Below are 144,179 nucleotides of genomic sequence, written 5' to 3' on the forward strand. Positions count from 1 at the left end.
TCTCATGGAACCAAGATTCAGCATGGTCTCCTTATTCAAGCTCTGTTAGACGCAATACATTTACCGACATCCATCGCTATCATGAAATGCAAAGCACATACGAAAGTTACTGACACTATTTCTCAAGGTAACGATCTAGCAGATCGCACAGCCAAGCTTACAGCACAGACTCCAGACATTCCAGTTAATCCGACACAGACACATACTCCAGATCCGACTACATGTATGACAGTTAAGGACCCTACACAAGATGTCATAGACATACAGTTACATGCTACTCCTGAAGAAATCAAGAAATGGTCCGAACAAGGAGGGGTCCAGACAGATCAGGGATGGTTAACGAAAGGTAGAGCCACATGGTTTCTCCCCGATTCTATGGTTCAAGTCATTATTAATACCGCACATAGTCCAGCACATTTAGGAGAAAAAGCAATGTTAGACAGTATCCAGAACATTTGGTTCAACAAGCATTTACGAGCTGCAGCCAAGCAGAAAGTCCGTACCTGTATGATATGTTGCCAGTTTAATCCAGGTAAAAGTGTCCCGGTGGAACAAGGTGGATTCCAGCCCCCTGACCACCCTTTTGAAGTCCTCCAAATGGATTATATTCAGATGGAGCGATGTCGAGGTTTCAAGTATGTCCTTGTAGTTGTATGCGCTTTGTCCAGGTGGACAGAAGCATATCCAGTCCCAGACTACACCGCCGCGACCACTGCCAAGCAGTTGGTTCGTGAATTCTTCCCCCGTTATGGACTCCCTAGAGTCGTATATTCTGATAACGGCCAGCCATTCTCATCTGAACTCATGAAGCATGTTTCCCTTCTGTTAGGATACCAGTGGAAGTTCCATTGTGTACGCCATCCTGAAGCAGCCGGTCTCGTAGAGAGACATAATCAGACCCTGAAAATTCGAATTGCAAGTTTGTCAAGAGAAAGGTGTAGACTGGCTAATAGCTCTGCCAGTTGCTTTGTTTTACATGCGTATGGTCGCACATTCCAGATCAGGTCTGTCCCCGTATGAGGTCGTATTCGGCCGCCCCCCAAATATGTGGGGTACACCTAGACCCCGAAGTATTACCGATGTTTCAAGTAATATGCTGACAGATTACCTAGCTTCCTTGATGTCTGCCCTCAACTCTTGTCGTTCACAGGTTGCCGCCGCATTTCCAGACAATACCGAGGTGGCACCGCATGAGATCGTTCCCGGATCCATGGTCTTAGTGAGAAATTTCGATCGATCAAGTCCGCTGGAGCCTCGCTGGAAGGAGCCCCGACAGGTCCTCCTCGCCACCCGTACAGCCGTGAAGTTGGAGGGACGCAAAGGCTGGGTGCATCTTTCGCATATAAAGAAGTTTTATGGACTGAAACCGGTCTCAAAGAACATTTCCCAGGATTTGAAGGATTGCCAAAGTACTATTCTTAAGGACTGTCCCGCAAAGAACAATGATACTGAACCCCCCCTGTTAGAGAAAACTCAGCAACAGGAGTATAAATTAAAACTCCGGTCTAGTAAAATAAGTCAGCCAGTTTGATTGTCTAAGTCCTCCCCTAGGTGAAACGGTTAGACTGTTTCTGACATGTATAAAATAGACCCCCATAGTGAGAGAGTCAGTCAAAACTCAATCCGATGTATCGTTTTCCTAAGTTTTATATTGTTTCTCAGCATTATGATTTCCTGCACCAGTTATGCATTTTACCTGTATCTTCCAGTTTCCCATGAAAATAAGTCTTCTAATGTTACAGTAGAGCACACGTTTAGTGATCTGCCTCCTCATGAACTCTCTTACCGCCTCGCTATGCGTAATAATTCTTTCATCCGCATGTTACATTACTCACACCAGACCAGCAATGCCACTAATTGTTGGATGTGTGGTCGACTCCCCCCTTTCCAGACGCCGAAGGGAGTTCTGCCACTCTTTCCTTATCCTTTTTCACATAATGGTTCGTGTGGAGCATGGTCCACGTTAACGTCATCCTCAACAGATATGTCTTTTCTTAACAGTACATGTTTTCCAGACAAGCAAGGTCTCCCCCACAGAACAGGGTTAGATCTAGAAAATGAAGTGTATAATTTAGGTAACTATTCTTCGAATTTCATGGTCCTGAATGTTCAGTCTGATTCTACTCCAGACTTACCTGCTATTTCAGTATTACCAGTCAAAGGCGAATTATGTGTCCGAAATAATGGTTCCGTACATGTAGGACATAGTGACTGTACTACTATTGTCAAGTATAGTGACAGTGGCAAATCTATTTTCAAAGCTTCAAGTCATTCATATTTTATTTGTGGTCAAACTGCATATGTCCGTCTGCCCCTCGATTGGGAAGGAACCTGTTACATTGCCTTCCTACTGCCACCAGTTTTCCTAGCCCCATCTGATTACCATAGAAACACACATCTAGTACACATTAGACATAGAAGGGAGATTGAGTCCCCAATTGTCGATTATACTGAAACTGCTCTAGAACAGTATACAGATTTCAATAGAGGTTTCTTCTTCTTTATAGGACCCATCCAGAATAGTAAGCTAATCCGTAGGTTAACAAGAACCCTTGAAGCTGTAGTAAATGAGACTGCCTCTGCTCTAGGTAACTTAACCGAAGAGCAATCTGCTATGAGATTTGTAGTTTTGCAAAATCGTCTCGTCCTTGACGTCATACTGGCCGATAGGGGCGGGGCCTGTAGAGTCATCGGATCTAGTTGCTGCATTTTTATTCCAAATAACGCGCCGTCTGTTTATTCAGCTATAACCAGACTCCATAAAATTGCCCATCTGTTACACCAAGATCCAGGCACCTGGACATGGTCCGGTTGGTTCTGGAATATAATTTCCGCCTGGGGATGGAAAGTATTGTCCTTTCTAGGTATTGCAGTAGCGATCATATTCAGCTGCTGCCTCTGTATACAATGTGGCCCTGCGATTTGCGGCATTTGTGCTACCTCTTGTATTCCTAGTCCCAAGCCCCGTTCTAAATCCCGTTCCAAAACAGTTCGAGACGGGCAAATGATACTGTATGAAATGATAGATGGTATCATGAATATTGATGTTTCCTGATGGAAACGTAGTGACAAGGAGGGAATGTGGAAAAGTAAATTCTGCCATGTTCTGTGTCCCTACGCGTCCTCCATCATATGTTATGTGTGCATGATTAATATGCATATGTATTCCCCATGTTCGATTAAAGACGCAATTATAGTTGTGTCCACCTCTAGTATGCCAGTTTCCAGTTCTCGTGAATACTACGAATATCAGGCCTATGTAAAGCTACGTTGCCACGTTTCTCAGTGTGCACGTTATTTCATTGAAAAGTCCCCGTTTCTAGGCCTCAAAAGGGCCCGGACACCAGATTCAGCTCCTGTCTCCTGAGCTCTCGCTGAGGAGCGATACAGCCCCCACCTGTATCCTCGACCCTTCACTTACTTCCTGCCTCGCAGTGCCCGGTTCAGCCTGGCTCTGCCTCTAAAGTCTGCCAAGAGTATGTTATGGTTCCAGTTATCGGTTCAGTCCTCCTTCTCTGCATTCCTAAGCTACTGAACCACACCAATAGTTTCCGTCATTGTCTAGCCTTCACGTCTCCATGTAAGAAAGAAATACTGTATTAATGGTCATTTAATATTCTTCATCACGCACTACATGTAGAATGATGCAAGCTCCAGTCTTAGTGTCTGTTAGCCTTTCCCCTCCTGATTTCTAGTTTATATCAACATGTTCTCTAAACATCAGATACTAGATACTGTTTAGGTACATGTCGCTCTGACTCTCCAGACTTCAGTCTCTGCTCCTAGCACAGAGTTCATAGCCCCCAGCTTCTCCTAGTAACACGTCATTGCTAGTTTGCGCGCACCATCAGGTTAGGGGTCCCGGCTCCTTAGGTAGCCCCCTCTAATGTTTCCGCCCCATTCATGACATATTCTGTTACGTTTGCATCACATGTCTATGTATACGCCCTGTTACACCCATTTTCACCCTTATCTTTCGCGACTGCTACGCGTCACACCCTTTGCTCCACCCACTGCTACGCCTATTGCAATGTAATGCTATGTGTTTGCGTTATGTATATATGCTCACGTACTGTTATTAAAAGATTATTCCTGCCTTTGTCCCGATCCTGACCCCGACAGCGCTGTCGGGCTCTGCCATCCTATTCCTGTGCAGGTTGTCCTGTTCCTGTCCTGTATTAAAACCTGCAAAACTCCTACTACCTCGAATCTTGACTCTTATTTATTGAGCTATCTGTTAATCATTTATGCATTCAAAAAGAGAGGTATTATTTATTTATTTACCACAAACCACATCGCCTTCAACCATGCCACAGGACTACACTGGACCGACCACAGCTGCGTACACTTCACATTCAAAATGACCACATCTCACCACCACACGCTTCGGGTCCCCCGCAGATGCTTGAGCAAAAGCACCATGAACCAACTCACCACATCACTGAGCCAGAACCCACCTGCCGACACAGACATTCCCGACACCAACATCGCAGCGCTCAACCTTGCACATTGGATCACCAACTGCGCCGACGACCTCGCTCCACTCAAGAACACCCACAGCAAGACCACCACCAGAAAACCCTCATGGTTCACGGACGCTCTCAAAGCCGCAGATAAAGCCTGCCGAACTCTTGAAAAGACCTGGCGCAAAGAAGGGACAACGGAAAACTTGACAACCCTCAAATACGCCACCCGCGAATACCATCAGCAGATCCGGAACATCAAGAGGACATCGCTCAAGGAACGACTAGACAACACACACAACAGCAAAGAATTCTTCAGCATCGTTAAAGAGTTCTCGAACCTGGATGCCAGCAACAACGACATCACCCCTTCGCAAGACCTCTGCAACTCCCTCGCCACGTTCTTCCACCGCAAGATTGCAGACATACACAACAGCTTCGGACCCCAACCCCCACCTCCGAACACCAGCCCAACGACCCCCACCACTACCATCAACTTCTGGACCCCCATCAACAGTGAAGACACCATCCACATCATGAACACCATCCACTCCGGCTCCCCCTCCGACCCATGCCCCCATCACATCTTCAACAAGGCCGACACCATCATCAACCCCACCTACGGAACGTCATAAACAGCTTCTTCTCGTCAGCTACCTTCCCTGAGAGCTGGAAGCACGTGAGATCAACGCCCTCCTGAAAAAACCCATCGCAGACCCCAGGGACCTCAAGAACTTCCGGCCCATCTCACTCCTCACCTTCCCGGCTAAAGTCATCGAGAAGACCGTCAACAAACAGCTGACTGCGTTCCTCGAGGCAAACAACTTGCTCGACCCATCTAGTCCGGATTTCGAGCCAACCACAGCACCGAGACCGCCCTTATCGCAGCCACAGACGACATCAGGACCCTGATGGACAAAGGAGAAACAACTGCTCTCATCCTCCTAGACCTCTCGGCAGCCTTCGACACCGTCAGCCATCGCACCCTAATAACCCGCCTCTTCCACACCAGGATCCAAGGAAAGGCCCTAGACTGGATTACCTCATTCCTCTCCGATAGAACCCAGAGAGTCCGCCTCCCTCCCTTCCGCTCAGAAGCCACCGAGATCATCTGCGGCGTACCCCAAGGCTCCTCGCTCAGCCCAACCCTCTTCAATATCTACATGAGCCCCCTCGCCGCCATCGCACGCAAACACATTAACATCATTTCCTACGCCGACGACACCCAACTGATACTCTCCCTCACCAAAGACCCAGCCACAGCCAGAACCAACCTCCAGGAAGGAATGAAAGACGTCGCAGAATGGATGAAGCTCAGTCGCCTGAAAACTGAACTCAACAAGACGGAGGTCCTTATCCTCGGACAATCCCCATCGGCCTGGGACGACACCTGGTGGCCCATAGCACTGGGCTCCGCACCAACACCCACGGATTTCGAGCAAACCACAGCACCGAGACCGCCCTCATCGCAGCCATATACGACATCAGAACCATGATGGACGATGGAGAAACAGCAGCCCTCATCCTCCTGGACCTCTCAGCAGCCTTCGACACCGTATGCCACCGCACCCTAGTACACCGCATCAACAACACGGGTATCCAGGGGAAGGCACTGGAATGGATCACCTCATTCCTCACCGGCAGAACCCAGAGAGTCCGCCTCCCCCCTTTCCGCTCCTTGGCAACCAAACTCATCTGCGGCGTACCCCAAGGATCCTCACTCAGCCCAACACACTTCAATATCTACATGAGCCCCCTCGCCACCATCGCACGAAAACACAACATCAACATCATCTCCTACGCTGATGATACCCAGCTGATACTCTCCCTCACCAAGGACCCAGCCACCGCCAAATCAAACTTCCAGGACAAGATGGATGTTCTCATCCTAGGACAAACCCCCTCGGCTTGGGACAACTCCTGGTGGCCCTCGGCGTTGGGCACCGCACCGACACCCACGGACCACGCACGCAACCTGGGCTTCATCCTGGATTCCTCGCTCACAATGACCAAACAAGTCAACGCCGTCTCATCCTCTTGCTTCAACACCCTGCGCATGCTCTGGAAGATCTTCTGATGGATCCCCACCGAAACCAGAAGAACAGTCACCCAGGCCCTCGTCACCAGCCGACTGGACTACGGGAACGCCCTCTACGCTGGAACAACCGGCAAACTCCAGAACCGTCTCCAGCACATACAAAACGCCTCCGCACGACTCATCCTCAACATTCTCCGCCATAGCCACATCTCAACCCACCTGAAAAATCTCCACTGGCTCCCCGTCAGCAAAAGGATCACTTTCAGACTGCTCACCCACGCACACCAAGCACTCCAGAACATGGGCCCGGAATACCTCAACAGCCGACTGACGTTCTACACACCCACCCTCCAGCTCCGCTCCACCAACCTCGCCCTCGCCATCATCCCACGGACCTGCAGAGCCACCGCCGGAGGAAGATCCTTCTCCTACCTAGCAGCAAAGACCTGGAACGCCCTCCCCACTCACCTACGACTGAACCAGGACCACCTCAGCTTCAGGAAGCACCTCAAGACCTGGCTCTTCGAGCAGTAGCAGCGCCCCATTCCCCCCAGCGCCTTGAGACCCTAACGGGTGAGTAGCGCGCTCTATAAATTTCTGATTGATTGATTGATTGATTGACACCTCCCAATGTTTCTACTGGATTGTCACCTTTTGTTCTATTGCAAGGAAGAGGTCCGGGTTCTAAACTCAATAGAGAGTGGATGGGTCGGCACCACATTGATGCCACACAGTATTATTGGGTGCTGGATGTCCGGAAGAAAGTGAAAAATGGGTACGAGAGTGAGTATAGAGAATGGGTTGTCATGTGGCTAGGGTGGGCATGGGAAGAAACACTGACATTTTACATGTACACATTCCTTAAGTTGCATTCTTTTCTACATGATGACTTTTTACACATATTTGCTTACGTGACAGTGCAGGATTAGTTTCTCTGAAACCACATTGCTTACAAATCCACATCGTAACTACACTATCACAACACCTTGAACATTTAGTTCAAAGCCTAGACACACATTGTGCAAATGTTGTTTGTTTCTCATCCATGAGGATACAGGGCTATCACAAAGGCAATAAACAATGTCAGCCCGGCTAAAACCTTGACATGGAAGCATGAATACTGTTATCATAAATGCACACATATTTCTGTGCTCAAATTAGAGGAGCACTCTGCTGTCATTGCGAGGTTGTCGCTGTGTGGCAATCTCTGTCCAGCTGATTCCTGTTTACTGTCTGTGAGGAGGGATGTCCAACTTGGGACCAAGACAGGGACCTACATACCTTGCCTTCAGGTAATGGGGAGTTAGATCATCCAATAAGGGATTCTTGGCAAAACACCTACCCTGGGCAACTAGGTGACAGAGTGCCTAGTAGGAGTACACTATACCCAGTACTTGTATGCCCGCATATATACACATTGTCTTAGCACAATGGTGGAATCGTTTATCCTTTTAACTGTCCTTATATTGCTAATCACTTTTATCTGCTTCTGTCTATTAAGCTTTGCAGTGCATATATTTTATACAAGAATCACAATGGTTCAATAAATATTGAAAATGCCCCTGTATGTATTTCTTGTGTATCTCTCTGAGTGAGCCCGAGTGACTGAGAGTAAAGGTTCTAGATCTGTTACCATGGTCCTTTGGGGAATCAGGTTTGTCATGTTCAGAGGTTGCCCAAACCATTTGTTACCTTGTCAGGTTTAGGGGTACTTATGGTGGCACTGTGAGCTAGCAGGTCTATACGCCAACATATCTTGAAGGGGTGCATAGAATCAGTCTGGCACCATCCCAACATTTATGTTGTCCAACAAACAAACAGTTCCTTCTGAAAAAGTGGAAACCATACAACAGGATCTATGGAATTTGGTTGTGGTTAGTTGGGTCAGAATCAAGAAGCCTGGACATGTTGTCAAAGGTGAGCCCAGTTTTTCTGCCCAGATTTAGGTTGTTAAAGTAACTCCAAGTGTAGTACACACCAGAGATGGTAAAGTTTGTACTAAAGACAGGATTGCTGTTATTCCTGGAGGCAATGTTGCTTCTGTACGCACTCAATTTGGGGAAGACGTCATTGCAAGAGCCACGTGTAACCCGTTCAAGGGATGAGAGGTACAAACTGGTTTGGCAAATATTACATTGTTGAATGAAAACCAGCCACAACGTGATATATAGTTCTGTTTTACCCAATCCATTGCCATATAGTTGAAATATATATATATATATATATGTGTATATATATATATATCCACATAGAAACAGCGCTTCTTCCGGAGTGCTGGGACCCAAGAAAGTTGGCGCAAATACCGGCGAAGCAGTCCGATAAATTAATCCATCAAAAGGAAGCAAAGTTCATCTTGCGCTCTCGGTCATGAAGGCAAAGGAACCCAAATATAGAATTTGCAGTTTATTACACAACGCGTTTCAGCTCTACAGCCTTGTTCACGTGTAACCCAACACAAACAAATCCGGCATTAAGTAAAGGGAGATGCATGGTCATGATTCATCAACATAGAAGTGGGACTAACAATTGCGACAGGCGATGTAACCGAAAAATGCATGGCAGACATATTGGAATGGTAATACCATCAACAGCGTTAAAGGAAAAATAATATCCTGAGGTTACAGCGAGAATGCATTTGAAGGAATAATTGTTTAAAATACAAATGATAAACAAAAAAAACTAAATAAACAATCCCTGAGTAACTAGTCTAATCGACATAGCTGAACCTTATGATAATGACATAAGGGGTCGTTGTGTGGAAAACAATGACAACACGGCGTCTGGAAACCAGAACATTAGTCTTAAAATAAAGACCGTCAGAGTACAGTAAACAATCATTGACAAGTGTCATATTCTAATTGTCGTCAAAAAATATATAATTCATTTCCCGCACAACCAGAAGGATAAAGGATAAAGGCCAAAGGTCCACAATCTATCATCGCAAGATAGTGCCTAAGAATTATTGACAAGTGTCATATTCTAATAGTCCCAACATATTGATTTCAGTCATCAAACCTTACAAGCCGGTGTATCAAAAGTGACTTAGTGAAGCACAGTGATTTCCTGCTTTCAAATCTGGTTACAATGATGTTCTGCTCCTTTCGAAAGGGCCCCTGGGTGGGCCAGGTCCTGGGTGCATTTTTTTTAAAAAGGTGATGGGCACACATGGCCCTCCTCCTAAGGCTCTTTAAGCCTCAGGGATCATGACCTCCCCGGGGCTTTATTAATAAAAAAAGGAGGGGGCGCAAAGGCCTTCCTCCATGAGCTCTATGAGCCCCGGTGGACTACCATCTTCCCGGGGCAACCACACATTGTTGGGTGGGCCACGCAGAGCTGAGGAGCACCACCTGCCTGGGGCTAAATACCACAAAATGGGGGGCCCTGTACACCCCCCCCGGGCCCCAGGGACTACCACCTCCCTAGGGCAAAATAGATTTTACCAAGAATGGGAGAGGGTTCTCAGCCCTGGGGACCACCACCTCACCAGGGTGGCCCGTGCAAAAGAAAGGAGGAGGACACAGGGCCCCACCTCCTGGAGCTATATAGGGCCCTGGGGATGGCCACCCTCTGGACCGGCATCTGCAAAGTCCCGGGGTGCTCACCCTCAGGACACAGCTGTTTGCTAATGCTTTGCAGGAACTTTGACAGCTCCCGCAGAGCATTAGCAAACACTCGGTTCCAGTAGGCGGGAGCAGTTAAAATGCTCCCGCCCGCAGGAAGCAGAGGTTTCATCTCTTTTCATGTCTACAGACATACAAGCAGGTAAAGAGATGAAACAGATTGCTCCTGCACGGAGGGAGCTGCCTTTCCAGTGCCTCCCTCAGGAGGAAGGGAGCAGGATGGGACCACGGGGGCCCTGAGACTCCCCTCGCAGTCTTGGAAAAGAGCAGAAAGATACAAAATAAAGGCCAGAAACTAGCAGAAAGAGGCAGAATAAAGGTGAGAAAAAACCAAAAAGAGGCATAACAAAATTTAGAAACAAGCAGAAAGAGGCAGAACAGAGTTCAGAAACGTCAGAAAAAGGCAGATTAAAGGTCAGAAATGAGCAGTAAGAGACAGAATAGAGGTCAGACACGAGCACCAAGAGGCAGAATAAAGGACGGAAAAAAACAGAAATAAAGGGTATAAACGAGCAGAAAGATGCAAAATAGAGGTGAAAAACCATCAACAAGCGGCAAAATAAAGGTGAGAAACCAGCAGAAAGAGGCAAAATAAAGGTCAGCAACGAGCAGAAAGAGGCAAAATAAAGGTGAGAAAGGAGCAAAAAGAGGCAAAATAAAGGCCAGCAACGAGCAGAAAGAGTAGAATAGAGGTCAGAAAATGAGCAGAAAGAGGCACAATAAAGGTCTGAAACTAGCAGAAAATGGCAAAATAAAGGTCAGAGACAAGCTGAAAGAGGCAAAATAGAGGTCTTGAATGAGCAGCAAGAGGCAGAATAAAGGTCAGAAATGAGTAGAAAGAGGCAGAATAAAGGTCAACAACGAGCTGAAAGAGTCAAAATAAAGGTGAGAAACGAGCAGAAAGAAGAATAATAGAGGTCAGAAATGAACAGAAATTGGGATGATAAACGTGAGGAACGAGCATAAAGAGGCAGAATAGACGTCAGAAACAAGTAGAAACAGGCAGCAGAGAGAGGGTGAATAAAGGTGAAAAACAAGCAGAAAGAGGCATGATAAAGGGAAAAACGAGCAGAAAGAGCAAATATAAAGGTCAGAAACGAGCAGAAAGAGTCAGAATAAAGGTTAGAAACAAGCTTGCTGAGATTTGCTGAGTCCTCGTCGGAGGCCCCGTCCCCTTTCTCAACGACTCTGCACAAGGACCTTCTGGTGTACAACAGGTTTGGAGATGAAGTTTCCGTGGCTGCTGATGGTTGTTGGGGGCCAAGAGGCTCCAGGGCCACATCTCAGCAATCCCACTGTGGGAGGCTTACTTGTGGCAACAATAGGGGTTCTTGCCCCCAACAACCCTGGGGCAGCCATAAATAATGTTTTTCATGCATGTAAAGATTTTATAAATAGGAACATATAGATTTTGTGGAAATCATTTTTTAATGTATTTTTCAATCAAGAACAAGAAAGGCAACATAAGGAATTGATTTTGAATAATACTTGAAGACTAGGGTACGTTTGGCTCCCTGCTCGCATTTTAAGGTTAATTTATACATCTCTGGGAACACCAGTAGATTCTGTTATAGAAATGGCTACCTACTAAACAAATAGGCTGTTAATTGTTTTTTTAAATCTGATATAACAATATTTGCTTCATACAGGATGTCACTTCTATAGCAGCCATAACAACAATTTGATGATTGCAGCTTAGAGGCTCAAAGGTTTATAAAGCTAGTAATGACTGCAGACTTCTTGATATACTATATAAGCAGCTGACCACAAAGACCATCCTACCTACCCGATCCACCATTTACCATTTGACAATTAAATACGTAACAAACACCACTAAGTCTCTCAACAGACATTGTTTTCTTCCCCAGCTGTACTCCCCTCTTTTCATTTATCCTTATCTTATAGTTCCCATAAGGCGGCTCAATGGCTACTGCTGTCTCCTCTTTCCATCTTGGGATGAGAATCTGGGATTTCAGTTTATTTATTTCTATTCCTATCCCTTTCGCTCTCTCACTCTCCTATGTCTCTCTCTCTCTCCTCCCCTCACGTTTTCCTTTCCCTCCGCGTGATATCCCAAGTATAATAGACCGGGTTCACCCGCTCTTTGGAACCTGACAGCACATGGATACATGACATTTACCATTTGCTTTACAGCCAATACCAACTATAACCAAATAATACACAATGAACAGCATGCCCAGTAACACTCTTAAGATCTTTTCACTTAACACAAAGGGGCTCAATCACCCACTCAAAAGAAGGAACATTTTAGAATGCTGTCATAAAATGAAAGGGGATATTCTCTTGCTCTAAGAGACCAGAATAAATAAAGACATTGCCTTAAATCTCCTAAACAATTGGTACTCAAAAGTGGCTTGATCCCCTGACTCAGATAAGAAAAACTGAGTTGTCACTGTTTTATCCAGAACCACAAGCCTTAAAGTAATTAATAATGTAAATGACACAGAAGACCATTGGGTCATCTCTCAAATCTCCAAGGACAACCAGGAACGTTTTACTGTCAAAATCTACGCACCAACTGCAGATTGCCCCACTTTTTGTATAGACCTTAACAAAAAGCTAAATGAAATCTCAAACGATGCTAATATTCTATTGGGTGGGGACTTCAACATCCTAATCGATTTAGTGCTAGATAGACTATCGTCCAGCAGGCTTAGACCAGGAAAAGTTCACGCACAAATGAAAAACCTATGCACTGCTCACAAACTTACCGACATATGGAGTCTCTTCAACCCTACAGGTAGTGAGTTCACTTTCTATTCAAACCTACACAACTCCCATTCAAGGATAGAATATATTATGACTAATCAGAAACTAACTCCTTTCTGTTCACACCCCAGGATTGAATCCATCATCATATCTGACCACACCTGCATATCAGTAGACATCACACTAAACAATGTTCAAAACCCCAACAGCCTCTGGCACCTTAGCGATACCTTACTAAATGACCACAGTTGCAGAGAAAAAATAAGTTCAGCAATAGTGACCTAATTCAAAGAGAATGCTTCCCCATGTACCATAAACCCTCTGGGAAGCAATGAAAGGTACTATAAAGGGTAGACCGATCAGCATCATGACCAATAAAAATTAAACAGAGAATGAAAACCTTAGGGATCTTGAAACTAAAGTTAAACAGCTTGAACGCCTCCTAGTCTTCAGACATTCAGCTGAAGCAGTAACCAAACTCAAAACCCTAAAATACCAATATAATAACTAATAAGCGAAAGAGCGCATGTTTGGCTACACACAAACAAGGCGAAAAAAATATGAGAGTTCAATAAGACTCAGAATTTCCATGCCAACTACCTAAAAATGAAAAGCCAGAGCTCCTCAATGATGGCAATCAAGAACTAATCAGGGAAAACAGTAACTGAGACTAGGAAAATAGCAAACTGTTTTGCACAATGCTGTAAAGAACTTTACAATCCAAATTTGCACCCCAATCTCGCAGATTGCAAAAAATACCTCAGAGACAAAAATCTACCTGCAAATAAAGAAGCAGACCAACTTCTCCTAAACAAACCTTTCAACAGGGAAGAGATAGAGAAAGCTATCAAAACTCTTAAAAACAAATAAGCCCCTGGGCTGGACGGCTTCATAAGTATCTTCAGCAAATCTTTTCAACCCTTACTTACTCCAAACCGGATATCATTCTTTGATTTTTTTGCATCCAAAGGCACAATGGGACCAAACTTCACAGAAGCGATAATAACAGTCATTCCCAGAGAAAACTTTAGACACAAACACACTACAAACCAATATCACTACTCAATGTAGATTGTAAATTATATGCAAAAATTTTAGCCAGCAGATTAGAAAACGTCTCCCATCAATAATACATCCTTTCCAAACTGGCTTCATAAAGGAAGACTAGCCGCTAACAACATCAGGGTATTTGTGCATGTCCTAGAAAAAGCTCCCCTACTCCACTCTTCGACTATGGTCATGGCCTTAGACGTTGCAAAGGCATTTTGGTAAGGTGTCCTGGACCTTTCTGAGAGCGGTAATCTGCAAATTCAACCTAGGATCCTCCTTTGAACAGATGGTTTTCGTATTATACGATAACCCCTCAGCCATAGTTAGAGTAAATAGTTCCCTCTCTGATACATTCAAGCTACCCAAGGCATGAGGCAAGGATTGCCCCTTTCCCCACTACTCTATCTCTTAGATATAGAAGCCCTCCTCTTCAAACTAAGACACAACTCTATCACCAAAGGTATCCTATTTGCCCTTTCAAACCATAAGGTAGCAGCGTATGCAGACAATGTCCTCATCTTCATTGAGGATGCAGAATAAGCCATCCCTGAAATCTGTAACCTGATAAACACCTTTTCTAAAGTATTGGGCTACTCATTAAACTTCAACTAGGTAAGTCATTGTCTGAGTCATGCACACACATCAAAAACACACTCCTCAAAAAAATACAAGACCTCATTGAGACATGGTCACCTAAACATATGACCTGGTGGGGTAGATTAGAATGCACCAAAATGCTAAAAGCTCCAAAGGTAAATGTCATAATCAGCATGTTCCCTCTCCAATGTTCCCTCTCCAACTTCTCAACTATAAACATTATCCAGTTCATCTGGTGTAGAAAATAACCCTGAATTGCAAGTAAAGTCTTACTGCTAGACAAAGAGAAAGGCGGAGTATGTCTTCCTAATTTCAGAAAACTTCAAATGACTTTTATTTTTCAAAAAGCCATATAATGGTTTCACCCAAATGCACTGCTCCCACCACCCATATGGACAGAAATTGGGAGAAACATTTTTCTCCCCTTCACCCCCCTAGCTGCTATTTCAATAAATCATTTCAAGCCCCTACACTCCGCAAAAATATTCAAAAACACAATCCTATCAGTAAAATATCAAGATAACAAGAGCATGGTCAAACTCAAACACTCTTCTTATGCATCACTCTGGCACAATCCTATAATAAAAATTTACAGTAAGACCATTAATTGGTCATCCTGCTTGACACTCAAAGTCCTGTACATCAAGGAATTAATTGATAGAACCAACCCTATCCCTTAATCCCTTTTACAAGCAGCCTTTAATCTGCCCAATTAAGAATTCTACAACATCCTAAAACTCAAAGTTGCAATCAATTCTTCCAGAACCCACAGATCACTAGCATCCTAAAGAAAATAACCCTTCATGCAGCACAAGACCACCAAGTCTCTAGAATCTACAAAATCCGCCAGGAATACACTCCTAGTCCTACACAGAAACACCAAAATAAATGGACTGATTCATGCGTTAGGGAAGGCTATACTCACCTAACCAACATAAACTGGTCCCTTGTCTGGAAACACGCTACCAAGCTCAAGATCTCCCCTGATATTTTACAATATATATTGGTTACTGTACAGATGCTTCTGGACTTTGGTAAGACTGAGCAAATTGGGGTTATCAGACTCAAACAAGAGTGGTACTGCTTATCCGAGGTTGGTGACCTTGAACACATGATCTTTCACTGTCCTAGGCTCTGTTCCTACTAGGAAGCAATTAGCGTTACCATTAACAACATCTTATACTGTAAAGTGACTTTAGACCCAGTACTAATCAGCCTTGGGCCCTGGATTCTTCCCACTCCTCCAACACTCAATGAAACAGAACTATTACTACTCATACTACTCCATACACTAAGGGGCCTATTATGATTGCGGTTTTTCCGCATCCTCCGGGCCGGCGGAAGCCACCGCCGGCCCGGAGGATGCGGAAAAACCGCAGCGGACCCACCAAAGACCCACCGCCACATTAGGATGGCTGGTGGGTCCTGGTTTCCGTCCGCAGCTTGTCCGCCGTGGTTGGCTTACAACCGCGGCGGAAAAGCTCTAATATGGTGGCGGTGTCTCTCAGACACCGCCAGCCATATTAGGATGGGTTTAAAAAAATGCTTTTCCGTGGCGGGTTTTCCGCAGTGGAAAAGCATGTGGACCTTCACTGCGGGGGCCCGTTGCGGGCCCCCTGGGAGAAGGGGGGTGGGGGGTGCACATGGGGGGTACCTATGGTACCCCCTGCATTTGTATGCAGAAATCGGCAGGCACCGCACGGTGCCTGTCGCTTTTTGCATACAAATGCAATGTATGCATTTTTACCATTGCGGCGGGTGCAGCTTGAAGCCGCACCCGTCGCAATGGTAAAAATAGAGGATATGACAGCCAGGGTGGCGGTCACATCCTAATTGGACAGGAGGGAACTCCGCAGGCCATGCGGAGGTTCCCTCCTCCTCTATGGTCGCGGACGGACTCAAGTCCGTCCGCGATCATAATGGGCCCCTAAGTGTCAAAAAGATCCTCTGTGATTGGTGAGGCTTCAAATCCATTTCTTACAACACTTGGTGGGCCTGGGTGTGCTTCCTCAGAACTGCGGATAATACTATCTGTAATCTAAACTTCAACCATAATAAATCTAGATGACTTTGGTTACCCCTTGATACATACACACTACCTCCTATTCTACAGATAAGGAGATAAGGCCACTGCTCCATAATATCCAGACTAATTAGGTTCTCCCCTTCACTAGATACTTGGGATACCCCTCCCCCATTACTAAATTAAAATGTCTTTCTCTCGTCTCTTTTCCTCTCTTTCCTCTCTTTCCACGAGAAGCTGACCCCCATCTGACCATACTAGACAATGAACAGATGTAATACCCGATTACGTCGACATCCGGTCTCATTTACTGAACAATAATGTCTTCACTACATACTGATGACACAAACTATTATACGAATCTTGCAATGTTGTTATCTATGGGACAGGATGTTGTCATATAAAAAATATCAATGTAATGCCTGTGCTTCTCGATTGCACTATTTTGTTTTCTTTTTTTATTCACTGCTCTTTATTACCTCATTTTTCTTGTATTATGAAAGTACCTAATACAATGTTTACAAAAAAAATCTGATTGAACACTTTTTGGCAGATATATTTAAATTTAGTACAAATTCCTGGACAACAAAATCTTACTCAGTTATATAGTTATTAAATTGGAGAGCAAGGTATTCCAGATTCGTGGCGCAGATCAATCTTCCACTCAATTTATAAAGAGGGCCTTGCGATAAATTCACTAAACTATGGGCCTATTGCTTATTAGATATAGAGGCAAAGTACTCGAAAAATGGGAAAGATGGCAGTAAGGGATGATTAAAGCTGCACTACCTAGCTATACAACGTTTCCAAAACTGCACAAAGTCACTGTTGCCCACCTCCCTGGTCTGCTGACAAAGGACCACACTACTGTAATATACAACAAAAAGCACAGAGAGGCAACATAGGTGTTTTAAGATGCACAAATGCAAAACAAGAGAATCAATCCGGACTCTTCAGTGATAATATATCTGATCCTTTAATGGATACTCGAACCACACACATCGTAAGGTGATGAAATAATGCAGCCAAGGTGCAGCCAATGCATTTTGCCCTGAATAGGGCTTCCTCAGGGCTGCAAGCATAACATAAGTACAATCATATAATCAATTGGTAACGAGATATACACACGTCCTAGACATTAACATAAACTATTTTTTTGAAACAAGCCATGATTCTCATTGTTACCAATAGTGGAATTCCTGCCTCCATGTGATATTTTTTAACAGTGATTTTTGAGTATGCCATTTGGTATTGTAACGTACTACATCCTAGATGCAATGCTCAGATTTTTCTATTAGTGACAAGAGCCGGAAAGAAAAAAGAGAAAGTTCACAGACACCCAGTGAAGTCTTGAAAGAATTCAAGGGAAAAGCCCAACAAGGAAACCAGTGTCATACAAGGACCTCAATTTCAAACCATCTAATAATGATCAGAAATTAACACACACGAATTAGGTCTTAATATAAAAGAGATAAAATAGATGGAAACAAACATGCATACGGATGTTGTGCACCCACTAGTGTCCACCAATTAAATCAGAAACCACAACTCGGATTAATCCTCACCAGTAATCAAAGTACTCCAATCTAGAAGGTTATCGAGAATGTACCCAGATTGTTATATCGTCCAAAATTACTACAAGAAAAAATCACACATAATATCAGTGATATGGCCTAAATCCATACAGTAACTTCGCAATCAATTCTTATCCTTGAGGAAGCATCACTACACATTACCTTCAAATTAATGAAGTTTCGTTCCACAAATGAAAACACTCCCAGACACACGCTTTGCTTTGTACTCACATTTTCATAAAATCCGCAATTGCTACAATAAAATACAACCAGTATCACTATTTCGTCCTAAATCATTAGAGAGGCTCAACTGGCAATCATTTATTATCGAAACGGGCACCGACTATCATTACCTCAAAACGATGAAGTTGAATTCCAGGATACACGGTCAAATCCAATTCATGGTCTTTATATTCACACAGACTGTCAAGTGCTCACTATGATAGGTGAGGTATCTATGGCTGTAAAAAAGTAAGTATAACGTAACGCTATAAACATTTTGCTGATTGTTAACTGTTACCATAACCTGCAAATCAAAAATGGTCGAAGACCTTTACACCAGTATGCCCACATTACGTCATCTCAACTATTTCAAGACATATCCCCAACTGTTTGGGACAGACCATAATACCTTGACAATATTCCTAATTAATTTCTTGCAAGAAATGCGCATGCACGGTTGTGAATACCCAGACTGCGAGGAAGAGGAGGAGGGTAGCCTGGGGACGCCGCAGTACAGGGAAGTGGTTTCTAATTTACTTTTAATTAATGTAGAATTATTTGTTAATAGAGGGGGTGGAGGTGAGGGATGGCCAACTCCTCTCTGCTGCGGAGTGTGCGAAGATTTGCCTTTTCCACGTTCTCTACGGATTGCGGAGTAGGCAAATCTCTGCACATTCCACGGACGGAGCGGAGTTATCCACCCAAGCTTAAGTATAATAGTGTCGTAGAGTGGAGCAGAGTGGTTTAAAGTGAATTGGCACAAAGTATTATAGAGTATAGTGGCATAGAGTGCAGTGGTGTAGAGTAGATTGGCGTAGAGTACAATGGCGTAGAGTGCATTGCTTTGACTAAAGTGGTGTAAAGTACATTGGCATAGAGTGCAGTGATGCAGAGTAGACCGCAGTGGTGCAGAGTGGCTTGGCACAGAGTAGAGTGGAATGGCACTGAGTATACTAGAGATGAGTGTAGTGGCGTAGAATAGATTGTTTCAGAGTAGAGTAGAGTGGTGCATGGTAGAGTACAGTGGTGTAGAGTAAAGTGGCGTAGAGTGCAGAGTACATTAGAGTGGTGTAGAGTGCAATGACAGAGTGCACTGGCGTAGAGTGGAATGGTACAGAGTAGAGTGCATTGGCGTACAATTTAGTGGCATAAAGTGCAGTGTTGCAGAGTAGAGTGGCTAAGAGTGCAGTGGAGCAGAGTGGAGTAGTATAGAGTGCAAAGGAGCATAGTAGAGGCAGTGTGGGGTAGAGTATCTTGGCATAAAGTAGAGTGGTCTAAAGTAGAAAGGTTTAATGTGAAGTAGCGTAGAGTGGAGTGGTGCAGAGTAGAGTGCAGTAACGCAATGTAGAATGGATTGGAGTGGAGTGGCGTAGTATTAGGTGGTGAAGAGTAGAGTAGAGTGGCATAGCGTGGAATATGATTAGTGGGTAGCACAATGCCATTACAGACAACACATCTTCAATTGAATGACCTGTACATTTGCACAGACATACAGTTTTATTGATAAACGTACACAGCGCACAAACAATAATGTGTGGAAATGTCATCACCTAGTGTATTGATCTATTTTCATAGTATTTAAATATTTGTTTCCACCACACTTCAGAATTACCAAACAATGTGCTTCATTTGTACTTTTCTAATTCTGATGTATTCTGAATTATCTACACAGTTCATTTACAGACATTTACATTTTGTTGTGTGCTATAAAAAACACACCATACAGCTTTGCTCAAGCACTACCCCGGTAGCCAGCATGATTGTCACATAAATCCTCTCACTTTGAAGTCAAAGAAAGAAATGTAAACACTAAGCTCCCTGGATGACAGAGCCTGACATTTTACCTTGGTCTTTGAATGCATAAGAAATGTGACAAGATAGGAACACGATTTAAAGTCATATATACAGAAATCCAGTACTTGTGGAAAAATATAGTAAGTAGTGTTTAAGAAACAGAATGGACAAACTCAAGCTGAACAGTCTAAAACAAATAGAGCCAGCAAATAGAAAGCAAGCAAATGAGAGTTACAAACCACAAAGCCAATTGTAAACAATGGGAGGAATGCATTCCCAGGGAAGCTTGCCAAATGTCCCAAAGATGTCTTAGGGAACCTAAGCTGTCTGGTAGGCTTTATCCTAAAAAGAAAGGCAGATTATTGGCAGATAAACAGAGAAATGATTGAAAGAGTAGTCAGTTACGAATATGACCGGATTTAGTTTCATGACTGTGACAACTTCAAGGTCCATTAACTAACAATTAAAGCAAAGGCCTGCTCTGTGAGATTTGCCTTTAAGTCGCTCCTAAAGAAGGTAAGTGACCTTCCTTTAAGCAAATTTTAATGGCTGTGAAAAGTAAACTGGTACAGACTACAAAAAACATGACTTCCCTCAAGAACGCCGCCCGCACACACCACCAGCTGATCCGCACCACCAAAAGGACAACATTCAAAGAACGACTGGAGAACAACACCCACAACAGCAAGGAACTCTTCAGCATCGTCAAAGAGCTCTCCAACCTCAGCGCCGGAAACAACGACATCACACCCTCGCAAGACCTCTGCGACTCACTCGCCTCCTTCTTTCACCGCAAGATTGCCGACATACACAACAGCTTCGGCGCACCGACCACGCACCCAACCACCGTACCAACGCCCCCCACCACCACCCTCTGCACCTGGACCCGGTCAACACCGAAGACACCACCCGCACGATGAACACCATCCACTCCGGATCCCCTACCGACCCCTGCCCCCACCACATCTTCAACAAGGCCGACTCCATCATCGCACCCCAACTCCATGACATCATCAACATCTCCTTCAACACCGCCACCTTCCCGGAGTGTTGGAAGCATGCCGAGTTCAGCGCCCTCCTGAAGAAACCGACAGCAGACCCCACCGACCTCAAGAACTTTTGCCCCATCTCGCTCCTCCCTTTTCCTGCCAAAGTCATCGAGAATACCGTCAACAAACAGCTCGCCGCCTTCCTCGAGACAAACGGATCCCTCGACCCCTCACAGTCTGGTTTCCGAGCCAACCACAGCACCGAGACCACCCTCATCGCAGCCACCAACGACCTCAAATCCCTGCTTGACAACATGGAAACAGCTGCCCTCATCCTCCTGGACCTCTCTGCAGCGTTTGACACAGTCTGCCACTGCACCCTAATACAGCGCTTCAGCAACATCAGAATCCAAGAGAAAGCACTGGAATGGATCATCTCGTTCCTCGCCGGAATAACCCAGAGTGTCCGCCTTCCCCCGTTCAGATCCGCGGCCTCCGAAGTCGTCTGCGGCGTACCACAAGGATCCTCGCTCAGCCCCACCCTCTTCAACTTCTACATGAGCCCCCTCGCAGACATCGCATGCCAACACAACCTTAACATCATCTCCTACGCCGACGACACCCAGCTGATCCTCTCCTTCACCAACGACCCTGGCACCACCAGAGCCAGCCTACACGAGGGAATGAAGGACGTTGCCGAATGGATGAAGAACAGCCGCCTGAAGCTGAACTCAGACAAGACGGAAGTCCTCATCCTGGGATCATCCCCCTCCGCCTGGGACGACTCCTGGTGGCCCCCCGCAATGGGCACCACCCCCAAACCAACGGACCACGCACGAAACCTGGGCTTCATCCTGGACTCCTCCCTCTCGATGGCCAGACAAGTCAACCTGTTTCAACACCCTGCGCATGCTCCGAAAGATCTTCCGATGGATCCCCACCGAAACCAGGAAGACGGTCACCCAGGCACTCGTCACCAGCCGATTGGACTACGGGAACACCCTCTAAGCAGGAACCACTGCCAAACTACAGAAAAGACTCCAGCGCATACAGAACGCCTCCGCACGTCTCGTCCTGAACATCCCCCGCCACAACCACATCTCCGCCCACCTGAGAGACCTGCACTGGCTCCCCGTAAGCAAAAGGATCCCGTTCAGACTCCTCACCCACGCACACAAGGCTCTCCACGACCTGGGCCCCAAGTACCTCAACAACCGCCTCACCTTCTACACGCCCACCCGCCAGCTACGATCGACCAGCCTTGCCCTCGCCACCGTACCACGCATTCGCAGAGCCACCGCCGGAGGAAGATCCTTCTCCTTCCTAGCGGCCAAGACATGGAACTCCCTCCCCATTCACCTACAGCTGACCCAGGACCATCTCTCCTTCAGGAAGCAACTCAAGACCTGGCTCTTCGAGCAGTAACAGACCCCTCCCCCCAGTGCCTTGAGACCCTACCGGGTGAGTAGCACGCTATATAAATTGTTTGATCGATTGATTGAGACTTTAATGTATGTCATTGAAGGACTCGGAGGGAAACCATATCACCTCCTAGATGTAACTGTCAGGAATATGTACGGACAGGTTTTTCACCTTCTCTCTCATGGATGCCAGGTTCAGATAAGACTTGAATTAGGCTAGGTTAGACAATACTTCGAAAGTCAAGGGGATTTTTTTTAAAGCGTTGCTACAAGCTGAAGAATACTGCAGCCTTATCGTTAAATTATTATTTTAGGACAGAAATCGTGAATAAAGAAGACAAAGTAAGAGTAACTATTAGGGAGATTACTTTCAATTGGCTCTTGAAATTTTGGACATCAAGAAACAGTGGGATTTGAAAATATGTATTAATTCATTTAAAATGGTCAACAAAAATCTGAAGATAAACTCTCATATACACAGTAAACTAGCTTTTAGCAAGTGAACCCAGGCATAGGTTGTTTTAAATATTTACGTTTGTGAACTGAGGGAATGTCAAATTCAAGTACTCACTGAATGCAGTCTTAAAAAGGCGATGTGGATTTTCTAAGCAGATAAAGCCTCGCTTTCCCCCAGAGCTTAACTGCGCCTACAGCTAACAAACTAAGGGGGCTCATTACGATGGCGGAAGACCGCCACTTCCAGCCCTGCGGTAGCGGTCCTCCCACCATCGGACCTCGATTTTCCCACCGCCGAATTAAGATGGCGGTGGGAATCCAATTCAGTCCGTGGCGGACGCAAGAACAGTCCACCACGTTTCCGCAAGGTGACCCTTTTCTGCCCGCCTTCCAGAACCAAAACATATTGCATAATTGCTGCGGTGCCTTGCAGGCACAACCGTCGGGATTACGATATCCCTTTCCGCCTGTCTTTTTACGGCGGTCATCCCACTTCGAAAAGACAGGCGGAGACGGATTCGGGGTCCCGTGTGGGCCCCCTTTGTGTTGGGGGGAGGTGGGGTGCACTTGTGGGGGTTCCTAAGGTACCGCCCTACATTTCAGTGCACCAAGTGTCAGGCACCTTGTGGTGCCTGTCATGTAGTGCAGTGAAATGCAACACATGCGATTTTAACATCGCGGTGGGTGCTTCTGTCAGCAGCACCCGCCGCAATTTTAAAATGGAGAATGAGACCGCAATGGTGCCAGTCGCATCCTAATTTGTGTTGCGGGACCGCCGCAGGCATGGCGGACGGTCCCAATTTATAACAGGATGGGTGATAATGAGCCCATAAGGGTGCATACAAACTTGCAGGGAAAATGGACGACAGAAAAAGAGAGAGCCACAGGGTACCAAAATCTTCACAGGAATTCTTGGAATTCTACAGTAGATCCTTTGTGCTAGACATCTTTGACTTCTATTCAGGACCTTTTAACCTGTAGTGGGGTACAGTCATGGTTATAACAGTTGATAATTGATTAAATACTGAGATTAAATACTTGTTTACTTTCATAATTATCACCTGGAAATTTCGGAACTTTATTGGCAAGAATGCATTGGTCTATTTGTGGCAAAGGAACCCCATGAGTCTCTGGACATGCAATGTCTCATTCCTCTGTTTATTTTTAAGAGTGTATATTAGCAACTGAAAAAGAACAAAGGAAACATTAGTATTTATGTTAATCAGTTCATCACTCAGGGCCCGATTCACAGAACTAACTTAAGACAAAATCCTAAACTTACTACAGTTTTGGTATTCACAGAAGGCACGTACTCATTTTGGTATTCACACAAGGCACTTACTCATTTAGGTATTCACAGAAGTTAGGAGTCCTAACTTTAGGACTCCTAAATGCCTTCTGTGAATACCGAAAGTCTTAAAGTGAGAAAAATCCTAACTTTAAGACTTTCGGTATTCACAGAAGGCATTTAGGAGTCCTAACTTTACAAGTCCTAAACTGAGAAAAATCCTATCTTTAAGACCTTCGGTATTCACAGAAGGCATTTAGTAGTCATAAAGTTAGGAGTCCTAACTTTACTACTCCTAAACTGAGAAAAATCCTAACTTTAAGACTTTTGGTGTTCACAGAAGCCATTTAGGAGTCCTTAAGTTAGGAGTCCTAACTTCTGTGAATACTGAAATGAATAAGTGCCTTCTGTGAATACCAAAATGGTAGTAAGTTTAGGATTTTGTCTTGAGTTAGTTCTGTGAATCGGGCCCTCAGACTTAGCATTGACATCTTAATTCAACTAATTGTTACATGCACCAGTTATTTTCTGTGCACAATAAAAACATCTAAAAGTCAATGTCTTTTCATGCACAATTCAATATCCAAATGTTGAATCCAAAAGGAAGTCCGGATTTCTGATTATACAAGGCGTGGAAAAATAACTCCACAAAGCTAGTCTTATTTTTAAGTGTTAAAGCAAATCCATAAAGCAAAACATGCCCCTTAATATTCAAAAAGGCAATAGGCACCACACTAAACTGTCCAAGAGTAGGTTACCGGTACCCGGCTCGAAGTGCGGCAGGTGCTGTTGGAAAACTAATATCCATTCAGAAACTGGAGGCATAGAGCATGTCTCTACAAGTTTGACAGAAACAATCACAGAGTGGGCCGCCCTAGCTTGACTCCACCATCGAGTTCTGAACAGCAAACACACGTGTAAACCTCATCCAGCCTTTCTTCCTACCTGACTTTCAGTATTGTAAAAACAACTGAGGTAGCATGGTGGGGAAAAAGGATGTATTGCGATGCGGCCAGAGCTGAGGCTAGTGGCTAAGATTAATTCAAGCATTGCATCAATTAACTTGTTATTTTTTGCATTTGATGCCCTAAGAACACCAGATATGCCCGGACATGGGTCTCAGGCTCACAGTGCCACTGGAACCAGCTATACCCGGCTGAAGAGCCCATAACACGGGCAAAACCGATCCTGTGTTGCTTGTGTTCCTGTTCAGGGAGGCTGGCGAGCCAGTTCGGGTGGACTATTCCCATGAGGAACAAGGCCAAGACTGATTTGCATACAGCAGTGTCCAAACTGAGGTGGCATGGTGGGAGAAAAACAATGGCTTGGGATGCGGCCCAAGCAATTGCCAGTAGCTAAAATTAATTCAAGCATTCCATCTATCTCCTTGTTGTTTTTTGCATTTGACTATCAGTATTGGCTGGCTTAAGCAGGACGCCACCCAATTCCACATCTAACCAATCATCATCCAGCAATTGCTGACTTAATATTCTACATGCTGGTGCCCGAATGGAAGTAAACAAGCCAGCATTAGCTTATTTTGGTAAATATTTCTACCAATATAAAACTTAAGTTAATACATTACCGATTTGGCACTTTTCCAACAAAAGTCCAACCTCCACTGTGTGATGTGCCTTTTGACACAAAAACGTGATTATAAGTGTCATTTAAATTTGTGCATTTTCTGTGCTTGTCCTGCACTTTTGAAAGAACATAAAAGGCTTACACATAATCTCCCCGATTTGTTAAAGATTTTGACATGTAGCCAAGCACGTTTTCACTCCGTGGATGGTGAGTTCATACAGTTAAACTAATTTAACTAAACCAAGCTCAAAGAAAACAACAGCAAATTACCTTTTGACAATTGATGACTCTGTTTTACCTTTTATGGTCTTCAATTGACCCTTTTATGTATGATTATATCTTTTCTCATTTTCAGGTTGAGCCTGGGCAGCGCATGAGCTGCTCTGCGACCCATGCTATATTGGAGTATGTACTTGAATTCCAGCCCACTCTCCGCCCATTTTTGTCATTGGCTTGTGTCATTGTCCTTCGTAAATGCTGGCTTCTGATTCGTTTTTAGGCTTATTAGTCCCTCCCTAGTACCCCCTTGTCTTCATTTGTAACCTCCCATGAGACAGGCCCTTTTACTTTGGTTGTTACATGGTACGTCTTCTTTAGAATGTAAGCACTATTCTCTTTAATGAGTTTCTCTTACTGCAGGAGGGTCTCTCATGCGCACTTGTGACCACTGGCTTGTTTATTTTACTCATAGCAAATGGGGAGCTCTTCAGGGGCCATGGGAGACAGAAGGGGCCAACTCAGCGATGTCTTCAAGCAACTGGAATGCAATTGGTCTCGCATTTGCGAGAGTTCAAGCTATTGGCTTTGTAAATGACAATGCCTTTTCTTTATGTTTTAAAAACCAAAACATAATTAAAAGGCATTGTCATTTACAATGCCAATAGCTCAAACTTGCGTAAATGTGGGACCTATTGCATTGCAGATGCTAGTTACTAGTTGATACCACTACAGCTCTTTTTATGTTTGATTTGTTAATTATAGTTTTAATTAACTTTGCAATTAAGATCATTTCTATTGTTGTTACTATAATAACGGGTATACAAAATGGCTGCGATTAAAAAATATGGTGTTTACATTAAAAGCAATAGAAATCAACAGAAATGAAAAGAGCAAAACAAGTTCTCAAAACTCTGGCCAATAATGGTTATTTACTTTGAAAAGTAAATATCATTTATCAAATTTAAAAACAAATTTCTTATCCATTTTCATTAAAAACTATTAAAATCGGAAGTCTTCCCTTACCCAAAACACTTGCCTTTAAATTTTCCTACCACACACTTCTTATGAAAATTATGAACCTTTACTGCACTCACACCTACATGTAAACTTTTTGAAATTAACAAAATGTCTTAAATAAGACTATTGTTTCTTTTCCCTATTCCTAGACAGTATGTTTTAACGAAAATTCTTACTGTTCACACCAATCCGAGTGGCACGTGCTTCCCATTTCAAATGAGTTGTATGGGAAAGGCAGCTTTCAGGATCAAAAACTGAATATCAGAACCATGTAGAGAAATTAGAACTCAAACGTTTGAGTTACGTTATGTAGCATATAAATCACACCAATGGTCCTTTTAGCCATAACCCCCTCCCCAGTACAGGACTTGAGGTTGTACAAAAAGGCATCTATTGAAAAGATACCACCATTGATTCTGCAGTCATGCAAAGTGAAAGTGAAAGTGAAAGTTGTGGCGTAATAAGGATGAGGATAGTACACAAGATGCCTGATTAAGATTGAGCCATGCATGCTTTATGGCGTTAAGTCATTACCTACCTAGTAGCACACAGGGATTATTTTCTTGGCAAATATTTTAAAGTGTATCCACAATTTCAAGTAACCCTGAGCACTCTAAAATGTTACAAAATAACAATGTTCAAATTCAATTATGTATTTGAGTTCCAGTCTCCTTATTGAATAAAGAGGCTCCTTATGATCTTTAGGCCCACTCTTAACAACATCCGTAAAAAAATGTTTTCTCGAAATCAATACATCCAATAAATGTCACGTTTTCTTTGCAATCAACACAGCCAACATGTGTTTAATTGTTATGGCATATTCACCTCCAACTTCATTATGGCTATAAACAAATACGACATAAATCAAATAATTCCAAAACGAAACACTGTTAGTGCCATCACCCACCCACAATTAGGTGCACAGGGCATAAAATTTCTGTATACAAGCAAATTAAATACATTATGAATCCAAACAATACGGGCAACCGTATACCCACACATGTGAACCACAATGTCACAGATGTCATATGCAACTCATTTACCTATACCACAAGAGTGATAAGCGCGCTATATTAGAACCATAGTGATAGGCCTCAAACTGCATTCCCATCCACTTGTGCCAATTTAGTATAACAAGCCCCCAAGTGATCAGAACCTACATAAATAAATTAACAAAAATAACCTTCAAACGTTTAAAGTGGTATCCTTGTAGTCACATCTAATCTTATCACATACAGTACAGGGAAAGGTTTCTCAAAAGAATCTTCCCCAATAATGGATATAATTACTCCAGTTTGCATTGCCCTGGCCTCAAATCTGCTCTGCCTCAAACCAGCCCATAATCAAGTTGGCATAAGACGGAGCAAATATGGAGCCCATCACAATACCCTGCAACTGTCTGTATCAATCACCATTAAACAGGAAAACATGATTTTCAAGAATCAATCTGGTCATAGTAAGTAACATATCTGTATGCTCCAATAACTCTATGAACCTGGTATTCGGATAGTATTTCAGAGCAACAATCCCATTAACAAGTGTAATATTGATATATAAAGATACCACGTACATAGTGACTAAAATGACCATCCAGGACTCGTTCAGGACGGTGACCGTCCTGACTCGTTCAGAAGCGGTCGCTCCCCACACGCTCCCTGGTCACTTGGTATCGTAGCGCTATTGTGCTCATTGCTGCCATTAACCAATTTGCGCATTGCCTTCATTGCCTGTATTATCATTTGTGGCTGACTGGTATCGTAGCGCTATTTTGCATTGCCCTCATTGCTTGTATTTTTGTTTGTGGCTGACTGATATCGTAGCGCTATATTGCATTGCTCGCACTGCTTTTGTAATCATTTGTGCCTGATTGTGCCGGTGCCTCTGCCCATATCTTAGCGACATCCCAGACTGTTCCCCAATCTCGTCCTGTTTCACTTTTGTTTTTGCTGCCATCTTGTTGTTGTGCCTCCTAGCCCGTCTCTCCACCCCGCTCCCGCCTCCCAGCTGCTCTTCCCTCCCACAGATAGCTAAGGATCGTCCCGTTTGTCTCAGCGCTGTGACCGTCCTGACTCGTTCAGAAGCGGTCGCTCCCCACACGCTCCCTGGTCACTTGGTATCGTAGCGCTATTGTGCTCATTGCTGCCATTAACCAATTTGCGCATTGCCTTCATTGCCTGTATTATCATTTGTGGCTGACTGGTATCGTTGCGCTATATTGCATTGCCCTCATTGCTTGTATTATTGTTTGTGGCGGACTGATATCGTAGCGCTATATTGCATTGCTCGCACTGCTTTTGTAATCATTTGTGCCTGATTGTGCCGGTGCCTCTGCCCATATCTTAGCGACATCCCAGACTGTGCCCCAATCTCGTCCTGTTTCACTTTTGTTTTTGCTGCCATCTTGTTGTTGTGCCTCCTAGCCCGTCTCTCCACCCCGCTCCCGCCCCCCAGCTGCTCCTCCCTCGCTCCGCCCCCCTCCACTCTCCACTTATGACAGATGCATTTGCGCGCAGCGGACGCGCCCTATACGCGCCGAAGGCGCGCCAAAGGTAAGCCCGTCTACGCCCGCCCGCGCCCGGACCGCACCCAGCGCCAGACCCCCTGGTCCCCGCACAATCCACTCCACCCGCATAACGTACGACGCCGCAACCCTCTCTGCACTTAACACAGGACGTCGCCCAGTCTGCTACCAAGCCGCCCCAGGACACACCCATGGACCCTTCACCTGCCACTCCTGCAAGCTAGACTGCATCAGGGCCCACACCAAATCCACAAACGCCAAACAGAACTCCGACACTAACCACCTGAAGTGCATCCTGCTCAACACCCGCTCGGTCCACAAACACGCCACTGAACTATGGAACTTACTAGACACCACATCGCCGGACGTCGCCTTTCTCACAGAAACCTGGATGAACGCCTCATCAGCGCCCGACATCGCCATAGCCATCCCGGACGGCTACAAGATCATCCGAAAGGACCGCACCAACCAAACAGGAGGAGGCATCGCCATCGTCCATAAAAACACCATCCGCATCACGACCAGTTCCGACGACAACCTCGCAACCGCCGAACACCTTCACTTCCAGATTCACACCGACCCTAAGACCACACTTAGAGGCACCCTCATCTACAGACCCCCAGGACCCCGCACACAATTCAGCGAAGACATCGCAGACTTCATCAGCCCACACGCCCTCCCCTCCGAGGACTACATTCTACTAGGAGACCTCAACTTCCACCTGGAAAAGAACAACGACAGCAACACCACCACCCTTCTGGACAACCTCACCAATCTCAGACTCAAACAACTGGTAAACACCCCCACCCACTACGCCGGACACACGCTCGACCCAATCTTCTCCTCCAGCAAGTACATCTCCTTCAATCACGCCACAGGACTCCATTGGACGGACCACAGCTGCGTTCCCTTCAACTACAAAAAAAACACGACCCACCACCACCCACAACCAATCCCCTGCAGAAACTGGAACAAAATTACCACCGACCAGCTCTTCACATCGCTTTACCAAAACCCTCCCACCAAGTCATTGGACCCAAATCAAGCAGCCATCAACCTCACACCATGGATCACTCACTGCGCAGATGAATTAGCACCCTTGAAAAACCATCTAACCAAGCAAGGTAGCAAAAAAGCCCCCTGGTTCAATGAATACCTTAAGAAATCCAAAAAGATCTGCCGCACCCTCGAGAAAGCCTGGTGAAAAAACCCAACCACTGACAACATGACCACCTTCAAGAACGCCACCCGCAAACACCACCAGCTGATCCGATCCACCAAGAAATCAGCATTTAAGGATCGACTCGACAACAACGCCCACAACAGCAAGGAACTATTCAACATCGTCAAAGAATTTACCAACCCCACCGCCGACACCAACGACATCACTCCATCTCAAGACCTCTGCGACTCTCTAGCCTCGTTCTTCCACAACAAAATCACTGACATACATAACAGCTTTGGCGACCAGTCCACCCCCCTCACCTCCAAACCAAAGCCCCCCTCCGACATCCTTTGCACCTGGAACCCAATCAGCACTGAAGACACCATCCGCTTGATGAACTCCATCCACTCCGGATCGCCAACCGACCCATGTCCCCACCACATCTTCAACAAAGCAGACTCCATCATTGCACCCCATCTCCGAGATGTCATCAACTGCTCCCTCAACACTACTACCTTCCCGGAAAGCTGGAAACATGCCGAACTCAGTGCTCTCCTGAAGAAACCCACAGCAGACCCCACCGAACTTAAGAACTACCGCCCCATTTCGCTCCTCCCATTCCCTGCCAAAGTCATTGAGAAAACCGCCAACAATCAGCTGGCCGCCTTCCTCGAATCTAACGGCTCCCTCGACCCATCACAGTCCGGCTTCTGAGCCAAACACAGCACCGAGACCGCCCTCATCGCAGCCACAGACGACATTCGAACACTACTTGACAACGGAGAAACAGCTGCCCTCATCCTACTGGACCTCTCCGCAGCCTTCGACATAATCTGCCATAGCACCCTGATACAACGCCTCAGCAACGTCGGGATACAAGGAAAAGCACTGGACTGGATCATCTCGTTCCTCTCCGGAAGAACCCAGAAAGTCCGACTCCCCCCTTTCAGATCAGAGGCCACTGAAGTCATCTGCGGCGTACCACAAGGATCTTCACTCAGTCCCACCCTCTTCAACGTATACATGAGCCCCCTCGCATCCATCGCGCGCCAACACGACCTCAACATCATCTCCTACGCAGACGACACCCAGCTGATCCTCTCCCTCACCAAAGACCCAAACACCGCCAAAACCAACCTACACGAAGGGATGCAAGAAGTAGCCGAGTGGATGAAGAACAGCCGTTTAAAACTGAATTGAGACAAAACGGAAGTCCTCATCTTAGGATCATCCCCCTCCGCTTGGGACGACCCATGGTGGCCACCGGCCCTGGGCATCGCACCCAAACCAATGGACCACGCACGTAACCTGGGCTTCATCCTGGACTCCTCCCTCTCGATGACCAGACAAGTCAACGCCATCTAATCATCATGCTTTAACATCCTACGTATGCTCAAAAAAATCTTCTGCTGGATCCCCACCGAAACAAGAAAGACGGTCACCCAAGCACTTGTCACAAGCCGACTGGACTACGGAAACACCCTTTACGCCGGAACAACAGCCAAATTACAGAAAAAACTCCAACGCATTCAGAACGCCTCAGCCAGACTTATCCTAGACATCCCCCGCCAAGCTCACATATCCGGTCACCTGAGAGACCTCCACTGGCTCCCCGTCAACAAGAGAATAACATTCCGTCTACTCACCCACGCACGCAAAGCCCTCTACGACCTAGGACCCAAATACCTCAACACGCGCCTGACCTTCTACACCCCCACCCGCCAACTACGATCGTCCAATCAAGCCCTCGCCGCGATTCCACGCATCCAAAGATCCACCATGGGAGGAAGATCCTTCTCCTACTTAGCGGCCAAGACCTGGAACTCTCTCCCCACCCACCTCCGCCTTACACAGAACCACCTCTCCTTCAGAAAACAACTCAAAACTTAGATATTCGATAAGTAACGCTCCCCCCCCCCCCCCCCTCAAGCGCCTTGAGACCCTCTGGGTGAGTAGTGCGCTATACAAATTCTAACTTGACTTGACTTGAATCATACCTGGTTCCCATGTAACATCACTCAGTATGTTTAAGATGTGTTTGGTTTCGCAAATATAGGACGAGAGAATAATCACATAAGGCCGCAAAAAGACATCCACAAATTCTGAAATTCTTTCAGTGGAGCCAGCAATGATAGGTCTACCTGGTGGAAATGGTAAGTCCTTATGAGTCTTAGGGAGAGCATGCAGGCTTGGGTACCTGGGACAATCAATTCATAAATAGTAATATTCATCATCATTAAGCAACCCTAAACTGCCATTCTTTCAATTTAGCATTAATCTTCTTTGTAAGAGCCATAACCGGATTAGTTACTCAATTGATTTTAAATTTCATTGTCATAGTCAACCTTGTTCATGACAACTGTGTTACCTCCTTTGTCTGCATCTCTAATAATCAAATCCTTATTATTCTTTAATTGCTGCAAGGCTAAACGTTTAGGCCTGGTAAGGTTATCACCATGACGACTTTTATATTGAACCTGTGATCTTGAGTTCCAATTCTCTAGATTCAGATTGATAGCTTATTAATGCCATTGGCTAAATTCGGAGTCCACTTGGACTTCAAATTAAGGCCACTATATATACTCAGTTAGTTCACAATTCCAGATTAGAGAGTAACCTTGTCATACAGACGGAATCTTTCTCACAGTTAGCGATAGATAGCAATGTAGTGGTATCATGAATATCCTGGATTGTGAATTCATTCAATATAGGCATGTGTAAGTGCATTTTATTTTGCGTAGGATGTAAACAAAAATATTTTTCAACTTCAACATTCTCACAAAATTGTATACATCAATCTTTTTTTTTATTTCTTTATTGGCATTTATGAATAAACACATTGCTGCAACCTCAGCAAAGGGTGGAGGGGGAGGCACAACACAAATTGATCACAGGTAGAGTATTGCAGAACACATAAGTGCATCCCTGAGGGTCCCCACATTCGACATGGGCAACTGAAATGCGACCCTGATTCTTTATTCATTGTAGTCTGACCATTATTCTTTGAAGTGTACACCTGCAAGATTTTCAGTAACCTATTCACAAGCATTGGGTGCAAACGTGCGTAATTGGTCTCGGCCCTAGGGACAAGAATGTTTAGAGACAGGTTGGGGGGGTTGGGTTTCCCAGGTTGGGGTCCCTGGCTCCCAGCAGGGGGGTGGGTCTCTTTGTCATAGAATAGTTAATACAGGTTCCCAAATATCCTTGGGAAGAATGCATGGTGGCATTAGCTACCAGTAGTTTGATAGTTGCTCCTTGCAGTATGTTGCGTCTTGCAACCATGCCTCTATGGTTGGGGGCACCTGTCTTCCCCAGTGCATGGTCATGCATCATTTGGCCAGGAGTAGGAGCATGGCTGTTAGTTGGCGATCCTCGTGGGGGGAAGTCCTTACCTTACCAGTAAGCCAACTATGTGAGTCAGGGGTAAGGAGTGACCTGTGATGGTGTGTATGGCGGAGAAGACCCTGACCCAGAAATCTGTCATCTGTGGACACTCCCATGCCAGGTCTAAGAAAGAGGTCTGAGAGGCAGCACAACGGAGACAATGTGGATACATTGCTAGGCCCATGCGAAAAAGGTGCATTGGTTGCGATAGAGCTGATGGAAGAACTGAAGTGTATAAGCCAAAGTTTATAGTTAGGAGACATGGCCATCAACTGGCCTCAGCAGTAGGACCATTGGGGCTCTGTGATGGGGGGGTACAGGTCCGTTTCTGAGGCCGCATGTGCATTGTTAGTATAATATAGTAGAGTTGAATTACCAATGTGTGCAGTGAGGGAGTAGAGAGGATGTGCTCTAGTGCTTGTATTGTGGGAGGGGGCGAAAAGTGGTGTGTATCGTGTGGCAAGTGGCCCAAACCTGATGGTAGAGTAGGATCTCCAGCGTAGTGGGATGTTCCGGATCAGTGGCTGCAAATGGGGGTAAGAAGCCGTCTTTCCGGTATAGAACAGCAAAGGAAGTGCATGCACCCTCGTCCTGGCACCCTAATCTTGCATGGGCGGCAGGAGAGGATTGTTCCTGATGGACATAGAATGTGCGCAGAGGCAGCGGAGTCCGGCGCACCATCTTATGTCATCCCACGCCCAGCACACACACTCCACTGGGTCTATTACAGCTCGCGGAGGATTGTAGGGTTCATAAAGTGCTGTGGCCAGAATAGAGGGTGCTGCCTGGTCCACTTCAATGGCAGCATGTTGTTGGAATTGCGTAGGGGATAGCCAGAAGTGAATGCATAGTGCCTGAACACTTAGCACGTAGAGAGCCATGGCATGAGGTTAGAGCACAACCGTTGCAGGAACTGGGCCGTGAGAGGGAGGAGTATGTACAGCAACTTGACCAGTCAGTCAGTCAGTCAGTCAGTAAAAATACGTTTATTAGACCATTGGTCTCCAAACAGCATGATACATATTACAATAAATAGTTTACAACATATACAAAACAATTTCACGAACACTTTAAAAAGACGATACCTTCAAGGGGCAGTTCCTGCCTCCCTCCCACAACTTAAAAATTTTGTATAACAATACTCCTAAAATTGCAGTCAGCAACACAGTCAATCTATAACATAAGTATAGTATTCCAACCTAAACACAATTTACTTAAAGCATGTCCCACTATAACTCCATGCCAATTTCTATCCAATAATATTTGGTTCCAACAGGGTCCTTTTTACCGCCTTCATATATGTTGCCATGGCGATTGCTATATCAAGGTTTGGCATGTCAGTAAATAAACTTGACCATCTTTACAATAGCTATTCATCCCACCATGGGTAGTTGCAGTCCTGTTCAGATCGGGACCCTGTTCTTCAGCATGGTGCAGCCATAGTTAGCCTTCCAGGGTTCATCCAGATAGCGGCTGAGCAAGATGCCCAAGTAGCGGACTGGGTCAACAGGCCACTGCAGCAGGTATTTGGAAGGGAAGGGCTGTGTACTATCGGTAAGTGGGAAAAGAATAGACTTGGCCCAATTAATTTGGATGCGGGAATAGCCCCCGAAGCGTATTACCTTGCAAATTACTGTGCCTTGAATCTGAGACTGCAGTGGGTGTAGTGCTCCCATAATCAGCGCGCTAGGGCCTCCATCACCACGGCAAACAAGATCGGGGACAGTGGGAACTCTTCCTGTGTCCCGCGAGTAATTGGGAAGGGTTGGATAACATACCATTGAGTCGTATACGGGCAGTAGGGGAGGTGTACAAAAGCTGGATCTGTTGAAGAAAATGAGGGCTGGAGGCTAAGTCATGCAAGTAACATGAATAGAAAAACAGATATGCCCATTCGAGCAAATCATGGCCTTCGTGACATCATAAAATGCGACTGCAAACTGAGGGTCTATGGTGTGCCTGAGGGCGAATATTGTACGAGGTTGTGCGAGGTAGACAGGCCCGATACAAAGTCCGACTAATCTGGATGCACAATAGTGGGCATCAAAGGGAGGAGGTGGTTTGCTATCAATTTGGCGAAGATTTTGTTGTCCAAATGTATTATGGAGAGCGGCCGGTAGGAGTCGCATCAATCTGCTGGCTTATCCGGTTTTGGAAACGACAATATGACCGCCTCCAGCAAAGATGGTGGCAGTGCCTCTACCTGTAAAGACCTAGTAGGTGAGGAGCTAGTGTAGAGGCAAATTTTTTGTAGAAAGTGGTCAGCCCATGCAACCCTGGTGCTTTGTCGCCCGGTGTTGTGAGGCACTCACCTGAACTTCAGGATGTTCCGATGAGGTGACATTAGTCCACAAATCCCAGTAGGATCTAATGTGGTAGCAGTGATAAAGCACTCTGCACCCTCGTGAGTTCCCAAGGGGAAGGGGGTTGGGATGAGAAAAAAAGAAATATACCAGTTTCTTCCAATGGTGTGGATTTTCTATGGCAGAACTGCTGGGCTCAGAACAAAGTAGAACCCTTTGTCTGGATGCTAGGCCACCAAATCAGGATTATTGTTTTGAAGGGTGACTTTTCCTGTAATGAAAAGCACTGTAATCAGCATTGCTTTTGTGATGACAACATAGCATACTAGTATACATAAGTCTGCGACGAACACTAGATACACAGAGTAGTGAATATAACACCTCTCACTCAAGAAGGGTTTCACTATAGGTTCAATGCCAAGAGTAACAATGGTTTTGCTTGAGAGCCAAGGAAAAACAAGGTTCACAATACAAGAAACACTCTCTTTTGTGCGCTTACTGATTGAGTCTCAATGTCTTTTGCCACTTCACAAACGTCCAGTCTCTAGAAGCCTAAAAGTCTCAATGTTCTTTTGTGCAGGTGCGCCTAATAGAGGCAATATGTCTGTCCTAGATCTTGTGCACCTCTGCTTTTTACTGTCTCTCAAGCTAAACAATGTTGTCCACCAAAAATGAGTTAAACACGAGTTAAACACTTGCAATTCGTAAATAATGAAGGGGAGCACTTTGATAGTCTGCTCACTGTAAAATAAAACAGTTTGACCTTGTTCTTGGCTTTGTGGAGCAAGTTTGCCCAAAGGAGAGGAGCATGGTTGAACGTCTCCTTTCTTTGTGTCCTTCTTTTCTAGGGAATTAAGTATTTGCGGATGGCGCAGCGGAAGCCTGGGGACTAGCACCAGAACACGACCGGACTCCATTGTTGCTGCAGAGGAAAGGAGCCGGAATAGCGGAGTCTCAGCTGGGGCAGGTAAGTAGGAGCAGATGCCGCCATGAGACTCAGCTGGAGCAGGCAAGTGAATGTGTAGAATCCAACAAAGCCAAGCACTGATTTCAGGTGTAGGGCACTTAATAAATGGGAAGAATTAAGGAATATGTGGCTGTGCTGTGGCATGTATGGTATGATGTGGTGCAACACTCATGACACCCGAGAGGCTTTGAATGACCTGCATGATCTCCTCCACTGTAAAAGGAGAGTATAGGTATGCCCGGTGCGTCTAGTCCAAACATAGAAGCTGGATGGAGTCCAGATATGTGTTTTGATCCACCGCATCATGTACTGGCGTAGCCTTGCAGAGCTTTAAAGTAAAAGGAGGTCATTGTTTGCATGAGCCCGATAGGAGTGGTTTGGTGCCCCTGCCATTCATCCAGCAGCTCCACTACAAAGGGAGAGGCCCGTGGCTTGTGGAGCATGCCAGCCAAAGTTTTGCCAGTGCGGTCACCCTCCCCATATATTTGCGTCATTGTCTCGCAGCCCAGATGTTTTGTCTTGATGTGGCCTCCTTGTTGTACTCAGTTACTTTTGCCCCAATAGCTGCTATAGTGGCTGTGCTTTTTCAGGGGTAGTGATCCAACTCCAGGGAGCAGAGTTTCCTTTCTAGCTTGGTGAGTTGACCTCGTATCGACCTGAGGATACCTGATTGTGTCTAGATACATGTGCCATGGATAACTACCTCCCAGGGTGTTGAGGGGAGGTCATGTATCCCTTGTTAATCGTAAAGTAGTCCACTATCACAGTGCGGATTTCATTGCAGAAGACCGTGTCTTGGAGTGCCCCAGGGGCAGATACCAGGTGAAGGCCCACTGGACTGCTTGCAGCAGAGTGACCTCCAATAAAACGGGGGCGTGGTCCGAGGGTGTGCATGGCAGGTATGCCACTGAGGTGGCCCAGGTGTGTGTCGCGTGATAATAGCCAGTACTCAATTTGTGAACACGTGCTGTGGAAAGCTGTAATGCAAGTGCCCTCTGTGTAAGCCACCAGATGTCGCTAAGGTAGTTGTCCTGTATGAGCATGTTGAGTTGGGACGCAGTATTGGAATGAGGGCATCCAGAGGGGCCCAATCAGTCCACCTAGTTGTCTTGTGACACATTGATCTTTACCCCCCACAGGATGGTTCCTGGGCCCAGACTGTCAATTAGCCTCCACACCACAGAGAAAATGTCAGGCCGTCTGTGTTGGGGCCATAGATTGCAGATAGTATGACAGGGTGTCTGTGTAATGTGCCAGCAAGGAGTATGTATTGTCCTTTATCGTTGCAAATGGCTGGTCTCAATTGCCACAGTAGGCCTTTGTGAACCAATATTGCTACCCCCATGAGTATAGGGGTGTGTAGGCACCTCCACACCAGCCTGCGTGGAGCCTAGGTGCTGTATGCTGTGTTAGGTGTAGTTCCTGGAGTTAGCAAATGTCTATGTGGGGCCTATTGAGGTAAGTTTTGACCAGTCGGTCCTTTTTGGGGTCGTTGTGCCCTCGGATATTCCAAGTCATACATCTAGTTGTGGTCAAAGTTCATAGTGGTGCGTGTATGGGATGTTGTGGTATTCCTAGGGAGGACCAATGGCAGTCTTCCACTAGGGTGTCCAGGGTGTGATGGGGCTGTGCAGGGGACATGCTAAGAAACACCAAACATTTGAACACAATCAAAACCCACCCACCACCCACTCCAACCGTCAAACATGGTTGATTGCAACTAACCCACCCTCCAACCATACATCTGTCCAGAAAACATTTTGATGGCATGAAAGTAATCCATGAGGATGGTAGCAAGTCAGGGAAACTTTGAAATTAGGAATCAACTGGGTGGCCGATGGGGCTCAAAGTTTCCAACATGAGTTCAGGGCTCCCAGTATAGTTCATCTGAGTCAATGGCAATGGCAGTCATGAGCTTATGTGAGTTCACCTGCTGCACAGCCCTGCTGCCCGGGAACCACAGGCCGGCCCCTGTTGGTCAGGGAGCTTGTGGCTCCATTGACGGCACACTTGTGCCTCCCCGGCCACACAGAGCATATCATTGTCGCTGAGGTGGTAATGCACATCCATCTTACAGTCTGGCTATGCTCCGCCCCTTGTATATATCAATATTAAAATCAAATATATTACAGTATTGCATTGGACAAAACTCATGTCTTTTAAGTAACGAATACATCTCTTGTGTCAGAATCTGATCAGATAAGTTAATTACAAGAGATGTATTCATTACTTAAGAAAGGCATGAGCTTTTCTCCAAAGCAATACTGTACAATATTTGATGTGAGGATTGATGTATACAAGTTTGTGAGAATGCTGAAGTGAAGTTGGAGAAGTATTTTTGTTTACATCCTAAGAAGAATAAAAAAACACTCATACATGCCTATACTGAATGAACCTAAAATCCAGGATATACATAACATCAGTACATTGCAGTCTATCTCTAGCTTTGAGGAAGATCCTGTGACTATGACAAGGTTACTCTCTGATCTGGAATTGTGTACCAACATGAGTATTTATAGTAGGCTTAAATTGAAGTCCAAGTGGACACCACAATTGGCCAGTGGCAATAATATTGATGTCTTTTATAAAGCTATCAATCTGGAACCGGAGAATTGGAACACAAGATCACGGGTTCAATTTATAAGCTAACATTGTGATAACCTCACCAGGCCTGAGTGTTTAGCTTTGCAGTAATTACAGAATAATAAGGATTTCATCATTAGAGAGGCAGAAAAAGGAGGTAACATGGTTGTTATGAACAAGATTGACTACGACAATTAGATCTATAATCAATTGAGTGACATGACTTGTTATCTTAAACTAGATTCTAATCTGGTTGTGGATCTTACAAAGAAGATTAATGCAAAGTTAAAAGAATGGCACAGTTTAGGGCTGCTTATTGATGATGAATATTACTATTTATTAATTGATCATCCCAGGTATCCAAGTCGGTAAACTCTCCCTAAGATTCATAAGGGCTTACCGTTTCTACCAGGTAGACCTATCAAAGCAAGCACTACTGAAAGAAATCCAGAATTTGTGGATGTCTTTTTGCGGCGTTATGGGATTAATCTTCCGTCCTATATTTGTGACACCAAATACATCTTAAACATACGGAGTGATGTTACATGGGAACCAGGTATGATTTTAGTCACTATGTATGTGGTATCTTCATATATCAAGATTACGGCGGCCCATCCGTGGATATTTACTGCGGAATGGGTCAGAGAAGACTACTGTTTTCATCCTGGGCCTAGGAGCGGAGTTCGGGCAGCCCTGTTGAGGCAGTAAACCACACCGGACGCCGGAAGGTGCATCGCGACTGCAAGATGGTGGCTGGCATACTCAAGGTGTGCGGCCGGAGCTACAAAGGACCTGTGAGGGCACGGGCGGTCCCTGTCCAGAGGCAAGGGCGGACCGCGACCCCCCCTGCCGGTACTGGGAGCTGTTGTTGCTTAACTAATGGAAGCACTGGGCGAGAGTGCCATAGCTGCAGCTAACGTGAGCCCGGTCGATGTATGCAAAACAGGAGCCGCAGCCGCTGCGGAGCTGCCTGTCCTGGTCAGGAGCTTGGGAATGCTTACAGCTGAGAACGGAGGTGAGCAGTTGATGTCCCACCGCAGCTATGCACTGGCGATCTTGCCGTTGCCAGCGAGCATTGTTTGGGCGGCCTGACCCTAAGATGGCGACCATTTGTGAGGTACGAGAAGTGCTTCACCTTCCCCTGCGGGGCTGCGCTATGGAGTCTTGTAACCTGGACAAGTGTTTCTGATGCGGTGCCTGTTGTTTTTTAGGGATTGAACTGTTGCTGGGCCAATTCTCGCTAACACCGCTTTTTCTCATTGGTGCTGAGCCTGTCCCTAAGATAGTGCCTGTGTTTTAATAACTTGGCGTGTTTTACAAATTATATGAGCGTCCATAACTGTTTTGCGGCTGTTCACTAGCCATTGCGGATGCGTTGACTGATGATGGGGAGGTGCACTTCATTGGAATGACTTTCTTCTCCACGGTGATCTTTGTGGGAGAGGTACCTGTCCCTAAGATGGCGCACGTGACTCTGTTCTTCGCACTTGCAATCAGGGCTGTGGCCATCTGGTGGCGCTGTGGTATTGATATTGGGCGTTTCACTTCCCTGTTGCTTCAGGCTGGGAGACTCTTTCATCTACACTGCCAGTTTCTTGGTAGACTAGCCTGCAGAGTTTTTGCCATTCCCCTGTATTAGGGGCCGGAGTCTGCATGCTCCTCGCGTCGAGTGAGCTTCGACCAGCTGGGGAGAGATGAGTACCGGATAGCTGGATGTTGAGTCAAGTGGCGTTCCCCAATACCACCTGAGATTGGTGTGGCTGATGGAACTTTGACTATGCCCTCTGGCAGAAACTTTATGTGTTATACTGATCGCGGTGCCCGAGCAACATGGCCGATGCCCGTGGAGCTGTTTTGGCAGCTCTAGAGGAGATTGACTTTGGTTTCACCCCCTTAGCCGTCACCTACCAAGCCGGACATTGGACATTGTTTTTCCTCATCTCTCCGCTGCCTTCTCCCTCCGTGAGCCTGCGGATGACTCCCCTTGTTAATGGGATTGTTGCTCTGAAACACTATCTGAACACCAGGTCCATAGAGTAGTTGGAGCATAAGGATATGTTACTTACTATGACCAGATTGATTCTTGAAGATGTTTTCCTTTTTTATGGGGATTAGTACAGACAGTTGCAGGGTACTGCGACTGGCCCCAGATTTGCTCCATTTTAGGCCAATTTGTTTATGGGCGGGTTTGAGGCAGAGCAGATTTGGGGCATGTGAGGTGCAAATTGGAGTAATTACATCTATTACTGGGGAAGATTTATTGATTCAAGTCAACACAAGAAATCCTTGGGTCTGGGTAAACAACTATTGACAGAAAAAGAGACAACAAAAATGATCTCAGGATGCTTCTGAAGGAGTCCTTTAATTAGGACGTAATCCCATCACCCACAGAGGTGGCATGCTTCATCATCTGGAACTCTCCTCTTGACGGGGACCTTTAGCCCTACAAAGGGCTACAACCCCCTCACTGAGAGTGAGGAGCTCAGGGATGTTTTTATTCCTATTCTCTTTAGGACATACTAAATCATTTGGATGAGAAGACACTAGATTGGTTAGTAACGGGCGCAGTGCAAAACAGAAATTGGTTATAATGTGAAGGAAGTGATGCTAAAACTACCTACTGAGAGCGACAGGAACTTCATTGATTCGTTCCTGGTGCCAGGATTAAAACCAGAGCAAGTGCAGTCTGAAATAATCCCTGCATGCGGTGGACGCAAACAGGTATACATGTTTCAGCCGAGGGGACCCTGGAAGGTGTCACGGCTTTAGTCAGAACAATCAAAAGTTATGCTGCTGCATAGAAAAGTGTATAGTGATAAATAAAGAACATAGATACAAAACCAGTAATCTCACAGTTTGTGTTCGATTTACTGGTCGTACCAGTTAGTTACGGATTAAGAACCTCACCTCAACCTGGCCACAGCTCAGGGGAGAGGCACCCTCTGTCCGTCAGTACCCCGGACATTCATGGAGCTGGAACTGGAGCCCATAATTAAGTAACGTTTAAAACATGGAGATTCACCTATCAAAGTGAACACAAGATAACTGAATTTGGATTACGACATACAGTATGAGGATTCGATGTTTCTTAAGTAATTGTGGACTACTAATAGAAAGTGTGGGAGATACTGAGGACTTTCCGTGATTACTACTAGTTTCGAAAGAGAGACTACATATTGGCGCTAAGTAGAAAATATAGTGATCCAGCTACACCAGTGATCACCATAAGATTGGAAGATTCTAGTAACTGCCCTGAGGAAGCCCCATTGGGGCGAAACGCGTTGGCTGTATTTTTTGCTGGTCTGTTCAATCATCTTACACCATGAATGATTCAAGAATCCATTAAAAGGAACATATCTCACACTACTGAAGAGTCTGGATTGAGTCACCTACTGTGCAATTGTGTATTTTTTGTAATATATTATGTTGCATCTCTGTGTGCACTAAAGTATATTATATTTGTGTGGTCCTGTGGCAGTGGACCAGTGAGGTGGGCAACATTGACCTAGAAGTATATTTACAATGTGATTATAGTAAGGTAGTGCAGCCTTTATTCCGTACTGCCTTTTGTTCTGTGTTTGTGCCACTGGATTCAAGCTAGCCTGGCTGATGAGGGGTGATACCCCAAACCCAGTCAGAGGTTGCTTTTTTCCGGTCCAGGGATGACCTGGCCTGCAGTTCGGGCTGGACTGTTCCCGCTAAGGAACAGGGTCAAGACTGATTTGCATATGCTGGGTCCAAACTGGGGTGGTGCGGTGAGCAAACAAAAGGTGGATTAAAGCCATATCTGTGACTGAGTGTGAATGTTTGATTTGTTCAGCATTTCGTCCATTATCCGTTCTTTTTCCTTTTGTTAGCCTAAGTGGGAAGGGTATGCCCAGAAGTGGTTCCCGTGCTTACTGTGCCACTAGATTCAAGCTAGCCTAGCTGATGAGGAGTTATACCTTGAAACTGGTCCCAGGATGCTTGTTTCCGGTCCAGTGATGACCTGGCCTGCAGTTCAGGCTAGACTGTTCCCATTGGGAGCTGGGTCAAGATTGATTTGCATTTGGATAGGTCCAAATTGGGATGGTGAGCAAAAAAACAATGGATTAAACCCAGATCTGTGACTGGGGATGAATGTTTGGTTTGTTCAGCATTCCGTCAATCATCTGTTCTTTAAGCTCTGCATCAAAGAAGAAAAATGCATGTCAACATTTCTCACCATTAACTTGCATCGATGTGAGGCAATTACAGATAAGTAAAAAAAAAAAGGCATTTTTTGCTTAAATAATAAAAAGTCTTCTTTCTGAATCAGGGGTGTTGGCATGTATGAACTGAGGCCAAGGAATTTGTGAGCTTGCCTTATAAACCAATCATCAGATCAGCCAATAGTTCTCTCGCCTTTGTGACTTATTGGCTTTGCCCAAGATTTTCAGACACGCTACACAGAATCTGCAATGATGTGAAACGTGGCACAGGTAAAAAGAACAAAAGCCTATGAGACCGCAGCATGCATCATTTTTTAGGCAAGCATCTCTACAAAATGACACAGGAGCCTTTTTTTTCTTTTTAGTTACCAATCCTAACTGGATCGGTAACCAAAGAAAAGAAAATGTGCAAAAGAGCTTTTGTTTTTTAACAGCAGGCAAGTGGGGGACAGAAAGAACATGGGGGAACGGGGGAGGGGGCAGGGAATGTCAAAGCAACACAGTAGAGTTTGAGGTGGAACAACATGGGAGGGGGACAAGAAATCAGTGGTGGGGGAGAGCTGGAGGGACAGTGAAAGCCACGGGGAGGGCGGGAGCGAAAGTAACACAAATATTTGGGGAAAAGCAACATGGAGTGCATAGGTGGGGCAAAGCAAATGGGCGAATTCAAGACGAAGAGGCGAGGGGAAGCAGTTGTGGTATCGTTCTAGTTGTTCCGATCGTTACCGGAACAGGAAGTCCCTAGGCCGGAACCGGAAGGCGGCCATTTTGTGTGGCGCCGGACGGCTCCGAGTGAGTCACTTGTTCCCGGCGCTCCGGGGAGAATAAAGTAAGCTTGAAACTTAAGTAGTGTCCTCGCATCATTTAAGGTGGAACATCATCTTTACAATGGCGACGAGGCGGGACTGGAATTAAAGAAAAAAAAAAGAAAAAGAAATACTAGGAAAATGGAACAATTATAAACGAACCTACGCACGGGCAGAACGGCGCTAGCCCTGAACAGGCGAAGGCACGAGAAGGTACGAGGGCACGCCCCACGTAAGGAAAAGGCGCGGACCGCAGTGCGCACACCAGCAAAACACGGCCCACCTATCCCGGAGCGCGGCAGAGGACACCAGACACGGCGGACCCCCCTTCCCCGCACCTGAGACCACAGCGACTACCCCACGCAAGCAGGCCTCCCAGAGCAGCCCAACCAAGAGGGGCGACCAGCGGCACGGGCAGGAGCACGGCGGAAACTTCGTCAGTGGTAGAGGCAGAAGGGAGCTCGGCTAGACACACGTGCACCCCGGAACCAGGACACGCTGGCGGAACAGCAGACGCGAGGTGAGGGGCCACGCAGAGTGGAAAGGGGCAGACCGCAAACGGACACAGCCACAGACGGGGCCACGGGAAGCGAACGCAGCAGGGAGGGGAGCGAAGAAGACACCGACGCCAGGCAAGCCCCGGGCAGCCCGCCCAGCAACGCGGTCCCCGCCCAGGCAGGCCTGAGAGGCGCAGGCAAGATGGCGACTCCATCTGCTTCCCTTGCCCACATGGTGCCTTTCCTTCCCAAAAGAGGCGAACTCTCAATGCCGTGTTAGGATTGGAAGCGATACTTCAAGAACTATTTGGAGGCCTTGGAGGAAGAAAGTGAAGTTGCGTACACGGAACAGAGAAGAAGGAAAATATTGTTACACAACCTGGGTCCGGAGGGCCTGAGGGTATTTGACACCATCGTCAAGGAACCGAGGGATGCCAACGACATCGCGGTGTTCCAACACGCCCTAGAAGACCTAGATGCGCATTACAGACCAGTGGTTTGCGTAGCCATCGACAGGTACAATTTTTTCCAGAGAAGACAGGAGAGCGGAGAGACAGTCGATGAATATGTAGCAGCGTTGCAGAAATTGGCACTCACGTGTAAATTCGGCGTTCTTCACGACGACTTAGTAAGGGTTCAAATTATAATGCACACGACGAGCACGCATGTCCAGGAAAAACTCTGGGTCAATGGTGACGCCCCCTGAAGGAGGTGTGGGCCCTGGTAAAGAAAGCGGAGATGTCCAAAAGATACGCACAAGCAGCCAGGAAGGACGGAGGAAGCGCAACGACGGTATGTCGAGTCATGCTACACAACAAAGGGGACACTCCTAGACAGCGGGACATCCCCAGGCCGCAAGACCCCAGAAAAGATCAGCAGCAGGGCAGAACAACCCTGAAGACAGGAAAAGGGGGAAGACCGAATTGCTACAGGTGCGGGAGCTCATCGCATTTGGGCAACGACAAAGCATGCCCGGCATTCAGAGATAAGTGCGCTTTCTGCGGAGTGTTTGGGCATTATGAGAAGGTGTGCCGTCGTAAGCCCAAAGGGATCACTGTCAAATACATTGACCAAGGGCAGCGGGAAGAGGATGAGACACGGACTGAGGAGGAAGACGTGGAAGAACTCCTCTACATCGACGCCCAAGTCCTGGAAGTAGGTGGCAGGGAGTCAGACAAACCAAAACTCAACATGTACATGGGAGGAGTGCCAATCGAGATGATAGCGGACTCAGGAGCCCCCATAACGATTGTCCAACGACAGATATGGGAAGACAACTTCAGGTCAAGGGTGCGGGAGGAGCTACGTTCCATGGATGTGAGACCTGTTACGTACACCGGACAGAAGATACCCATGTTGGGATATTGCCCGTTGCTCTTCGAATTCAAGGGACGCCAAGCCAACTGCAAACTCTACGTGGCTGAGAAGGGTCCCTCAGTACTCAGCTGGAAAGACCAGGGAGCTTTAGGAATCATGCTAAATCCTGGAGGCATCGAGAAAGTGTTGCTAATGGAGATGAAAGAAGAGCAGGAGGAGGAAGCTTGGCGAAAAGAATACCCGAGGTGTTCTGCGGACAGATTGGTGAATTGACCAAGTTCAAACACGTCATCAGGCTGAAGGAAGGTGCACGGCCAGTCATTCACAAAGTCAGAAACATTCCTTTTCGCTGTAGAGAAGCGGTACAGGAGGAACTCGACCGATTAGAAAAAAGCAGGGTGATCCAGGCCATAGAGAGTGCGGAATGGTTGTCACCCTTGGTGGTCTCCCAAAAGCCTAACGGAAAGGTGAGGTTGTGTGTAGACCTCAGGGAACTGAATAAAAACATCCTCATCGACAAATTTCCGCTTCCCCGCATAAGTGAAATGCTGGCCAACACAAAAGGAGCCAGGTGGTTCTCAACGGTGGACCTGTCATCAGCCTATCATCAGGTCAAACTCCACCCCTCCTGCAGCCACCTTACCTCCTTCATAACACCGTTTGGGTGTTACAAGTTTGTTAGAATGCCCTTCGGCTTGGCCTCGGCGGCTGCTGTATTTCAGAACCTGATGCACAAACTCTTTCGCAAGATGGAAGGAGTCCAGTTTTTTCAAGACGACATCCTGGTGATGGGGAAGAGCAAGCGAGAACATAACGAAAAGCTACACGTGGTTTTACGCACGTTGCAAGAAAGTGGGCTCACCGCAGAATGGTCCAAGTGTAAATTCGGTGTGTCTTCAGTTACCTACCTGGGCCATGAAGTCAGCGAGAGGGGAATAGAACCAACATGGAGGCAATACAGAACGCTCCCTGCCCGGAGAAAAAGGAACATGTACGGTCATTCTTGGGTATGGCCGAATTCTATAGCAAGTTCATCCCCAATTTCGCCACCAAAACGCACTGTCTACGCCAACTGCTGAAGGAGAAGAACGGATTCAAATGGAGTAAGGAAGAACAGGAGGAGTTCGAAGCCTTGAAACAAGAGATGAGCAGAGCCATTCCACTGAAAGGGTTCAACGCGGCGGCAGAATCCATACTCACCACCGATGCAAGCAACAAGGGCCTAGGAGCAGTATTGATGCAGCGAGCCGACGATGGGGAACTATCCACGGTCTGTTTCGCGTCTAGGGCCCTGGCTCCCACTGAAGAACGATTCAGCGTCATCGAGAAGGAGATGCTAGCGGTGGTATGGGCGATGGAGCGCTTCAGGCAATACCTGTGGGGTGCCAAATTTCTGGTCCGCACCGACCATAAACCCCTGATAAAGGTCTTAACATCCAATTGCCACGCGCACGCGACACCAAGGATAGCCAAAATGACGCTACGACTCCTGGACTTCGTGTACGAGGTAGAATATATACCAGGCCCCCAGAACAAAGTAGCTGACTTTCTGAGTAGAGCGGCAGCCATGGAAGGGCCACACGAGCAGGAGGCACCCGGATGGGAAGGCTACGTGGTAGCGACGATACAGGACATGGAGAAGGTGATCAGTGCGCAAGAGTGGGCGGAGGCCTACATGCAAGATGAGGAGTTGGAGGTGATCAAAGGATATGTCATGCACGGCTGGCCCGAGAAAAGACACCTGAAAGAGACGATGAGAAGATATTGGGAGGTGAGAGACGAACTATCACTGGGAGAAGACCCCATGTATCTGCTCAGAGGAGACAAATTCATCCCTCCGCAGGGACTCATTGAACACCTGATGGCCCCTGTTACATGAGGGACACCAGGGGATCACGAAGACCAAAGCCCTAGCCAGACAGGCGTACTGATGGCCAGCCATCGACGCCCAAATGGAGAGATATGTGAGGCAGTGTGACTCGTGCTCCAAAGCGGACAAATCCCAGACCATCCTAAGACCACAGTTAGGAAAGTTCCCTGTGCCGGGAGGACCGTGGGAGATGGTGTCCATAGACATCTTAGGGCCCATCCTGAACAGGGAAGGAAAACAGAAATATGCCGTAGTCATGATTGATAGGTACTCCAAGTGGCCAGAGGTGGAAGTAACGGACGCGGTGGACACGGAGACGGTGATATCATTCTTGAACACAGTATTCACCAAGGAGGGCATCCCCAAGGTCATAACATGTGACAACGGTCCACAGTTTGTCTCCACCAAATGGGAGGCCTACACAGCCAGAAATGGGATAGAGGTCAAGCACACCCCCATATACCACCCTGCGGGAAATGGTCAGGTGGAACGTTTCAATAGAGTGATCATGGGGACAATCCAAGCGGCCATAAACGACGGGCTAGACTGGGAGGAGTTGCCCAAGTTGCTGTGGGCCTACCGCATCACACCAGGAAGCACGGGCTACAGCCCCTTTAAAATACTGAGAGGCAGAGAGCCGTTCACCAAAGACAATATTGCATGGAGACAGATGGTTGTACAGAGTAGATGGTCACCAGTAGTGGTAAGAAGGAATTTGGAAAGGGCGCAAGAGACATACACTGAACACTTCAACAAGAGACGGAACGTACAAGGAGTGTCACTAGAGAAAGGAGACTGGGTGAGAGTGAAGGTAGCCACCATGAGAAGGAAAGGAGAGAGCAAGTTCACACCGCCCCTGAAAGTCATAGAGCCCTACACCAGATCAGCATTACTTAGTGATGGGAAGATATGGTCGCAGGATAGAATGGCGATGTGTAGCAAAACCCTGCAGTGGAGGAAGGAAGCGGACGAAAGCAGAGGAAGGAATGTCGATACAATGGAAGAGGAATGTCGTGAAGAGAGTCAAGAGCAGGTTGAAGAAGGGACACAACAAGTGGAGGAGCAAATGGGAGAACGTGAAGGGGCAATGGCGAGAGTGGCACTGGATGGTTCGTAAGAAAGAAAGGAGGCGAAGAAGAGCGTTTGGAAGGAATAAGTAATGGAACTGAGACACAGAGAGAAAGCTTTGGGCTTGGCGCATCGGAGAGTGAACAGGTTGACGGAAGAGTGAGAACGAGAGCAGGGAGAATCATGAGAACGCCCAAGAGGTTCCTGAACTACGATAGGGACTATAAGTAAGATTGTTCTGTTTTGTATTGTTGCAAAAGCATAAAGGAGGGAGATATGTGGTATCGTTCTAGTTGTTCCGATCGTTACCGGAACAGGAAGTCCCTAGGCCGGAACCGGAAGGCGGCCATTTTGTGTGGCTCAGAGTGAGTCACTTGTTCCCGGCACTCCGGGGAGAATAAAGTAAGCTTGAAACTTAAGTAGTGTCCTCGCATCATTTAAGGTGGAACATCATCTTTACAGCAGTCAGGCAACAGAGAGCAACATAGAGTGTAGAGGAGAGATGTGCACAAGGAAGGCAGCTCGAAAACGATTCAACTCCAATGGAGTGCTTCACACAACAGAAAAAAATAGTGCTTGAAAAGCAAGCAGTGAAAGGAACAATGTCAGCTATTCAGGGACAGTAAACTGGGGATGCTCCATGGGCAGGACAAACACATGTTTGACAAGCTAGCACACTAAAGAGGAGCAGACAAAAAGCCAACTAATGGTAAGCAATGTCCTGGGGCCACTTGACAAGTATGCAGAGGGACAGGCATTATGTAGCTTAATAGCTGGTCCGTGTACATAGTGCCACCTTCAGTCAGTCCTGTTTTTTTTTTTTTTTAGCGAATAGCAGTTTACAGGCTGGGATTTTAGAACACATGCTAACAACTTTTAACATTAACGTATGACCCATAATCATTAATCTCGTAAATACAAAACCCTAGCTGACTGAGGTTCAGTCATTACATAAGCCGCGTGACAGGTTTGTGCAACCTGCTGCAGAGTGGCGTGTGAATATTTATTTTTGAATATGTGTCGGCTAGGAGGTAATATGAGAAAACAATTGGTATGGGAGGATAGCTTCTTTCAGCGGGCGCTTTGTACAGTGATATGTCTGAATATACTGGGGCGAGCGTATTTCTGTGCTTCTGACTTCTTTCCCTCCCACTTCCTCCCACAGCTGCAGGCATCATTTCGAAGCAGGGAAGTGAAAGCGCTGCGCACCCTCCATTCCGCCCAGAGAGCAGCAGCTACAGCACAGGAAGAAGGAACCACCCTGCAGGATGGTAAGTGTCTCTGCTTCAGATGAGGGAAGCCAGGCCCCCCTCTAGGAACCTCTTTAGTCTGAACAGGCGCATTTTGTGACCAAAAGAAGAAGGTTGTTTCCCCCAATCGAAACGCGGGCATTTTGCAACTTCCCATTGAAAGACGCCGTGGGGGGAAAATGGACGCGATAATAATGGCGAATGTAGGTTGCCAGAAGAGGGGACTTCGCGGAGCCCCATTGCCTAGGGACGGGCGAAGCTCCCGTGGCAGCCAGCTCGGAGGTGTGCAGTTCCGCTCTGTGTCCGCTGACTTTTGGGTCCGGCTGGTTAACCGGGAGAAAGTGTCACTGTCAAAAGAGCCCCCTCCCCCGGCTTCCAACTTGACCGTTGGTGCAGGGCTGACGCGTCCACTGGGAATGGTGGTAAACACCCCAACCCCCGTCTCACCCTTCCGCCCCCAACGGAGGTGTGGAGGATGCGGGAAAAGGGTGTGACGGCGCCTTTAACTGTACATTACACACCGGAAGTCTTCCATAGCAGCACTTGGTTTACGTTGTGTGTGGTTTGACATTTTGTTTTCTTTCCAAACGGAGCTCCCAATGTTCCTATGTCCATGCGTGAGGAATCGCCCAGTCCAATTTTTTTTTGCTTTGCCTTCTGGGGCTTGGAGTCCTTTTCTGTACCGACGCGTGGAACCTGGGAAACATTTCTATGACGTATTACCGCTCATACATAAAGTGGCCCCGGCCAGCGTCTCCGTAGAAGTGGGTGAGATGATTGGAACTACCGGATCACGTTACTTCCGGTACGAGAGTTCATTCCAAGGAATGCGACTCTTTTCAAAACCTCATGAATAAATTAGTGCTGACATGACGCGGCGCCAACCTCTGCTGCGTTTGGAGGAAATGGCCCTTGGCCCTCCACATACTGTAGATTCTGCATGGCAAATCTTAAACTCGTCTCCATCTTTTAATGAGGGTTGTGTTTTTTCTTAAGTCCTGCGTATGACATATCCTGTAAACAAACTCTTTGCTCTGAGGAGATGCAGAGTGTTTTAGGGCCTGAATTTCAAATATGCATTCCTTTTAAATACTTTTGGCCAGGTTGTGTACATTCCTGTCCCTGGAAGAGTTGGTGTCTAGAAGTACTGGATGATTAGTTTCCCTATGTGCAGTTATTGTATTTTTTCATGTACCTTTAGGTTTCCCCTAAGGCAGCGCATGTCCTGTCTGTTGCAAGACATATTGTTATTTTACAGTTTGCTTTCAGCCCTTGTATTGCTTACCATTGGTTGGCTTCATAGTCATTCTCATTTCCTGGTTTTTCATTCATTAGCCTGTGGGCTTTCCTGCCTTTGCTTTTATTTGTCCTGCCCTTGGATCATTGAAGCATTACTATGCTCCCCTCCCCCGCACCACTGTTCACTTTTTCAGGTTCTACTTTTTTCTTTTTATTTAACACTCTGACAGTGCATATGTTTTCTTACTGTCTCCCCACTCCACTCATAGTTCCTCTCTCTCGCCTATCAATCAATACATTTATAGAGCGCGCTACTCACCCGTGAGGGTCTCAAGGCGCCGGACGGGGAGGGTCGCTTACTGCTCGAATAGCCATGTCTTGAGGTGTCTCCTGAAGGTGAGATGGTCCTGGGTCAGTCGTAGGTGTGCCGGGAGGGAGTTCCATGTTTTGGCTGCCAGGGAGAACGATCTTCCTCCGGTGGTGGTTCTGCGGATTCGTGGGACAGTGGCGAGGGCGAGGTTGGTGGAGCGGAGCTGGCGGGTGGGGGTGTAGAACGAGAGGCGGCTGTTGAGGTATTCGGGGCCTTTGTCGTGGAGCGCTTTGTGCGTTTGGGTGAGGAGCCTGAACGTGATCCTCTTGTTGACGGGGAGCCAGTGCAGGTTTCTCAGGTGGGCGGATATGTGGCTGTGGCGGGGATGTCGAGGATGAGTCGTGCGGAGGCGTTCTGTATGCGCTGTAGTCGTTTCTGAAGTTTGGCTGTGGTTCCTGCGTATAGGGCGTTTTCATAGTCCAGTCGGCTGGTAACGAGGGCTTGGGTGACGGTCTTTCTGGTTTCGGTGGGGATCCACCGGAAGATTTTTCGGAGCATGCGCAGGGTGTTGAAGCAAGATGATGAGATGGCGTTGACTTGCTTGGTCATCGTGAGGGAGGAGTCCAGGATGTATCCTAGGTTGCGTGCGTGGTCCGTGGGTGTTGGTGCGGAGCCCAGTGCTATGGGCCACCAGGTGTCGTCCCAGGCCGATGGGGATTGTCCGAGGATAAGGACCTCCGTCTTGTCTGAGTTCAGTTTCAGGCGACTGAGCTTCATCCATTCTGCGACGTCTTTCATTCCTTCCTGGAGGTTGGTTCTGGCTGTGGCTGGGTCTTTGGTGAGGGAGAGTATCAGTTGGGTGTCGTTGGCGTAGGAGATGATGTTGATGTGTTTGCGTGCGATGGCGGCGAGGGGGCTCATGTAGATATTGAAGAGGGTTGGGCTGAGCGAGGAGCCTTGGGGTACGCCGCAGATGATCTCGGTGGCTTCTGAGCGGAAGGGAGGGAGGCGGACTCTCTGGGTTCTGTCGGAGAGGAATGAGGTAATCCAGTCTAGGGCCTTTCCTTGGATCCTGGTGTGGAAGAGGCGGGTTATTAGGGTGCGATGGCTGACGGTGTCGAAGGCTGCCGAGAGGTCTAGGAGGATGAGAGCAGTTGTTTCTCCTTTGTCCATCAGGGTCCTGATGTCGTCTGTGGCTGCGATAAGGGCGGGCTCGGTGCTGTGGTTGGCTCGAAATCCGGACTGGATGGGCCGAGCAAGTTGTTTGCCTCGAGGAACGCAGTCAGCTGTTTGTTGACGGTCTTCTCGATGACTTTAGCCGGGAAGGGAAGAAGAGAGATGGGGCGGAAGTTCTTGGGGTCCGCTGTAGGTTTCTTTAGGAGGGCGTTGATTTCTGCATGCTTCCAGCTCTCAGGGAAGGTGACTGACGTGAAGGATTTGTTTATGACGTTCCGGAGATGGGGTGCGATGATGGTGTTGGCTTTGTTTAAGATATGGTGGGGGCATGGGTCAGAGGGGGAGCCGGAGTGGATGGAGTTCATGACGTTGGTGGTGTCTTCGGTGCTGGTGGGGATCCAGGCGCTGAGGGTGTTTTGGTGGGGGTTGTTGGTTCGGTGACTGGAGGCGGAGTCTGGGGTCCGAAGCTGTTGTGTATATCTACGATCTTCCGGTGGAAGAACGTTTTGAGGGAGTTGCAGAGGTCTTGCGACGGTGGGATGTCGTTGTTGCTGGCGCTGGGGTTGGAAAGGTCTTTGACGATGTTGAAGAGTTCCTTGCTGTTGTGGGTGTTGTTGTCCAGCCGCTCTTTGAACGATGTCTTTTTGGTGGTGCGGATCAGCTGGCGGCGTTCTTGAGGGCTGTCATGTTTTCTGTTGTCCGTTCTTGGCGCCAGGTTTTTCAAGGGTGCAGCAGGATTTCTTTGAGTCTTTGAGGGCATCTGTGAACCACGGGGTTTTCCTGTTTCCAGTCTTGCCAGGGTGGTTCTTCAGTGGAGCGAGGTCGTCTGTGCATTTGGTGATCCACTGTGCGAGGTTGTGGGCAGCGACGTTGATGTCGGCGGTGTCGGTTGGCGGGTTCTGGTTCAGTGATGCGAGGAGCTGGTCTGTGGTGATTTTGGTCCAGCATCTGTGGGGGATTTGATGCGTGCGGTGGTGCGATGTAGTCTTTTTGAAGGTGAAGTGGATGCATCTGTGGTCGGTCCAGTGTAGTCCGGTGGAGTGGCTGAAGGAGACGTGGTTGCTGGCGGAGAAAATGGGGTCAAGCGTGTGGCCAGCGAGGTGGGTGGGGGTGTTCACCAGTTGTGTGAGTCCGAGGTTGGCAAGGTTGTCGAGCAGGGTGGTGGTGGTGGTGTTGTCTTGTTTTTCTCCAGGTGGAAGTTCAGGTCCCCTAGGAGGATGTATTCTGGTGAGGCTAGGGCGTGCTGAGTGACTAAGTCGGGGATGGTTTCGCTGAATTGTGTGCGTGGACCCGGGGGTCTGTAGATGAGCGTTCCTCTGAGGGTGGTCTTGGGGTCGGTGTGAATCTGGAAGTGTAGGTGTTCGGCGGCAGGGAGCGTGTCTTCGGCGTTGGTCGTGATGTTGATGGTGTTTTTGTAGATGATGGCGATTCCTCCTCCGGTTTGGTTGATGCGGTCCTTCCGGGTGATCTTGTAGCCGTTCGGTATGGCTATGGCGATGTCGGGGGCCGAGGAAGAGTTCATCCAGGTTTCCGTGAGGAAGGCGACGTCTGGTGCTGTTGTGTCGAGGAGGTCCCAGAGTTCGATGGCGTGCTTGTGGACAGAGCGGGTGTTGAGGAGGATGCACTTGAGGTGGTTGTTGTTGATGTTAGGTCCGGTCGGTGGTCTGCAGGTTCGGAGGCAGGTGAATTTGCAAGCTTGACAGGTGAAGGGTCCGTGTGTTGGCTTCGGGGTGGCTTGGTAGCAGGCGGGTGGTCGTCCGAAGTTGAGTGCGTTGAGGGCGGCGGTGTCGTATCTCAGTCGAGGTCCTTTGCTCCGTCCAGGGCTTCTGGCGTTGGGGGGCGGTCCAGGCGCGGACGGGTGCAGACGGTCTTGCGGCGGCACGCCCGCTGCGCTCGTCCGCTGCGCGGCCTTTATATGAGGGGCTGTGGGAGGGAGGAGCAGCTGGGAGCGGGTGGTGAATGGGAACAGCGGGGGGTGGGGCCGCAGGGGCACAGCGGTGGAAAAATGGCACAGAGGGAGGCTGGGGGAGAAAGGACACAGAAGCAAAAAACGGGGGAAGGGGGCTCAAGGACACAGAAAGCAAAAACGAAGGGAAGGGGGCTCAAGGGCACAGAAAGCAACAAGCACTGGCGTTGCAAATAGGTCTCGCAGTAGGAAAGTTGGAGCTATTACAATTGCAAATAACAATGCCTTTTATTTTTGTTTTCATTTTAAAAACATAAAGGGCTTTGTCATTTACAAAACCAATAGCTCCAACTTTCCTACTGCGAGAATTGTGCACTGCACAGTGTGGGTGAAAGTGGCACTGCGTGGGTGTGAGTGGCTTTGAGTGAGTGGCGTTGCGTGGGTGAGTTGCGTGGGTGAGTGGCGTTGCATGTGTGAGTGGCGTTGCGTGGGTGAGTGGCGTTGCGTGGGTGAGTGGCGTTGCGTGTGTGAGTGGCGTTGCATGTGTGAGTGGCGTTGCATGTGTGAGTGGCGTTGCATGTGTGAGTGGCGTTGCATGTGTGAGTGGGGTTGCGTGGATGAGTGGGGTTGCGTGGATGAGTGGGGTTGCGTGTGTGAGTGGCGTTGCGTGTGTGAGTGGCGTTGCGTGAGTGAGTTGCGTTGCGTGTGTGAGTGGTGTTGCTTTGAGTGAGTGGCGTTGCGTGGGTGAGTGGCGTTGCATGGGTGAGTGGCGTTGCATGTGTGAGTGTTGCGTGGGTGAGTGGCGTTGCGTGGGTGAGTGGCGTTGCGTGGGTGAGTGGCGTTGCGTGGATGAGTGGCGTTGCGTGGATGAGTGGCGTTGCATGGGTGAGTGTGGCGTTGCGTGGGTGAGTGTGGCGTTGCGTGGGTGAGTGTGGCATTGTGTGGGTGAGTGTGGCATTGCGTGGGTGATAGTGGGCTTGCGTGGGTGTGAGTGGCGTTGCGTGTCTGAAAGTGGCACTGCGTGGGTGTGAGTGGCTCTGAGTGAGTGAGTGGCGTTGCGTGGGTGAGTGGCGTTGCGTGGGTGAGTGGCGTTGCGTGGGTGAGTGGCGTTGCATGTGTGAGTGGCGTTGCGTGGGTGAGTGGCGTTGCGTGGATGAGTGGCGTTGCGTGGATGAGTGGCGTTGCGTGGATGAGTGGCGTTGCGTGGATGAGTGGCGTTGCGTGAGTGAGTTCGTTGCGTGTGTGAGTGGCGTTGCTTCGGTGAATGGCGTTGCGTGGGTGAGTGGTGTTGCGCGTGTGTGGTGTTGCGTGTGTGTGCATCAGCTAAGCCAACCAAACGTAAATATTCTGCGTGTAGTGGAGCGCGAAGGGCAGCACGAAGAGCAGCACGAGTCTCTAATGTAAAATAAATACGCTGTGAGTAGTGAAGCGTGAAGGAGACCTCGAGCCTTCAAACTGAAAGGGAAAAGGCGCGAGGATCAAAAAGCGACGAATATCTCATGCTGGAAACACATTATATGAAATGCTACTGCTGCTAATTAAATATAAATAAAAAGTGTTTAGGGAGTCACGGCTGCCGAGAGTAACAAGGCAGTGCTGGGAGGGGGGCTGCGCACCAACTGAAGTGCTCTGGTTGCACGGCCTGCGGCCGTGTGAAGTGATAAGACTTTGAAGTATGTCACGGCGCCTGAGGGGAGAGCAGAGAGAAGAGAAGGCGACATGCTGTGACGGAGGTGTGAGAGGTCTGGCAGGGAACAGATGGCCTGGCCGTGAAGCAGGGGGCGGGGCAGCGCTGGGGAAGCCTGTGGGAGGGTGATTGATGCATTTGATGTGGAGAGGGAGGAGAGCCTTTTGCGAGCCTTGTGCTGGAGAAATGCTGCCTGGTGCACCTTTTGTTAAGTAGAGTCTAAAAAAGCATTTTAAATGCACTAAAGATTTATCAAGTCCCACTCTTAAAAAACATCTTTTTGTTGTGTATAAAATAGAAGACAAAAGATCCAGCACTATTTAATTTAAAAATGAGATCTGACTAGCAATACAGTGGGCATAGATTTCTTCATCAAACTCTAAGTAGATATTATGTTTATTTTCCTGTCCTAACATTTAATTGATAAAAAAGGGCTCTATTAGATGAGGTAGTTGTCAGAATTATTATGGCGTCAACAAAACCTTTCGGTATGGTTTTTAATGTGTTTCATGATCTCTAAATATTTCACTAATGCGATATTGTTACATTGTTGTTGGTAGTAAGGTATTGTTACGTTCCTCACTCGTGTTCATGCTAGTATACATTTCTGAGCCACTAAAGAAAATAATTTTCTCAGTGATGCATTCGAAATTTGGACTTCTTCGTTTTTATTAGTTCATTGGTTTGCTGTCCGTTTTTAGTTATGTAAGGCTTCGTTTTGCCCGTGCTGTTGCATTAAATGCTCACAAAACCTTCAATTATTTTCAGTTAGCGCCATTGTGATATTTCTAGGTCTTTCAGGGGACTGCAGTCTTTGGGGAGGCGTGAAGCCTTTGCTGCCGTGAAAGATATTTTATTTTTCAGCCCCTTGTGCTGGAGAAATGCTGCCGATGCGCTTGTCTGGCAGGGAACAGGTGGCCTGGCCGTGAAGCAGGGGGCGGGGCAGCGCTGGGGAAGCCTGTGGGAGGGTGATTGACATAGAAAGTCATGTATAGTGACAGAGAGAGCGAGACACGGACAGTAAGACAGGGACAGGCATAGATAGGTATGCAAGCATAGACAGGGATAGACAGAGACAGAGCGAGACAAGGGCAGCGAGACAGGCTATACAGATAAGCGAACAGAGACAGTGAGAGGTGGACATATAGACAGAGACAAAGCAACAGAGACAGTGAAAGACAGACAGACGCTGAGGAGGAACATGGCAAGAGACAGATAAACATACAACGTCATAGAAAGCACGAGACTGAGGTGGAAGCGTTTTAATAAAATAGGTGAGGTGATGGGAAAAGGCAAAAGGAGGAGTGCTGCTACGGGCTGGGGAGGGGGAGGAGAAATGAAAGGAAAGGCTGTGTTTGCGGGGAGAGAGAGGGGAGGTGCTGGTGTGGGAGGAGTGCTGCTACGGCAAGGCTGTGTTTGCGGGGAGAGAGAGGGGAGGTGCTGGTGTGGGAGGGGGGAGGTGCTGGTGTGGGAGGAGTGCTGCTACGGCAAGGCTGTGTTTGCGGGGAGAGAGAGGGGAGATGCTGGTGTGGGAGGGGGGAGTTGCTGGTGTGGGAGGAGTGCTGCTAGGGGAGGAGAAGCCCTGGCCGTGAATGCTCGTGCATGTTTGCTCACGTGATTCACGTGAACTGCAAGAAAACCGCGGCTGAAAGCCCTTTGGTTTGACGAGGATTTTGCCGACTTGAATTCTCGCTCCGCTCGATGCGCTTGCGCACATCGATAGGTCTCGAGACCTAAAAACTAAGGGAAGGGGGCACAGGGCACAGAAGCAAAAACGAGGGAAGGGGGGTTCAAGGGCACAGAAAGCAAAAACGAAGGGAAGGGGGCACAGGGCACAGAAGCAAAAACGAGGGAAGGGGGTTCAAGGGCACAGAAAGCAAAAACGAAGGGAAGGGGGCACAGTGCACAGAAGCAAAACGAGGGAAGGGGGCTCAAGGACACAGCAGTACAGGGGAAAAAGCGAGATGCAGTTGGCAAGGGCTCACGCAGCAACAGGCAGCGGGAGCAGGCTACAGCGTCACCGGAGGTCCGTGTGGCGGCTGGGGGGGCGACCTACCTGTGGACAGGTCAAGGGCCTATGTGTCTTCTCCACTCCAGCTTCATGTTACTGTTTCTCCAATTTTGATCTCTCCACCGGTGCCCCGGTGTCCAGCTTCATGTTACTGTTTCTCCAATTTTGATATCACCACCTGTGCCCCCGTGTTACTTATGCCCCTCCTCCCATTTGTTGCTTCCACAGACACCCTGTGTTGCGTCTGCCCCTCATCCCCGTATTGTCTGCCCCCAACTACTACACCCCCTTATTGCGTTCCCCCCCACCAGCCTAAAAAAAAAACCACTGACAGTAACTCGGGTGCTTTATTTAGTGCCAATGCGTTTCGATGGTCGTCGTCACCGCACACAATGCAAGCACACTATCCCCTTTCAAAAACATGATTCATGACAAACCTAGAAACAAGACTTTGAGAGGTTGGGGGCGATTGTATAGGAAATATAAAACTCACAGCAGTATATTGCAAAATCCAATTTGACGACAATGCATTTGCATTTACTATAATTCCACATAATTTGGTGTTACTTATTACTTTTCATTATGTATCTTGAGAACATATTTAATTAGTAAGAACAAACCTAATTAAAACTCCATTCTATGCATACGACCCAGTAATCCTTATGTGTATGGCCTGGGCGTCAAGATGTTAGTTCATAAACTGGCATATTGACATAAATATACAGTTAACATTGTATGTTCAATGTTAGTGTATGAGACAATGCATAATAAAAAAAAAATCGAAAGCCAAGTGGCTCCTCATGCCATATTTTCTTTCCCATTTTCGTCCATTTGTTATTTCAGCAAGACCAAAACACCGGCAAATTGGCCATCTATTATTTAACATTACAAGAAACAGGATGCATTTACATTTTCTTGCTTTGTTTTTAATTTTTAACATAGCTGGGAAGGCTGGTATGCACCACTTTATGAGTGAACCAGATCATTATGAAATCTGTTCTGGTCGCAATACGTGCAATAAAGTTCTTTAAGAATTTGGAATTGTGTGATCCTGATTGTTCTTCTTTATACGTTTTGCCTGTACAACGATTGCGATATCTCTGGTAAAGAAAAAAAACCTCCTAAAACGGGCTTAGAGTCCACCCATTACCTACCATTGGTTGGCTTCCACGTCACTTTTGTTTCCTTGCTTATTATTGATCACTGCTTCCTCCGTGCCTCTGGCTCCCCCCTGGGGCCTCGTTGGTGTCCCTGCTGTGGAGCATGGACCAAGTACAATATCCTCAAAAAAGTAAAAAAATCCTTTTGTATTTTGTTCATTTCCTTTATTGAAAATGTTATGTTGTCTTTTCATAAAAAACAGCCAAGGTTACAGCTTCCTGTACAATTCTTTTGCCAGACCTGGCATAGGCAATGACCCTGCATTGTGCTACATTGCAGTTCCATTTATATAGGCCCCAAATCACTTATGGTTGACGGGGAGTACCGCACACTACTCTGTATGTTGTTATTGGATGAAAGGGGAAGGGTAGCAGAGAGGGGTCTCACAAAGATGAACTTAGAGTTTTTCAATATACATTAGATAACAGATTAGAAATGACTGGCCCTTCCAGGCGCCATCCACATTGTCTGCTGCTGCACCTCAAAGGCAATTGCTTCAGGTTCATGTGGAAGCTCCATCAGTGATTACCACCATCAAAAGGCTGGTCATATAGAACCATGATCCCAAGCAGAATAATTCATCATTAACCCTGTTTACCTTCAGGAAGCTAAATATAGTTGTATATCTCCAGAGTAACATTATTAACACGCACTGCATTTAGCAAAATAATGTAAGCAAATGCCTTATCCGCAGGTCCCTTTTTCTAAAACACACTAAGATTACTCTACTTTTTCAGTCTGGGAAGCTTTTAAAGCAACTTTCTGAGGGTTGATAATTGCTTTTAAGGCTCTACAATCTAAAAAGTGGGCAGAATGTATAGCTGAGCTTCAATCCACAGTGGATGTTGCTCTGCAGGAGAGGAATAGCTCCCAGGGGCAAAATCGCAAAAAGATACTCAACTGGGTGAAGCTAAACACGAACTGAGGGAATTCTTTATTTTGGGAGGAGATCAATAGTTTGAGAACTTTTCAACAACGTGTGCATGAGGAAAGCCAGATGATTGGTAAATTAGATGCCTAGTCAACACAGGTTAAACGGGAAGCGGCATTAGTTACCGAGCTGCTGTAGCCCAGGAGTGGTGAAAAGGTGATAGACACAAGATGCCAAAAGTTTTTTTGCAGCATTATAAAAATGTGTATGAAAGTAAATACATGGTCTCTCATAAAAAGATATTTCAATATTTTCAGTTGTCATGGTTGACAAATGCTCAGGTAGCGATAATGGCTGCCGGTATATCGGCGGCAGCGATTTAACAGACTCTTGCCTCAATGCCTTCTGGCAAGGTTTGTGGCAACGATGGTCTTCCACTAGAGTTTTTCAAAGCATTACTGTTGATTATACACCCTTGTTGTTAATTTTATAAGAGAAGGTGGGGAGGTTTTTAGGAACCAACGGTAGTAATCTATTTACAAAAGGGTAAAAATCCTAGAGATGTCAATTCATACCGACCAATTAGTCTACTTAACACAGACTACACGTTTTTAATGAAAATGTGGGCAAATCACATTACTCCAGTTTTACAGGTGGCTATACATAATGATCAGACAGGGTTTGTGGCTTGTAGGATGATGTCAGCCAATACAGGTTTTTTAGTGCATGTGCTAGATTATTTTGAGGTAAACCAGACCCCTGCAGTCATAATGAATGTCAATGCAGAGAAAGCATTGGACATGGTAACCTGGGATGCCCTCTTCGTTGGTCTAACACAGTTTGGTTTCCCTTCTCAATGCATTGTAATGCTTAGGAATTTATATCAAGGGGCTTAAGCAAAGTTATTCATAAACTCTACCCTAGCACGAGTGGTGCGGGTGTCCTCTGGCCCCAGTTTTATTTACATTTTTGATAGATCCCTTTGCAGTGAGGATCCGGGAGAATGAGAGGATAGGGGCTCCTAAAGTAGGGATGTCAAAATAAAAATGAGCAGGTGGATGATATTATCCTCTACCTTAGGCCAGAAGAACATAATTTAGAAAAGCTGTTGGGTGAGTACAAGCAGTTCCAAATGATTGGGGGACATAAAATCAATTAGAGTAAAACAGAATTGCTTCAATTTACACCTCCGCCCCCTCACTGAGCAGCAGGCTCATTCTCTTGACCCGATTCGATATTTAAGGATATATGTAACAAATCGTTACTCCTATCTCTACCAATTAAATTACGCAGCTATAATGAAGAATATTAATGATTTTGGACAAGGGGACACTCGTTCTTCTTATATTAGTAAGGAGAGTAGTCCTTACAAAAAAGTCCATTTTACCCTTGTTGATATTGCTCTTTTCAAATGTCCCAATAAAAATTACCAATGCCTATTTTAAGTAACTCAAGGTTCTTCTCTGGTGTCTTGTCTGGAATAAGAAGACCTCAAGGGTGAAACTTTCATTACTTCAATTAGGTATAAGTCAGGGTGGGCTGACATTACCTCAGGTACAGACCGATTATGAAGCATCTCTTATGGATATATTAGTAACATCAATTGAAGCTAAGGGGTCGGTAGATTGTTTCTTTATAGCAAAAATGATTCAGGAGGCGGGATCTCCGCTCCCAGGCTTTATTAAGATGGCCAAACTGCCCAAAAAATCAAGCTATAAAATTGTGTAGGGATTCGGTGCAAGACTTGAATCATGTTATTCTTCAAAAAGCATATCCGCAAGCTATAAGTTTCTGCTCTTAAACGGATGCAAATAATTTGGCCACAGAATATCATGCAGTCATTTAAGATTTTAAAATGCTGATGGTTATAAAGAATTTGGGAATTTCTTGGTGAGGGGAAATAGATCACTTGGCAAGATCTTCATGCAAGGTGTGGTGATCGATGTAAGCTTTTTAGGGCTCGGCCTACGTCACCACGAAGTGGGGCGGAGCTCCGAGCTCCTATTGTTAAAGAAAAAAAAAAAAAGTTTCTTTAGGGCTCGGGACAGAAACATTCCTTAGTGCGCGAGTTTTTTTATGGCATCTGCATAGTGATTCGTCTTCGCTGTGCTGTCTTTTTATTAGGCTTGACGCGATAGGCTATATGTAATTTACGTCCGCCATGTTTGGCATTTTCTCTGCGGTTTCGCGCACGGCCGTCCATAAATATCAATTAGGAGCTGTCCGGGAGGTGCTGTAATGGAATCTAGATGCTGTGTGCGCGTTCACCATTCTGCAGTGGGTTTTGGTGGGCGCGCGCCATGCATTATTTTGTTGCTCCTTTCATCTCAGGTTTACTCGGCTAATTTCAATGTTTGAATAGCTGAAATGCTTTTACCGAAATTTTAAATGTTTGTTTGGAATAAAAGGTTTACAGTTTTCAGCTAGCTTGCACCTCCTTGTTTGAACACGGAATGTAAAGCGAGTTTGTTTTAGAGCACTGATAGCCCTGTGAGGTGATACTTCAGGGTCGACGTGGTGGGTGCTTCGGGCTGGCTTGCCAGTTTGTTTATTTAAGCGGCTGACATGGTAAGTGGAATAACGAGGGAAGAACACGGTACCAGCTGTATATTTGACTGTCACTCTTAGCTGCGATAAAAATAAGTGGGAAAGTGCAATTTCGGATGATATTGAACATTCACTCATTTCAACAATTATGCATTTAAAAAGATTTTGTAGTGGTATTTTATTCTGTATAATATAATCTGAGCCTCTCTGGGTCACCCGATTTCCTACATGATATTTCTTCACGCCTAAAGCTGCCGTGCGTGAAGGACTCTGTCGACACAGTTCAGCTACTTATTTAAAAAAAAGAAAGGTTTGTTATTTGCTCAACGATGTGTCTGTTAATATGCGTCTGACTATGCAGGAGTTCCCAGGAGCACCTGACGGGTGGCGAGTTCAGTAAGAGGTAAAGAGTGTGCTTTTCATGCCCTACTTCGGGTTCACAGTGTGAGTTTGGGCGGCTGCGACACCAGCTAAATATAAATCTGGCGCAGTCCTACTGGGCACCATGCTGTATGTCAGTCTATGAGGGAAGGCGCCGTTCTGCTCTGTGCTGTGGTGAAGGATAGGGTAGTGCAGAGTGCAGAGTGGTAGTGCAGAGTGCATAGTGGTAGTGCAGAGTGCATAGTGGTAGTGCAGAGTGAGAGTGCGAGTGGTAATGCAGAGTGTAGAGTGGTAGTGCAGAGTGGTAGTGCAGAGTGAGAGTGCGAGTGGTAGTGCAGAGTGCAGAGTGGTAGTGCAGAGTGCAGAGTGCGAGTGGTAGTGCAGAGTACAGAGTGGTAGTGCAGAGTGCAGAGTGCAGTTTGGTAGTGCAGTTTGGTAGTGCAGTTTGGTAGTGCAGTTTGGTAGTGCAGTTTGGTAGTGCAGAGTGGTAGTGCAGAGTGGTAGTGGTAGTGCAGAGTGCCGATTGGTAGTGCAGAGTGCAGATTGGTAGTGCAGATTGGTAGTGCAGAGTGGTAGTGCAGAGTGCAGAGTGGTAGTGCAGAGTGGTAGTGCAGAGTGGTGGTGCAGAGTGCAGAGTGGTAGTGCAGAGTGCAGAGTGGTAGTGCAGAGTGGTAGTGCAGAGTGGTGGTGCAGAGTGGTAGTGCAAAGTGCAGAGTGGTAGTGCAGAGTGGTAGTGCAAAGTGCAGAGTGGTAGTGCAGAGTGGTAGTGCAAAGTGCAGAGTGGTAGTGCAAAGTGCAGAGTGGTAGTGCAGATTGAGAGTGCGAGTGGTAGTGCAGAGTGCCGATTGGTAGTGCAGAGTGCAGAGTGGTAGTGCAGAGTGGTAGTGCAGAGTGGTAGTGCAGAGTGGTAGTGCAGAGTGGTGGTGCAGAATGGTGGTGCAGAGTGGTAGTGCAGAGTGGTAGTGCAGAGGGCAGAGTGGTAGTGCAGAGTGCAGAGTGGTAGTGCAGAGTGGTAGTGCAGAGTGGTAGTGCAGAGTGGTAGTGCAGAGTGGTAGTGCAGAGTGCAGAGTGGTAGTGCAGAGTGGTAGTGCAGAGTGCAGAGTGGTAGTGCAGAGTGGTGGTGCAGAGTGCAGAGTGGTGGTGCAGAGTGGTGGTGCAGAGTGGTGGTGCAGAGTGGTAGTGCAGAGTGGTAGTGCAGAGTGCAGAGTGGTAGTGCAGAGTGCAGAGTGGTAGTGCAGAGTGGTAGTGCAGAGTGGTAGTGCAGATTGAGAGTGCGAGTGGTAGTGCAGAGTGCCGATTGGTAGTGCAGAGTGCAGAGTGGTAGTGCAGAGTGCAGAGTGGTAGTGCAGAGTGGTAGTGCAGAGTGGTAGTGCAGAGTGCAGAGTGGTAGTGCAGAGTGCAGAGTGGTAGTGCAGAGTGGTAGTGCAGAGTGCAGAGTGGTAGTGCAGAGTGCAGAGTGGTAGTGCAGAGTGGTAGTGCAGAGTGGTAGTGCAGAGTGCAGAGTGGTAGTGCAGAGTGCAGAGTGGTAGTGCAGAGTGCAGAGTGGTAGTGCAGAGTGCAGAGTGGTAGTGCAGAGTGGTAGTGCAGAGTGGTAGTGCAGAGTGGTAGTGCAGAGTGGTAGTGCAGAGTGGTAGTGCAGAGTGGTAGTGCAGAGTGCAGATTGGTAGTGCAGAGTGGTAGTGCAGAGTGGTAGTGCAGAGTGGTAGTGCAGAGTGGTAGTGCAGAGTGGTAGTGCAGAGTGGTAGTGCAGAGTGGTAGTGCAGAGTGCAGAGTGGTAGTGCAGAGTGGTAGTGCAGAGTGGTAGTGCAGAGTGGTAGTGCAGAGTGGTAGTGCAGAGTGGTAGTGCAGAGTGCAGAGTGGTAGTGCAGAGTGGTAGTGCAGAGTGCAGAGTGAGAATGCAGATTGAGAGTGCGAGTGGTAGTGCAGAGTGCAGATTGGTAGTGCAGAGTGCAGATTGGTAGTGCAGAGTGCAGATTGGTAGTGCAGAGTGGTAGTGCAGAGTGGTATTGCAGAGTGGTAGTGCAGAGTGCAGAGTGGTAGTGCAGAGTGGTAATGCAGACTGCAGAGTGGTACTGCAGAGTGGTACTGCAGAGTGGTACTGCAGAGTGGTACTGCAGAGTGGTACTGCAGAGTGGTAGTGCAGAGTGGTAGTGCAGAGTGGTAGTGCAGAGTGGTAGTGCAGAGTGGTAGTGCAGAGTGCAGAGTGGTAGTGCAGAGTGGTAGTGCAGAGTGCAGAGTGGTAGTGCAGAGTGGTAGTGCAGAGTGCAGAGTGGTAGTGCAGAGTGGTAATGCAGAGTGCAGAGTGGTAGTGCAGAGTGGTAGTGCAGAGATTGAGAGTGCAGAGTGCAGATTGGTAGTGCAGAGTGCGAGTGGTAGTGCAGAGTGTAGATTGAGAGCGCAGAGTGGTAGTGCAGAGCGCAGAGTGGTAGTGCAGAGCGCAGAGTGGTAGTGCAGAGCGCAGAGTGGTAGTGCAGAGCGCAGAGTGGTAGTGCAGAGCGCAGAGTGGTAGTGCAGAGCGCAGAGTGGTAGTGCGAGTGGTAGTGCAGAGTGCAGATTGGTAGTGCAGAGTGCAGATTGGTAGTGCAGAGTGCAGATTGGTAGTGCAGAGTGCAGATTGGTAGTGCAGAGTGGTAGTGCAGAGTGCAGAGTGGTAGTGCAGAGTGGTAGTGCAGAGTGCAGAGTGGTAGCGCAGAGTGGTAGCGCAGAGTGCAGAGTGGTAGCGCAGAGTGCAGAGTGGTAGCGCAGAGTGCAGAGTGGTAGCGCAGAGTGCAGAGTGGTAGCGCAGAGTGCAGAGTGGTAGCGCAGAGTGCAGAGTGGTAGCGCAGAGTGCAGAGTGCAGAGTGGTAGTGCAGAGTGCAGAGTGGTAGTGCAGAGTGCAGAGTGGTAGTGCAGAGTGCAGAGTGGTAGTGCAGAGTGCAGATTGGTAGAAGTATTACGGGCAGCAGTACCACTACCACCAATGCTACTGCTACCAGTACCACCACCACCACCAGTACCACCACTACCAGTACTACCACTACCAGTACTACCACCAGCAGTACTACCACCAACAGTACTACCACTACTAGTATCACCACCTCAAGTACTACCACTACTACCACTACCAGTACCATCACCACCAGTACTACCAGTACCACCACTACCAGTACCACCGCCACCAGTACTACCACTACCACTACCAGTACCACCACCACTACCAGTACTACCACCATCAGTACTACCAGTACTACCACCACCAGTACTACCACTACTACAGCCACCAGTACTACCACTACTACAGCCACCAGTACTACCACTACCACCACCAACAGTACTTCCACCACCACCACCAGTACTACCAGTAGCAGTACTACCACAACCAGTACCACTACCACCACCAGTACTACCACCACCAGTACCACCACCACCAGTACTACCACTACTACGGGCAGCAGTACCACCACCACCAATGCTACTGCTACCAGTACCAGTACCACCACCAGTACTCCCGCTACCAGTACCACCACCACCAGTACCACCACTACCAGTACCACCACTACCACCACCACCAGTACTACCACCAACAGTACTACCATTTCCAGTACCACCACCTCCAGTACTACCACTACTACCACTACAAGTACCACCACCAGTACTACCAGTACCACCATCACCACCAGTACCACCACTACCAGTACCACCACCACCAGTACTACCACTACCACCACCACCAGTACTACCACTACCAGTACCACCACCATCACCAGTACTACCACTATCAGTACTACCAGTACTACCACCACCAGTACTACCACTACTACAGCCACCAGTACTACCACTACTACAGCCACCAGTACTACCACTACCACCACCAACAGTACTAACACCACCGCCAGTACTACCAGTACCACCACCACCACATTAACACACTCCATAACACTTAGCAAAAATACATTACCATTTACAATGCCATTAGCTCAAACTCAAATTAATCCGAGCCCGATTGCATTTCTAATGCTTGTTTACTTAGGATTTCAGCAGATTATTCAGTAAAAAAAATGCAGCCCGGAATCTGATTCAAACCCTCACCTCGCAATATCTGCTCTGCTTAGGTCAAAACTTGGGGGATAGGTAGCTGTTATAGATTATCAAGGAGCCAAGGCGGCAGCCACCAGGTGAGAAGTGTTCTAGATAAACTCAGCCCATCTACACAAAGTACTCTGTCAGAGGGAGAGTGGCAGCCGATCTCATTATCATGCCATAAGGTTTTAAGAGGAGCACATTTTAAGAGGATATCCTTTTTATCCCGCTGGATGGCATACTACACTCCAAGGGCTCTTAACAGAATGTATCCAGCTGTGGAGGACTGTTGCTTTTACTGCCAGTAGCAGGGGGTGGGCTGCTGGTTGTATGTTTTCTTCTTTACCTGTCAAAGGGTTGCACAGTTTTGGGAAAAAGTGTTTTCCGCCTTTAGTCTTGGGTTTCGGACTAGGGTTGATCCGGAGGCCAGTGTGGCACTCTTTTTGGTTTGTTAAGCCCGAGGCAGAACATTTACATGGGTAAAGTAGGGTCAGGCATTTGTGATAGCCTCTTTAATTGCTCACTCATCGATCCAGAGTACCAACTTATCGAGTAGCATAATAAAATTAATACAATGAAACATTTTGAAAAGACATGTGCAAGGAGAGTTGGGGGTTATAAAAAGTTTTAACACTTCGTGGGAGTTTATAGAGGTAATAGAAAATGTTACACACTTGGCTAGTTATCTAAGGCCCATTAGCATTTTAGTTTTGATATTACTGTATAATATCTTCTTTATCCTGATGGCAGTTATATAATGACATTTTTCAGAGGCACGACTGCACTTTCAGTGGCAGATATTCCTCGATATGTACTGTGAATATCTTTTGTATTACTGCATATGTACTGTATAATATCTTTGTATTTATTCTGATTGTAGTTTTATTATGAAATTTGCCAGAGGCACGATTACACTATCAGTTGCGAAGAATTCCTTGTTGAACATCTTTTATTTCCTGATGACTGCTATATTTTGAATGCCAAGGCATGATCGCACTTTTTTGAGAGATGGCTGCTAATTTGTCTATTTTAGGCAGATTTGCATTTAGGATTGATTGCTGCTAAATAAGTATTATATGAACAATTTGTTGTATTTGGGGAACAGTTTCTTCTCTCTTCATACTTTATAGCTATGAACTGTGCTTCGGCAGTTTTTTAAAGGTAAAGGACTGGCGAGACAGCTAATTTCGTTTGGCACAAAGGCACTTTATTTGCTGGCAAGATTTTGGAAGTTTGAAACGATTAGCCTCTTGGAAACAATGTTGGATCCCAATGTTGTAATCCAACGAGTATTTTACTATTCGTTATTCATTTGTATCTAATGTCCTTGAATTGTCCTCTCTGTATTTGTATGTTATATGAATCCACTCAATATTTTTTGTAATACTCTCCAAAAGCCTCAGGCCTGTGTGCTTTCTGCGTGGACATCACCTGGCCTGCTTTCTGACCTTTTACAGTGTCGAGTCTTAAAAAAGGAACCTTATATTAAGCACAGGAAGTCCCATGAAGCAGCCATACATCACAAGGAGTTGGCCAGGCAGTGCCTACGTTTAATGGGGCCATCCACTTAATAAGAACAAGCATTGGCATAGCCAATTGGTCTCACCTATGCAAGAACTATTGGCTTTGCCTTTATATTTTTGTAATGCTGCACACCGGAGGGGCCACTGTTCAGCATGGATAAAAGTTAGTGGTGTAAAGGAGATTGGCTTGGAGTGGAGTCCTGTAAAGTAGAGAAGAGTGAAGTGTTATGGTGTGGTGTCCAGTAGATTTGAGTGTTGTGGAGTGGTGTCTTGTGGAGTAACGGAGTGTTGTAGAGAGAGTAGAGTGACGCAGAGTTGAAGGGCATAGAGTTGAATATCGTAGGATGGAGTACAGTGTCAGAGTTGAGTAGAGTGTCATAGATTGGAGTGGCATAGAGTGTCTGGAGTGGTGTAGAGCAATGTGGAGTGGCATAGAGAGTGTTTCATGGAGGAGAGTGGTGTAGAGTGGAGTAGATTGTGATAGAGTGGAATGGCATAGAGTTGAGTAGTGTGTCATAGAATAGAGTGGAGTAAAGTGGCATGGAGTTGCTTAAAGGGAGTTATGTAGAGCGTCGTAGAGTGGAGTAGTATGGAGGAATGGCATAGAGTGCAGTAGGGTGCTGTAGAGTGGTTTGATATAAAGTGCAGTGGTGTGTCAGTGGAGCAGAGTTTAATGGAGTAGAGCATTGTGGAGTGGAGTGCCATGTCGTAGAATGGCCTAGAGTGAAGTGGCATAAAGTAGAGTGGTACACAGTAGATTGGCGTAAGCGCAGTGGCGTAGAGTGCATTAGTTTTGAGTAAAGGGGTGTAGTATGCAGGGACATAGGGTAGCGTAGAGTGCAGTGGCATAGAGTAGAGCGGGGCAAAGTAGATTGCATTGGCGTAGAGTGTGATGGCATAGAGTGGAGTGGCACAGAGTAGAGTAAAGTGGTATAGAGTGGAGGGCAGTGGCATGTAGTGGTGTAGACTTGTGTTGTAGAGAGCAGTGGCATAGAGTGAAGTCAATTAGAGTAGAGTGTCAGATGCAGGGTCACAGAGTGACATAGAGTGCAGTGGTGTAGAGTAGAATGTTGTAGCGTATGGTTGTATGAAGTGCAATGGTTCAAAGTAGTTGGCATAAGTGCAATGGCGTAGGGTGCATTAGTTTTGATTAAAGGGGTGTAGAGTGCGTTGGCGTAGAGTGCAGCTGTTTAGAGTACAGTGGCATAGTGTACACTGCAGAGGTGTAGAGTGCAGTGGCATAGAGTAGAGTGGAATGGTGCAGGGTATAGCATAGTGGCATAGAATAGAGTGGTGTAGAGTGGTGTACTGTTGATTGTAGTGGCGCAGAGTGGCACAGAGTTCAGTAGCATACAGTGCAGTGGCGTAGAGTAGATTGTTTCAGAGTAGATTGGATTGGTGCTTGATAGAATTGACTGGTGTAGAGTAGTGGCTTAGAGTGCAGTGTTGTGGAGTGGTGCAGAGTGGAGTGGCCTAGACCGGAGTGGTGTTGGATGCAGTGGCGAAGAGTACAGTGGTGCATAGTAAAGTGGGGTAGAGTCCACTGATATATAGCAGAGTGGTGCAGGGAGAGTAGAGAGGTGTAGAGTTAAGTGGCGCAGAGTGCAGTTTCATAGAGTGCAGTGGTGCACAGTTGATTACAGTGGTATAGAGTGTATTGGCGAAGAGTGCAGTGGAATGGTGCAGAGTAAAGTGGAGCAGAATAGAGTGGCTGAGAGTTTAGTGGCAGGGAGTGCAGTGCTACAGGGTAGAGTGTCATAAAGTGCAGTAGTGTAGAGTGCGTTGGTTTGGAATGCAGCGGCGTAGAGTGGTGCAGAGTAAAGTGACAGAGTGCAATGTTGTAGAGTGGAGTAGAGTATAGTGGCGTACAGTGCAGAGGTGCACAGTAGATTGTCACAGATTGCAGTGACGTAGAGTCTATTGTTTTAAGTAAAGTGGTGTAGAGTGCAGTGGTGTAGAGTGAAGTGGCGTAAAATGCAGGGGTGTGGAATAGAGAGGCATAGTATGGAGTGTATAGAGCGGAATAGAGTGGCATAGAGTAGATTGTTTCAGATTAGAGTGAAGTGGTGTAGAGTGTTGTAGGGGGCAGTAGTGCAGAGTAGATTAGAGTGGTTTAGAATGGATTGACGTAGAGTATAGTGGCGTAGAGTGGAGGTGGACTGGCATGGAATTCAGCAGAGTGGTGCAAGGTAGAGTGCAGTGGCATAGAGTTGTGTAGAGTGGTGCAGTGGTGTAGAGTGGTGCAGAGAGCAGTGACCTGGAGTACAGTGGTGCAGAGTAGAATAGAGTGGCGTAGAGTGCAATAGTGTAGAGTGACTTAGCATGTAGTGGTGTAGTGTGCAGTGTTCTAGAGTAGAATGTTGTAGAGTATAGTGCCGTAAAGTACAGTGGTGCAAAGTAGTTGTCGTAGGTACAGTAGCATAGGGTGTATTGATTTTGAGCAAAGTGGTGTAGAGTGAATTGGCATAGATTGCAGTCGTTTAGAGTAGGGTAAAATAGAGTGGAGTGGTGTAGAGTGCAGTGGCATAGATTACAGTGGTGCACATAAAATTGTCTTAGAGTGGAGTGGTGCAGACTAGAGTGAAGTGGGATAGAGTAGTGACGCAGAGTGCAGTGGAGTAGAGTAGTGCAGGGTTGATTGCAGTGGGATAGAGTGGAGTGATGCAGCATGGAGTAGAGTGGCGTAAAGGGCAGTGCCACAGAGTGCAGAGGCGTAGCGTAGATTGTTTCAGAGTAGAGTGAAGTGGCGTAGAGTGGAATGGTGCAGGGTAGAGCGGAGTGGTATAGAGTGGCGTATAGTGCAGTGTTGCGGAATGGAGTAGAGTCGAGAGGAGTGGAGTGGCCTCGACCGGAGTGGTGCAGAGTGCAATTGAGAAGAGTGAAGTGGCATAGAGTAGAGTGGTGCAGAGTAGAGTAGGGTGGGGTAGAGTGCAGTAAAGTGGTACAGAGTAGAGTTCAGTACTGCAGAGTGTTGTAGAGTGCAGTGGTGTTCAGTGGTGCAGCTGAAAGTGATGAGTGCAGTGGTGTAGAGCAGAGTGTAGAGCAGAGTGGCGTACAGTGCAATGGTGCAGAGTAGATTGGCAGAGAGTGTATTGGCTTTGAGTAAAGTGGCTTAGAGTGCAGTGGCGTAGAGGGGCATAAAGTAGAATGGCAGAGTGCAATGTTGTAGAGTATACTGTCGTAGAGTGCAGTGGCGTAGAGTAGAGTCCAGTAACGCAGAGTAGAAGAGTGCTATGGTGCAGAGTAATTGGTGTAGAGTGCATTGGTTTTGAGTAAAGTGGCGCTGAGTACATAGGCGCCAAGTGCATTAGCATAGAGTAAACTGTTTCAGAGTAGAGTGCGGTAGGGCAGAGTAGATTAGAGTGGCTTAGAGGGGATTGGCCTAGAGTGCACTTGCGAACAGGGCATTGGTACAGGGTATTGGAGTAGCGTGGTGGCATAAAGTGCAGTGTTGCAGGGTAGGGTGGCATAAAGTGAAGTGGCGTGGAGTGATGTAGAGTCCAGTGGTGCATGGTAGAGTAGTGTGGAGTAGAGTGCATTAACATAAAGTAGAGTAGGGAGCAGTGGCAGCTCCTCCGCTATGGAGCCTCGCCCCACAGCTTTCATGCAGTGCAAGAAGAGGAAACATAACATGATTATAACTTTCAGTTATTATCAATTTATGTTTTCTTTGCGGGCGGGAGGGTGGGCGGGGCTGCTCTGCTCGTGGAGCAAGGCAGGGGCGGAGTGGTTTGCCCACTCACATGCGCAGTGACTGTTTAGTCGGCCCTCTCGGGCCCCCCAAAGCAGTCATGCTCACTTTCCTGTTATCCATGCAGGCTGCATTACAGCCTTCATGGAGAACATGTCCACCCCTACAGCCCCTGGCTGAGGGCAGTGTCACGGCGCTCAGACCAATCACAACGCTACACTACAGCACTGTGTTTCACTTAGCGAAGGAAGCCTGGCTGCCTGCTTCCTGTTCCTGGCAGCATACTCGGGAGAGCAGGAGCACAGAAGGCCTCGAGGTAACTTTTTAATTTCCAAACCCTGCTTCACCCGCGACATCCCGAACAGCCCCAGCGGCCCCCTCCTGTGAGCCATGCTGGGCGCCCCTGGTAGAGAGGCATGGAGAGGTGCAGAGAAGTGCAGTGACGCAGTGTGGAGTGTAGTGGGATAGAGTGGAGTGGTGCAGACTAGAATGCAGTGGCTTGGAGTAGTGTAGAGTAGAGTGGGGTAACGTGGCGTATGCATGGCATGGTAGCGTACTGCCATTACAAACTACTCATCTTTAATTGAAATGACCATTACATTTGCACTCGCATACTGTTTTACTGATAAAAGTATACAGCGCACAAACGATAATGTAATGTGTGGAAATGTCATCACCCAATGTATTAATTTGATCGTTAACATAGTTAATTTACAGACATTTACATTTTGTTGTTTGCTAGAAAAACAAGCATTAGAAATGCAATCTGGCTCGGATTTATTTGAGTTTGAGCTAATGGCATTGTAAATGGCAATGTCTTTTCGCCAGGCTGTCGACCAAACTCACTGACTCTACCGATTTAAACACCCGGGGCGGGGCCATGACATGTGTGCCAGTGGGGCCATTACCCCGTTACCACAGTTACCCTGTGCTGCTCACCGCCGTGGCTGCTGGGCGACCGTGTACTTAGTCAGGCTTGACTGACAAGACCCGCGTTACCTTTACACTCTTTGCCGGGGCCGCAGTAAGTGACTACTATTGGGGGGAACGTCAGGGTTCACACCGTGGGACAGGGGAGAAAGGGTTTCAAGAAGTTTGAACTGTCAATCCCTGCAAAACGTCATTAACATTATCCTCCACGTTGCCTTCACGCAACAATCATTGCCGTGAATGGGCAGTCGATGACGTTTTCCTATGGGTTTCAGTGACTCGCCCTCTGCCTTTTGCAAACTTCAGCACGAACAATCTCCCTACGTCCCGTGCCTGGAGCACCTAATTTGGAAATACACACATTGCCACCTCGGAAATTAGTTTTGCTAATTGCCATCATGTCATCGGTTAACCTTCCCACTGAGCGCCTCCGGAACAAACAAAAGTTTCTGCATCAAAAGGATTTTAAATAGCTTGCTGTTTACCCGCTGCACGCTTTTATTATTACTTATTTCAGCACAACAGCTTTTTCACATCCCCCAACCAGTATCTAGTTCCACTTGACCGATATTACATTGGGTATTAAGTTGGCTTTATTCAGAGCTGCTTCCGTTACCGTACCCTGTACTCTAGTATCCCTGCAGTAAAGCAGCGTGTCTCTGCTTCAACAGTGAAACGTTAATGCACATTACTAAAATGTAACAGAGTCGGGGTGTGGGTGAGTGTGCCGTGCACGGGCCTGGGCGGCCTAACAAAAAGACATTACACGCTGCAGACGAACGCGCGCCTGATACATGCAATGCAATGCTGAATGGTGAACGCGCTCCCACCATCTGGATTGCATTTGGAGGAGCACCCTGACAGCTCCTAATTAAATTTAATGGACTGCCGTGCGCGTAACCACGCAGAAAATGCCAACAATGGCGGACGAAAATTACATATAGCCTATCGCGTCAAGGCTACTAAAAAGACAGCACAGCGAAGACGAATCACTATGCAGATGCCATAAAAAAAGCTCGCGCACTAAGGAATGTTTCTGGCCCGAGCCCTAAAGAAACTTTTTTTTTTCTTTAACAATAGGAGCTCGGAGCTCCGCCCCACTTCGTGGTGACGTAGGCCGAGCCCTAAAAATAACATTTTACAGCCTTCCTCAAGCAGATTCCAAGTAGCCAGCAAGATTGTCACATAAATCCTTTCACGTTGAAGTCGGAGAAAGAAAAATAAACACCAGGCTCTCTGAAAGACACAGCCTGACATTTGACCTCTGTCTGTGAATGCACAGGAAATGTGACAAGATAAGAACAAGACTTAAAGGCCTGTTTACAGAAATCAAGTTTGTATAAGAATACAGTAAATGAGATTAGGGTAACAGGAGGGGACACACTTGAGATGGACAGCCTAAAGTAAAACAAAATGAGCAAATTGAAAGCTAGAAAATGTGAGTTACAAACCACAAAGCCAATGGTAAGCAATGGGCGGAATGCATTTCTAGGTCAACTTTCTGAATGTCCCCAAGATGTCTTTAGCAAACCAGACAGCTGTGCTGTCTGGTAGGCTGCGACCTGAAAACATTTCTTTACCCAGCCCTGCATTGGTACCAGTCGCCAACCACTGACATTCTACAGTGTTGGCTTGTCTGACTTCAGCTGTGGTTTTTGACACCTATTGGTACATCATTCACTGGATGGCCAATTTAAAATCCAGGCAGGCCTCCTCTACTGAGCAAGTCATTTCATATTCATTTGCTACAGACAGACTGTGAACCAAGATGTTGTCCTTTTCTGATTTCTGACTCTAACATTTTACTGGCTCACTTGCCTGCTATCCATCCAGTAATCGTGTTTTACAGTGTTGGGGTCTCATTCTCTCCATACTGGTTTTGTCCTGTATTCCGTCCGTGGAAACGTTGCACCAAACATATACACGTTTGTGGTGCCAGATGGCACTGCCAGGGGACACAGTCCCAAAAACATATAGTAAACAGTAGCGTTGCCAAGCCATCAGCCATACGAGATCTATGCATTTACGGTGGTTGTTTCAAATTCCTTGTATGCTGGTAGCAGTCGAGGTGAAGGCTTACAAAGTTGGATAACAACTTTGGAGCTTCAGGGGGTGCCAGAATACACAAACTTGGGGAAATGTGCATATTTGTGGAGAGCGAACACTCCACAGGCAAAACATTAATTCTCGTGACCGTTCTTTTAACCGTTTCAGAATGCACTCAAAGTGGACTAAGTCAGCGGCCGTTTTTCCTCACTTTTTCTGGACAACAAAACCTGTAGGGGCTGGCCCATCAGCTGCATACGAGCTGAGCGCATAGCGGGGTCAGTGCTCCTCAGTGGTTAAAGTGCATTAAAGAGAAGTATGGGAACTGTGATGGTGCGCGCAATGACGAAAGGTCAGTGAGCGTGGGGGCAAGGTCAAAGTTGTGGCTAAACAAATCAAAATATTCTGTAACTTTTGTTGGTCTTTCACCTTCAGGTAACTACATATAAAATAAAACACTGCATAACTGAAAAAAACTCGTTAAGTGAATCAGTGGGAAATGAACTATTGAACATTATGAAACCTCTATTGGTTAATGCACTGCAGATGTCTGTGTGTGAACCAGCGAGCCACAGATTTGAAGCCTGGTCGGTGCAGTGGACAGTAGTGTCTCATGTATTTTAACTGCTAAGAGGTCCCAGCCTGTGACAGAAAGCACTGTGAATATGTAAGTCATTATTTTAAACTTGCATTACACACCATATAAGAAATGCTGCTACAAAATGCGCAAAAAAGGTTTAGATATCGTGTTTAAAAAAAAATATAGATTGCAAAGTCCTGACTAGTTCAATTCTTTTTATAAATGTCCATTAAAAGCATCCACCTCACAGCTCATATAATACCACACAAAAAGCAGAAATCCGTAATCAGGAAGCTTCAAGTGAGACCATCAGCTAAAGCAAATAACTGCTTCCTATCAGCCTTTACTTTTGCAGATTAACCAGTTGCACATATTTACATACATTTCTTTTAGGCCACAGAAAGCAAGGTGGTTTGTTTCTTGTTCAACTGTCTGTCCATCCCTCGGCTTCACAGCACAAGAAACTCTGCCCTTCAAACGTTGCATCTCATATGTCGGAATTAACCGTCCTGGGACGGCCGACGTTCAACAAAATGTAGTGAAACTGTTTTTCTGAAATTAAAAAAGTGTGAGCAAGTTGGGCCCCACAGATCACACCCACTTTGATATCTTGTACTCTCCCATCCACTTTTCTCAACCGGATGCTGAGGTGGAAATGCACTCTGCTATGTGTACACGTTTCAATGGACCAGGAAGCTCCTCCTCCTGCCTCCCATAGATAGGGTCTCTCCTTTGATTGGTGCCATAACCGGAAACCCATTAAAGCTGGAACAGGAAGCTAAGACCTAAATATAGAATCATGTTTTCCATTGTATGTCAAGTTGTAATCATACAGGTTTAAGGCCCGTGGCATTGTCAGGTGCCTCACATTGTTAGCGCTCTAGCTTGTGTGCTTTGTAAAGGAGAGATGAAAGCATGACTAAAAATTAAAAAGCATTGGCAAAGCCAATACGTCTTGCCTCTGTGTGGTCCATTGGCCTTGCCAATGTTTTTAAGACCTGTTCAGAAGTGCGAGCTGCAATGAAACATGGCTTATAGTCAAGAAGCGCTATGATGTGGCAAGCATTGACAACAACATAGCCCTTTTTGTTTTTTTAAGCCATGTTGCACAGCAGTCCATGGACACTTATTAAGTTGAGTCAATCTGAGCTTGGTCCATGCTCTACAGAAAGGACACCTGGCCTGCGCTGGCCAATTAGGAGGCTCCAAAGAAGAGCGACATTGAAACAAACAAATGGTAAGGAATGGGCAAGCTCCAAGCCTTTATTGTAAACATTAGTGTCTCACAAGTGAGAATGCATTTACTGTCACAGGCTCCACCTAAAAAGAGGTTATCTTCAAAGTACCCCTGAAATCATAAATATGTTAAGCATCTATGCACCGTCTTGGTCCTCACTGTAAAAAATAAACCGGTTCAATCATTGCTCATGGAGGTATAACATTTGTGCAAATTAAGCATATCTTTACAACAGTATGTATTATACTGCCTATGAACACAAAGTGTTAACCACTCTACAAAAAAGGAGTTTCCTAAGGCCCATATACAATCTTGCAAAAATAAAGTCTCCGATTCACAAACTTTTGTGCATGCAAATGGGACCTGCACACGCAAATCGCTTATTTCTTTCTTTATTTCTGTCAGTCTTAATCACCGTGAGATGTGATTCACTACTGTACATCTATCTCTACCAAACCCACGAGTAAATGTACATCTAGGATACTTTGTAGATATTTTAGGGTTACCCATTCGACCTCTGCTGCGATGTAATCCTGGGAATGCCATATTATATTATTTAGGAAATTAGCGCAGAACCCTTCTCTCAATTCTATTCAACCGTAAACGGTTGCCAAATAACAATTTTTTCTAGCACATTGTTCATCTAAGTTGTAGGTAGAGGGAACCCTGCTCAACCATTCTGTTACCACAGGCGAGGTCGGTGATAACCATTTTGTATGGATTTCAAGTCTGTCCAGCAAGATATAGTTAAATAGAAGTTTTCTCTTCTGTATATCAAAGTAGAACGTTTGCAGTTCCTTCCATCTCAATACCAAAAATAATAAGTGAGAGACTTACCTTGATTGTTTGTTCAAGAAACTTGGAGAGGGCCTAACTTCATCTTTCTAGAAAATGTCCAAAGTTGGGCAACAGACATATGGAATCCATCTACTGCAAGTGCATTACATTTCTTGAATGCAATTACCTAGGTTTCCCACATGTTTGTTAGCTTTTGAGGAGGGTTAAATACAACCTAGTCAATGTAGAAAAAATGGTTCTTTTTAGTATAGCAGATTTCAAAATGCAGTATTGTTAAGTGCTTAAGAATACTTGCAATAGAGTCGGCAAGTCTTGGTAAGCATCTTTCCCAATTCGATGAGGACAATCTCTTCTTGCCTTCATACCCCGCACATAATGAGTTGTGCAATACAGAAACCTTCCTTCCTTTAGTTCCTTGAATCGCCCACAATTCAACTACCTCAAAATCTTCTTAATTCTACTTTTGAGTGTGCAACTGTAAGATCGCTGTATATTTTTAAACTTTGATACGTTTGTCAATTTTCTCAACCAAAGTGTCCCAAGGTTGTAGCCGGTAATATTTATTTATTTTTTAGGTTTTGTAAAGTGCAGACACCACTAGAGTTTCGTTTTGCTCCAGCATGCATTCTCCAATTACTACACAAACTCAAGTCTTGTTATTATGTTTTTAATAATATCCACTTGGATGCTAATGACAAGGGTAACTCGTCATGGAGTGGCCATTCATTTCAATGGAAATTACAGTAATTTGCTACAGATAGCTTAGCATCCAAGTGGTTGTCGGTTTGATAATTTCATTGAGTTTGTGTTCTTGTTTAGTCGATCTATCCAGCTCATTCTCAAGAAGCGTATAATACCAAATGGCTTTTTTTAACAATTGCAAAATAAATTTAGTAAATCACAAGTTATTTTTGCAGGTGTGCGAGTAGAGTAGGAATTTTTGTATTACAGGCTCTCGGAGCTCTTCCTGACCCTCCAACAGTCAGATATGTACTCCTGCTGCTGAGAAAGAGTACTTTATTTCTGGGCGGATCATTGGTGTGAGGGCCGAGACAGTTGCAGGAGTCTAAACCACTGCTAATAGCAAGGTTGGATTTTAGAAAGTGAATGCTTATTCTCAAATTATTGGCACACTTGCAGTCCTCTTGAGGATGTCTGGGTCATTTTGGAAACAAGCATTGGCATAGCCAATAGATCTCGCCTTTGGAACCTTATAAGCATTTAGTTATGCAGTACAATATCCATGGTGCAACAACATCAACTGTTGCATGTCTAAACACTTATAAGGAGGTCCCAAAGGCGAGACCTATTGGCTATGCCAATGCTTGTTTATTTTGAGAGGGAGAGTGCAGGCACTTCTCAAGAGCGAGGTAATACTTTTAATTGGAGAGTACCGGCACTTCTCAGAAACAAGCAGGTACTCTGCTACATAGTACCTGCACTTCTATTTTTCCATTTCAATCACTGCCCCACTTCTAAACGTCGGTTCATTTATGATGCAACATCAAAAGGGCATAAATGATAAATGTCAAAATCAATAAAACTTGTGGTACACGAGAATAAGGCATCGCTAGTAAAGGTAGACACTATCACAGTGGAAGGAGGCTACACACAGCTAGCACCCGAGGTAGAAAGCCTCCGTAGGACCGAACAATAGTAAATGCTTGAAAGAGATCTCAAATGAGTCACCATGAATAGTAGTGAAATTAGAAGACTTACAGCGAATAAAGTGATATTTCACATCTTCTCTTTTTTGAAAAGATATACTTTTTAAAGAACGACAGAGGTGGAATGCAAAGGAGGAGCGGCTGGGGAAGTAGGCTGGAGAAAGCAAAGGGGAGCAGGTGAGGACACGAGGGAGAGAACATTACAAGGGCAGGGGAGGAACATACGAAGAAGACAGCAACCTGGAGTGTAGAAAAGCACACAAGGGATAATGCAACACAGGATAGAGGTTGAAGCACACGAGGGAAACAGGGGGGTGTGGGAGAAGTACACAACAAGGAGACATCAGTTTGAAGAGAAGGGCGGGGTGGGGGAACATGTACACCGAAGAGAGCAAACAGCCAAGAAAATCAGCAAGCAGAGCACATGGCGGCGTTTCTTTTTCTTCAGGTGTGGGAGAGAGACAAAAGAGTACTGGAAAACAGGCTCTCTGAGGGAATGCTTAACCAAGCCGCAAAAAAACAAGCTATCTTCACTTTTCAAGCACTGAACTCGTGCTTGTGGTGGCATCCACCTTGCGGGAGCGAGAAGCGGCCATATGTATGTAATTAATGTGGCCACGCAGCTGCTCGCTCCTGCAAGGTGGATGCCAGCACAAGTGCAGTGCTTGAAAAGTGAAGACCGATGGCTAAAGGCCTCCTAGAGCAGCACATGCGCGCTGCTGAGGCAATACCTAAAAACGGATAGAAAGGGCTGGAGTGTGAAAAGGGCCAGGATGACACAACCTTATATACCTAGTGGGACTATTGCAGTTGTAGATTCACATCAACCTGGTCTTAACTCACTTAAAATATCTTGATGTTGACTATGAGATGCCTACTAATATATATGTTTCATATATGGTTTTGGCAGAACAATAGAATGTAGTAGATGGAACGATAAACATTCATAAAACAATTATTGTACATGATATTGTATATTATGTTCATGTATGCAGTAGTAATATGGTGCCATGAATATGTATTTTTAGTATATAAAGCCTGATTTACGAATTTTTCTTTATATTTGCAGTGGGTCAGCATGTTTACTTGCCACCACCCATTCCTAAGACACAGTTTAAGAGGTGGAGCGATTACGCTGAAAATTGACAATTTTAATTTTGGTTCAGATGTAAACAGCTCATGATGAGAGAAAAATACATCAATGACTTTCCTTGACTTTTCTGAATCCTGTGTAATTCTTCTGATGTTGCGAGTGTTCTCTATAAGCTGAATTACCCCTCCTGGGCTGGTGTAATTTTGGATTTGTAGATCCCCTTCTTTGACCAGCCAGTCTCTTAATTTCCCCATCTTGGGCAAGTAATACACAATTTGTGCATGCACAAAGCATTGATGATTGTTTGAGAATAGTTCACATTTTGTGAGTAAGCACAGTGAAAGGTTTTACCCCAGCTGATGCGCTATGTGCTAAAATATCCTTTTGTGAGTCTGATGCTTAGTACCACGAAATTTGCAAAAGTAGTGTGCAGAAAAAGTGTGTGTATATATAATATATATCTTTTTAGTTTGTGCACACGAAGTGCCCAACAAACCAGTAGTGCAAACCTCTTTCTACTCATGTCTCTGAAAATAGCACTTGGGAAGCTGTACATGCCGGAGCCCAGTGCAGGGCAGATCATTACACAGGTACAAAGGGAACTGTGAAGGTGCAGGGAATACACATTTATTTCTTCATATCATTAATGCTCTCTGCCTCTCTCCCCAGTCGGACTCTCTGGTTGTGTGCGAAGTGGATCCTGAGTTAAAGGAGAAGCTGAAGAAGTTTCGCTTCCGCAAAGAGACGAACAATGCTGCTATCCTGAGTGAGTTCAGCCTATCACATGACCCACACCACTGAACCCTGAGCTTGTTGGAGGGATTGTATTACCTTGTATGCTTCTCCCTTTATCACCCGGAGTATCTTCTCGCATCCATTTGAGGAGACCCTTTCAGGCAGAAGAGTAAATTTGGGACGTCCAGACTCCGATATAAGATCAGCAGGAGGCTGGTGTGTCTTGCAGGCCATTCGGGCTATGATTGTTGCCTGATAACTACAGATTGCATGAACCCACAGTGAACTCCCTTATGTATTATGTTCCTCAGTCTTGGGAGGGGCACATTCCCCTTTTGTAGACTAGATCCACTTCCTATTTGCTGGATCTGCACTTCCAGTTATTGCATATCTGTTGCAGTCCTGCAACATATTGCATGAATAGCAGGTCCACAAAGTGGTGGGGCACACCTTCTCTACTGTAGCTACCCACAGTGCTGTGGCAGACACTGGTTTTACCGCAGGACACCACTTTTTTTGTGTCCCCTGACAGAGTGTGAACAGGATCCTACCATCTTTTGTTTTTTTCTCTCCATTCAGTTCTGGAAGGCAGGTCATTAGAGTGCTGTGATTCCCATGCATTGTAGGCACTACTGTGAGTGATATAATCTTCTGCCATCAACTAATCTCCATCATAGGTTACCACAAGTCTATTTATTGTAGGAAAGAGTCCCTTTATTGTTGAGAAAGAAGCCTCCCCAGTTAGGCTCTATCTGCCTATTGTATATCCCTACAGAGCTGGGATCACTTGGAGGTTCTCCCAGATCTGGATAACTTATTCCCTTTATTAAAAGTTGCCATAAGTGCTGAGACATTCTTCCACTCTATTGAAGGATCCTAAATCCCACAGCCCTTTATTTGCAGGACCTTCTGGCCTTGGGATATATCACACATCTCTGATATGGATCCTAGAAAGCTGTGACCGAACGTCCTATGTAGGTATTGATAGCGTTCAGAGAGACCCATTGCTGATATTGTTAATATGCACTGTTCTGAGGAAGACCTTATTTCTTTTGCAAGTCCATGCAGTTCCGGTACAGCCCCCACTTCTGACCTCACCAGTTCTGAGATCAAACATCTATATTACATCCAGGTATCGGTCAATGGAATCCACCCCTTTTTAGAGCTCCTTCCAAGGACATAGTATCAGTCTACATGTATGCTGTGTTGGCACATGACTGTTCTTGCACATTTCACCTTTGCTCTAAGCGCCCAATGATAATGTACTGCCACCAGCTCCTTTTAATGGGTCATGACCCTTCAACCTTGGGCATTGTCACCCTTTATTCAGCCCTCTCACAGCTCCTATTGATTGTTTTAATCTGTTCTTTGATTGATTCCCCAGTGAAAATTGACAAGGACAAACAGCTTGTGATTTTGGAGGAAGAGTATGAGGTCAGTCTTTCAGCCCTCTTCCCTGCCTCCACTCCTCTCCCACCACAGTTTCGTCATGTATTCCTTTTCAATCGTTTCTTCCTGTTTTTATTCTTCCTCATTGCCATGTAAATCTTTTCCTTCATCTCTATTCACTAACCCACAGTGAGCGGTGCCTGTTGCCTGCTAGGAGCGGTGACTGGTAACTTTATGAGAACTACATTGTTTGCTGGCAGGGCCCAACACTGGTGGTTTGTTGCTGTCTGTGTCCTTGGTGTGTTGGAAGTCACACCATTTGCCTGTAGAGCTGTGCAGGTTGTTTGCGGGGTTCGTCAGGTTGCCTGTAGGTAGATGCACTGCTACCTCTTTCTGCTATGATCACCTTTGTCTCCTTATGCTTGGTGCATGTGGCACGGATGTTTCTGCTGCATTGTTTGTCCAGATGGTCTATTGTCCTCCATACTGCAAGTGAGACTGACCTTTAAATGTTTGCTGTTTGTCTATGAAAGTGTTTCACTGTCTTTGGACTCTATTTTGTAAGGTGCTTTCTGACTGTTTCTTCAGATTTTCATTGTTCATAGTCTCACATGCTTCTTAAAGTAGTTCCTGACATCAAGCAGAAGAATCCCATCCAATGTTTGATCTCTCAGTCCTACTTAAGTTAGGTCATGTTGGGTTTTGTATGTCACACTTCATCTCTGCCCACGACGCAATGTGCTGCCTGAAGGATATTTGGTCGCATGTCTTCAGCAGCGCAGTGTCTCCCTGTCTTCTTAGCTGTTGTGTAGCCCAAAAGCCATTATGTCCAATCCCTGACTACCAATTTGTGTTGGCTAGAAATCCTTGCCTTTAGAGGCAGTAATGGAACCCATTTCAGCATGTCATTCTCAGGTGTCTGTAAAGAAAACCTTTACACTTGCCACTATTTGAACCTTCAATCTTAATTTATTGTATTTTGAAAATATAATACCCTTAGTTTCCTCTGTTGGACTTGGCGAATAAGACATGTCCAGTGAGCAGTGCTGGTTTTTCATGGGAGTGATTCTCGTTGTCAGGGTGGGAATAACCTAGGTTGCCCATACAGTGGGGATGTGCAAGTGATGGTATCCTTCCAGGCGTCCTGGACCAGAGGGGCAGAATGTAAGAAAGGTGCAGGTGTGCCATGCTTAAAAATGAGACTATAGGGCCAGAATGGACTCTTTCTCGAGAATCCTGGAATTGGGGAAAACATGCTTTTTTAAGAACTAATAAAAGTTTTTCACACACCGGGGTGTTTTGAGGCAAATTAAAAATATACCTACATTTTGAAACCTGGGTATTTATGGTGCCTCAATACTTTGTGTAGCTACTAATTCAATTACATTCACATATTTATTTTATGTTAAAGAACCACAATAGAACAGCAGCTCCTTGTAACACAGAGCTGTTGATGCCACTGAACCGAGCACCAAGCTGAGCACTGCAGTGAAATCAGAGGCAGTCTCCTATTCCTGTTTTAAATATTTGGACATATTTTATATGATTTTAAAGTGTCAGCTGACTTACTAGCAACTTACCTCAATCCATGATAGATGTTCTTAAGAAAATGTGAGCACAGAATGCACTTTTGTTTTTTACTACAGCAGGTGGCCTAGAGTTGTTGCCCACTTTACCACCGCAATCACTTTGACAAACGGAGAGACCTTCGAACCTTGGCCACAACTGATCTCCACTTCTGCAGAGCATGGCAGAGATAAGGGAGTGTATGGGAAGACACTGGGTTACGCTCGGTGCCATAAGACTGCAGTATTGGTAGCTGGTGGGAACACTCCTTTTGGCCCTTTAAATGTGAACCTGTCCTGACTTATCTCTGGAAATCAAACTTTACATGGCATATCCTCTCTAACCACATTTCCAGCCGGGCTTCTCCTCTTCTTAAGCATCTGTCTTGGCTGCAATTTAAACAATGTTCTCTTTTAACATCTAGTGTCTAGATCATCACTTGCTCTGGGGTCCACCTAACCAGTTGCGTTCTATTATTTCCATGCATTTGTAATTTCCTTGCTTTCTCAAGACCAGGACAGGGGTCACTCTTTTAGTGTCCTGGCCCCTTCGCTTTAGAATTCCTCGCCCATGGATATTACTTTAGCTCTCAATAAAAACATGTAAAACCTCACTATCTTTTTAGTTCTGCTGTCTCCTACGGTCCTTTGCTGAACTTAGTGTAAATATGTCATTTCTAACCTCTCATCATGTTTGTTAGTGGTGCCCTTGATGCTCAAGAAAGATGGTCCCAGAACTCAAATTCTCAGACCCTCATAATTGAGGTCTTCAATAACAATAAATGTTAATCACAAGTCAATTTCCTATCTAAGGAAATAGCATCACACAGAGAGCTCCTATTGTCCAGACATACAACGTAGTTGAAATTACGGAATACTGGGCCTGATTCACAGAACTAACTTAAGACAAAATCCTAAACTTACTACCATTTTGGTATTCACAGAAGGCACTTACTCATTTTGGTATTCACAGAAGGCACTTACTCATTTCAGTATTCACAGAGGGCATTTAGGAGTCCTAAAGTTAGGACTCCTAACTTTACTACTCCTAAACTGAGAAAAATCCTAACTTTAAGACTTTAGGTATTCACAGAAGGCATTTAGGAGTCCTAAAGGTAGGACTCCTAAGTTTAGGACTCCTAAATGACTTCTGTGAATACCGAAATGAGTAAGTGCCTTCTGTGAATACCAAAATGAGTAAGTGCCTTCTGTGAATACCAAAATGAGTAAGTACCTTCTGTAAATACAAAAATGGTAGTAAGTTTAGAATTTTGTAGCAAGCTAGTTCTGTGAATCGGGCCCACTGATCCTACGACATTGAGTGGTTTATGTTTCTAATCTTAGATTGTGTAAGCACACAGAGAAACACTTCTCTGGTCACACCCAAGAACCTATCAGGATCATCTTACAGGACCTATTACACGAAGAAAGCACAAAGCTGCACCCCTTCATAAAGATGTTACCACACGTAACCGATCACACCATTATGACCTGAAAACCTTGCCTCACTAATCGCACTTAAGCCTTTGCAGTTTGCAGCTGTGTATGACATTACAGAACAAAGGTGTTTCCTTCCTCTTTGCAAAACTAGACCAGCTTGTCAAATATGAATTGCACATACCGATTCTTGACAAGTTAAAGCATCCTAAACAGGGGTCTAAATTTCAGATGCACATTTCATTTTATGCTAGTAAGTCTCAATTAGTTTTCTATAAAATAGAACCAACTATGCATTGCACGGCCCGTGCACACCCTTTCGCCCCCTGATGTGTGATTAAAAACTCCAGTGACCCTTTCTGTTATACGTCAAATTAAACCAATGCTCCCGCTCTACAGTCAATGATTCAAAATAGTGGTTCAATTCTGTCTTGGAGGCAATTTTAGCTACTTAAGACTGAACTCTTTGCCAATACCTGTAGTCAAACTTTTTATATATCGGAGACTAGATCTAGTGCAGCCATGAGCATTTAAATAGTGCTATATACCCGACTACATCAAAGCGGCAAACAAAAGGTTAGAAAAGGACTAGATGTACAGCTTTAGAAAGGAAGACTTTTTTTTTTATCGCGGAGTTAAGTACATATATTGGTCATATTTCATTAACTTGATTTTTCAATGATATTGTTCCTTGTACATTGGCTTAAACATTGAATCTGCAACCCCTAGCCTTTGTCATATTTAGTAAAGCGTTATCAAGTGGACAGAGGGTTTTTGATTGAACAAAACCATTATATTCAACTTTTAGGAAGGCAAGCTCCTGTCCATGCTTCACACAATATTGAAAGCACAGTGCTTTTAAAGAGTTTCTAGCATGCACAGGCCACCAGTGCATCTGCCTTAAAACCGGCTATTTGGGATCCAGCTATAATCTGAGTGACTATGCAAGCTGTTTGTTTCTGAACTATTTGGAATGAATACAGCATGCCTTTAGAAAGGTAGTCAAAAAGGCACTGTCCTAGGCCACCTTGCACTTTCGATTGCCTGCATGAATGTAGCCAAGTGAGGCATGAATATAATTGGACTAATGTGCTGGAAAAGCCCAGGTAATATCACCTAGAGTTTAGCGCCAAGCTGATTTAATCTTTCTTAGACAGTGATGAGTCATAAATAGATTATGATAGTTTAACTTTGTAAACCTTTTAGCTGTCAAAACTGAAACCATGGTACATGTACTACGATGCACACAAAAAATAGTCAGTCTCTCACAATTTAAGATTAGCCGGTTTATCTTCACCCTGATCCGAATTATCTTCTTAATTAACTGCAGCTTCTCGGTCTACTTGAGCAGGTGTGTAGGGTCTGCATATTTTAGACACCACAGCCCTAGACCCTAAATAAATTCTCTTGTGTAGTGGCATTGCAGATGCCTTAATCGATGCCGATGACAAATTTGGATCCCTGGGCACCCCGCACTTCACTTTCATTCAGCCTGATTGAAGTCTTTCAGCGTACCCTGCAATAGATCATATATATATTTCAGGGAAGGAAAGTGGAGAAGTGCTTTACACCATGGAAAATGAAAATTAATATAACCAGGCACATACGCACTCTGGGTCTTAGTCCTGTTTAATCGCGATCTGGGAGTTCCCTCAGGAGAACTATCCATTAACGGTCAAAATCACCACTCATCGAATGCATTATAGAGGAAAGCTGTAAAACCAACTTTCTGACAGTTCCCTGCACTTCCTGATCTAGGAAAAATTGAATAATGAAACTGTCCAACAAAAGAGAGAAACGGCCACAGACTCTCTTGGTCGATGTACAACATCTGTGGGTGTGGCACACAAAAATCAAGCGGTCCTTAAAGTACAATATGTTCCTGAGGTAAGGAGTAAAAGGGCAATATATTAGCAAATCTCTATTCTGAGTTGGTGCAACATCAGCAGAAGCAGACTTTTTTGAAAATTGGGGCTGCTCCTCTTAGCACTTGTCGTAGGCACAGCTTAAAACAAATTGTTAGCGTTTCACATACAGGTGTCCTGAGAAGGGACCAATTTGAGATGAGCTTTTAATTAACATGGATGTGAAATAGTTGAATTCTTTCCTACCTTTAAGATTGAGCATTTAGTGCCAAAGAGATTGAGTAAAAGCAGCTGCAGAATTTGTGATTGGGCCAACCTTTGTGAATCACATGGTTTACAGATATGCGTAATGTGTTTGTGGCATTGCACTGGACGTTCCAGGCAAATCTTCTGTTGACAAAAGGAAACCAGGATTTTGAGTTGTAGGCTAGGATAATTGAACCTGGTTGTTACAGAATATTAGACTTTATTTATTTTGATCTAAATTGTGCTTGCCTGGAGTTCTTGCAGGGCAGGTTTATTTCACCACAAACTCTTCTGTACAACTACGTTTGTTTCTGTGTATATCATCATGATATGCAGGAATACACATTGAAGCCTCTACTACTCCAGGATTTTGGCCAGTAAAGTTTTCCTCGAGTGATTGAATACGTTTTCCCCAAATAGAAGACGAGTTTAGGAGTTTGTTTTTGCAACTGATATTAAGCCTGTGAACTTCCCGTTATTTTCTAGAAGAGTGCCTTCATTATCCTTTAAAGATTTATGAGTGAAAATCTAGCCTTATCCATCAGCGGCTGCTTTAAACTTCACTTTATAAAACTGGGCTTAAAATTCACCCGAGATTTGTACCCAAAGTTGATACTGGATTTAGATGTAAATACTCTTTCTGTGTTCTCCGGATCCTCTAGGATTACATGTTGCATGCTTAAAGCAGTACGTCCTGTTATGTAGAACTCGCCTATGGAGGGACTTGTTTGAAGTCTTTGGAATTGTGGCAAAGCAACTTTGTCGAAAGCACACCACCAGATAGATTGTTTTCTGCAGCCAGGACCTTCTAGGAAATCAATAAGGCAGAGACTTGGTGGTCTGTCCATATATTCTGCAAGCACTACTCTCTGGAGGTTTATGCAGGGAAATACACCCTGAGTTGGCCAGGCTTTGTTGAAGGATGATAGCAGAGCTTTACCTCTTACCTTTTGAGAAGGGACTGCTTGGTAATCATGTGGATCCATGCAAGAGACTCCTTACCTTCAGCCCTGATCCTCCAGTGCTATCGTCTGTTACAGGCTCAGACGCACTTCACCTGTGCATGTACGTTTATATGGATCCTGAAAACTGCCAAATATGGGCTTCCTTACAGCTTTTATGCCGGTTTTCAACATTTGAACTTTCTCTGGTTGAGTGATACATGAGAAACTGCAACATTTTGAAAAAGTGTGGCATTCTACAAAGTCACATCAAGATGTGCTAAAAAAAAGCCATGTACATCTATGAAAGGACCAAAGCTGGAGACCAGCGGCTAAATCCTGGCGTGCTGAATAAATAGAGGACAAAGGCAGACTGGAAGGCTCCTTTACTGTGGTGTCATTGAGACACCTGGAGGCTACGGCGTTTGAGATTTACAATGTTTGAGTGCTAGTCTCATTGACACACTCCATCTTTCTCAACCCATACCTCCAGCAAGACTATTCCCCCTATTTGTTTTTGTCTCATTACTCATTTTCCTTTAGTTTCTTGTTATGTTTGTCTCAGAATGCTCAAAGATGTGTCTGTTCTGTTTTCCCTGTTGTTCACAACATGCCCTGTTCTAGCCCAACGACCTGCGCTTTCTGCTGATGCACCTCAATCTTGTCCTAATGTCATCCACTTACAGATGCAAATGCATGTGCCTCTTGGCTTCTAGCCACCATCACACTTTGCCATGTCTGTGTTAGGTAACCAGCGCACCTGAAATTAAACTGGATGCGGGAAATGCCACAGTTCGTGGAATCAATCTTTTTTATTTATAAAGTAATTTTTTAGAAGAATGTGTTGGTTCATAGTTTACCAGCAATTCAACATAATATGGAAGACAAACAATACCAAAAAACATTATTCATAAAAATGACATTTGGTCAATGACCATTCTACGACTCCATAAGACTTAAAAAGCCACAGTTATTTAATATAAATTACTGAAAGAAAACAGAATTGCTTTTCTAGAAAATTTGTCTATGGTGTTTTTCCAATTTCTTTTGTAAACATACAAATCAGTTTATGACATCACAGATGTATATATAAGTTTGAATGTTTGTTGTTGTGTATGAGAGAGTGATTTCAGAGTATGAGTGTTGAAGTAGTCGTTATGTTTTTTGCACTAATTGTTGTCATTAATGTTTGTTTTAAACAAATGTCATTTTTATGAATAATGTTTTTTGGTATTGTTTGTCTTCCATATTATGTTGAATTGCTGGTAAACTATGAACCAACACATTCTTCTAAAAAATTACTTTATAAATAAAAAAGATTGATTCCACGAACTGTGGCATTTCCCGCATCCAGTTTAATTTCAGGTGCGCTGGTTACCTTGAGAAAAATAGTTATCTCAGTATTGGCTCTTTTGGTTGTTTTGTTACGTAGAAGAGGCTTGGCCTTACTGTGGGGAGCCCACACCCAGTGTTGGTTTTTCCATGTCTGTGTTAGGGCCATCACAAGCCCAGCCTTCAAGCCTTTACCCAGCCCTGCCACACCCGCTGTATTCCAGCACCCAAACCTACATGTACAGATTTCCACACAACCTTTTCATGCTGCCCCGTTCACGGTGTGCAAGTCAGTACACCCTCCGAGACATCCCCCTCCTTCCCTCGTCTAGTATTGAGGCCCCGTAGTTGCCCTTATATCCGATAGTAGACTCTGCTCCGCACAGCTGGGCTGCATTTGGAATAGTAGCGCATAGGCAATCAAAGGCTTCACTTTCTGTACGTTTGCTTGTATATACTATATTTGTTCTTTTTACTGTAAGCAATCAAATTGGCAAAACCTATTAAATACTCAAGAACCTCAACAGCACTCTAGCTCATCGGTCATATTGTTTCCCCAGTGACCTCTTTTAACTCCCTTTCTATTCTTTTTTTCCTTTTAGATCCACCCTTTCTTCTCTGCTTCTATTTACATTCTTGTCACAAGCTTTCCTTTAATTCTCCTATCTTTTACTTGCTTCTCACCTGTCGTAGCTTCTTGCCTTTCTTTTCCATTTCATCGGTCTTGTCCTTTCAGGCCACCCTTACCCTCAGTCTTCCACTTGTTGGTATAGTGTGGGCCTTTTGACCAATGTATAAGTTGGCCTCCAGAGGAGGACAGTAGTCATTAGAAGCCACCCTCTGGTACTGCGCCCCTCCTCCAACTCTGGCTCCAAGTCTTCATGGCTCTTTGCGGGGCTGCACTCTCTCCTAAAAAACTGCTGCCTTTGGTCCATGTGCGCTTTACTGCTCTCAAGATTTCTGACCCATTGACTATCACTTGAATAATAAACTAGCCTTACCCGGGAATGCTGTAAAACCACTGAGACGTGCTGTGGGCACTATACAAAACCCTGTGTAAAATAAGCGAAACAAATATAATTGTACGGCAGTAAATATGGAACGGTAAAACAACTGACCACATTAATCATTAGAGTTGGGAAGTGTTGAGGCGTTTGACATTGGAAGGAAGAACGGAGAAATGGAGAGAAGGATAGCTGAAGTCATAGTCTGGAAAACGCATGCAGAGAAGGGCAGGAAGAAAGGTGCTGCTGTGCTATTCATTACATACAGAGATGTCAGTGGGCAGGAGGAAAGTAGATTCAAGAACAAGTGTGGAGTGGGGCGCTGTTAAGCTAGAGAATGATGAGTTTCATTTTGCAAGATTTTTGGCAAGCAAGATTGTTTCTCTTTATGCATGAACTGTTGCATAGTTTTGCGAGTACCATACATGACCCTTTCTGCCACGTCAAATGTCTTTCTGATCATATGAATCTGAAAGGTTCAATATACATGTTGGAACAGGTATCGTAGTCGTAGATGGGTCCTTGGACTGTGGTTCGGTTTTTGTTGGTCAAGGTACCGTTACAGTGGACATTAGGCAGTGGTTGGTGTGGAGAATACTAAGTAGTCTTAGTCCTTCTTCTTTCTTACTGTGTCCCTGGTCAGCAGTTGTCTGGGGAACAGTTGTGGTGATGGGTTCATATGGCTGCAGATTCTGGTAGCTGCTGGACTCAAGCTAATGCACGCCAATAACATAAAGCATTCAGATGTTTCCTGAGATGTTGGTGGTCTTGTTATGTTTCCTTGTCTGACTGGGGTAGCTTCAATGTCTGCGATGGTGGGCTCCAATGGATTTGTCCTCCTGCTTCTTTACTGTTGATTGGCTGATTGTACATTAGTTAACTATCCCTATGACTCTGGGTTGTTTGTAAAGGGAAGTTCGTTTTTATAGATCGCCTGGTCTTTTTTACTGATTTTTTGTGTAGTAATGCCTTATTACGTTTAGATTCAATGTAAATGTCTGATTTTGAACCCATTGAACTCTGTGGATTTTTGGGTAGGAGGTGGGATGGGCAGTGATCAAGCTGTGCTAGCAAAAAAGCTCTTGTTTGTTACATTGGATGGCTTGTTTGAAGATGCGGGAGAATGTTTCTGAGCAAGAGGGCTGAAAATATGCGTCTATCTTTCTTGTTTTCTTCTCTCATAAGGTACATCGTTTTTTATCATTATCTCTTTTAATGTTATTTCATTCTTCATTTCATCCACTCTGTTCAGTCTTCAGTGTTATTAATAATGTCGTTTTTCTTCTGAAAACGCCTCTCTACATCATACATGTGCCATCATCCTACTGCTTTCTTCTACCTTAGCTGCCACCTTCCTCCGAGCCACTGAGACCTTCCTCTCTAAATTTACCTTTCTTCTCCTTTTGTTGTGCTCTTCTCAACCCGCTACCCCCACCTTCCCTGATCGCCTATGTTCTCGGCCTAGTTACTGCCACTTTCTCCCTTTCACTACCTTCCCGCAAGGATCATCCTACGGCCATGGCCACCAACCCAATGTTTTCCTTCCTCTCTCACCTCCTTCACAGCCACCGTAGCTGCTATGACTTCCTCCGGAAGTGCAATTTTACTCAGCCATTGTCCTGTCCTTTCGATGCATCTTCCAGCTTAGCCACCTCTGCCTTTTTCCTTGAGGATTCCCACGTCACAGTCCTGCACTGCTGGACAGGATACCTTTATTTAAAATTCGCAGAGGTGCGTCAGAGGAGGGAACTTAATCATTTTATTTTCAAGCCTGTTTTCTTTTCCTTTCCTGAAACATATATGTGTTTCACCTGTCATTGTTTATATCTTGGAGGAGTCCTGTTGAATGATTCCTGTCTGGGTGAACGTTGTATCTTTTAGCAAAAATAAATTACTGCACCTCTATAGCTCACTCATTTCATCCTACTATTGCACTAATTTTATCCCTCCCTCCGCATCTTTGTGCATTTCCTTAACATTCTTTCACTCGTGTGTATTTTTCTACCCTTTGTCTAGATTTTCCATTTTGTCTCTGCCAATCATCACTCTGTTTCATTTTTTCACAATACCTTAATATTTTTCCACTCTTTTCTTTACTTTTTTTTAGGATATCTCCCCCGAGGACCTGAAAAATGAACTGCCAGAACGACAGCCCAGATATCCTTAAATTGTGTATGCTAATATGTGTATACAGTGCAGTGGCTTTATTTACAGCTCCATTCTATGGAATAAGAGATGCATTACCCTGGAACGCCAGGGAGCAAAAGTTGTGATAGCCTAGCACTCCTGGGCCCAAGAGGTGCAGTAGGTGATACTTTTGAACACCAAAGGAAAAATATACCCTTGGATAGCAGAGCACAGAGTTTTAGAAAACACCTGCTTTGGGACAGCAGGGCATGATCCTATGGAGTAACTCGGCAATTGAGTGCATGGCGCTCAGGGCATTTGGCTATGGAATCTTGGGCTGCCTGAGGTGTATAGTTTCCAGAGGCTGTGGTTCATAAAGCAGGTAATGATACTTCTGACAAGACCGTGCTGATGAGTGCTGTACCATGACCGTGCCAAGGGCCTTACTAACAATTCCTAAGAACTTTCACAAACCTAAAAATTCCACATTCTTAGGTCTTCCAAGCACATACATGTGATTGTGTTCTAATCATGCTCTAGGTCAAAAATCTGGACACCATTGGAGCTCAGATGCTTGGAGGAGGAACACTGATTTGGAAATATAAGCTATTCGGTGACTGTATTGTGCATTATGTAGGATCTTAGGTTGCAGTGGTATAAAATAAAGTGTAATGGCAGGCCTCAGGCGAATACTATAGTCTGGGAGGGATATTCTTAGGCGATACTGTAAGGAGGAAGACAAAATATGCAAGGTTACCATGGGACAACTTGAGTTTACATACCTTGCAGGTGACATCTCATTTCTGTTATAGTACTGTGCAGCAGGTGTGCTACCACTCAAGGAGTGTGTATCAGGTCAGGGGCGGCTCTAGGCTCATGGTGGCCCTGGGCAGGGGGCCCTGGAAGAGGGGGTCCGGGAGGGGTGGAGCCCCCCCGGAGCTCACGAGGCAGGGGGGGGGGGTCAGGGTGTTAAGAAGTGGAACAGAGCTGGAGGCCTTCAAATCCCTGCCAGGGGCCGCCACGCAAATATGTATCCATCCTCAGAGGATTATTATATTAAGGATATATATTGGCATGGAGGCCCCTGGGGTTTGGTGGCCTTGTGCAGGTGCACAGCTTGCACATGCCTAAGGCTGCCCCTGATCAGGTACTACTTCAGGCTTCTTGGAAAAGTTGATGAAGGATCTGGTGTAGCTTCCTTGACTGCGCTGTTTTACATTTCTAGTTTACAGTTATAAATATGATCACAGCGATGGCCGTGTGTCTTATCCTCTCTGCTTCATCTTCTCCAGCCCCGTGGGTAAGTGACCGTCTTGTTGTGCTTCACTCTTGCACTGTATTTCTGTGGTTGTGTTACTGAGTGATATGTTGGCGTTTATGATGCTTCAGCATGGATAAGAAAATACAGCAGTTGAACCAAAAAATCTTATTATTAATGTTGAAAAACGTACTTGCTCTAGTATCATTGAGGGCACATGTCATGATACATTTTCAGAATGTCATGTGACTTTATTCAAGATGGCACTGAATTTGAAAACAGTCCTGAAGACTTGGGCCCTTTTCAAGTATTTCTTGGCCTTACCAGGTATTCAAACCAGAAGCCTTGTATTGAGGAATCTGAAAGCTCAGTGATGGCCCAGGAGATTTTCTTTACTGGGCCTGGTGTAGCCCAGCTTCTTGGTTCTCTGATGATCAGGGTTCTGCTGAATTTTTGTGTCGCTCTGGAGTCCTCTGGGTATTTTCAAAGGTCCTCTTGAGTTCTTCAAGTCTCCGAGGCCTATAGTAATTCGGAGTGCAGCAAATCAATAATTATTTGGATTGCCTCTTAGAAGCTTGTTCACACCTGCCCTCGCTGTAGAGATGTAACATTTCTTTTAATCTACAAAATGTTTTCACACTCTTGTATCCCATCGGTACCCTAATATAAGTCCAGGGAACATCGTACACCTTCCCTACATCATCTCCCCTTCATTTCATATGAATGAGCCTTATAAAGGTCATAACCCCTAATAAGGACATACTGCCTTGTAGGGACTGAACACCTTATAAGGACTGACGCCTTTTATGGACTAAACTTTTCACTTTTCACCTACTTCCATGCTAAGGGAGGATTCTTCCCAATCAATATTGCTTAGAAGTCATCCTTAGCGCATATGAATAATTTATGAGAACGATACCCGGGGGTATATGTCACCTCTCCTATCCACGCACAAGGTTTAATCCCCAATGTCATCCTCACACTAAACAATAGCTAACACACGCACATGGACTGTATAAATACAGCACCTCTTGCTATCAGTAAGGAGGAGGGACCGAGACTTCACGCCGACACACTGGCCAGAGACGCTGCGGCTCCGACATGCAATCGCTCCAGCTGACAGTGGTCTGACTATCCTTTGCGGGGTGTCCAATTCGAGTCCAGGACGAAGTCCCACACTCACTATTTCGGGTAATGGGGTTCGACTAAATCCTAGCGGGATTCTTGGCTCTTAGGCTCTTTCGCACCTACTCACATGCTAGGTACATCTAGACCGGTTTCGTAGGAGTACGCACTATCTTTTATAAATGCATTTTATATTCATGTTTCTGTTCATGACTATTGCAAAATGGTAGAACTGTACAATTCCTTTTTATTTACTGTACTGCTGATCCTATATCTCTGCTACTGTGCAACAGTTGTAGCAGCGCATATATCTTACACAAGAAGAACAACGGTACAATAAATTCTTATTGTAAAACATGCTCAACTGTTTCTTCCATGTATCTCTCTTGGAGAAAATGAGCACGCACGAGTGACTGGGTGAAAAGTAGTATATTGTTTCCACAAGTCTGAGGAATCATGGTTTGTTGTGTTCTGAGGTTGCCAAAAACTATTCTCTCTGATAACAGGAGATTGTAGTGGCACTGTGAGCTAGCTAATGCAAAACACGGCTAATATACACGGTGGGGGTGCACAGAATCACTCTACCATCCAACCCACAGTGTATTTTATGCAAAAGCGCAGGCCCTGCATGAGGGTACTATAGGAACTACACTACAATGATGCTTCAGCACGGATAAAAAAAGACCGCAGTTGAACACAAAAATCTTATTATTAGTGTTGAAAAACTTACTAGCTCTGGTATCATTGAAGGGCACATGTCCTGAGACATTTTCAGAACGTCATGTGACTTCATTCAAGATGGTATTGAATTTGAAAACAGACCAGAATACTTGGGCCCTTTTTCAAGTATTTCTTGGCCTTGCCAGGTATTTAAAACCAGGAGCCATGTGTTGAGGAATCTCAAAGCTCAGTGATGGCCCAGGAGATTTTCTTTACTGGGCTTGGAGTAGCCCACCTTCTTGGTTCTCTTATGTTCAGTGCTCTACTGAATTTTTGTATCGCTCTGGAGTCCTCTGGGTATTTTCAGTGGTCCTCTTGAGTTCTACAAGTCTCCTAGGCCTATAGTAATTTAGAGGGCAGCAAATCAATGAATTTTTTAATTGCCCTTTAGAAGCTTGTTCACACCTGTCCTCGCTGTAGAGATGTAACATTTATTTTAATCTACAAAATGTTTTCACACACTTGTATCACAGTTTCTAGTGTTATCAAGATGTGTCTGATTCTCTCAGTATTGTACTCCTGTTTACCTCGTTGTCCGTACCACTTCATATACCATCACCTTCATAAACTCTGAGCAAATTCTCCTTTTCGTGTAAGTATGTTTCATGATCTTCTACTTTTTGACAAAAGTGCATACTATTGAACTATAGAGCATCTTGTTTCGTGATGCCAGTTTGCAAGTTTCAAGCCTGAGTTATGATATACCATGCATGGAGTTAGACAGCTGCAAGGACCAGTTTACGCCTGACATCATGTAAGTACAAGAACCCGTTTCAGCTAGGGCAACCTATGACTAGATAAAATGCCTTTCCCCTATCTTATAGGAGGGAAAATCATTGTCGAGGGTGGTGGAATATAGGCTTGTCCCCCCTTTACTTAAGCTGGATTCTAGGGTCTTACTAGGTTAGTTACAGTAGTTCTAACATCCACACCAGCGATGCACCTCTTATGAATCACAATTTCAAACAAACTCGCTAAAATCAGTGAAGTCCTTTACAATGGCTCTGATGTCACATCCCCGGAATACGATAACCAAGCCTGCGGCTAGAATGCCAATTCGCAGACACGCCACTCCTATAATGATACGCCCAGTAACTGATGTCACGGTCGAGTAGTGATATTATGCAACTCATGACGTGCCTCACCTGAAGAAGTGCGCTGATGCCATCGATGTTGGTGCTATTGAGTAGGTCTCTCCCCCCTTTGCCCTGTAGCATGGCCTGGCCTCTTGCAAGTTGCCTCCTGTGCAAACTGCAGTGAATTCAGCTGCCCCATTAAGGCGAGTGGCCCATGACTGAATATGGACAGCGGGAGAGGGGGCGGGAAGAAAGTGAACATGGACAAAGGGAGGGGGGCAGGAAGAAAGTGACAACGGGAGGGGGCGGGAAGAAAGTGAACTAAAGTTAACATGGACCATGGAGGAGGGGCGGAAACAAAGTGAACAGGACAAAGGGAGGGGGGGCTGGAAGATAGTGAACATGATCAAAGGGGGCCTGGAAGAAAGTGAGCACAAACACCAGGAGGGAGCGGGAAGAAAGTGAACATGGAGAGCTGGAAGGGGCGAAACTACGGCAAGAGGGGGGCGGGAACATAGTCAACCTGGATGGGGCTCCGAGATAGCAGCAGAGCTCGGAACACGAACAGGAAAGCGAAGGCAAAAGAAGTGCTTCTAGGATTTAAGCAGGTTAGTTACAGTAGTTCTAACATGCAGGCTAGGGATGCACCTCCTATGAATCACAATTTCAAACAAACTCGCTAAAAGCAGTGAAGTCCTTTACAATGGCTGTGATGTCACATCCCCGAAATACGATAACCAAGCCTGCGGCTAGAATGCCAATTCCCAAACACGTCACCTTCGTCGAATATGTTTCCTCAGCTTTTCTCCACCGAGTTCATCCCAGGACCGAGAGCGAGGAGGCGTGATCGAAAGAGGAGGAGGCGAAAGAGAGAACACAGGGTGGGGGCAAGAAACATAGAAAATAGAACATAAGGAAGAGAAAGTGAGGGGGAGCAAAGAAGAAAGAAAAAAGATGGAGAAAAAGGGTGAGGAAGAACGTGAGAGAGCAGAAGCGGGAAGAGGGAAATTCTGGTGACAGGAGGGTAGAGAGCGAGGTTCAGAACCGAGAGCGAGGAGGAGGGGGGGAGAAAGACGGAGGGGGGAGGCACAGAAAGGATGCGTGCGGGGGAGAAGGACGCAAAGAGGAGCCGCGGCAGAGGAGGGGTCAGAAAGCATGGATGCGGAAGAGAAAGCAGGAACTAGCAGGAAACAAAGTACTGTTCTGGGAAGTGTTGGCTGAAAATACAAAGCCTGGGAGTGGTGCGCCTGTGAGCGAAAGGGGGGGGGGGGGCAGGAGGTGAGCCCGGGAGTGGTGCGCGCGCAGTCTGCTCATTTTCAAGCACTGCACTCGTGCTTGTGGCACGCCGCTGCTGGTTCCCGCAAGGTGGATGCCGTCACAAGCACGAGTGTGTGCTTGAAAATTAGCAGAGCGATGGCTCAAGGCCCTGCTATGCCGCACATGGGAGCGGCCTAGGCGAGACCGAAGGTTCTCATTAGGTCACAGAAAACTTCCTGTGGACCCAACAGAAAATCTAAACTCCACCCATTCTCTCAGTTCCCTCCTCTGCCCCATTGTCCTCTGTCTGTATATCCACAGGCGGTGCACTATGAATTCAACTTTGGGGAGAGGATGTAGCCTTACGGCTAGAGCGGTCGACCTTGAAGCTGGGAAACCGGGTTCGAGTCTTGGCAACGACCGTCAAAATCCTGTGATTCTGGACAAATCACTTCATCTCCCCGTGTTTAATAAAAAGTAATGTGTCCTGCTGTAACGAAACTGCTGCTCATGTAAAGCGCTCTGATACCCGATGTCTCGGGTCTAGTTCGCGCTATATAAAATTCTCTTCGAAAAAAAAAAATCAGAACTGCACAAACATTGCCATGAAAGCATTCCCTCAATTTAACTATCTTGCTGCTCCCATTGCTAAATGTATTTGAAGAGACCACGATGTTATGTCACACACAGTTATGTTATCTTATGAAATATATCCTACTATTATGGTTCACTTCAACCACCCACACCCCATTTGTGTCCACCCTGAATCCATTAGTGGATATTAAGATACATTGTTGATTTCCATTTTGTTTATTATTGCTGTTTCTGTCTAATTAGAAGCTTCATTAGATCTCCTCTATCCCTCTTCATGTCTTAAAAATACGGGTGGCTGTGAAGGGCAAACCCATAGTTATCTTTGCAGCAATGGAGCCACCCCCCTCACAAAACAGATATGAAAGTGTTATCCACAGAAGCCTTGCACCAAAAGAGCCAACAACAGAACTTCCTTGTAACTTTATACCTCGGATCTCCTCCTCCGTTCACGTTTTCCTTTCAAATATCCACGACCCCTTAAACAAGCATCTGTAAAATCAATTGGTCTCAGCCATGAAAGCTGTTGGCTTTACATGCACACATGCAGGTTGCCATCTTGGAATGGTAAGATAGTGCAGTGAATGCCCAAAAAACGTTTTTAAAAGTTCAACAATCAAATAGTGGTGAAAAAAAGGGAGAGGAAGTTGAGGAAATAGTCCTTCCAATGGACTACAAACAAAAGGGGCCTGAAGTCAGCTGTGTAAAGCTACATAATCCAATCAAACTCATGCGAAGCCGAAATGCTCCTGGAAAGGACCAGGTGGGCAAACACAAGAATAGGGAGGAAAGCCATCGAATCTGTAGCAGGGAAGGGAAGCAGACAAACAAGCTATCCAACCATGATCAAAGGACTGATCCAAAGCCCATACCTAAACAATGTCGACTGGAAACAATAGGTCTTGCCAACAGACAGCTAAAGCTGCCTGTAACTGAGACTTAAAAAGGAAACCAGATTGTTTGTCTTTTAATCTTCATTATATTTGATGTAGATTGCCATCCACTGCCACCGACGCACAGCTTTGTTTCCCTGTTTGTAACAACTTCCTAAATGACTTTACATCGTAAATCAAGTTGCTTAGCGGGTGAGGGAACTACATATAACTAAGAAAGATGTTGGAGAGTTTACTAAATGTATGTAAGTCTGTTTCCCTTACCAAGAGTTCAGCCATGAAACTGCAGTATGATTACAATAGATAAGCGACCAGTGACCATAGTATGAACGATCAAGGCCTGCTCAAGCAAATAATCCGATTGCCAAAAAGAATTGCATGGGCCAGAAAAACATCCAATGGGGAAATCTGTTCATGCAAGATATTCTGTTTATTTTAGCATTCACTAAAATAATGAGACATTCCAGGGTAAGAAAAGCATCATCAGCTTTTAAGTGCAGACTTAGGAATGCTTTAACTCATAAATACCATTTCTATAAAAAGATCTGCCTGTCCAAAGTTGTGAATTGTTGTCTGAAATTATGCTCATGACACTTACGAATACCAATGCATGCAAAACCTTTTCCGCATTTGCTCCACCATGCATAAATACCATGCTCTTTTATTCTCATTCCCTCATTTAAGGGTACACCGGTTTTGCACACACCACTGTTTTTTTTTCTCAGTGTCTCATATGTATACCTCAGTGTGTCCTCCTCCCTGGTTCTGCAGCTGGTTTATACATGTGTTCTGACAAACACGTCTTAGACAGGCATACATCAACCCCTGTCTCCCTTGCCTCTTGCCACACTTCTGTTTCATTCAAAACCTATTTCATTTCTTAAGCAAATACATGTTCTCACCATTAGACCCACTATAAATTGCTCCCTCATTACTTGAGTTGACCTCATAGGCCACATTCACAGATCCCCCTCCCCAACCGCTTCCACCTTCAGAATAAATAAACTTTGACTTTCTTTCCTCTCTAGGCTGCAAGCCAGAGCAGCAGATGATGTATGCTGGCAGCAAGAACCGGCTGGTGCAGACTGCAGAGTTAACAAAGGTACATCCATGGTCACTTCATCAGTTTCCAAGATTCGCCACAACCTCTAGCCATTACATTAATTTGTGGCCCTCCTGTTTTGCACTTGTCTAAGATACTGTCCTCGCACTCATTGTTTCTCAGCGATTCACTCCTGTTTTCTTTTTCTGCTACGCTTTCTGCACCCCCTCTCTTTGCCATATTTTACTCTCCCTCTATTTGGCTAAATTCACTATGCTAATACAACTGAGGTTGTAGTGCTCCTGTTGCGTTGCTGCAGAATCGTGTTGCGCTGCTGCTGGAGAAGATTAAAGTGGTCCTATTTATGTGACTTTTATCCTTTGGGTATTGAGACCGGTTTAGTAGTGAGAGAGGATTGCCAAATATGAACTCTTTGTCGGAGCTAGAATTAGAAGTGAGTTTTTCACTCCTATCTTTTTTGTTCTAGTTTGACCTCTTTTTTTTTTTTGCTAGATAGAACCAAGTAGCGTTTTACCCTGGGCGTTGCTAGAGATGTGAAATTTGACTTCCAAGAATAGCAAAACGTGCCCTTCTTCTGTAACCTTTTCGATCTTCCTGGACTGGGCCTTCCCCATGAGGGGCCTTAAGGAAGCCTCTCGTTTTTTCCCCCAGAACTTAACCACGAAATGGCAGGATGATTACCTCGAGAGAGCTGTTTCCTCTCCGTTGCCCCCAAATCCCAAAGAATGCTGCACATACTTACAGGGACTCGTATTTGAAATGGCTGCCTTTCTGATGACTGCCTGTATCTTCATGACCTGACCTGACCTGAATGCCACTGGGCTTCATATATCTTTTTATTGAGCTCGGGATATTCCCTTCCGACCACTGGGTTTAATTTCCTGTTTAGCACTTCTGGTCTCTCCTGTGCCATCAAAAACCATCTTCATTGGAAGTTGAAATGACCAAGTCTTCAATTACTGTATTATCCTATCAACCTGTTTTAATTTGGAAAGTGCTGATTAATTTGGGGCACAGAAATTCCAAAAGGGTCCTGCCAGTGAATGAAATGTGTTGTTTTCGGCTCCAACTTTGTTTTTCCTTTCCCTTCGTTCACAATTGACCTTTCTAAACAAATAGTCATTTTCTCTTCTTGCCGGTCCTTGTTTTGCACATCTTAAGCTATGTCTCATAAATAGACCACAAGGGGTTCTTCTATGCATTTGTTTCTTCCCCTTCTTTGTGAGTTAATACCTTATTGATGTCTTCGCATTCTTATTCTTTTACAAAGGCACATTTGTGCCCAATAGAAATAGACAACTTTTGAAATACCACAGATTTAGCTGGCCATCCTAGGTGTCTCTAACCAATAGGAAGTATACTGAAAATGACCGAGTCTGTGGGCCTACCAACCCTCTAATCTGTTTCCTCAGTATTAATACCATTGATCCTTGCCATTCGTCTCTGATGCTCAGCAGAGCTATATTGGGAGCCGGTGAAATACGCTGACCAATGGCCTCCCCGAGGGACCCATGTATCCTCTCCTTGTACTTTATAATTGTCTCACATTCCCAGATTACACGCATGAGTGTGGCTTCAAGGTGTCAATATTTTAAGGCAGACAGGAAGCAAATCTAATCACCCTCCCATCACCGTTGCTGTTTGTCAAATATACTGGGCACATTGACTATCACGGCTACACCTTTGTTTCCAAGCTTTCGATCTTGAATTTAGATTTGAGTGGATTAAATACAGGCAATTGTGTCGGCTTCTCTTTGTAAGCCCCAAGAGCACAGCAGACCTAGGATAATTGGTACTTTGAGATTTAAAAATCGATTGAAAGTTGTTGGAAAGATTTAATAAGGGTCGATGTCCCCCAACTCGGGGAGTCATATGAGGTTCCAGACTCGCAAACCCTCCAGCATGACCCCGGGCAACTGAGATCCACACAGAAGATGGTTTTATTTGGAAGAGAACTTCAGCGACTGGGGCTTTGTTGACGCAGAGGCATCGCCGTACCCGAGGGAAGCACAATGGACAGTGGAGAGCCATACAGCAGGAAATGGGGTGGGTGGGAAATTGGGTTCTAACGGGTCCAATTGCAGTCTTCCTGCTGGATAAGACATTTCCCCCAAAAAATAATCATTAAATAATCATTAAGTGGAACCAGTTACAAAGCCAGGGCTTAATTTGAGTCAGTCGTTGCTGGTCGGACCCACGAGCACTCATTTTTGGGGAACGACCCTTATTTTTCCTCATTGGACATTTTCTGAGAGCAAGAAGGAAGAAAACAACTAAAGGGGAAAGAGAAAGGCGGAAACCCGTCACAAAGATAGAAGACGGGGACTGGCAATGGGTGAGGTAAAGGGGCATAGAGTGTCAATTACAGAGGCATGGTGTGCATTTCAGAATAGGCAGCTTAGGTATTTGTTGTGCTTCGAAGTAGAGTTTCGGCCATGAGCACTCATTCATTTATAAATTAAGCACTGTGTGCTGCCCAGTAGTATGCCCGAATGTCTGAGATCCCAAGCGCCAGCCCTCCTAGCCCAGTCATGCCTGTTTTGTGTCCATTTTATCAGGGAACCCCTTGGTGGCTGCCCCAGCCACAAGAACGCATGTAGCTGCGACAATGGATGCTGGATGAATTGCATTTGTAAAGAAAAGAGGAAAGTCTGCAATATATACAGAAACCACGGTAGGGAAGCCAACTTAAAGAATGTGCTGTGACCTGTGATGTTTAGCGGCAGGGTGGACCAGTTCTACAGCTGTCAAAGTTCACCTAATGAGTGGGGCAATGTTTAAATCATTGGCTCTGTCTGGGCGTCCCGTAACCCACCCCTAGGTATTTAAATGGCCGCCCACTACTTTGAGCGGCAGGCAATGGAGAGTAGAGGTGGACGAGCCAGCAAATTAACAGGAAGAGCCGAGCCAGAGCCAGGGGAAAGAGTTTGGCTCGGATCTTAGAGTTTGTGCACGAGCCGAGCCCTGGAAATATTTGCTATGTAAATCATACAACATCATGTAAAATATGATAAAGTATCTTCATAATATAAAACATGTATTTCTTCAACACATGGAAGCTTTGACATTAATAGGGCACATAATAGCACTGCAGTGAGAAGTACACATTCAAATATATGAATTCAGACTACCAGTTGTACAAAATTATCACATTTGAAGTGTTTTCACAGGTGATGAATGATGTTTGGGCGAAATAAAATATTTGCCTAAGACCACACCATTTAAGCAGAGAAGCCATGATTCATCCAGGTTATCTGGTTTTGCTTTGTACATATTAGCCAGTAAACGGGTAACTATTTGTCTTCCCTTATGTTAAGATTTTGTTTTTACCTCTTAGTGCATTTTTCAGTTTTTTAATAGCATAAATTCAATAAGAGGGTATTGGAGCGCTTAACATGAGCACCATTACACAAGGTCACATGCTTTCTTTATAGGCATGGGGAGATTAAGTGATTTGCCCAGAATCGCAGGAGGTTGATCGATGCTGAGACTCGAAAGTGATTCCCCTGCAACACAGTCTGCAACTTTGGCCATAACGCCAGATCCTGGGCTGAGGGAGGAAGGCTGGCAGAAGCCATATGGAACTGTGGCAATGTATGCGCCCAAGGTACCAACAGAACCCCCAGCTGAGCCAGAGCCAAGCTTCAGGCTCGAGCCTGGATTGAGCTTTCAGTGGCCTGCCCACCTCTAATGGAGAGACTCAGAGAGCGCTTCCCTCACTAGAAATTATATTGTTGGACCCATTTCCCTTGCAATCCTGGGGCCTCATCGTAGACCTTCAGAATCTGTTCTATTTTAGGCAGGTAAGCACTGGGGTGCTGGACATATAACACGAATGAATGAATTGTATGATATGTAAAGTGCACAACTACTCTGAAGAGTGTCCTGGTGCTAAAATCAGAGGGGTAAGAGGAGCAGGAGCACTATCGGCTTAAGGCTCAAATAGATGAGTTTTAAGGTACTTTTAAAAGGCTATCTCCTGAGGATTTCTTCACAGAAAAGGAGGAAACTGATTCCAAGCAGCACCGTTTAACACACAGAAAGAGCTGCCTCCACATCTTAAACTGTGAAATCTGTGAATGGAGAGAAGCATTGCAGAAGAAGCGCAAGTCTCTCCTAGACACATAGTAGCACAAGAGGTCGTCAGTGTACAGGGAGAGCCCGTCTTCCTGATCGTCTTCCCAGGATAAACCACAGAGTGGGACATCACCTCTAGTCCAGTGGGCTAAGGTCCTCCATTACTTTGACAAAAGGGGGAAAATAGACATGCTTGACACATGTAATGCTAAATGTCAAAAGAGGAGGAGAGTACCCCGTTCACTATGTCCCTTGCACATGAGCTTGTATAGAGCGTCTGTACAAATTTACGAATATAAGAGCCAAAAGCTGTCCTCTGCAGCAACATACATAGGAAGGGCAAGTGCACTGTATTGAAAGCTTTTTTAAAGTCTAGCAATATATGAAGTATGCCTCTCCTTTAAGCACATGCGCAAGAGCTAGTGCAAATTATAGCTTGAAACTGTTCTGGTCTACATGGCTAAGCCAAAGTATGACCTTGGATAGTTCAGTCGCCAGATTCTGGGCCAGGATCTTTACCTCTGCGTTTAAGGGAGATAGGGTGATAAGAGTTAAATTCCTGGGTTGCTTTTCTTCTTTTATTGCACCTCCACAAGTCTTGGGGAAGGGAGCCTGTCTGACTTGTCCCTTTGAAGACCGAGATGAGGTGCGATCTGAGAAGAGAGGCAAATTAATTTAAAAAAAAAAAATCTCTTGGGAATCGATTGGGGTTAAGCATTTCGCCTGAGGTCAGTTCAGAGATTGCCTGGTGAATCTCTTCCTGGTGATGGGAAGAGCCAGTTCTAGACTGTCTGCTACTGAAAGACCAGGGAGTGGGGGTGATTAAGTATCGAGAAGTCCAGGTCCACTGTTTGGGGGGCGGTCTAGCATATAGGTTCCAGTAGTAATGTGCGACGACTGGAGTGCCACCTTGTTTGTGATAGATGGAACTATCCACTCCTCCAGCTCCTGATTCACCAGCCAGTTTACCATTTTCTTCATTTTTTCTACCTCATTCGTAGAATCTGTGCAGTGAAAGTAGCCGTTACCATTATGTGCAAGACTAGTTCAACAGCGTCTGCATAGATCAAATTTGCTCAAGCTGTCTAAGGACCTCCTCTGTGGTGGAGTTGGCAAAGCACAACTCTAGGTCGCTGAACTCATGTTCCAGGGAAGTATCCTTCTTCCCTGTAATGTATGACACAGCCTTTCCTCTTATCACCACCTTATAGACCTCCCACAACATCAAAATGGAGGAAACTGGCAGTTACTGAGCTCAAATTACTCAGCAGTGGCCTCCCTGAGTAGATCGGGGAGAGTGTCATCCTGGTGCCTCCAGGCATTGAGTTTCTGGAGACCTCCTGAGCCTCTGTCCACACTGTGGACCACCAGTTCAGGAGTATCTTACTAAACTTCCTACCTGGCGCTTTATTAACCATACCATGTAACAAACATACATTAACAAACCATGTAATAAAGTATTTTATTTAAAAATTGGAGAGTGTTGGTGCCTGGATACACTTCATGATGGTACTGTTCTCTGTGGTAGTTTATTCTCCACTTGCCAAGCCATCATTATATCCTTAACTTGGTTCACGTCTTTTCCGAATACAAAGATCGAAGGGTTGGGTACCAGCCTAGGTCTGTCAAAATAGACTAATGCCTCTGCTTAATGACACTGTAAAATGCCGGACACGAACCATAAAGGTAGTAGTAGGCTTGTCCTCTTTGCCTTCATGTAAATTAGCACACAGCTGTAAAGGCATACACAGTTCTCCACCATGCCAGTCCTTACTCAAGTCCTGCCTTGCTAAATGCTATACAAAAAAAGCTAACCCTGTATGCTGAATGCATTAACTGGGTTCATATACTCAAAACATTGTTATTTTGTTGCCATCTCCAGTTACATGTTGTGCTCCTGCTTCTCCTGAACCTCTTTTTATGAATATAACTTTGCTGAATAACTTTATGTACAGTGTGAAGCAGATTGGTCTGCAGCAGGAAGCATCTAGCCTGTTTTAACTTTCAAACATAAGAACTCTTTTCGCCTTCTTCTGCAGTAAGATTGAAGCATCACCATTCGGGGTTCCGTTGACCATTTTCACCAAAAACGGCTTCTAAACTTCTCAGCTATCTTGGGCGCTTTCGTGTTTGGTGTTACGTTACTATTTTTATTTGGAGTTCATGGCTTTTATTTCCCCAGAATAAACAGGGGCAATGTCTAATAAACAGCGGTAGAAGGTCCATCTTGGAGCTCCAGTCTACACCCTTTCTATCATTTTATATAATTTAAAGCATAATGCGTAGAAGAATTTGTGGGGGAAATGTGTTTGACAAGCTTCTCCACCTTCTGGCAAGCTTCTCGCTAATGCTTCAGTTAAGCGTCCACATTAAGATCGTGCTTGCACTGAACCCCTTTGTTTATCTCCCCCATCATCCAAAAGGTTCTATCGACTGTGCCTTTAATAGTCTTGTTTCTTCCTGAACCTCATGCCTTCTGGCACGAGGTAACTTCCTCTTTCCTTCTCAAGGCTATGACTGTTCTAAATTGTGCCTTTTAGTGGTTTGCACAAAAATGCTTTTACTTTGTTTTCCAGAAATTAGCATTTTCGAACCTTGTATATACTCAAATTACAGATTATGGCGTATTATTTAAATCACTTTAGAATGTGCCCCTCTACCCTTCGCTTCTTTGCTGCCTTCCACTGTTCACAGAGAACCATCTCTGAAATTCCCTCTTTCTCTGTTCCTCCCCCAGGTGTTCGAAATCCGGAATACCGATGACCTGACGGAGTCGTGGCTGAAGGAGAAGCTGTCTTTCTTCCGCTGAACGACCGGAAGTCAGATTACAGATGCACTGATCAATTACTCTGGGAGGTTTTGCAGTCAGAGTAGTTTCAAACCATCTTTAATAAATAACTGGATGTATTGGATTTTGTGTTGTATTTGCTCGTGATTAAGTCTTGGTCCTGGGCAACAGCATTCTTGGAACATGGACAGTCCCAACAGGCAGAATCTGTTTTCTGAAAAATGTGAGCGTTCTGATGCTGGAAGACTTTATTACATTTTTATTACATCAAGATGATACTTACAGAGTAAAAACTCACAATGTGTTAACAGCTGAAACGAAGAAAGGGAAGTACATTTAAATAAAGTTTGATAACATTAACTTTAAATTAAATGGCATTTTATTTATGTGTATATATCCAAACGGCATTTTGTCTACAGCACTTACTAATAGAATAAATGGTTCTTAGAATGTAATGATATAGAGAGTAAATTTCATATTGGAGCTCACTTATTAAAAAAGATATGCACCCCTTTTCCTAGAAGTAGTCAGCTCAGTGCAAAATGCATCTGCTATGATAGACCACTATAATTTCTCAGTGGCAGGAGTTGACTGTGTCCACCGTTTCACAATAATAAATAATTAAAATTCAGCTTCATTAGTAACTAACTTTAATATATTTAATTACGTATGTGTGCCCAGTAAACCGTTAAGTGTGGGAATGTGAAGAAAATGTGATGACTGCCGCCCTCATCAGGTTGGCAACACCAACACTTCAAAAAGATTAGACTACTTAAAAACTGATTACATTTTATTTGGGTATAATATAGGTTGCATATAGTTATAGAGTGATGAACCCTGAGGGTAGTTGGCATAAAAATTGATGTAATTATCCCTGACTTTTCTTATATGCGTATCTTTTTGCGTTTTCTCTTTCCATCCTTTTGACAAAATGGTAAGACTGTTGGCTTGTTCTTTTAATACAGTTGTACACTTTTGGCTAGTCAACCTTTGGGTGAGGAAGGACTTTGTTATGAGTTCGATCTAACAGTACCTCTCGATTAAGGAGAAGTTAAGCGTGTGCAAAGGTTATCATCACCCTATGCCCATTTCAGGCTACTGAAAGCTCCCGATTGTAGATGCTCGACTACATAGTCTTGAATATACGAACCAAAAATTTGACCAATGGGTGGAAATAATTTAACTCCCTCGTCAAATCTGATCCGAGCTGTATCGAGGACATATTTTTGGGAGTGGATAGTTGTATGGGATGGAACACTCCCGCTGATATATATTTTTTCTGTCGGACAGTCGGGTCCAGTCATTGCTTCATTGTAGTTGGGTGCATACAGTGTTTGCTTGGGCAGTGACCTGTAAACTACTGCAGCTGGCAAGGTGCAGAGTCTGTTTAAATTTGCATCCCAGCAGCCCCTGTCACACTGACTGCCACTTAATAGACTACGCCACGGTGGTGGACTCTGGAGTCGTATAGGCTGGTAATGTTTTTAGGCAACCTTGAAATGCCACAACCACTGTTTTTCTGCGTGTATGAAAACAATGTGGGTATGATTCCTCTACGCACAGGTGGGAAAACCCATCACCTCAGCACTGTGCAATTCGGTGGTTCACCAGGCAGATCTAATATTTAATTTCATATTTCTCTGTAATAATTCACCACTAATCCTTTTTGGGTTCCGGAGTAGTGCACTACTCGCCAAAAAGCGATTAGACGCCTCTCCAGGGGTAGTAAGCGCTATATAAATGCAATTACAATTACTTACGATTGGTCATTTGTACAACGTGGGTCACAAATTGAATTGTGACCGGAATCAACCTAGGAAGAAAGCAAGACCGAGTCGACCATCCCTGGATTAAAAAAACACCCATACAGACTGCTCACGGATGTCTGAAGCAGGGACTCATCCTACAATCTACCTTCGGTGCTGAAAGTGGCAATACAATATAATTAAACTTTTAGACCGCTGCGACAACAAAAAGAAGTTAAGCTCCTTTAGCAAGTGCATATAAAATACATGTTTTTAAAACTTGCTTTTTATTAAACCGGGATGCCCTTGGGCGTTGGGCTGTTTTGCATGAAGTGCTTGGGTACCATTAATGTTGAAACTGCCCCATTGCTGTTGAACTCAAGTATATTTCACCCTCCTCATATATGTTGTGTTACAGTAGGGAGGCCTTGCTTCTTCACCTGCAATACATAATGATGATGGCAAAGTGCTGTCACTTTCTCCTAGAGTTTGGTTCTCTGATTTTCATGAAAAAACCGGTGCAAAGGGCAGAACGCCTTGCTAGGGAGCCACATATGCATGCCACTGTTTTCCATTGTCAATGAAACATTGGGGCACAGTTACACAGACCCTGGGAATGCAAGAAACCGACACTGTGACAGGAGGCAAGGATACTGTCACAGGGAAACCTGGACTCTGAGTCAGAGAGACAGAACACAGAGATTGAGAAACCAGAGCAGAGACACAACAAGAGTGCAAGACACTAACTTAGGTGCAGCAGAAACAGGCACTGTGAAAAGAAATCCAGAGTTTTTTTTTCTGAGTGTTGATCTGAGGCAGAGGTGGAAGTGGACGGGATTTGTGGGGCACGATTTGCCCATACTTTTTTACTTTATCAAACACAATTACCCTACTTTTTCTTAGAAGACAACCTGGACAGTTAACTCCGACAGTTGAGATGCATCCGCTTTAGCCAAAGGGAAGGAGTCTCCTGTGTTGTGAAGCCGAGGGAGCGACAGACCGCTAACAAACAAGAAATAATCCTTCTTACCAGTGTGCCTGCTGCCTGAAAGAAATGTAAATGGGTGCAATTGGTTAATCTGAAAATGTAAAGACTGTTTTTAAGTTAGTATTGGCTATAATTGATGGAGTCACTTGAAGCTTCACGATGACAAAAAAGTACTTTATCAATAATTTTTCTATTTTAGATGTTTTGGAACGGTGTTACCAGTTGAGCTGTGGAGTACATGCTTTTAATGGGCTGTTATTACAATTTTTGCCACTAGATACAGTCTGCGTTTTACTAAAATCTAGATTTTGGAAGCACTTTCTTTCCTCTTAAACCTAATTCTGTTTGTACTTTTTGTGGCAGCCTGTAAATACTGTGTGTAATGCAAGTTTAAAATAATGTCTTGCATATTCACAGTGCTTTCTGTCACCGACTAGGACCTTGTGCCACTGAAATGCAAAAGTCAATACTCCCCCCTGCACCAACCAGGCCTCAATTCTGTTATTTTTTGGTTACACACATAGACCTATGCAGTGATTATATCAACCAGTAGTGGTTTCAGAACATGAAATAATCCATTTCCCACTGATTAGTTTAACTTGCATATATTCTAGCCTAATAGCCTGCTGTCAAGGGCTATACCGGTTGTTAAAGGCCCTGAACCTGAGTTATAGGCACAAGCCGCAGGTCAGACCAAACACTTTTTAAAATTGGTATTTCTCAATAAAAGTAATTAAATAAAAGTAAAAAATGCATAAAATGTGCAAAAAAAGGTAAAGTGCAACAGTGTCTGGTTGGAGGTGCCATCGCATGGGCAAATACCATTATCTGCCATGCCATGCTGTATTGTCCTAGAGCGTATCAGAATAAGCTACATACAGTGCGGGCTTAAATTTAAAAAGTAATGCTCTCTCCCAAGTTCCCGGAACAAACACCGAATAAGGTTCAATAATGCAGCGTGACTGTAAGATCTTGTGCTGCCTTATGGTTGACTTTTCAATTCTGTATCTTCTCTCTTTGGTCATAAGTAGTCCAAGAAATTCCTGATTTATCCATAGTTTTTCCTCTTTCACAACAACTTATGGATTCTCAAATAACGATGGACGGACCAGTTTCACACAGTTTCTTATAACGTACATCGACCCAGGGATAGAGAACAATTTATCGCCGGTTTTACAGTTCATAGTGGTTGAGGGACACATAGGAGTTTAGCCAAACAGAGATCCACAACAGTAACAGTTACAATTTAATAAAATCCTCAAGGTAATTCATTCCAAGATCCCCATGACCGAGACAATGTGCAGTGCATGGTGGCATAGAGAATGAGTCAGTCATTCATGCTGCCTCTTTTGTAAATGTTAAAACAAAACAAGCATTGATTCTTCATCCTAGCCACTCTACTGTGTACTAATGGATTGTCCCTGTTGGTGCATAAGAGGACTGGAACACTTTTTCAAATACATTTTATTTATGGAAGGCCGAAAGCCAACGCACCCGTTGGCTTCCCATAACTCTAATCTCATTTTTGCTCTTAGGGAATGTTTGTTAATTTAGACAACACCTTAGGACCCTTCTCGAGTTCTTTTGCTCAGTGCTTTAGAACTTGTTTTTCAAATACGTGTCTGCTTCCTCAATTAGTCCCATATCTCCAACATTTGCCTCTGGATGCAGGATGTACCGAATGAGGTTCCTGCAGATCTAATGTCTCAGAATCCACCTCCAAACTTTATACCCCGAATTCAGAATATCTAGCAAGGCATATCTAGCAAGGCATCCAAATCTGTGTGATATTCCACATTTGGATGCGAACACCACATGATTGCTGTTGTCATTCCTTTTAAATATTGAATTATGTGGTATATTGTGGCTGATAAATATCTCGTCCCTCACCAGGCCACTAATGACGATAGCCCAATCATGCTCCACTGGCATTATTCCCAATTAGCACCGGTCAAAATAATCAATACCTGCCAATTTACAGGTATCTATCCAATCCAATTCCAAGTCTTCTAATCCAGTAGTTTTAAATGAAACTTCTAAACTCTTCAATGTATAAACTTGCTACTAAAGTTGCCAGTAGGATGCATTTAATAAACTCACTAAAAAATGCAAACAAAATGCTGAAGCAGCTGTTGCACACTATTACTTACCTATTAGAGCCAGGAGTGGCATTGAGAACCTTCCTTGTTAGCTTAAGTGGGGGTGTTGTTGACACTAGAAACACTGATTACTTGTTTATGAGCCGGTTCTCTCTGCAATTCCGCAGAGAAAAGCTCTTAAAAACAAAGTTAGGGAAAACCATTATAGGGAAATGCACAGCCAGTCATACTAAAGGTGGGCCAGAAGGAGAAATGATGAGAAAAGGCTGAAAGGAAATGTGAAGGGAAGGACATATGAACAGAAGAAAGAAACCGTGAAAAGAAACTGTCAAAATAATGGTCTGATGGATGGAAGGATTAAACCTATATTTGCATGGATGAGTAAAAAGCAAGAATTGATGGGACGAGAAAAGACTGGATGAGTGTGTGGATGGATGGAAACCTAGTGGGAAGGGTGAAAGGTGGATTGATAAACAGAGCGTGTAATGATGGGTGGATGAAAAAGAATGGATCGGTAAATTAATGATTGCAAATGTTAGTGGAAGGAAGGACGGAAGATTAAGGATTAAATGATAGATAGGATGATACAGGAAAGATAGAATGGTGAAAGGACTGATGGAAGTTTCAAAAGATGGGTGAAAAGATGAATGGATGATAGATGAAAAGCTTAAAGGATAGAGATATATGTGAATAGAAGGAGGGATGAACCGACTTCTTTTAGGGTTGATAGGGCTTAGCTGCTGACTTACCTGGTAACATTTGAGGTATAGATCGAAGTGGCGGGTATTTTAATTTTCTCACTACTGCCTACAAAGCCGAACACATATAGGCATACCAAAACAAATTCTGAAAATATGAATTGTACAAAAATGTAAAGAACAGTGTTATTTTTAGCTAAATCAGAAAACGTTTGTGTATTGGCATCTACTGCAGGAAAAGTGACCCATGAATAGAATACATCGGTTTTTGCACTTCGTGGACGTCAACCACAAAGGTAACATCTCCCCCTGTAAGTAGGAGCTCTTGTTGGAATAGCTGCCGCTTATGCCATATTTAATTAATGGAATTCAAAGAAGGTAAATACTATAGTTGGGTGATCCATTCAAAGGTTTAAGCTTGAACAAACTACAGACAAAAATGAGATTCCTATTTAGCGGAGAAGGATTAATTCCTAAGACCACGTTCGTCCCTGTATAAGGTGAGTAGGGGCCCTGGGCACATGTAAGAACTACTAAGTAGACCCATTAAATAAGTTCTGTAGTAGGGGATCTCTGTGTATAGTCATAATCTAGTGAATAGTCCCGCCCATGTGCGAGGACCCCGGCAATCAAAAATAATCTCTTAAGTTGTCAAAAATTGCAGAACTGCAAAGACACTTAAGAGAAAATTTAAAGACAAATAATGCAGCCTATATTCACAGGCTACACTGTCCAGTACTTCAACTAGAAATTCCACCAAAAATCCACAAACAGCAAAGCCTGTCCAGATTTCCCTTGCTTTTACTGCAAAAACCCCTCAGAATGATAGAGAGGAAGGCCTGGACAGACAAGCCCTATAGGCTGCCATTATGTGGTTTAAATAGGATACTGTGCCTTTAAGAGAATGTCCAGAACTTTCTCCCAGTATCCCAGAATGCATAGCAGGTCCAACTTACTTTCAGTTCTTTTTTCCGGCTCCTGCTTACAGGACCCTGTGCATTGAGCTCCCCCTTTTTCAAGGGTTTATTGGATTTTTTGACACTTTTTGGTTTTAAAAGTGTTCTCATTTGATTCTTGGTGTTGCCTTTCACTTCTGTGTGTGTTTGTTCAGGCTTTTAGGGATCTAAAATGCCTGCTTTGTTCGACAAGTGCCCAGCATGTGGAAGGAAGAAGGCCAAGACTGACCCACACGACGTCTGCATTATTTGCCTCCCTGATGAACATGTCCCTGAAGATTGTGACATCTGCCAGGCCTTTTCTACAAGGACCCTGAGGGAAAGACAGAAGATTAGGCTCCAAGGCCTAGAAGAGAGGCGTCTGCAGGCTGCAGGTGGGTCTGGGCAGGCTGGGAAGGCTCCCTCTGCCCCTGCTGAGGCCTCTGGGGGGCTCCCCAGAGGCAGGAAGACCAGCAAAAGGTCCCGGTCTCCGTCGACGTCGATAGCATCGACGACGACGTCGAGAGGGATGACGACGGTGTGTTCCCCTTCTCCCCGGGGCTCCGGGTCGAGACAGCGTGGAAGATCGACGTCGAGAGGCCTGGCCAGACCGCCGTCGAAGTCACCGCCGACGGCTTCGTCGACGTCGTCGACGTCGAGGCATCGCCGTCGACGCAGACACCAGCGCTCGCCGTCGAGGCGCCACCGCCGGTCGCCGTCGACCAGTTCAACGTCGAGGGGCTCCTCGGCGTCGAGGACCGCGAGGAAACGGTCATCGAAGAAGAAGGGTCGACGCTCGCCGTCGAGGTCTGACCGCTCGTCGTCGAGGGGGCGACGATCGACGTCGAGGAAGAGACACTCGACGTCGAGGAGACGGCGTTCGACGCCAGAGTCAAGGGATCGCCGTTCCGCGCCTGAAAAACGACGCTCGACGTCGAGCAGGAAGAGATCGGCGTCGCCTAGGATCTCAACTTCCTCTAAAAGGCGCAGGAGGGATTCTGGCGCCAAAAGTCACGCTGGATCTGATGGAGGGCGTAAGAGGCGTCGTTCACGCTCTGGAGGGTCTGGATCAAAGGCCCCTTCCTCCAAGAAGTCATCGGGCACGGTGTACTCGGTGGTATATACGCCTACCAGGCCTGTGAACCCTCCTCCTCTACCGAAGGAGGCTCCTCCGGCTAAGCCGCCGCTCCCCTCCATGCCTCCTCCTTCTCCTGCGGGGCAGCCTCTGCCGCCGATCCCTCCTCATAGACCACCGAGGTCGGTGTCCCTGCCTCTGCTTCCGACACCTCCTAAGGGTACGCCTACCCCGAAACCCCAGGAGAGGCCGCGGAAGACTCCTCCGCGGAAACCGGTGGAGCGCCCACGCGATGGGAGATCGCGCTCCCGCTCCGGGAGAAGGGACCGTTCGCGTCACAGGTCTTCGACTCGATCTAGACGGCGCCACAGGAGACACAGGTCTCGGTCACGGACCAGGTCATCTGGGACCAGGGACTACTCCCCGACCTTGTCGGATTCACCGGACACGAGGGTGTCACCGGTCGACGATCTGGTGTCCTTCCAGGACGTGCTGCTACGGGGTGCGGCGAAATTGGGCATTACTCTGACGGTGCCCACTCCGAAGACTTCGATCATCTTCGAGACGCTCCACCAGAAGCATTTGTCTCGGCCGTTACTGCCACTGGTGCCGGGCCTGGAAGAACCGGCCCTGGACCTCTTCCTCACGCCAGCGGTGACTAAGGCAGCACCTTCGAGGCTGCAGAAGAAATACCGGGCTCCTGACTCGGACCCGGCCTTTCTGAGGCTGGAGCCTCCTCCAGACTCGGTGATTGTGACAGCGGCGCGCAAGCAACATGCCACCACACCGTCCTCCACGGTTCCGCCAGACAAGGAATCAAGGTGGTTGGATTCGTCTGGTAGAAGAGTTTGTGGGACCTCGGCGACCTCAATGAAGGCAGCTAGTGCCACTCCCTTGTTGGGTCGGTATGACAGAGCCCTCTGGGAATCACTTCAACAATTTGTGGAGCTTCTTCCGCGGGACAAGCGGGAAGACTTCCAGGAGGTGCTTAACGAAGGGATGTTGGTGTCGAACCAAATCATCAGCGCTGCAGCTGACTCTTCTCTTCTGGCTGCGCATGGTTTCTGCCACGGAATTAACCAGCGACGACATGCATGGCTCCGGCTTACGTCTTTGAAACCGGACGCTCAGCAGAGGGTTGCTAATCTGCCATTCTCTGGCGAAACCCTGTTCGGGAAGCACGTGGACGATGAGATGGCCCGCATGAAGGCGGAAGCTGAAACGCTCACGGCGGTGGGTTTAGAGAAGCCCAAGGAGACCAAGAAGACGTACCGCCCGTTCCAACGGCGGTTCGGTGGTCAAGGCAGAGGGCGTGGACAATCTTCTGGACAACAGCAGCAACAACAACAGCAGCAGTTCAGAAGACCATTCCAGAAACGCCAGCGGGGCAGAGGAGGCCATCAGTCGGCGCCAGCGACTAAGGGCCAGGCCGGGTCTAGGCCCTGAGCACTTACTTCCCCGTCAACTGTTACCCGCTCCGGTGGGGGGAAGCATTCAATCTTTTCTGGCAGAGTGGAGAAAAATTACTCCGGACAAGTGGGTGCTGAATATTGTTTGTAATGGATACAGTCTTCGGTTCATCAGCCCTCCCCCATCGATTCCTCAGCCGGCTCACAGTATCAGCTGCGAGAGCTCCAGGCGGAGGCCGATATCCTGTTAAGGAAAAGGGCTATCAAAGTCGTACCTCTGTCTCAAAGAGGAAGAGGTCTGTACTCCCGGTTCTTTCTGGTTCTAAAAAAGGACATGAACGAGTTCAGGCCCATTCTGGACTTGCGACAAGCAAACAAGTGGATTCGCAGAGAAAAGTTTCGCATGCTGTCGTTGCATCAGATTTATCCTCAGCTGCAACGGGGAGACTGGCTGTGTGCCATCGACCTCCAGGATGCTTACTTCTATGTGCCCATTGCACACAAACACAGGAAGTTCCTGCGGTTCCACGTCGGCGCCAATCACTATCAATACACAGTACTGCCGTTCGGACTGAAGTCTGCGCCGAGAACATTCTCAAAGTGCATGGCTGTGGTAGCAGCACACCTAAGGAAGAACAAGGTGTTTGTCTACCCGTACCTGGACGACTGGTTGATCAAGGCCTCCTCCTTCACGGAAGCGCAAGCACACTTCCAGAAGACGTGCGTTCTATTGAACAAGCTGGGGTTGCACATCAACATGACCAAGTCGGTTCCGACTCCAGTCCAGTGCATTCAGTACTTGGGAGCCTCCATCGATACGCTGTCAGCAAGCGTGTCTCCTTCGGAGGAGCGACGATTATCACTGCTTCGGAAGGCTCAGGCTCTCATGGCCGCTCCATCCACGACAGTGAGGACGGTGTCTTCTCTACTGGGGTCGATGGCCTCCTGTATCTTCCTGACGCCACAGGCACGGCTGTACATGAGACCGTTGCAAGAGTGCTTGGAGGATCAGTGGGATCAGAGTAGAGGATCTTGGGACGACAAGATACATCTATCTCTGCATGCTCTTCAGTCCCTGAAGTGGTGGTGCTCAGCGGAGAATCTCCTCAGAGGGGTTCCCTTCCACAAGGACATTCCCACTCAGGTTATCGTGACGGATGCTTCTCTCCAGGGCTGGGGAGCGCATTCCGGAGACCTACAGATTCAAGGGACGTGGTCACCGATGGAGTCCACGTACCACATCAATTTCCTGGAACTCAGAGCTGTTCACTTGGCGCTGAAGGCCTTTCGCCCGTCCTTCCGGACCGACTCTCTACTTGTGCAGACGGACAATACGACCACAATGTATTACCTCAACAAGCAGGGAGGATCGAGGTCACGCACCCTGTCGCAGGAGGCGCAGGCGATCTGGCGCTGGCTTCTGGCTCGAGGACTGACGATAACGGCTACCCATCTGCCAGGTGTGCAGAATGTTCAGGCAGACGCACTAAGCAGACTGATTCAGGAAAACCACGAATGGGTCATAAACGACGAAGTACTAGGAGAAGTCTTCGCAAGGTGGGGAACTCCAGACGTAGATCTGTTCGCCACCGCCGACAACAGCAAATGCCGAGACTTCGCCTCCAGGTACTACCAGCCAGGGACGCTGGGGAACGCGTTATGGATCGACTGGTCGAACAGCTTTCTGTACGCTTTTCCACCCATTCCCCTGATTCCGACGGTTCTCATCAAGTTGTCACAGTCCAGGGCTCGGTTGATACTGATTGCCCCGGAATGGCCCAGGCAGTGGTGGTTCACGGACCTGCTTCACCGGTCTCTACTTCCTCATATTCGGCTGCCGTGCAGGCCGGACCTTCTCACGAAGTTCGGGGGGCTGATGTTGCACCCCAACCTCTCGTCGTTGAGTTTGGCAGCATGGCTCCTGAGTTAGTACAGTATGGTCATCTGAATCTCCCTGCAGATTGTATGGACATACTGAAGGAGTCTAAGAGACCTTCCACTAGGACTTCCTATGCTTACAAGTGGAAGAGATTTTGTATCTGGTGTCAGTCTAAGAACTATGATCCGACGACTTGTAAGGAAGATGTCATCCTTCCTTATCTTCTACAGTTGGCGCAGTCTGGCCTTAATGTCCACTCTATTTAGGTTCATCTTGCTGCTTTGACTGCCTACAGGAAATGCCCTTCACAGACTTCCTTCTTCCAGATCCCTGTGATCAAAGATTTTTTGGAAGGCTTGAAGAAAGTGTTCCCTCCTGTCAGGCTTCCTTCGCCTTCATGGGAATTGAACGTGGTGCTGTCCAGATTGATGAAGGAGCCTTTTGAACCTATTCATAAGGCTTCGTTGCAGCACCTGTCCTGGAAGGCGGCGTTCCTCGTGGCCATTACATCGGCCCGCAGGGTGAGTGAAATTCAGGCGCTGTGTTGCCAAGAACCTTATACTGTATTTCATGCTGCTAAGGTTGTTATGCGTACTCACCCTAAATTTCTTCCCGAGGTTATTTCTGATTTTCATGTTAACCAGACCATAACTTTGCCTACGTTTTTTCAGAATCCTTCATCTCCAGCGGAAAGGTCCTTACATTCCCTGGATGTTAGGAGGGTGTTGAAATTTTATCTTGATAAGACCAAAGATATTCGTAGGTCTGACCAATTGTTTGTCAATTATGGATCAGTCAGGACGGGTCTTGCGACCTCTAAGCAGTCTATCTCTAGGTGGATTGTGTCCTGCATACAGCTATGTTACCAAAAAGCTAATAAGACCTTAGGGGGTAAGCCTAAGGCTCATTCCACCAGGGGCAAAGCTGCCACGACAGCCTTGCTCCGTAATGTTCCGATTGCAGAAATATGCAAGGCGGCCACTTGGAAGTCGGTTCATACCTTTGCTAAGCATTACTGCCTGGACACTGATGCCAGGACAGATGCTCAAGTTGGACAGGCTTCGCTGCGAAATCTGTTCGCACAATAGTGGTGTTAATTCTCTCTTATCCACCGCCGCTTTGGTGTGGGGATGGGCTTGCCATTCTATTCACTAGATTATGACTATACACAGAGATCCCCTACTACAGAAGGAGTAGTTTCTGTCCTGTAACTCCAGTTCTGTAGTAGGGGTATCTCTGTTATAGTCATAAGTGCCCTCCCGCCTCCCCGGTGGAGAGAGTGAGAGACAATGTTCCTTTACGGAATGCGACAGGTCTGGGCGTGTTACGCCTTCAAAAAGAACTGAAAGTAAGTTGGACCTGCTATGCATTCTGGGATACTGGGAGAAAGTTCTGGAAGATTCTCTTAAAGGCACAGTATCCTATTTAAACCACATAATGGCAGCCTATGGGGCTTGTCTGTCCAGGCCTTCCTCTCTATCATTCTGAGGGTTTTTTGCAGTAAAAGCAAGGGAAATCTGGACAGGCTTTGCTGTTTGTGGATTTTTGGTGGAATTTCTAGTTGAAGTACTGGACAGTGTAGCCTGTGAATATAGGCTGCATTATTTGTCTTTAAATTTTCTCTTAAGTGTCTTTGCAGTTCTGCAATTTTTTGACAACTTAAGAGATTATTTTTGATGGCCGGGGTCCTCGCACATGGGCGGGACTATTCACTAGATTATGACTATAACAGAGATACCCCTACTACAGAACTGGAGTTACAGGACAGAAACTACTCCTTCCCGACCTTGAACATTGGAGGCACCATGTCATATGGTTCCTACGAATCAAGTAGGAGTATGCATCCGTACAACATAACCATCAGACCGTGGTGACTGAGTCCACACATAGCATCAGAGTATGTTGGCCCAATTCCTTGCTAGCCTACAGTGCACCATCTGAACCCCTGATCCTTCCTGGGTACCAAATGGTATCTTCAAATTCAGAACATGACCACTCTAATTACCCAGGGAAATCTTGGAATCAGATCCACCCTTTCATTGTTATTCAGACATGCCCAAGGGAGACACAAGCATACATGCCAACCCTACCTATGCAGGTGGGAGACTACTGATTTCAAGGCTAGTCTCCCACCTCCCAATTCCTATATCTAGAAACCTGATTCCTGTGCAGTCTTCTGGCTACAGGGACTTCTCTTGTGTGACTTTGAGTGTGCACTGCCAGTAACCTGTTCCTTTGTCACACTCTTACTGCTTTCCATAGGCTTTATCCGTACTCCTGACAGGCAAGGGGAAAAAAATGTCTCTGCATTTCTATTATCTGATCCTGCAGCAGCACAGTTGCAAGTCCTATACATGACAATAGACCTGATTCCGGCCTCAACATAAGTTGATGGGAGAAATACAGTCTTCCGATTCTTTTTTGTAAATCTCCCACTTTCCTTTTCTAAAATGTTGGCATGTATGCACAAGAATGATACAAATATGTTTTTCAAACATTTATTGAAACAATAGTATTCTTGTGTAACAAAATGTGAGCAGCAGTTATTATTAGGAAGAAATAAAGCATTGTAACAAGCATTACAAGAATGGTGAAAATGATAAACTGTTGAACCATTATAACATTACAGTGTGTAATGTAATGAGGTTCTTATATAGCGCTCTATCACCCGACGGGTATCCTGGCGCTTAACAAAAATAGAGAGTCCCCACCAGAAGTTAATAGGGGGCAGCCAAGGTGTGATACAGAAAGGGAGAAAAAGAGATATTATCAGAAGGAAAAAATACTCCAGGCTAGGGAATAAAAACATTTTTAACTTTTTCCTGAAATCCATAAGACTTTAGACCTGGCGTAGATCCAAAGGGAGAGTGTTCCATAGCTGAGAAGCAACGGCCGAGAAGGATCTGCCACCTGTTCTGGACCGCCTGAACCGGACTACATTCATCAGAAATGCAGAAGCAGAACGAAGGTTTCTAGTTGGAGAATACCAGCTGAATTTTCTTTGCAGGTTCTTAGGGCCCATTCCATGAGCTGCCCTAAAGACAGTGCGTAGAGCTTTGAATTGAATTTGCTGGTGGATTGGCAGCCAATGCAGATCTCGCAAGGCTAATGTGGTTGAGGTCCCTCGCTGCCTATTTAAAGCGAGTTTTGCTGCAATGGCTTGTATTCTGTACAGCTTCCCGATAAGGGTGTAACACCCAGATATAGACAGTTGCAGTAATCAAGTCTGCTGAGAATTACACATCTCACAACCTGCGTTCTAGCAGAGTTAGGCAAAAAAGGGAGGATCTTTCTCATCACTCGGATTAGCGAGAAGCAAGTGCCAACCGTTTGGTTAACCTGAGAATTCAGTTGGAGGTCCTGATCCACCATCACCCCCAGATTGCGTACTGTGCTAGAAGGGGTAATAGGTGCGCCAGTAGAGGACCACTGAAAGATGGGTAAAACAGGCTGAAAAGATCTTCTGGAAGAACACAGGACCACTTCCATTTTAGAGCTGTTAAATTGTAACCAGTTCTTCTTAAGACACTTCGTGGTGTTGGCATCCACTCGTGAAATCTTTCCAGGAAATGGAATCATTCCCTTCCAAGGAAAACACGAGCTGGGTGTCATCCGCCTAGTTCACCACCTCCACTCCAAAGGATCTGATACGTGGAATGAGAGCCTGCAAATAGATGTTAAAGAGCACAGGACTAATCCCTGAGCCCTGCGGGACCCCCTGTCATAAGGAAGACTTGTCAGCGGAGAACGGCTGAAGGCACACTGTCTGTGTCCTGTCTGTTAGATAAGAGCAAAGCCAGTCAAGGGCGTGACTGGTCACACCCTGGTCTTTAAGTCTCTCCAGCAGTATACTGTGGTTTACAGTGTCAAAAGCCACTGACATTTCCAACAGTACTAATATCACTGACTGGCCACTGTCCGCCCTCATCCTCATATCATCAAGCACGGAATTAAGTGCTGTTTCTGTACCGTGCTTGGGTCGAAAGCCAAATTGCATCTCGTCAAGGAGCGAATACTCCTCAAGATACTGGAATAGAGACTTACTGACGATGCGTTCTTTTTATTTTAACAGGATATGGCAATAAAGAAATTGGCCGATAGTTGGCCACACACCCGGGGTTAAGCATGGTTTTTTAAAAAGAGGGGTCACAACTGCTTCCTTCCAGTTTTTAGGGACCTCCCTCGTACTCAAAGATAGACCACAGATCTGTCGTAAATAGGGAAAGAGCTCGCCCCCGAATTCCTTCCAGATTCTGTGGGGAAGGGGGGACCCAGAGGTGATACCCCTGGCTAAGGTATCAAATGTTTCCTCGTCTGGAATGCAAAAGCAATCCAGAGTATGCTGGCCGTGTTTTAAAATGGTAGGTTTGCTGGGATTAGAGTCTGGTGATGGCAGAAAACACTGCTCAGCATTGGACAACTGAGAATCAGGTTTTTCCACGACTGTTGGTGGATCAAAATCCCTAACTATCTTGTCGATTTTATCCTCCAGATAGGAAGCTAACTCATCGCATAAAGCTTGAGTAACTGGAATTTTGTTTTTAGCACAGTCAGGTTTAGACAGACTCTTTACTAAGCTGAATATAGCTTTAGTGCTATTAGCTGCTAGAAGATTGGTATTAGCAAAATACTCGGCTTTAGTTTTTGCTATAGTGTTTTTGTACAGATTAAGTTGATTCTTTAAAGCATTTTTATCTGCATCACTATATCCCTTTCTCCAGGCTTTTTCGGCCACTTTACAACCCATCCTGAGTGCTTGCAATTCCTCGTTAAACCAGGGAGCTGAGGCTTTCGCTCTCTTTTTTAGCTTCTTTGCAGGAATATGCTTATCAAGCCTGTCTCGGATCTGCACACAGTGGAATTGGTAATTCCAGTCCACAGACCTACTGGGGTCCAGGCTGTCTAAGTCATTCCAATGCAAGGGATTTTTAAGCTTACTCAATGTGGCCCATTCTCTGCCCAGCCGATATTGGCTCCGATGGTAAATTTTACAACGCACATTAGGCAGAGTAAGCCTAAAATTTACCAGACTATAATCAGTCCTGCAAAGTGGTAGAACATCTGTGATTGTAGCCATGTTGGAATTAGCAAACAGTAGATCTAATATATGTCCACCCTGGTGCGTAGGTTGCAACACCAGCTGGGGCATATTGAAGCTTGCACAAGCTTCAGACAATTCCTTAAACGCTGTGTCCAGCGGGCCATCAGCCCACAAGTTGAAATCACCCAGGATAATCAGTTTAGAGTGTGTCAAAGCCAGGTTACACACCACATCAATCAGGGCAGAGCACTTAGAGTTAGGTCCTCCTGGGGGCCTATAGCAGAGCATACCGGTTATTAGATAACCGTGAGCTTCCCTTAAGGAAAACCCAGGGAGTTCGAACCCTTCGGCCTCATCTACTGCAAGAGGGGTGAAGTTCCATTTATCTTTGAAGATTACTCTCAACCCTCCTCCTCTCCCTGATATACGGGGTTTGTGAAAAACATTATACCCAGGAGGGCAAGCAAGTCCTAGTTCAACTAGAGAATCAGTGTGGGTCCAGGTTTCTGAGATAAAAAGTACGTCCATGTCGTGACATTCCAGCAGGATGTGTATTTCCTGAAAATGTTTAACTAGAGACCTGGCATTCACAAGACTGCGCATTACCTCAATCAGCGAGCCATCAGTACGCAAGGCCTGGTCCCCCTCCCTCCCAGCCTTAACCCCTACCTCAGACCTCTGCCCACCAAGCCTCATAAGTTGGTCCTTGGAGTAGAAAACACTAGCAGGGCGTGGGGGCTGGGAGAGTGGTCCGGCAGCATGACTGGCACTGTGCACGGTTGGTGCGCGGACGGGCGCAGATGGGCTTGTCTCTGGCGCGCCATCTGCACGCCCGCTGCGCGCTTGCATGGGTCTCCCTTTTAAAGAGGGAAAGGATCGTTATTGCGCTACAATGCTAGAGCGCCAACCAAAATGGCGCTCACCCAGTGTCTCAACAGGAAGTGAGGGAAAGAAGACACACCAGCTAGAGCGTCTACAGGGATCGAGCACACTCAAGGCAATGGCAGGTACATTTTAAAACCAGCATAAAAAACGATTCCCAGCAAAAGTCCCCCCAAGGTAGTGCAAAGAACAAAATAAGATCAGTAAGTAAAAAAGAAAAATTTGTTTTTTAAGGCAATGAACAGTTTCACACACACAACCAGCGAGTAAAAATTTAGTTTTTTTTAAAAGCAAGGAACATAGTTTCACACACACAACCGGGCTCTCAATTTGATTTATACTCCTACCTAATGCTACCTACACTATCGAGAGCATAGTGTGAGTACCCTCTGCCAGATCTCTTGGGACACCCTAACCCCCCATACCTGTGTATGATGTATCAAGAAGCAGATCTATAGTAGGACCAGGCTACCGTCCTTTGCAGGATAAAAGGTTAGCGTCAGCAGGGCTGCATCTCACTTGCAGGTTCCAGGATACTCTGCAGAAGGGCCCGTTACAAAATTTGGCTCAGAGACAGTTTATTTAAGAACAGCACTGAAGTGATTGTTTGTCTTGTGACTCAGAGCTGTCTCCAACCGGATAACCAAATGCAAAGGCATTGCTTTCAGTGTTCCTTGGACAGAGTGTACGAACAACATGATAAAATGCTTACTAAGAAATGGGCTACAAGCAGAATAATTTCTAAGTATGCTATTGTGTAAGTGCAAGGCATGTAAAAAGTCACTGTTAGGCAAAAGATGCCAAGTTTAAACGTGTAACTAAAATGGAGACTTGTGCGCGAATCCTTTTGAACCTTACAATTCCATATGTCAAATTTATGCAACAGCTTGTGTCAGTGTTGTTGCTTCATTTTCACACAGCTTTGCACTTTCTTTAGAATCTGATGCTTCCATCAGGAGCACCCTCAGAATCTTTGTATGTATCCAGTGATGTTATGTCCATGGGAATCTATTCTGGTTGGTTAGGGCTTTGCTTTTCCGGTTATTCATTGGTGGTCTTTCAGCCTTATGATCTTATCCATTAAAATACTACAGATTCACCTGCAATCCATCTCTTCATTTCTGGATCATAACACACAATTCATAAATAAGTAGCAGTTCTAAAAGGATCAACCAAGATGCTTAACCAAGTAGGGTATGATTTTTTTCTTCTTTTTTAAAAATGTGTTTTACAGTTTCATATTTTTTAATCTATGCTTTTTGTGACTTTGTTTATTACTCCAGAAAGAGCAGCGGAAGTCAATAAATAATTTGGGAAATGACACAATGATCTTTAATTTAAATACCTCCAAGCTTTTTATGGTTCGCTGCTACATGAGTCATATGATCTTAAATTCAGTTCAATTTGATTCACACAATCATTATTCCGTTTTAAAAAAAGTAAAGAATTCAGTACTCTAAAATCATGTACATTAACAATGTAATAAATACAAATATTTCGTTATTAATTACCTTACACATATTACTCACTAAAGACTTAAATGTACTAAGTAATTGAGATATACCTCTAGCAATTTCCTTATTTTAACCACTTGTTGTACGAAATTAACCACAGCTACAAATATAGCCACAGAACGTAACTGCTCTAGAAACCGATGTGCTGGTCTAATCTGTCAAAAATGTAACTTATGAAAAACGGTCTAAAAACATTGTGCTCTTGAGACCTTCTAATATTTTTTTTAATTCATAAAATGAAGAGCAACTTGCATCGAGGCGCCATCACATGTACAACAAGCATTAAAAATGCAATAGGTCTCGCCTTTCATTAAGTTAAAGCCATTTGCTTTGGTATACAATACCATTAGCAAAGCAAATTGCTTTAACTTAATCAAAGGTGAGACATATTGCATTGCACATGCTTGTTATGCTAGCTGTAGCACAACTAAATTAGTGTATCTTCGTCATTCATTTGTAATAAAGTTTTAAACAGCCTGCGATGCCCTTCAATCAGGTTATCATGAATTGTTCAACAGGCAGTTTTATGGTTATTTTTAATAATCTTATGATAAAAGAAAATTACTATGTTTACAAAGAAGAATTGTTATGCTCATGTTTTGTGAAGGCTTTTCAATATCCTTTATATTAATTTTAAATCTCCAATACGCTGTACATATGTATTTGTACTATTATGGTCTGACGACGAAGTTTTGATTGTATACTGAATGTCTGTACACATTCAAAAGTTCCCTAATTTGCATATATGGGGCACTTTTTTAGCTTTCTAATTCACTAATGGGGGCCACTTTTATTTTAGTGCCGAACGTATTTTCTGTCCCAGTCCTACACCTGAACTGTAGCTTGGTACTGGCGTCACAGGGCCACCAATACTATTGAACTCCAATTCGAAAAACAAGTTTCTCCCGGCGGGCACCTCACTCTCTTTAGGAACAATAGGTGAGCAATTTAGACTTACAGTGTGAGGTGTCAGGGTTCAGAAAATTCACACACAGCATGACCAGTAAATGACATTCAACAGCTACAATGTTCAATCATTGCTCTTACTTCAAAGAAGTATAGTCCTTTATTTACAGGTATGTTAGAAGAGCAGCAGAAAATACAATACACAAAAGCCCAGGTGATGCTAATACCTTCTGGGGCTGTAATTAGACCCCATATATCACTGTGCAAAATTTTCTATAGCATTGACCAATTGCCAATGTAGTCCTGTGGGCTGTTTTAGCGTCAATCACAGGGGAAGTGTTCACTCTCCCAGGATGAGCTCATTCTTACTCTCCATTTAATATGGCACATGGCTTAACTCTTATACCCAGGCAAGCAACCCACCAGCACCACTCGGTGAAGGCCAGAGCGTGAAGCAGCCATTTTAGATAGGGCAACCCTGACCATAGGGTCAGAGAAATCCACCAACGTGCTTTGGAAGGCTTTCTACAGTCATGCTACACTTATTTTTTGTGAAAGGTGCCAATGAGCTGGATGTTCATTCCTGCTTCACGTCAGTTGCAGGGTAGGGCTGTTGGCTCCTTGGATTTAGCTATTTTCCTTTATTCCTTTCTCTGTTTTACCATTGAACGGTGGGTTCTTCCTCCTATGCATATGCCCTTATTTGTTACCCAAACAGAGCTCCCATTGGGGAGGCATCCCAGATGAGGACCACAGAAAAGGACCTATTCCTAGCTGTGCCTATCATGGGCCAGGCAGTATGAGTCTTACTTCCACTATTTGCCATCATTTCATCCACAATCACTCCTGTCAAAGGTTCTCATTTATAGGTACGGATCCATTTGATTTATTTCTTTGTGCCTATATACACTTGAGTAATTTCCTTAAACATCACTGTATAGCCTTTGAGGGCACATTTGTAATTGCTAACGCCTACAAGCACTCGGAGAGACTTACCTGCCATTAAACTCTTCTCAGAAAATATGAATACAGTGAGTAATCAGAAATGCTCCTAATAAAACATTCAATAACAATCTCTACTTTTATTGTGTAATTTTGTGTGCTAATTACCTTGAGTAAACATTGTAGAATTGTCGAATTCTACAATAAAGATTATAAGTAAACATTGTTGAGCTGTCTGTTTTCCACACTCATGCTAACGTTGCAGAACTGCATAGTATCATTCTAGGTTAACATTATAGATTATCATATCGATACTCCGTGGTAATATTTGCATAATTGTATGGTATTGCTTCTTTATTAATAGTGTAGAACTCTGTGCAAAAACTTCTACCTCAAAATATTTCCAATATCTACCAATAGAGATTGCTAGAACCTATAAACAACTTTGGAAACTCAACATCATCTATCAACGACCGCCGAAAAATAATGTATTTATTGCTGAACTCTTAACTTTGCTCACTGATTGATTCCTTTGTTCACGTAAGCATATTTTCTTGAGAAAAAGAAAAGATGTGTTCGACAACAGTCTTTTTCAACATTGTTTGAAACCAACTTACAATTAGCCTAGTAATCTCCACGCATGACATTTTAATATGATCCTATTATCGGTAGACTGATCGGAACTCTCAGTTGTTCCCTTTTGTGCCCTGTTCGAAAGAAGCCTTCAATGGATATCATACACTTAAGCTGTTTTCCAAACGAAAAATCAACAGTGATGGCCACCATAGTAACAAGCTAGCAACAAACAAGCAAACAAATCCCCCCGGCCCTCACTTACCTACCTCCGGCCGCTGGAACACGCTGTGACGCACACCGCAAGTCGGCCTGGAGCGCGCCTCGGCAGAGACGCAGGAGGACAGGAGCGTGACGCGCGTGAATGTGCACATTGACGTTCCCGCGCGTTCACGGACCTGAGTCGGCTCGTTCACAGGTCTGGAGCTGCTCGTTCACAGCTCTCACTCCCTTGGCAGGGAGGATAGTGACTATAGAACTCGCTGGCGGGAGCGCTTCGCGCTCCAACGCCAGGCGAGCCCTAAAAAGGAAGATCCATGTCCCATGATCTAGCCTGGCAAGGAAATGTGTGTCATTCAGTAGAACGCGTGCCACAACAAATCTATGTTGTGGGTTTGCCACCTTTTAACAAAGGGCTGCATACCATTCTTGAGTAACAGCAAGGAGTGTGAAATAACGGTATCTTTTTTTTAAATCTCATTCTGAGTCCTAACGTCTTCACAATTTTGTTATAAAATAAGGACTTTATTTTGACTTTAGAAAGGGCTTTTATAGATTCTGGGTCCTTAACTATCTCGGGTTTACCAGGGTCCCACTTAATTAAAAAAATAATAATAATCCTACCCAAGGAATAGTTAAGGCACAGTCAAGTGATACAGTCACGTAAAACAGCCTTGTTGAAAATTGCCTTTGGCTTGGTCCAAATTGAATGCCTTAACATGAGTGGGCAAAGTCTAATTATATCCTCTAGGTAAGTCATATATAAGTAGATCCGCTTTGCAGGGCGACAAGATTCCTTCTTAAAAAGGCATTTTCGGATCTTTGTAAAGTCCTGATACCAGAGTCACCGCACCATAACTTGCAACAGAGAGATACTGCCCTAATAAATGGAACTCATCTCTCTAAGGGGTTTCAAACCCAGCTTCGATGTGAATCTAAAATCTGCCTCGATAGCTTTATCAAACTTCTGTTTCTGAATATTTCTCAAATAGACCACTTTCTGAGCAAATCAATTTGAAATTCCACATAAGAGAAAGTGCGTATTCTGCCAATCAGTATGAGGATGAGACTTTACTGAGACAGTATTCCATACATGGTAACCAATTTGCTTAAATATATTTTAAATCGAATTTGCCCATAATAAGCATAATAGAATCCTGAAGCTATTAAAGTCCATTTGCCATTCTCGCTCTCATGACCGCGTCATCTGCAAATAATTAAACTGGAATTGGGCAAGCACCTCTATCTGTGGCAAATCATTCCCTTTAGCAACTGAAAATATCCCTAAATCATTAATATAAAGTGTAAATAAAAATGGAGCAAGCACACAGCCCTGCCTAACACCTCTTCTAATCTTAAAGGAATTTGAGCACTCGCCATTAGCACCAATGCAAACCTTAGCTGTAGCATCTGTGTACAATTGACTCAAAAGTAGATATTGTTTCACTGTACCTAGGTAGCTCCGAAAGCCAAACTGCACATCTGGCAAGATAGACTTTTCCCTCTGCTCAACTTTCTTGTCTATTCAATCAAACGTTCCCCATCACCTTTACTGAATTCATCAATGATATATGGCAAATACATTTAGGGTCAATTCTATTTCCTTTTTGACATCAGTATATTGATTGATTGAAACTAAGTACATGGAAATTCGCCCCTTGTTGCTGCCCTAAAAATGTTAGTTGTGGTGCCCTAAGTTGGATATTGTCCTTATAAATGTCCATTGGCACCCCATCTGGTCCTGGGGCTTTACCTGACCCAAACCTATTAATTAGTGGATGCACTTCAGACATTTAAAAAAAATCGCACAATTCTAGGGACCATTAACCCTTTGTATGCTGATGACGGAACCGCTCCGTCATCAGCTGCGGTGGCGCTGTGCTGATGACGGAGCGGCTCTGTCATGGCCCTGCCGCCGTGCCTGCGCGGCGAGGATTCCGTGCCTGCGCTGGGCGTTCTATTGAGCGGGCGGGGCCATGACGGAACCGCTCCGTCATGAGCACAGCCCAACCGTGGCTGATGACGGAGCGGTTCCGTCACCAGCATGCGGCCGCCCCGCCCCCTTAGCACTGCGGCGGAATAGCCGCCGCAGTGAAGGGGTTAAAAGAATATCTGTTTGATATTGGTGAACTCTCCAGACGTCTCTGAAGAAAGATAACACTAAAGTAATTTACCTACTCTGAGACATGAATTCCTGTGCTTCCACGGACGGAGCCGAGGGATCCCTGAAATATGAAGAATTGATTACTTTCCAGATTACAGTATTCTCTTTGTTTTCATTAGCTAATTCTAAGGGGCAGATGCAATAAGAACGGGTCACAAAATACTGGTTGCAATTTGCTACCATTATTTTTGCGATCAGTGTGAATATTTGCGAACAGTCAGATGCACTAACAGGTCGATCCACAAATTATTGATTTCTAGTGGGTCGTTATTCAACCTACCTCATGAATAATAATGAGGTAGGTCTCAAATTGCAAACTGACTAGGAATTGCAGCCATCACAGGGTCTGTGGACTGTTGAAGTCAGCAGACCACCATGTCTGTGATTGCTTTTAAATAAATTAATCTTTTTTGAAACTTAAAATAAAAAAAGAATCCAGTGGCTACCCTTAAAAAATATTTTTTAAAGCATTCACAAAGGGGAAGGGGGCCCTTAGGTACCCCTTCCGTTTGTGACTGGCTTACTACCTTTCTACTTCCTTTGAGGAGGTGGTGAAAGATTAATGTTTTGCGACTGGAATTCGGTTGCAAAACATTAATATATGTTAATAAGATTTGTTTTTTGAAAAGGACTCCCTAAATACACCCCTTCTAAATACTTAATCAGTATTTGGTTATAAACCCACATTGCGATTTTATAACTTTTTACTGAATTCCAATTTGTGGTTGCACACAAAAGTGCATTTTTGCAATCGCAAATGACCAGATTCTGCAAATCGGGATGTTTATGAACGAAAAAATGCTTCGTACATCTTGCCTAAAGTTTTTCCGTGACTCCCCTCTAATTAACTTTCCTAGCTTGAAGGGCTCTTATTAAACTTTGTTTACATCTAGGACTCCTGCCCTGCTTCTAGGTGTCCTAGCTAGGGCAGCCCATACGTTTTTATTTTATTTATTTAATGCGATTTTATTTAGCGCAAACTTTACCCGAAGGTATCAGAGCGCTTTACATAAGAACCAATTACAATACATAAGGACTTAGGATTACATGCGTTACATAAAAGATACAAGCAGAAAAGATTGCAAATGTACAAGTTGTAAAGTCACACAAGGAAGAGAGTCACTCAAGGAAGCGATACAAATGGATAAACTCTAAGTGTCACATAGGAATGGTAGAGAGTACAATGGTCTACAGCATATACTAGTGATTAGAGTTATCTCTATATACATATATATATACAAATAGTAGAATTGGGTGGGAGTAGGGAGGGTGGAAGGGATACTGGGGCATGGAAAAAAGGCAAATCAGAAACATTTGAGGATCGTCAAGGGGGAAACGAGGGAGAAGGGTAAAGGCAGAGGGAACGGACAAGATGGTGGGCCAGGGTCAGGAGAAAGAAGCGACCGAGAGCAGCAGCAAAATGGCGGCCATAGAGGAGCAGAGCAGATGGGGGATAGCCACAGGAGCAGGGAAAGGGATTGGGGGACCACCGAAGCCAAAACGAGTCAATTAGATGGGCAAACGCTCAAGGGCCACTGGGCAGCAGAGTCGCTGAGGATGTTCAAAGGCACAGTCTCTGAGTCGCAACCAACCTGTAGGCCCCTCAAATCCCAATTTCTGCTGGTAAAGGAACCGAAAACGTTTTGATCCGTTAAAGTTGTACATGAATGTCAAACAATTAAAAAAAAAAATATTCTGTAGAACACTCAATGTTCCTTGTGTTGGGGCGCCATCTGGTGTTTTATTTGAGGTACTTTAGTGTTATTAAGACCGTCTTCACAATAAGGGAACAACAGAACTTCGTTATTGACGAAGCTGTTGCCTAAGAAACGGTGGACCGTGGATTTATTTCTACTGAATAGGCTCCAAATGCTTATGGGTGTGTGGAAAAGCCTGGACATGGATCCAATCTTTACCCTTCCACTCAGCCAAAGAATTCCGATTGGGTCTCTGGATTCATCTTTATGAATAGAGCCATGAAGCACATCCCCTTCCTGCGTACTGTTCATCTTCTATGTATGCCCTCATCAACACAATGTCTTTATCAATTCCGGGTTCATGTCTTAATGTAAGCAGAAGATACCTACATCCACAGTTAAACAAGAATTGGTAAAGCAACTAGGGCTCACACATAAAAGAGCTGTTGTCTTTGCCATTGTTTTTTTTAGCCATGCTGCTGTTCAGCATGGCTAAAAGTTAGTGTCATGGGGTAGAGTGGAGTAGAGTGGTGTGGTGTAAAGTGGCATTGTTTGGAGAGGACTGGCATTGTGTGGAGTGGAGTGGAGTGGCAAAATGGAGTGGCACAGAGTGGAGAGAATTGGTGTAGAGTGGAGTGGCATAAAGTGGGCTGGCGTAGAGCGAAGTGACTTTATTGTTGAGTGCAGCAGCAAAAATCAAATGTTTATTTTTGCTTTCAAAAAGTGCACATTATCATAGTACTGAAGGGAACTACTTTGTGTGGATGTACCCCTTCATAAAGGCAAGAATGTATCACTAACAGTTTAGTTAGCCAATGATTGATTAAGATATTTTCTCAGAAACACAGGATGTTGAGCCGAGGCTGATACTCGAACCTGCGTCCCCACCTCCAAAGCCATCTGTTACCCCACATTCTGGTAACTGGTAGGGTTTACTATTTGTACACATTTGAATCCTAACTACCCACAAAGTATTTACCTTAAAGCCCTTTTAGAATAACTCAGTATCCTGAAATGGTCATAAGAGTAAACAGTATACGCAAGCCAATAATTCTCTAAGGACTGATTTCACAAAATATTGCTATATTTGAGGCAAAACCAATTGTATTGCGACAGCATTCTGAATTATTCAAACGATGAATACCTCTTGGGAAGGGTGCAATGTTGGTGAATGACAAAGACTTTTGTAGCTAGGTGTTTGACTCCTCATTGCCTACTGACAGTGTGCAATCTTATGGAAGTGGCTGAATTTCCCTTCCAGATATGGGTTCTGCTGGTGCGGCAGCAGGAAGACTGACTTCATGGGCCTGAGAACTGGTTCAATACTCACTACATCATAATGTTCATGAAAGTGGGGTAATAAAAAGATCCAGCCCCTCCCCCTGAAATGCGACCAAAAATATGTATTGTGAGAGTCCCACAATTACAGTTGCCAAGCTTTAACGCATATGTGCAAGCCTGCCTTCAGTACTGTGATGGGGTGACACAAGATGGCCTAATATGTCTTGTATGGACAACCATCAAATGCACTGCTTCATGCACTAACATTTTGAAATAATGAAAACAACAACCAATAAAACAGCAGCACTGTACAGAGGTGTAATTACAAGGAGAACTTGATAGACAATTATAAATGAGTGCCAGCATTGCTGATCAATTAAACATGAAATAAAATAGAATTGCCTGAGTGTTAAGTAAGAGGAGCAGCCAGGATGAGTTTGTATTCTGCTCTACTCAGAAGATGCGCCCGGTGCTCTGTGAAGTAGCTAGTGTGATAATAAGTACACATGATAAATGAATAGCTTGGTGCAGGCAGGCTTGCAAAGGGAAGCTCTTATACCCTGAAGCATTATTGATAGATTCCATTTCCAGAATCTTGCTCTGGGGTGTGTTGGCAGGGCACAAGTTGAGGGTACATGTGGGTAGATGGCATCTACCCAAGGGTGGACGGTCCTCAAAGTAATATGCTGAACTTGTCCTGGTGTAATTTTCAGATGCAGGGAGACATTCGGCAGCACCGGCACGTTGTCTGCTTTCATTCCGAGCAGCAATGTGCAAGCAAGGGGACTTTGTTATTTTAAATTCCAGTTGGGCCTAAACAAAGGCAGAGGTTAGGGGCCCATTAGACCTCCTTTTGATAAAGTATCCTGGCTGGGAGTTATCTGAAGCCTCACACCTTACTGCTAATGCAATGGAAGGGAAACGGAGGCTTACAGCTCATTATCATTTCACAGGTATGAGAAACTTACTTTTGACTTTGTCCAGGCCCTGTATATAAGACATATGCATGCACTGTAAGAATGTCAGATGTTTTGTCCTGCCAGCAAAAGGTGATTTATGTGTTAGTAAGAAAGGCTCAGTACATATGGGACACAGCAAGTGTAACACTGTAGTAGAGTTTGATGTTAACGGACTTTCTTCTTTCAAAACATCACGCCATACCTATTTCATTTGTGGTCAGACAGCCTATGTACATCTGCCCTTAGACTGGGGTGGGACTTGTTATATAGCATTCTTATTGCCACCCGTTTTTCTAGCCCCATCAAATTATCATAGAGATTCACGACTAGAACATGTTAGACAAAAGAGAGAGACAGATTCTGCAGGTATCGATCAGACTGAAACAGCTTGGCAGCAATATACAGATTTCAACAGAGGATTCTTTTTCTTCATAGGTCCCGTCCAAAACAGTAAACTGATACGCAGGTTAACAAAAACTCTTGAAACAGTTGTAAATATAACTGCATCTGCCCTGGCGAACTTAACCCAGGAACAGTCTGCTATTAGACTTGTCGTTCTTCAAAACCGCCTCGTTCTAGACGTCATCTTGGCGGATAGGGGCGGAGCTTGTAGAGTCATCCGATCTAGTTGTTGCGTTTTCATCCCAGATAATGCACCATCTGTGTACGAAGCAATAACAAGACTCCACAAGATTGCTAATGCCATACATCAAGATCCAGGCACATGGACTTGGTCCAGTTGGTTCTGGGGTGTAATATCTGCATGGGGATGGAAAGTTATGTCCTTCCTAGGAATGGCCCTACTTATGGTATTTGGTTGCTGTCTCTGTCTGCAGTGCGGCCCGGCGATTTGCAGCCTGTGTGCTACTGCCTGTATTCCACATCCACGTAAACAAAGGATAAAAGATGAAGAAATGATGCTGTATGATCAACTATACGGTCTCATGAATATAGATGTATCCTAAAGGGTTATGTAGGGAACAAGGAGGGAATGAGGAAAATGATATTTTGCCTGACCAAATATGACCAAATATGTCCTCTACATACACCCTATGTTACATGTCATGTGCATGTCACCCATGCATATTTCCCGTAGTGGCCTGAATCACTAGGCCCCTGCAATCATGTCCTGCATTAGAAATGCCAGTCATCAAGTCTCCCAAACGTTAAGTTAGCATAAGGCCCATGTATTTGCATTTTGCATTGTACACCTCTAATAAATATCGTACTGAACCCTTTTTGTGGTTCAGATTGAACCACCAGTCCCTGAATTAATGTTTTCATGACTCCTGACACACTGAAGCTGCAGTTACGTCCCTCTGACCTCGCATACTTCTAGCTCAGGCGCAAGAAGCCCAGTAAGGGTTGCCAAGACAGTATATTTTGCTTAACAGTTATCTGCCTGCCCGGTGAGGAAAAGTAAACAGAACCCGTCCGAGGGAGATAGGCCTAGCCATTCTGTCTCCATTGAAGTAAATCACAGTGCTTGCACCCATAGAAAGCTCATGCAACGAATAAATATGCCCTCTCTGTCTTTTAGTGACGAACAACCTTTGCTTCTTTTGCTTGCTGACTCTAGATATCAGTTGTACTAGATGTGCTGGTCGCCTTGACATAAGAGATCTCTCTGCTAGGTTGTAAGTCAGCCTCCACCCAGTTACACGCCAATTGCACGTCATGTTCAAAGTTGCACAATTAGGGCACAGTTCGAGCTGGTCATGCAAACTCCTCCTCTGTGTACCACCCACCTATGACACCTACCTATCACACACCTATGACTCATCAAGTGTACGCCCACATGCTCTTATCTCATTTTCTGTCTTGCGCCTGCTCCTATGTACAAGGAGTAAAAAGTATATAATATAATGTTTTGTTATTAAATGTTAGAAGACTCTTTCTGAACCTCTGTGGTGATGGAACATATTCTCCCTTTGACTCGAGTTATTGGAATAAAGCCCATTTTAACTCAGATACCACGGACTCTGCTTCTCACTTGATGCATGCTAATTGTTAATGCCTAGAAATTCAGCCAGGGTAATATTTTATTTACCACAGGACTGTCCCAGTATTTACACAAATATTATAAAACGACCATTTCCTTTATTTTTTTATAGTGCTGCTCATCCTAATCCAGGGTGTCAGAGCACTTTACATCACACACGCATTATACATTGACAGTAAATCACATGTGTGTAAATCAATGCACAGGATGTGTTACTTAGACAGCAAGGGTTACAAGGTGTAGGAGTCACATGTCCCTCATAGATCACCCTGCTAAATTGGAAAGATTACAATGTATGAACTGCAAATAATAAAAGGATCTCTGTGTTAAAAACAATAACCCACTTAACCATCTACAAACAATACAAATCTGTCATCTGCATGTCACATGATGTGCAATGGACGAGACACATTAATCCTATATGCTACTTTTATTCAAAATTGGGAATAGACAAAACACAGACCTCTCCAACAAGTCCATTACCCTCCGGAGTCATCTTACCATTATTATTAGTCCATGGACATTTCTGGGCACACAAAGATCTATGCAGCCGGTACCATAACCTCATAAGATGTTTTAAAATGCAGGCTTTGCAAACAATTAAGCAAAACAGATTTACTGCCATGATTCTCCTTGTTGCCAATATCTTTGTGGCAGAGTTTATAAAAATAAATGTGTAAGTTGAGGCCCAGATTTTGCATCAGGGTTGCGTCTCTTTTTTGGTACAATTCCAATGCCAGATCTCATTTGTTAAATATTGCAATGCACTCCAATGTACGCTAAACATATGTGTGAGGTCTTAAGATCCAATGTCACTTCTTGTGATGTCACTTCCTGTGAGATCATGGGTTGTGATGACACTTTCTGTGATGCGACGTGCAATGTCGTGCTTTGTGATGTCACACATCATGATGTCACTGGCACACTGCATAGCTTGGTTAGTCCTCCCACTTCCTTTTTTAAGAGTTGTGTCCTTTGTGTGGGTATGAGATGAAGACAAGGCATGAGAGCCTGTAAGCTACTGGTTGGAACCGGCACTGGGACCTGGACCGGCTCCAGCTCTTCGAGGCCATCCATTACCTTTAATTATACTGACCAATCATCTGCAGAGCGCTAATGCAACCCAGCTGTGTTTATGTCCCTGCAACTGGTGATATATCACCACAGCAGTGGCATAAATAAACACAGACCGAGCAGCCGTGTGCCATCACTGAACGATTACACCTCGGGATGCCACCTTCCAAACGCAGCGCATTACACTCAAGATATTGCCTTTATTTATTTTATTTTATTTTATTTTAATTCCTTATGTCGCGCTGGAATCAATCCCATAAGGGTATCTCCGCGCTTTGCTAACCAGAGAAATTATCGCAGTCTTTGAGGTACATTAGGAGGACTGAAATGCTTCCTGGAAGAGGAGTGTTTTCAGGGTCTTCCTAAAGGATAGGTGGTTATTGTTCATCCTTATTTCTGTGGGAAGTTTATTCCACAGAGCAGGACCAACTGCTGAAAAAGCTCGATCTCCCTGCCTAGATCTTTTTGTTGCAGGGGGTTTCAGGAGTGCTTGGTTGCTTGAACGGAGTGACCGGCTAGGTTGGTACAGTTCAAGAGTTTGAGAGAGATATTTAGGACTGTCCCCATATAAGCATTTGTGGACCGTACAGCATATTTTGAAACTGATACGCTGCCGTATAGGGAGCCAATGTAGCTCTACCAACAAAGGCTTAGAGGGAGTCCTGGCCGGCACACCCATGACCAGCCTAGCTGCTGTATTCTGGACCACCTGCAAACGTCCTACTGCATCAGCGTTTGCTAGCGTCAGCAGGCCGTTGCAGTAGTCAAGGCGGCTAGTAACCAAAGCCTGCACGAGTGTCTTCCTGTAAATGTCAGGAAGATAAGGAAATACTCGTCTTAGGAGGCCAATGGTGTAAAAGCATAGTCCTGCAATGTGATTGGTATGCTCCTTAAGGGTCAGTTTTTGGTCAATCTTGACCCCTAGATTTTTAACATAAGGCTTAGATGTTGGAACTGGGCCCAAATCCAACGGCCACCATTCAGGAGACCAGAGGAGGCTCGCCCTACCGAAGAGCATAACCTCTGTTTTTGCAACATTACATTGGAGGCAGTTTGCGGCCATCCAATGTGACACTGCCCTCATACCCTCAGCAAAATTTTCCTTGACAACAGGGCCAAGGGTGCTGAAAGGGTAGAGGAGCTGGGTGTCATCAGCATAGGAGACCGGTATGAACCCATACTTCCGCACAATCTCAGCAAGGGGGGCCACATATACATTGAACAATGTAGGGCTGAGACATGAGCCTTGTGGCACCCCCTTCGTGAGCGCCTTCGAGGTGGAACGATAGGGGCCCAGTCTGACAGATTGTGATCTCCCGGAAAGGAAACTCTCCAGCCAAGATAGTGCTAAGCCTCCGATCCCTACTCCCTGCAAGCGGCTGAGGAGGATGTTATGGGACACGGTATCAAAGGCCGCAGACAGGTCCAACAGCACTAGTATCATGGAACCTCCTCTATCTTGTGACATTTTGATCTTATCAGTCACTGAGAGGAGGGCCGATTCAGTGCTGTGGTTGGGCCTGAACCCAGATTGTGATTGGTCCAGGCCCCCTGTCGCCTCGATATAGTTGGAAAGAATGGAATTAACGTGTTTCTCAGCCAATTTGCTAATGAAAGGGAGTAGGGAGATGGGGCGGAGGTTGGAGAGTTCTGACCAGGGAAGAGTAGTGTTTTTCCGTATGGGGTTCACTACCGCTTCTTTCCAGGGTTGTGGAAGTTGTCCCTCGGCAACGGAAAGATTCATAAGCTTCTGAATAGTGGGACCTAATGATTCCATCAGGGTGGGGATCAATTTTGCAGGGATCAAATCAGTAGGGGAGCCAGTCTTCATATTGCCAATAAGGGTAGTCAGGTCTTTTGAGGTAACTTGTGGGATTGCATGGAGCGTTTTATCACGGGTCATTGTAGGGAGAGTCTCAGGGACCACAATCTCTAAAGGACCTGTTACTTTCATAATTTTCTTATAAATCCCCTCAATTTTGTCTTCGAAGAACTGGGAAATGTTGTTGCAAAGATCTTGAGTAAAAACATCCGGGCTCTCACATATTACAGGGTTAGTAAAAGTCTGTATGATTTTAAATAACTCTCGGGTAGAGTTACCTGCCTCTGTTATTTGGGAGGTAAGACTGATTTTCCTTGCTCTTTTTATATTTTTATAATAGGTGGTCATAGCTGTTAAATATCGATCTTTGTCTTCCCCCTTATGTGAGCGTCTCCAAAGTTTCTCCAGTTTCCTGCACCCCTGTTATTCTATTTTGAGAGCCTCAGTATACCATGCTTCCCTTTTAGCTATGGTAGGTTGCTTTTTTTTTTTTTTATAAATTTGTTTTATTGTTGCATCACAGTATACGGTACAGTGCAAATAAGCCGTTGACGTGGCCTCAACATTCAGCCATGCGTGCAACGCGTTTTTGTTTATACAACTGGTACAAATATCCATTTCCTCCAGAAATCAGTACATATCATGCAACCATGGAGCTATTCAGCCTGCACTCTAGAAGGGTGGGAATTCTATCAGGATGCAGGGGGTATCCGGAACCTGCCCCAGGGAGGGGGACAACAGACAGATATCAACGGTCTTCTCGGGCCGGGGGGGGGGAGGAGAAGGTGGGTCGTCCACTCGCGTGGACTGTCGAAAACTGTAGAGGAGCATGGCCCATTCCATGGATATGGGAAATTTACGCGCACCCCTGGCTTCTTCTTCTCTAAGAGCATCCTCTTCCGCCGCCGCCCATTTACTGACCGCCCCCGTCCATGCTGCTATAGGGGGACCTTCCGGGGATCGCCAGCGCATGGCTATGCATCTGTTCGCCAGCAGGAGCGCTAAGGACACGAAGCGTCTATGTACTGGGGCTTGCTTAGGGACATGGAAGATGCCTAATGCGCTAGATTCCCAGGTGGAGAGTGTAGTGAGACCTGTCAGGTCAGACAGTGTGTTGTGTACCGCCTGCCAAAAGGGGTGACGGTTTGGACAGCTCCAGAACATGTGGCGAAAGTCTGCAGCAGGGGAGCAGCATCTGGGACATGAGAATGGTGTGGAGGGATAGAACTTCTGTAATCGCGCTGGGGTGAGGTACGCTCTGTGTAGGATATAGTATTGAATGTTCTTGAAGCGGGCGTTCCTAGAGACGCGTTTAGGGGCCTCGAGCGCTTTGGCCCACTCCGAGTCATGTAGTGCGCGACCTATGTCCTCCTCCCATGTAGCCCGCAAGGTCGTCAGAGGTGCGTGTGAGAGTTCCCGGATGGATTTATACAGCCAGGTGACTAAGTGGCGTCCCACCCCCATACGCAGGACAGCGTGTATTACTGGATGCGTGTCTGGCTCGCCAGTACGGAGGTTAAAATGGGGCCGGTATCCATCAACCAGCTGGCGATATCTGGGGAATTGGCCCGGGGGGAGCCCGTATTCAGCGGTCAGGCGGTCAAGTGATTTTAACTGGCCTTCCTCAAAGAGCGATTCTAGATCCGTGATGCCACAGCGCGACCATTCGGTAAAGAGCGGAGCCGTGAAGTAGGAGTCTTGCCTGGGGCTGCCTATCAGTGGTAACAGCGGGGAGTACGGAGGTCTATTAGGGGACATTCGGTGGATCCACATCATGCACCGGCGCGCTATCGCCACCTGGAGGGGGTACGTGCGCCGTGGCTTGGTGCCCGGGAGAAGAAGACGGGTGAGTTCCGGGGTTGCGATTCTGCCAGTCGAGGTGACAGTCTCCTGAGGGTAACGGTCCGCTGTCCAGTATGACAGCCATTGGAGTTGTGCCGCGAGGAAATATGACTCGAAGGACGGAGCTCCGAGACCTCCCATCGTCGTAGGAAGTTGGAGGGTTTTCAGGGCGACCCTATGGCGGCCCTCGCCCCAGATAAGGGTCCCTAGGAGGGAGTCTACGTCGCGGAAGAAGGATCTGGGTGGTATCACCGGCAAATTCGTGAAGTGGTAAAGGAGTCGGGGGAGCATTATCATTTTGGCCAGCGCTATCCTTCCTATCGGGGCCAGTGGGAGCTTATTCCAAAAAGCGACCGCTGGGCGCAAGCTGGCAAGTGCCCTGCGATGATTCCCCTCGAAAAGGTCAGCTGGGGAATGGTACAAGCGGACACCAAGGTAACGGGGGGCTTCTGCGGACCATAAGAGGGTATGCGCTCCGAGCCCGACTTCCCGGGGGGGCAGGTTCGGGTGTAAGGGGTAAACTGTGGACTTGTCCCAGTTCACCTGTAGTCCCGAGGCCTCTGCGAATTCCGCCAGCGTCGTCCCTATAGGGGTCATGTCCGTTTCGATGTCTCGGACGTATATGAGGAGATCATCCGCATACATGGATACGCAATGCGTGCTGTCCGCAATTGGGATGCCCCACTCCACACCTTCCTGACGGAGCCGAACTGCCAGCGGTTCGACTGCTAGCGCGAATAAGAGAGGCAACAGGGGGCACCCTTGTCTTGTGCCTCGCCGAACTGCGAACGCTGGTGATATACGTTTCCCGATACGTATCCGCGTGGTCAAGTCGGTATACAAGAGGCGTGTGTACGCTATGAGCGTCGGGCCGATGTTTAGGCGCTGCAAGACTGAGAAGAGATAGGGCCAGGTGAGGGTGTCAAACGCCTTCTCCAGGTCCATAATGAGGCAGGCGGCGCGGGGAAATCTGTCACGTATCTGGTCTTGAACGTGGAAGATTCGGCGGAGGTTCTGGGAGGTGT

At 45.5% G+C, this 144,179-nt stretch overlaps 1 protein-coding gene across 1 annotated transcript; it reads left to right on the forward strand.

Moving 5' to 3' along the window:
- Positions 1-50,903: 50,903 nt before the first annotated feature.
- On the forward strand, positions 50,904-109,768 carry GMFG (glia maturation factor gamma). Its single transcript, XM_078661332.1, has 7 exons — positions 50,904-51,027; positions 82,589-82,685; positions 84,039-84,088; positions 94,541-94,590; positions 95,778-95,860; positions 102,509-102,582; positions 109,358-109,768. The coding sequence occupies exons 1-7, from the start codon at positions 51,025-51,027 to the stop codon at positions 109,427-109,429; spliced, it is 429 nt and encodes a 142-aa protein (XP_078517458.1). The 5' UTR covers positions 50,904-51,024; the 3' UTR covers positions 109,430-109,768.
- The last annotated feature ends 34,411 nt before the right edge of the window (positions 109,769-144,179 follow it).

This window comes from Lissotriton helveticus, chromosome 9, assembly GCF_964261635.1.
Source record: "Lissotriton helveticus chromosome 9, aLisHel1.1, whole genome shotgun sequence".
Lineage (NCBI taxonomy): Eukaryota > Metazoa > Chordata > Amphibia > Caudata > Salamandridae > Lissotriton > Lissotriton helveticus.

Excerpts from the sequence above, each read along its gene's own strand:
- GMFG (XM_078661332.1), top strand. Across the intron at positions 84,089-94,540 it reads TTTTGGAGGAAGAGTATGAG|GATATCTCCCCCGAGGACCT; the intron begins GTCAGTCTTTCA and ends ACTTTTTTTTAG. Across the intron at positions 94,591-95,777 it reads CTGCCAGAACGACAGCCCAG|ATTTCTAGTTTACAGTTATA; the intron begins ATATCCTTAAAT and ends GCGCTGTTTTAC.